Source organism: Protomyctophum bolini (genome assembly GCF_963924005.1).
Source record: "Protomyctophum bolini genome assembly, chromosome: 4".
NCBI lineage: Eukaryota > Metazoa > Chordata > Actinopteri > Myctophiformes > Myctophidae > Protomyctophum > Protomyctophum bolini.
In genome coordinates, this window is record NC_137865.1 from 26,871,708 (window position 1) to 27,015,886 (window position 144,179).

The window sequence follows — 144,179 nt, forward strand, 5'->3', positions numbered from 1 at the left end:
TCAACATTGCAGCAATAACAATAGCAACAATAGTAAATAATAAATACTACTACTAAATAATTAGCTCTAAATAGTACTGTTGAAGCAGAGTGTAGAGTAGGAGAGTATAGCGACACCGACACGCTTTGATCTCGCTGCAAAGCAGGTGCCTACGGGCTGTAGTTCCAAACATTGCTCCTATGGCTGGAACTATCCCATTGAGATAGAATGAGCACTTCCGCATTCCGTTGTTACAATGGGAGTCAACGCTAGTGTCGCCACTCTTACTAACTGTGTTGAAGGTGCTGTGTTTGTTCAGGGTTCGATAAAAAAAATTACTCCAAGGCACTCTTAAAATTAAATGAAAGAGGTTTATTTGAAAGTCTGTCACTGTTGCACAAATCTCAGATTTTATGTCATAAGAGAATGAGGATGCCTTGCTTTAATAATTTGGGCTGCGGAAGATCAGTTCAAGACTGGAAACCGTGACAATTTGTGGTTGTCCGTTTTCGTATCTTTGTGTCTTCGTGCTGCCAATATCTCTCCCTGCACAGAGAAGATATGTCCGGTCAGTTTCCATCACATTCAGAGTTCGTAAGACACAAAATGTAGACTGAGACAGTTAAATGGCCATTGGTCTGGAGCCCAATTAAAGCATATGTTTTTTACAAGCATAGGTGATATTTAAGGCCAAGATGATTATCTTGACTATTATAATACTATGTAATATTATTGTTACAGGTAACAGCTAGTGCTCAACAGTCTAGGGTTTTTCTACCATAATAATAATATTAATAAAAAAATAACATATTTTATTCATTCTACTCACTCTTTCTGCGGGGTCTTCTGCATTGAGGTGCACAATTATCTAGACACACAGTTGTGTCACAGTGGATAAACATCTGGAACAAAACAGGACAAAATAATTGCAATGGGAGATCGGATAAAATAATGCCCTGTTTTATTTATTTTTACTAACTGATTGTCTCTCATACCGTCTCCTGCATCTGTTGCATGGTGTTGTCATCCACAAAAGCGAACATCTTGAAAGCAAAACGACTGTGGTGTGATGGGAACTCAACATAGGAACCCGTCTCCACGAGTTTTGTAACGTAACGGTCGTTACTTGCCGGGCACCTGGAGGATGAAGAAGAGGAACCAATTAAGTATAACACAAATATTTCCCGGCTCACATGTAAGAAAAGGTCATAGTTTTTACCCATCAATGAGCAGGTCCCACTGAGGAAGACTATGTGGGTCTTCATTAATGGTTGCCCAGCAGTGTCCAAGAGTCAAGAAGAGGTTGGGGTCAGTCCTATCCAGCATTTGAACATCAATATACACAGCATCTCTCAGGACCTTTGTGACAGGGTATTCAGATTCTGTGTAGAAGGAGGTGTACACCACCTGTTCTGCTCCACAAATAAGCACGATTAGTTAATCATTATAGACAAGTGGTTCCCAAACCTTTTTGCCCGTGACCCAAAAGAGAAATTAGACATTCCCATGCAGACCCAAATGAGTTAAAATAGCAGATCTACAAGCTCACAACCCATCGCTTCGCACCATGTTGTGAGCTTGTAGATCGCTGTTGTAACTACCCCTTAAATATTTATTTAGTAAATTATATAATTTCTGAGATTTTTATTTTATTTATATTCAAGAAATTACTTAAAAAATTAATGTATTTGGTTTTAATTCATAAAAACTTTAGCTTTTTTGGGAATGTTTAAAAATTATAATAATTAAAAACAATTGACAGACAGAAAGTGCAAAAACAAACTAGCGAAGAAAATAAAAGGCTTCTTCTTCCCACTAACCTTCAATACATCCCTTTACAACACACTGTCCATTGGCCACTTTGAGCTCCACATTCAAAGTTCCATTTGAAAAGACATCCGCAATTTGAATCTGAGGCTCCGTTTCAACGACCAGAGCCTCAATGGAAGAAGCAGTGTATTTACATTGAACAACGAGCCTGAGAAGAAGAAAGGGAACAGCATGGTCAGAGTTTTTGTTGGAACTAACGCCCTTACATTAAGTTACTTTACATAACGAAACTACTTTTTGCTGTAACTTGCAATGTAACTCTTTACATTTTCCCATTCAGTAACGCCATTATAGCTACTGTGTTTTCAATGGGTGAGTTAGTAGTTGCGTAATGTAATCCAAAATAACCGTCTCCTTCTCCTGCCAGTGCGGAGTCTGTCATGTAAACTGACATGATGCGCTGCCGCTGAGTGCGCTCCCAGAGTGAAACACATTCCACATGAGAAAGAGAAAGTATGGCTTCCACAGGGCATAACGTCATCATGATGATGATGATTCGTCAACATAGGGTAATTACTTTAGGCCTGTCTGTGCATGGGAAGGGTTACGGTATCAGTATTATATCGATATCGTTAGACTGGATATTGTCTGTGATTTTGGATATTGTAGGCCTACTATTGGCATAAGTGTTAAGACTAAGAGTAGAGTAAAGTAACTAGTTACTTTCATAATTTAGTAACTAGTAAAGTAATTAGTTACTTTTTCAGACTAGTAACTATAACTATAACTAATTACTTTTTAAAGTAACTTGAACAACACTAATGCCTGGGTCAAATTGTGATAACAAATAATTAAACATTTGTTCTTTCAACATTGGAGTTGTAGATGGGACTCACAGTGCAAATAAAAGAGTGCCATAGTATCCAAGTCTAATCCAATCCAACTTTATTCATAAAGCACATTTAAAAACAACAGAGTTGACCAAAGGGCCGGTAGTACCTGAACACCCCGGTTATACATTTTTCTGTGAATAACAACCTAACTTAGCATGTTAAGCTTATCTGTCAGAATTATATTAGGTCTTCCAGGCAGTTTAAACAATTACTATAATTTCACACAATTTCACCCACTTCTGGTTGGAGATCCGTCACACATCTAATAGAGCAAGAAGAAATAATCACCTACTCAAAAGTACTGTCCCTGGTGATAGATCCACGGGGTCCAACTGCCACATCATATGACGATGTCATCCTATTCTCATAGGTTATAACACCAGGTTCTTCCTATAATAAGTCAACTGTAATTCACTTATCATTGCTGCAAAAGAAAACAAAATATTTCACCTTTCAAGTCAACTGTGAATCCAGCTTAGGGCCTACCGTCATGATGGTTCCACAGGCACCGCAAGGGAACTGGTAGATGGCAAAGGCTGAGCTGACAGCCACAGCCTGGCAGTCAAATCCATCACCAAGAAGATTAATGGAGTCAGTGTCAATGACGGGCAGAGTGGCATCTCTGGCCACCACCAAAATGAACTGGGCATCCTTGGTGCACTGTAGAGTCACTGGTAAAAAAGGAAAAGAAGAAGGAAAAAATAAAAAATAAACAAGGGGGTTTCTTCATTTTGCAGACCCTTTAACACTGAAAATTCAACACTAAAATCTGTTGTTTACACACATACTAATAATAATAATAATGTGAATTCAATCCTCAGAATGTATTAACCTATATAGTTATTGCTTTTCTAGTAAACTACATTAAAAAGTAAACTAAACAACCACTTACCAGATCTCCCATAATAGCACATTTCTCCATCCCAACAGCAGTTGATAGCATTACAGTCAGAATCGGAGATGTCTTCGGGGCCACACTGTATCTTGAATTGCTGTTCAACCCCACATATGCTAAATGGTGCGTCAGTAGGTGGTAAAAGTATTGGGTCTTGGAGTTGTTGTGTGGGTTTTTTGATGGGTTTGAATACAACAGGTTTGGGTTTGATGGGTCTGATGGGTTTGATGGGTCTGATGGGTCTGACGCCAGTGCCATGAGTCTGAGGAGCACCCACATTGCTCAGCAGCACCACCACCCCCACAAGACAAACATAAATCCACTTCATCGCCTCGGCTTCACAGCGGAAAGTGATTCTCAATGTTTACCAGTTAATAGCGCAGTGAAACTGCCCCCTTTTATAAACCCTAACCCTAAAAGGACGGGACACACTGACTTGATATCCCACAGGTGATTCGCTGACCACAGGTGTCAACGAACTGCTTTGGTTGGTTATTGGTTATTGCTCGACAGACCAGAAACCAATCGACCCTTCATGAAGTCCCGCCCCTCTTCGTGCCCATTGGCTGCTGTTGCTTAGTTGGACAAAAACCCTTTCAAAAACCCTCTCTCTGACAACAGAAACATGTCTTTCTGTTGCCTTGTATTGATATTGAATGCATTCAATTATTATTTGAACTTTTGGCCTCAGTAAAAAGGACCATCTTGGGTGCAATACAGTTTCATAGTGGCATAACGTGCTTTTTCCAAAAAACTGGATATCTTTCTTATTTTGACTAAACTTAACTCAGCATAAACAACCAGAAGGAGGTGGAACCTAGGCTGGTTTGTCGGTCTGGCACCACTCAGAAGGCTGACAGTGGGAGGCTGATGGCAAGAGAATGGCAGAAAATCACATATAAGATAAGCTCAAGAACCAAACCATGATACATAATAAGAATAATAAAATGAAATACGATAAAGAACAATAAAATGAAATACAATAAAATGAAATACAATAAAATTAAATACAATAAAATTAAATACAATAAAATTAAATACAATAAAATTAAATACAATAAAATTAAATACAATAAAATTAAATACAATAAAATTAAATACAATAAAATTAAATACTGAGCTGTATAGGCTCAACATATCTACTCTGGATCTCTGAGCAAATTAGTGAATAATCGCTTCATTTTTGAATTCATGAATTTATATGCATCTATTGCCATACATCGTAAAGAATATATACATCTATTGCCATACATCGTAATGAATATATGAATGAATATATGTACAGACTATTAACAATAACTATGCAGGTGTATAGGCTAATAATCCTTCATATAGCTACTGTATCGTCTTTGTTATGAGACACCAATCAGACTTGCAAATCAGGCAGGACTGAACAAATTTCAGGTCAACAAAATGCAGGTCGTAGAGACCTTTTCAAGGCCTCTGTGACCGGCATGTGGTCATGATGATGAACAAAGACCACATTACACAGCAGGGTGCAAAAGTCCATACAGCAGTCTCAATCTAATCAGATTTTAACTCTCAAAATATTTCATTTGATGTGTTTAAATAAAATCTAAATGGCTATAATATGAAACTGATAATATGAAATTGATTGCCACAATGGGACCAAGATACAAATATGTGTTCACAGCTTGGTGGTCATTCTTACCAATTAAATACACTCATAATCCTCATGAAGAACATGATTAGGGTCGGACACACTTCTTTGGCCCTGTCTGTCTAACCAAATATTTCCTGCAGAAACTTTATTTTTACAGAAGCAGAATGTGGAGAATATGGATTTGGTTGCCGCCTTATAAAACATCAACATAACATTATTGTCTGTACTTACACCAGTGGTTCTCAAAGTAGGGTCTGTGGACCCCCAGAGGTCCTTGACGGGGTTCAGGGAATGGCCAGCAAAATGTGTTAATATAGCATCACAATCCGGTTTAACTACTAGTACCCTTATATAATAGTCGATCTACAAGCTCACTTGAGTACAACACAAATCTTGTATGGGAGTCTCTGGCATAGAATATTTTCAGATGGGGGGAATACAAGTTAATTTGGGGGTCCTTGATATATAAAAAGGTTTGAGAACCACTGACCTACACAATGTAGCTTTAACCTGTACAAAAACAAGCGTCGCAGGCAGGCAGACGTGTTGTTTGTAGGTGTTCACAGAATGTACTTTGGCAAAATGAATACTTTAGGGCACACAAACCTAAATCAAGGTCTAGATAACCTTTAGCTGACTGACATTATTTTATATAATCATGTTGGAACCTACTGTTTGCATAACGTTTCCTTACCCAAATTATATTTGCTTAGTGTCAGTAAATAATCATTTTCTTGCATCACTATTCTTCAGTATTCTTTGCTATATCATTGATTACTTTGATTCATTCAGCTTGGTATACCTTCCCTTTATTGCGACTGTAGGTCGCAGATTACTATGAAAACCTGCAAAACGTCACACTACCATATGTCTGTCAGTCCGTCACGCCTCATGACTGCATATATGGCCGTCTCCATATATGAAGATCACTACACTGACCTCATCAAATCCTGGATAGCCATATGACTGGATCATCTCCTAGATCTGCAGAGCCGGCCAGAAACTCTACATCTGACCTCAAACTTCAAACCCTTGGATCTCCATATATGGAGCTGACCTGTTCTGACATTCCATATGTTGATACTTCCCCACCCGTCCTTCCTCTTCAATGTCGCCCTTTGACTGATACTGTCCATTAAAACCAAATTTATTTAGTGAAGCTGCGCCCGGCAGCCTGGCGAAAACTACAGTTAACAGACCCGGATATTAAGGCCCGGCCCTACCTGGGCCTTCATCAAACCCTGTACACTCAGGACACTGCCGCCGCTGCCACCCTTAGATCTCCATATATGGATCTGACCTCATCAAACCCTGTACACTCAAGACACGCTCCATATATGGCCAGACCCCATCAAACCCTGTACACTAAAGAGACTGCCCCCGCTACCACCCTTAGATCTCCATATATGGATCTGACCTCATCAAACCCTGTACACTCAAGACACGCTCCATATATGGCCAGACCCCATCAAACCCTGTACACTAAAGAGATTGCCCCCGCTGCCACCCTTAGATCTCCATATATGGAGCTGACGTGTTCTGACATTCCATATGTTGATCTGACCTCATCAAACCCTGTACATTCAAGACACTCTCCATATATGGCCAATACAGAATTCATTCCATATGTTGATCTGACCCCCCCATGCCAAAGCACCAGCGCTCGCCCAGCAGTCTGCTGTCACCCAGGTCGATGTCGCTTCTCGCCCTCAGGGCGTCTTACTGGTATGGATTAGTAGCCTATATGTCATTGCTCCAGTGGTGTAAAGTAACTAAGGATTTACTTTATTGTAGTATAATGTACTTTTACTTTGGTGGAGTATTTCCAATTTTCAATACATTTACTTCTACTTCTACTTTACTTTAGTTACTTATTATTAATAATATTGTTGTTTTTGTTGTTATTATTATTATTATTATTGTTGTTATTAGTATTATTAGTATTATTAGTATTACTATTAGTATTATTATATATTATAATATTATTACAAAACATACATTAGCGTCTGAGGACAACCTAGAGAGATTATCCACTTCAGCCCTATACATTTTGGCCATTTGAAAATAGCCGATCCACAAGATCTGATATTTTCAAAATATGTTTATAATTTATTTGTAAACTTTGAAATGGGACATCCTGAGAACTTTCTACTTTATTCATTTTAAGTACATTTTTATACTAATACTTTTGTACTTTTGTACTGAACTTCTGACTTATACTTGTAACAGAATATTTCTAAATTGCAGTATTGATACTTTTACTTAAGTAAAAGATTGTAGTACTTTCCACCACTGCATTGCTCAGTGTATGCATTCTCCATGCAGATTCCTTTCTTAACATAGCCTACCTGATGTAGGCTATTTGAACGTTTAGACTAGAGCAACAACCCTTTTTTGTTTGTTTTTGCTAAGGCCCTAGAAGGGGCGTGTAAGTCAGGCAAGTAAACATGCTCGCTTCATTATAAAAGTATGTGTTCTCTCACTACGCTCCAGTCCTCAGAGCATCTGGTGAACTTTGCGGACCACACGTTGTTGTGAAGCCTCAGCAATGAAGTGGATTGCTGTGGGCCTTGCGGCAGTGGCCATGCTCGGCTGCTTGAGCGAGGGACAACAGTTAGGTAAGGGTATAGGTGGTGGTGGTCATAATCCGACTCAGACTAAGCTAGACCTTCAGATTCCACTCACCTGGAAATATCCAATTGACCCCACAATTGAACCCCACACGATTGGGACAGAAGTGATCAGGACGCCTGTCGTGGCTGTCACTGTGGCTGTTGCGTGCGAAAACAACAATGCTCATGTGGAAGTAAAGAAAGATTTCTTTGGGACTGGCTACATCATCGATGCTAAAGATATTAAACTGGGAACCTGCGAACCTGTTGGGGAGGACACTCAAGCTCAAGTGTTGATTTTTGATACCCAACTGGAAAGATGTGACAGCAGCTTGATGGTATGCATAATAATTTAAGAGAGTGTACAAATCACATGTGGTTATATGTGTGCAATCTCAACAAATGGAGTAGCACTGAGGATTTTACTGTACAAAGCCATATAATGAGCACAACCATTTTCATATAGAATGATGTACTTATCTCTTTGCCAGATGACTGAAGAGGCCCTCATCTACACCTTCAATCTATACTATGATCCCAAAAGCGACAGTACCCCTGTGGTGCGGGCCAGCACCGTGGCTGTTACTGTGGAATGCCACTACCCCAGGTGTGTAGAGCATCAACGCTCAGACAGAGTCAATCTTTCTTAAAGAGGGTGTAAGTGACGGGTTTTGTGTTGTTACAATCAGTGTTGAAGAATGTGGAGGGGTGTTGTCCAGGGGTTTTCTTTTTTGACTGCTGTGTTTTGTTTTTTCTTGTCTTTTCTTTTGTGTAAGTCATATGAATTTTGTATGCTTTATTGAAAAAATCATTAAATTGTGATGAGCCCTATGCCAGTAGCAATCATTGCTACAGACTATTTGTTCAGTAACAGGGGTCTCTCTCTCCAGCTCTTTAGTAAACAGAAAATAAATGTTCAGTAAAGATGCTAATTTGAACTTTGTATGAGAGAACTAATATACGACCAGGATAAGACGGTGGGGGGGGGGGGGGGGGGGGGACGACGACGACAAAAGAAAGGGAACACAATGACATTGAAGCTGTGTAACTGTAAACTAGTGTCTAAATTATTTTTGTGTGTAAAATTGGTATACCAACTTGAACATTTATTTTCTATTTACTAAAGAACTAAAAAGATGGGAAGACCCCTGTTACTGAATAAATACTCTATGGTAATTGTTATCATATCAAACTTTAACTGTTTAACAAAGCAAATACAATGTGTTTGTGTTTGTTATTTTTATTTATGTAAAGAAAATCATCACTTATGGTTATGTGTAAATCCATTGTATTATCTTCCAGGAAGCACAATGTGAGCAGCCAGCCACTTGTTCCTCACTGGGTCCCATTCTCTGCTACAAAGGTGGTGGAAGAACTCTTGTTCTTCACTCTTAGAATGATGACAGGTGGGTAAAATAATAACATAGTCATTCACTTCAAGGTCTCTCTTTCCACTCTCAGTATACTATGATACAAAGTATATACTATATACATTCAGCAGGTGTAACAACGTTCTTCTTCATTCCCTTGTACAGTCGACTGGCTTTACGTGAGACCAACCAACCAGTATTTTCTGGGAGATTCAATCAATATCCAGGCAACAGTCCAACAGTACTTCCATGTCCCCCTGCGTGTCTTTGTGGACAGCTGTATAGCCACTGTGTCACCTGACGCAAACTCCCAACCCAGATATGCCTTCATTGACAATGATGGGTAAGATATTTAATAACTTTCAACGTGGTGGTTTGGACATCTTGGGCAAAGATTTTCATAATGTTTATTTTCTTTCTTTTCTTTTTTACGTGCAAAAATAGCCACGACTCATAGATTGTAGGTCGGCTGTTTTTTCTATTTGCATATAGCTGTAAGTATATCTGGGGCTTAACTGGTGGAGCTAATGCACATGCATGCATGACTTCCCATTGTAGACTATCCCATGTCAGGATGCCAACAGCTGTGAACTCTGTGTATCACATGGCTTCAGTAAACAAGCTGCACAACAGAATAGTCAGTTTGTCAGTTTGTGACCAACGCAAAAGCTTTTCTGACGAAGTTAACCTGATTCCCCGTCCATGTCCTCCTTCCATCCAGCTGTATGGTTGATGCTGCTCTCACAGGCTCAACCTCCAGGTTTATGCAACGCACTGCTGATAACAAGCTGGAATTCCAGTTGGAGGCCTTCAGGTTCCAGGCTTCAGAGGCGGACACCGTAAGAACCCCTATTGTGAATATTTTGGGCGTCGCTCGCGGAAATAACAGATATTAAGATAACCAACATTTTGTCTCATTCCATTAGTTCTACATTACCTGCCATTTGACAGCAACCTCCGCAGCCCATGCCATTGATAGTGAGAATCGAGCATGTTCCTACATTAATGGGTAAGTGTGTGCCTGCTTAGTGTGTTAGTATTCTACATTAATGGGTAAGAGTGTGCCTGCTTAGTGTGTAAGTATTCTACATTAATGGGTAAGAGTGTGCCTGCTTAGTGTGTAAGTATTCTTCATTAATGGGTAAGAGTGTGCCTGCTTAGTGTGTAAGTATTCTTCATTAATGGGTAAGAGTGTGCCTGCTTAGTGTGTAAGTATTCTTCATTAATGGGTAAGTGTGTGCCTGCTTAGTGTGTAAGTATTCTACATTAATGGGTAAGAGTGTGCCTGCTTAGTGTGTAAGTATTCTACATTAATGGGTAAGAGTGTGCCTGCTTAGTGTGTAAGTATTCTTCATTTTTGTGAGTAGTATAAAGTTCACTTCTCTTTCATTTTCTCTTTCCATAGGTGGAAGGAGGCGAGTGGACCTCTGAATGATGAAGCTTGTAATTCATGTGGTCTTGGTCTTGGTCCATTGGCTGACACTGGCAGTTCAGGTGGTGGTTATCCTGGTAGTGTAGCTGGTGGTGGTTCTCATGGCACTGGTGGTGGTGGTGGTGTTCTCTCTGGTCGTCCTCAGACGAGCCCTCCTCATTATGTTGGTGGTGGTGGTGGTGTTGTTGGTGGTGGTGTTGGTGGTTATCCTGGTTATGCAGGCGCTGGTGGTTATGTACCAGAAGGTGCTACTCATTATGGTGGTGGTAGCGGTGGTCGTTATCCCGGTACTGGTTTCACCGCTGGTTTTGGCGGTAGTGGGGGGACGCCAACTGGTGGACGGCTCCCTCCTGGGGGGACGCCAACTGGTGGACGGCTCCCTCCTGGGGGGACGCCAACTGGTGGACGGCTCCCTCCTGGGGGGACGCCAACTGGTTCCCGGCTCCCTCCTGGCTATCAGAGTCAGTCTGGTTCGAAGAAGGTACACGGACGAATCAACCGTGCCGTCAAGCAACTGAAGCAAGGTACGTTTAATGTGACATTTTAGAAATGGTTGTATAACCAAAAAAATACAAAACTAAAACGAAAGGGAGAAATAATATTTTAAGAAAGCCACATTGCAAAAAACTAAAAAAATAATTTATTTTTCAATTTCTTCCAAATCAGTACCCATGGAACTACCCCTTTCTAAACCTAATGGTAAGGTCCCAGAATGCAACTGTGCACAAAAATATCTTTGACTTTTGGATACATTTGGATACATTTTGTGTATCAGATATAATATAACACAATGTATCTTCCCTTTTCAGACCAAATCATATGGCATGGATTTGTTGGTCTGGGTCCCATCAAAATCCAGGAAAAGAAATAACCACCTGATGACAATTTCCATGGAAATAAATGCTGAATGGTTGATAATTGTCTGAATCTTATTTAATGCTCATGTGAATCCTTTCAACTTATGGTGACGAACGATTGGGAAGTGGGCACCTATATAGGCTATATGGTCATATAATAGCCTATAAGGTATTCAACATCCATTATATAAAGATGTGAGAAATAAAGATCTTCTAAATACAAATCTCTAGATCCAGATAGATTATACTGATTTGAATGATGTAAACAGCTTATGGCCTAACCATTTCCCTGCAGTTCCATCATTCCAGACCACATTCATTTTTCTATGGATTTCCAAAAATATTTATATAAATTAATTTAAGCCTAGAATCAAGCCATCCAGAATCCTGGTGAATCATGGCCATATACACATTTGATTCTGTGAATCAATGTATATAAAAATAATAATAATAATAATTTATATACATTTTTGAAAGATGAATTCAGACACATGATTCTGTAATTCATCGTTGTAAATGATGATGTCTGCATTATCAATAAATAAATCTTAAAATAATGCCACTGCTATGCCCCCAATTTATTCCACTGTGAATAAACCACACACGCACACGCACTCTGCGTGTGTCAAGCACAAGTACAGTATTTGTCGCCCCCGCGTGGCAGTGCATCAGTTTCAGCACCATGGACAGAGGAAGTGCATTTGTTAAAATCACACACAGTAGAATTCATGTATAACTGCGATAGTTACTGTACACGATGGGGTGCCCACACTTTTTCAATACATGGAACCAAATGGTCCAGTAATATCCATTTGATTCCATGTACCTATTGTGAGTTAATTGAATTTTTTACAATGTGCTTGTGCTCATATACAACCCCCCACCACCCCCACCCCCCCCTTCTCTGCACTGCTGGCCAGTCGCCGCTCTGTGTCATAGCAGCAGCATCTCACAGCACACATTCACCATTCAGACACTAAGGCTGTATGGCTGCAGGCATACGAAGCGGGAAAGAGGGATATATGTTTTTTGGGGGTTTGTTTTGATTTTCCGTATAGTGTCGTGTGCGCTTATTTTAGATGATTTATACACGACACGTATATTTCTCCCCCGAGAGTGGATCTAGTTCAATGTAGATTTGACGGTTCGTGTTATTTTCTTTTTTCTGTAATCTGTAATTCTGTATCTCTCTGACTCTGCCAACCCAGGGGTATCTGTCTGTGTGGCCGCAGACGGTAGACCTGAACAACAGAATAGAACAGAACAGAACAGAACGGGGGCGTGGGAGTCAGAGAAAACGCTGTCCGAGATTAGTAGCTATTGCGTCTGCCTGTCGCCTCCGATCGTGAATGGACTGCGCTCCCTCCGTGATTTTCTGCTGTCACTCTGAGTCATTTCTGGAAGAAGATGGCGGACAGGGCTGAGATGTTTTCCCTCTCCACTTTCCATTCCCTCTCTCCTCCCGGTTGCAGGTAAGATCACACCGCGGCAGAATAGAGATGCATGGGAACGAATCGATGGTCCCAATTCATTGACCAGGACTGGAGACATGGATGGCGGGGACTCGGGGAGAGCGGGCAAATGGATATTATTGGATCACTTACAACAACAGTGTTTTGATGGCTATAGTAAAGCAAAAACTACCGAGCGACATAAAATGTAAGACATTATCAAAATGTGCTATAGGCTATAGGCCTGCACTGCCTGCCACTATCCCTCTCGATGATGCAGCCGCTAACGCAATAGGATATGGGTGCGATTGCATGGGCAGGGTATTTTGTTGACCTAAAGCGAAGTGTTCACTTTTTATTTATGGAAATAATTGTGTTAATAATCAAAGAATTGGTCCGTTGTGAGAAGTGAGAGTAGGTTTATACCAATATCAGACGGAGGCGGAGGGCAAACGATTGATTTTTAGCTGCCTTGCGCATTCTCTCAGATTCAATTACCTCAGAGGCACTGGCATTGAGGCCCACGCCCTATTCTATTGAGACAAGCTTAAGCCCAAACCCAAATGTGTTGCTTTCCCCCTGACTATTTATTTGGCCCGTAACGCTTTGACAAAGCATATATAATAGGCTATTTGCAATTGTATCGTTTTTGTGCATTGCCTAAGGAAAAAAGGGGAATGATATAACCTCAGATGTCGACTGGTATCATTACTAAATTGCAATGTTTTTGATCAGTGCAGCACCAGTGACACAATAGTTCGTCCAAGGGTGTTGCTGTGAGAATACAAGAAAGAACATTAAGTCATTCCTTTAAAACGATTATCTGGTTTAATTGCAGTATTGCATTTATTTCAATTAAGTGTCCCTGCTGTCATTTAAGCTTGGTTACTGCAGATGGATGGTATAGGCTATAGCACTATTTGGATCTCAAGTTACATTGAGTGTTGTTTGTTTTGTTTTGTCTCATGTTTATAGTTTCATTTTTTTTGCTGATGTAACTCTGGTGTATCTCATTATCTCATCTTATCAATAATATAGCAGACACAATGTATGGAATATTGATTGAGTTAGGTATGGACACATCATATTTTAGGCTAGCTAGCTACACCTAGGCTACACCCAACTGAGACAAAGTGGGTTGAACCAACCCAACCTAAAACATTTTTAAAAAGCAGAATGATAATATCAAAATCACTTCAAAATCCAAATTGGGATTTTGAGTGTGTGCAAACATTTACGTTTTGGCCAGAGGGTGGTGCTAGAGAAAAAGGTCATGGGGTCACTTAAATGGCAAGGTCATGCAGGCAGCATGAAGATACTGGGAAAGTTTCATGGGAATATGGTGGCAGAAAAACTTGTTATACGCAGAACGCAGTGGTGGAAACAGTACTCAAATGTTTTACTTAAGTAAAAGTATAATTTTATTCAAATGTTCATAAGTCATACAGTAGGCTTGATTATATTCTAGTAGACTCAAAACTAATACCCAACATTCAAAATACGAAATATCATAACATTCTAATATCTGACCACAGCCCTGTTTCAATACAAGTTTCCATACCAAGATCCAGCTACAACTGGCGATTTAACCCATTGCTGCTTGAGGATCCATATATTTAAAAATCACATGACTGCATGACTTAAGGAGTTCCTGGAGACCAATGATACAAAGGAAATGTCAGACTCTATACTCTGGGAGACGCTCAAGGTGGTTATGAGAGGTTATATTATTTATTTCTAAGCTTTTTAAGCAACTTAAAGAAATTGAGGACATACTCCCTGCTATGGAAGAATCTCTCTGGCACAGAGTGAAGTACGAATATAGTACTATCCTTAGCGTTAGCAATAATGTTAGTAAGCTTTTACTCAAGATTAAACAAAAACACTTTGAGCTGGGAGATAACCCAGAGAAGCTTCTCGCTAGGCAGCTAAAAAGTGCTCAAGCCAAACGCTCAATATACAAAATAAATTCAAGTAAAAGTATCAATGCTGCAATGTAGAAATACTCTTTTACAAGTAGGCTAAAAGTTCGGAATTAAAAATGTACTTGTACCCTTATGGGGTTCATCGGTATGTCTTGTTTAGGACAGACGGATGGACCAACCGGCCAATCTTGCCATCCTTAGATCCTTGCCATTAGTGGGGCAGAATAAAATAGAGAATCTATCTACAGTGCAATTACAGTGATAAGTAATCAGTATCAATATACAGCCCAGTTCTAAATATTCATCATTTTACTAATAGCCTTAAGGACAAAATAAAAGAAAGAAAGAAAGAAAGAAAGAAAGACAACATACTATGAACTTAATATTTAGAGTGGAAATCCAGTAGGTGCTTCAGAGCTCTTGTCATGGTTGTGGGTGCTCATGTTCCAGCAACAACAATGCAATGCAATCCAATTAGTAAACCTGGAGCAATGTGGACCATGCAGTTCCTCCCCGCTTCTGCACCTCAATAAAGATCATGGTAACCAAACCACGTCCTCGCGTAAAGAACAATGAGAATGACCTTGATGTATGTGAGGGAAATAAAGGGTACAGTCCAAGAAGTGATAACAATTCCAGTGTCACATTACGTGGCCTGTTTACAATAAACAACAAACAATAAACAACAAAAAGAGGCGCAACAGTGGGAAAGAAAGCAGGAATCATAATACAGACACAAAAGACAAGAGTGGCCAAAACGGATGCATCTAATAACTGAGAGGCTAAAACATTTTTACATTTTAATACAAATTGACCACCTAATTCGCCATCTTCCCTATTCCATTCTATTTTTGTTTTATGTAATATGGATGTGTTGTCAAATTATAATTAGCTCAGAAGCAGCTTGTTGAGCATCTTCGTACATGTTTTGTGATTCATGACTGTGATCATCATGCACACAGTTTTATAAACCCAGCTCCAAAGCACTTATCAGGGATTTACTTACTGTATATGGCCTCATCGCATGGTCAGATCAGATCACGTTAGATCAATAGGCCAGTGTTTTACATGAGAGTTGATGACCTCAGCATTGTGCACATTACTGAGCTTTTGTCTATGCATCATCAGTTCTTCACTCCAGCACCGGTGGTGGTCATTACCTTTTACGTATTTCTTTCCATTAGGTTAGTTAAGTTGACACACCTGCTATCAGTTTGCTACTCTGCTTTTCTCTGTCTTATTTTAGGGTTTTTTGGGGGGGCATGAGGCCCACAATAGAACGTCTCCCTCGGTCACATACAGTAGCATGTGATCGATAGCTCAGTTTCATTAGGTTCCACCGAACCGATTTCCAGCTGACTTCTGAAAATTAACAGAAATGTGTTTGATTATTGCAGTTTTGAGTGTGAATTTGTGCGCGTATGTGTGACTTCTTGCCTTTGCCGATGTCTTCCATCACCTTAGATCGGCTGAGCTATGCCAGGGTACCAAATACCATTACCAATAGAATCTGATTAATTAAAGATGAAGTGTGTGTGTGTGTGTGTGTGTGTGTGTGTGTGTGTGTGTGTGTGTGTGTGTGTGTGTGTGTGTGTGTGTGTGTGTGTGTGTGTGTGTGTGTGTGTGTGTGTGTGTGTGTGTGTGTGTGTGTGTGTGTGTGTGTGTGTGTGTGTGTGTGCGTGCGTGCGCGTGTGTGTGTGTGTGCAACTGAACTGTGTTATGTTCCGAATGGCAAACATAATCCCTCCCAGAGGCTGTTTCTCTCTGTAACACAAAGAGAAACTACCGTCCCACACTGAGGGATGATGAAAGCTACTCCATAGTCCATACAGAGAAAGACATTTACCACTGACTTAAATGTTCATCAATGAGTGAGGAGGAGAGTTCAATAGCAATGTTGCTGCTAATTCCCTTCCCTTGAATTGTCTTTCACCTTCCCCTGACATTTTTAACCAAGTACAGACGTGGTGAAGTTAGTTGAATGGTAGACATGTAGTGGTGTACGATGGTACAGTTTAATGACGGTATCATACATCATCTATTATACATTGGAGAAGTGGTACCCAAAAAGCTGTACGCAATACGTTGTACCCAGAAGAAACCCAAAGCCACAACAGCTACGTCGCTATTGCAACACCCACAACACCATCTTACACACTACACCCACACACACTCACACGGGCATTGACGTCACACACTTACCCTTCGCAGTGTTCCAAAGCTATCTCCTCATAAGGCGCCGGACGACAACGCTGACCACCAGCCGCCAAATAATAGTCTTTGCACTGCCAAAATAATGCCTCCCTTCCACACTCACGCCGGCAATGCATTTGTTTAATACAAACATTATCGCCCCAATCACCCACACCCCCGAGTATGCTGTTGCCCCAACAGGGCCAGAAACAAGGCCTTTAAACCACGCTACTTACATACACTACAACTCGCTTACAATTCGCAAACCTGGCAACACTGCCCTGGCCCACACGTCACCAGCTCTGTTCTCTCCGTCTATCTCACAATCGGCAGCCATCTTGCTTTTTATTTATATGGGCGAGTGGAAATTTAATGCAAATAAATTAATTATAGGTCCAGCAAGCAAATCATGGTGGTCTGTTTGTGCTCAATAGGTCACAATAACATTCCGATTTTAGGCGTTGTGTTTTGTATGACATTTTGGCCAGTAGTAGTTTTATATCTATCTCAGCTTTTGCCTGATAGCACACATGCTAACAGTGGTGACAGGTTGCCATAGCAACGTACAGTGTGCGCAGACCTAACGTGAGTTGTTTACCACAGAAACACACGATGTAACATTATAAACTCATGTAACCATGTGTGTCTAGATTGCCCGTTTTTTATTTGACCAAGACAGACCATGCTAACGGTGTTAGCGCGTTAGCATCACACAGCTTACAGGCTCAGTGTTGCATGTAGAATACTTTCAAACATGACAATCCAAACGTTTTTAATGTGAGATGTTCTGGTGAGTTGGTGATCACAGAGGATTGTGTATTATATCAACCTGGGATTTTATAATAGGCTATAAATTGCATTTAAGATTTTCTTTTGTCTCATGAAAAGCGTTAATGACCTGAAAATGCAAAACCTTTTCTTTTATTTCAATTGAAGTTTGCTTTGGACGAATGCAACTACAACATGCGCGCCGTTACTACATGTGGAGTCAACTCCCGCAATTTCCTTCTTCCCATAGTGCGCGGCAACGTAATCTGGAATGAATGCCCGCGAAGCGGGCATGAAATTCTAGTACACATACATGTGGTATTATGTGTATGTGTATGTAGCCTCAAAGAAGAACGAGAGAATCTATGTTTCAGTCACATTTCAACTGCATTATTATTACGATGATAATTATTATTAATAATAATGTTATTATTATTTTAAATCTCCTGGAGCAAGAAAAGAAGAAGAAGTCTTGATAATAATTTCAATTGGGCAGTGATTTATTTTAGTTTGATTGTCTTTCATCCGGACAGCATCTCTCTCAATTAGTTTAGTTTAGTCACATTTTAGTCACCTGGAATGTTTTAGTGTCAGTCTAGTTTTAGTCGACTAAATATCCTAAGATTTTAGTCGACTAAATCTACAGTTGATTTAGTCGACTAAAATGTATTTTGGGGAGCCTTGATGCTGTTGTAATGGTTGATTTTGCACAATAGCAGATCCATGTAGATCAGCTATGTTCAGCATGAAACAAAGTGTAAATTGACTTGTGTCTATTACTTATAGGACCTCTTGTCCACCCGTCCCTTCCTAACATCTTAGTCTAGTTTTGTTGACGAAAATGTCAATATGTCCTAGTTTTAGTCATCATAGCTTAGCTTTAATTTCGTTTCCATTTTGTTTTCATCAGTGAAAAATGGTAGTCGACGAACATTTTTCGTCATAGTATTAGTTGATCTGAACTCTTCACCATTTGACCACTTAAGCCCTATATACGGCAAGCATCCGATTTTATAAAAATTAGGCCAATATAAAGTGCCAAATTCACTGCAGGTCTCATTAATGGTCTGGCAGGTGTTGCTATTTCCATTTCTGCATGGCTGCAGAACAATTACCACGGCATTATTACAATGGAGATTTGACCAGACTTACACTTGAATTTATTACCTCAGTAATCATTGTCAGGGGGGTATGGTGGCGCAGTCGGTAGCGCTGTCGCCTCACAGCTAAAAGATTTGAGGTCGATTCCCGCCGGGAACGCTCTGGGCGCTTGGGCCTCCGCCTCATCAGCGCCCATACCCTATAGGTGGGGTTGTCAAAAGGCCCTTTCTGTGTGGAGTTTACATGTTCTCCCTGTGTCTTCTAGGGTAGGTACCCTAAAACATGCAGTAATCCTGGTCTCTATACTGCCACCCCCTGGTCAGCCAGGGGAAGCCTAATGGAGGGGATTGGAATAACGTGTTCCTTCCACACGCTACTTCCTCCCGGGGAAACTCCTCCTGTCAGGTGATAAGAAGCGGCCTGCTCACTCTTATAGTGCCCATAACATACACGTTAATAAAATAATAATCAGACTAATATGGGGGGGAGAACACAACAGAGGCAGTGCTTCTTTCACCTGACAAATATCACTATGTGATCATTTCTTGTTTCCTCACTCTTTATATTTATTTATCTAGTAGTTAGCCATTCATTTTCTTGGTTATTTTGAGACACCTTACTTCAGTCCATGCCTGTACATAGAATTCCAAAAATAAATAAATTGATCCCACTGCCTGACTGCTGTTGTAGGAGTGGTTGGTGGGTGGGGCCTCTCAACAAAAACAACAACTCCTGAGAGCATAACCTTGAGGAACACATTTATTTTACCTCAATATAGATGGCTGTTTTTGACACACATGTTCCCAAGATAGGTCATCTCATGATGTTGACCATGTGTGTACAAAGTCACTCTCCTTCCTAGGGGCCAAAGACATCTTGCCCAACATCAATATTCAACTATAGTATATTATGTTATAGGTTTCTGCAGCTGACACATATGTGTATAAATAACACTGATCCTCACTGTCAAAGTTGTGATGAATGTCTGACGCACTGAACTATATTATTCACATACACATAGAATCGTCATGTGTCTGATTGTGTATGTAGATCACCACTATACTCTGCTGTCTGAGATCTTTTACTGCATCTAGCATCAGGTCTAGTACTTCAACAATGACTATCTCCAAGGTCAAGGTCAACACTGCTGCACATTTGTCCAACCCAGGTATAGTACGTTCAGTAATGCCCAGGCAGGCAAGTGCTGAGATTGCTTTAGTGGACAAATTTAAGAATACACCAAGCTCTGCACTTTTGGCCTTGGAAAAGAACAATAATGCATACCTTTGTGGAATGTGCAGCTCTATCACCTCCAATGGTGATTCATTTAATCTCCTCCATTCTTCATACTGGTGTCAACCAGGCACCCTGGGCAAATTATTCAGTCTAGGGACTTGACAGTGAAAACAAAAGTATAATATAGATTAAGTACAATAATAAGTTAACAAACATCAAATGGACTTGTCAGCGAGTGCCTGTTGATCGGGTTTTACCTTCTTCTCATGTGAAATAAGCTTTACGTCAATTGTCAGGAGGATTGTCTATCCATTCTTGACAGTAAAAACAGACAACAACAGAGTTAATTCTTATGTAGCTGCAAGTTTATCTAACATATCCTGTACTCTCTTCACAACATCAAAGGCCTGTGGGGATTGGGAATGACAGTAGTGTAGTGTGTCAGTTGTTGGGATCCGGAACCGTGGGAATCGGAGGAATTGGATCCAACATTGAGGAGCTGGAACCGGTTTTTAGCACACTATCACAGCTGGTATGTGGACTTCATGTCTGCTATGCAATTACTATACCAGTGGTTCTCAAACATATTAATTTCAAGGACCACCATAACTGCATGAGTTATAGTCCTGTATGGTTTCATTTGGAACCCACTATACTAGAATGGGAACCGTTAAGGAATCGAACCGTTAAGAGAGAATCGTTAAGGAACCGAAATTGTTGAAATGTAAAGGTCTCTCTATCAGCTGCCCAATCTGGGTACCCATTGGCAAAACAAAGGGAAAACAGCGCCAGCGTGAGTCAACAGTCTGTCTTGAGAGACTACCAGTTGCCTAACATCACTATTATAGGAATGTTTCTAGGTCCCTGTTGCTACCTGATACCACAAGAAACAAAGCACATCGACAACATTATTTTCCTTCTTTATTTATTTAGCATGAACTCAATAGAAATGTATAGTTTTCATTTCAGTTTTTTTCTCTAGAGTAGAGTGAGTCATTAGAGATAACTTACAGATGATTCAGAAACATGATGGGATGATTAATATGAAGTTACTGTATCACAGAAGATGAACATCAACAGCACTCACTCTCCTGTCTTCATGAAAACAACCGGCACTAAATGCAGCAATACACCTTCCAATCTAGCTATATTTAACAACTTGACACAACTTGACACTTTGTTGTATGTTATATAGCAAAAATCACATAATCTCGTAGATCTGCTATCTTTGCCAAATGTTCGTATATTTTCGTAGAATGTTCACCCAGTAAGTACATGATCCCCCCCCCCCCCTTATGACCTTAAAACATGATCATCAGGTACTGTGGTTATGCTAGGAGGAAGATTTATTAAAAAAAAAAAAAGTGTACAGAATTGTTAAAATTATGTTTTTATGTGGTCACACCCACCAGTTCATTAAGTATACATGTTTTTTACCGTGGCACCACCCACCTGAACTTAAACCTCGCCCACAGCTGTTGTTGTATGATAATGTGAAGGGGTTAGGGGAGGGGTTATAGGGTTATGATGTTACTAAAATGGTGTTTTTTCGATCGGGCCTTTTGACTCAAAGGCTTTCAGTTTTCAGGAACAAACCAAAAATACACAGGGAAGACATATTTGAATATTACAACCACACCTAAGGGTCTATTAGAGTAATGCTAACTCCATAGACACATGCAAAACAGAAAAAGTACAAAAATGGTACAAAAAAAAAAGGAAATAACCACTAGGGGACAGCAATGCATACAATATACTGTAGTTATTGTGTGATTGTCCTGTGGCCTTAGTATAGTCATTTAATCCAACAGTTTTGCTTTGTTACTTAAGTTCGCATTGTTACTTTGAAGCCAGCTGGACGCTGAGGGAGTGACAGAATGGGTGGGGTGGTGGTTGCCATAGTTACCGTATGAGGTAAGAAGCTTAAATCAAACACACAGGCTCTCTCTCTCTCACCACCCTGTGCAGAGTGTGCCGTATCTCTCTCTCTCTACCAGCAATTGTGTGTGTATATGCGTCCACACATTTGTTTTTTAACAAAACTTTATCCCACGATTTTGCAACCAGTGTCAATTATCTAATGTAATCCTGGGCACTATACTCCCTCTACCAACCTTGGGAGGGTACGGGGGAGAACATGCAAACTCCACACAGAAAGGTCCTTTTGACAACCCCACCCAGGGTATGGACACTGATGATGCGGAATTAATTGTGTCATTGAGTTTCACACCTTGGTTAGGAAGCCTTCTTAAACATCTTCCCTCAGTTCCCTGCTATGAAATCCAACACATTCTCTTGATGTTTGAGAATGCATTAATTCCGTTGTCTTCTCAAGTAATGTTGTGACACGTTACCGTTACAGTAGCCTACTTGTGTGTGCCTGCATGTGTACAGTAGGTGGCTATACAGTGAGTGCACACAAGAGAAAGGCACAGATGATAATGGAAGAGGGATGGAGGGAGAGAGAGGACTGTGTTTTGGTATTGTTCAATGACTCACAGCCATTCCAGCAGGACTCTGAGCGACTGCTATGAATCTGACTGTGCTAGTGCTGCCACAATAACATTCCCCACGACATGCATGGCCAGTGTTGTCAAGGTGACACAGATTTGCTCTCTTCCGGCATTAGTCTCTGTTCTTTTGCAGTCTGTTACAAGGCAAAATAGATGGAAATTGATACAAAGGGGATATTTTGGAGACTATTATTCTGGTGCACCTCTCTCCAGCTGTGAGGCCTCAGGGTCTTTCACTGACTTATAATTTATGAAATATCTCACACAGAGGTGGTCTGTAGGAATGTCAATGCCATCACTGCTGGTTGTAAGCAGTACCTGGAGACATTATATTTCATGACAGGCATGGTCCACGCACTGTGACTTTGGGAAAACACTAAGCAGGAGAAATAAACACATACTATACTGTACTGACATGTTGTCATGTATTTTCTATACAGACTGACTAACAAACTAGAGAAGAATGGAGTTCTCAAAAACAAACTGTAGACAGTAGACTAGTGGAAAACCATGTCATCAAAGCATCAGACAAAGAAAAACAGGCAGAGAGATGAACTGACGGTCCCAATCGCAGGTGTATTTATTTCAAATACAGAGTTGCAAAATAGCATAGCTTCCCGTGGCCATGGTCGGCCCACGGGAGCGCAGCAAACTGACCTGACCGTGGTGGCCAGCCAGCTAAGACTACTGAATCATTGCATTTTCAAGACCAGATATACCGTTTACATCAAACAGAGTTGAATTCAGGAAGGGTGGAGTTACAGACTTTACATACAGAGTGAAAGATCATTTGGTAAATATTTGGTATCTCAGAGGCATCTCAAAAGGTTCCTTAAGACAATAGAATGGTCATTTTGTCACCTCACCAACACTACACCAAGCCTGCATGGGAACCTCTGAGGTGAGTGCTCTCAGACAGACATCTTCTCACCCATGATCCTTGAATAAACACAGTGACCAAAATGTCCTAATTATTATGAATATTATGAAAATATGGATTGTCGCGAGACCACAATGTCACCACCAACAGTACCTGGCCTAAAACTTTCAGCTGCAATGTCTGCAGAAGCACAGCTTCTTGTGTCTCACTCTCTACACACCCTAAGCAAAAGTTGTCTATAAAATTGCAAATCGAATCTAATTTTAAAGCACATTTAAAAACAATAGAACAGAAAAAGTACTACTAATACTGTATGTATATTATAATTGATATGTCACAGGAATTACTTTCACCAAATCACCCGAAAATTGTACTTACAGCTGCCTTATCACTCTCAGGCTTACTGAAGGAATGGATTAGCACAGGGAACTAGCATCACGTGTGCACCTCCTTTGGAAATAGTGAAAGAAACTGCATAGATGCGGTAGAGGCAGTAAGAGGAGGGAGTGGTGACAGTGGTCCTTTTATTGGACATGGGGTCAGTCTGGGGTTTTCAGTGTTTAAAGGCAATGTGTGTCCCTGACACACATTCTCCTGTTTTGCAGTGAGAGGGAATTTGGGGAAATGGGGACATATTCTGGTGTGACACGCATTGCAGGGCTGGGGGAGAGCTTGAGCTTCAGCACTTAGCAGATGAGTAGATAAACAAAATGGAGTCTGGAAATACAGCAGTATAAAATGAGAAAAGCAGAAGAGGCCGAGTACAGTGAGAATGGTTTAACAATGAATGCACAGGATATTAACATGATTGGCAATGAGCATTGTGCTTAGATGGGACCGACTTGCAGAGGAAGGCTTATATGAATCTAAAGTGATTTTGTTGCTATTACAGTATCTTCAGCTCTTGGGGACATCTTTTCTTTCTCATGAACATCTTTACCTCTCTCTCTCTCTCTCTCTCTCTACCCATCTTTGTTTGAACAGTCAATAATCATTTGCTATACACAGCTGCAGTACCCCCTCTAAAATTGAATTCTGCTTTATCTCCATCCATTTCTCAATTTCTCTCCATCCGCTTAAAGGACGATTCACCCTTTTTTAAATTGTTATCATTTTTTAAGATATTTTTGGGGCTTCGCCGTTACCTATGTAATCGTGCTTATCCCGTCAGTGTGCTGATCGGGGACATGTCACGCGACATCATCAGTGATAGAGCACGTGACATAACGCGACATCTTCAGGAATGGAGATCCCTGATGTCATCAATATTAAGCCCATATATGGAGATCCCTGATGTCATCAATATTGTCCAGCAACCCTACATCTGACCTCAAACCTCAAACCCTTAGATTTCCATATATGGAGCTGACCTGTTCTGACATTCCATATGTTGATCCTTCCCCATCCATCCTTCCTCTTCGACGTCTCCCTTTTGACTGATAGCTGTCCATTTAAACTTTAGACGGGCCCGCCCCAAAGTTATTAGTGCAGCCGTGCCCGGCGAAAACTAGAGTTCTCAACAGACCCAAAAATTAAGATCTTATACCCCTGTCCCCCCATGCCAAAGCGCCAGCGCTCGCCCAGCAGTCTTCTGTCACCCAGGCAGATGCGTGCACGCTTCTCGCCCTCAGGTGTCTTACTGGTTGATAGATATACAGTAGCTTGACAGGAAACGGGGAGAGAGATGGGGGGAAGACACACAGCAAAGTTTGTCGGGACCAGGACTCAAACCCGCGACACACTGTCATTGTGCAGCCAAGGTGCCTGGACCAGGTCGACTTCACCCATTTTCAATCTATCTTTTAAGTGGTCCTCACTAATAAATAAAATGGTACCATATCATGAGCATTAATGAGGACCAATTATATTAATATGCATAAAATAGAATTGCCAATTGGATGAACCCTGTTGATTTTGGTTCCCCGCATGACCTGTCTTCTATTATAGCACCTCCTTTAGGCCAAACCTTCCATTTACAAGTCATGGGTATCGAAAATATCATGAGCAGATTGCCATGCAACTTGCTGAACATACCGGTATTCATGCGTGTGTGTGTGTGTGTGTGCGTGTGTGTGTGTTCATATTTGAAAGCCTCTGTAATGTCCATATAAATCAGTTGTTAGAGGCCTGCAGGATGGCCCAAGGCATTGGCAAAATGCTGTTCAGTGTCTGCAATAATTGCCAGTCACCAAATATGGAGGAGGAGATGCTTCCTGTACCCGTGATCTGTATCCTTCCTGAAGCACTTGTTGAGTTTTCCAAGTTTGTGCATCTACTATTGTGCTATAGTAGAGAGAGAGTGTGTGTGTGTGTGTGTGTGTGTGTGTGTGTGTGTGATTACTTGACAATGTCGAGGCATTACACCAATACATTTGTTGTAGGGATATGGCATCTATGGGGGGAAAAATGAGAAGGATGCAGACTTGTCGTTTAGTCATGTCACTACTCTCAGAACATTAAAGTTAGACATGACTTTAATGTAGAAATATTTCACTACTGAATCCCTTACCTTTTCAATGTTTTGGTCCCTCTGCACCTCCACATCTGGGAAACTCTATCCCAAGCATAATCTACAGTTTACTACAGTAAACTTCAAGTTGGGATCTTTTTCATTGAAGTCTTGAACTCATACAATTCATCATGTCGCCTTCAAAAAGACAGAATATGCCTTCACCCTTCAGTGTCTTAGAACATTAAGATATTTTATCAATAATAATTCTCTATGGGATTATACATTTTAGAGTCTACCATATGGATTGTTGAAAGACGTGAAAATGATTCTGTCAAATTGTCTAACAGTAGTAGGAACAAATGAAAGGCATTTTGACAACAGAGAGTAGTGCAGTCCGTTTCTTTTTGGAGAGTATGAGACTACCGCATCCGTTAGCTGTAGTGCATCTTGTTTTCCATGTCTGCAGCGTTTATTGGGTTTTGAGGGATGCCCCTACCTCGGCCTGCTGTGCTAAAAAATGCCCTCAGCCATGGACTCACTGTCACTTTGATACTCGCTTTACTGATAGTCAGAAAAATGAATTCACACTGCATTGATTAGTGTTAATAATAAACACGCACACAAACACGCACGTGCACACACACAGCATACACCATGATATTCTTTTTTACATTAGAATATTAAAACTTTTAATGTTTGCTCTACCTTTTGTTTTATATAATTGAATAGACATTCTATATATGACAAATATTTGCACTACGCTGTGGATGGCCTAGCATACAGGTCTGATGGGAGTGAAACTCTACGTAAACTACAGTATACACATTTTATTTTCCAACCTGATTATTTAAAGGAATTAAAAGGACACCAGTGGTTGGATTTGTAATCGGTTTATTTCTCATCAATACATGTGTGCTTTCATTCAACAAAATAATTCTCTGCTTTCAGAACAAATCAACATCTTTTTGTTTACCAAATTATAAATAGCTTACTCAAGCCTCAAACTGAACATTCATCATTGTCTTCAGATGGTTCAGACTCATTATCAACACAGCACAGATTGTTTGAAAGGCAACTTGGTATTCTTGTAACCTACCCACAAAGCCTCTCCAAAGGAAAGTTTCAGCAATTGCCAGATCTTGAATGGCAAGAAGTTCATACATTAGCTTATAGGTATCATCAAACTAGATCTGTGATATTGATTAGACATGAACACAGACAGTTATCATTATCCGGGCAGGTTTCGGGGGTACGGTCAGGTAACAGCAGTGACGTTTAAGCAGCTGTGGCGAAGCCAAGACGGTTGTTGGTGCGGTCGTAAACGGAGTAGTACTCCCTGAGGAACACATCGCCAAAGATCCACAGTGGCTGTCCGGTACGAGAGGGCAGATAGGTGGCGCTGATGCCCACCATACACATCTGGTATCCATTCTGGTAGTGCTATGGATACAGATGGAGAGAGGATAAGATGTGAGTTTTCCAGATGTATTATGTGTTGGCTTGCATGCATGCGCTCACACAAACAGAGACACTAATATAATGTACATTCGGGGGGGGGGGGATGAACTTACCTGCTGGATGTAAGCAGAGGGAGGCAGAGGGAAGGAGACCCCGCTGATGACGAAGGTGAGAGTTGGCAGGTTGTACACCGCGTTACAGTTCACTGTGTACTGGAAAACAAGATTATGACATAATCAGGTAAGGGTTATATAAAAAAAACAACCTTACCACCATGTTTAGAATGTAAGTGTGCTCCTACCATTACAAGGATGACGAAAGAAATCCAATATAATAGTGTCATTCTTTCGTGCGTGTCCTTACCATTCCATACTGGCTCTGCTGGGCTCCAATGGCCTGCATGATGTCTCCAATCACCTGGCGAGGGGCAGTCAGCTGGGAGGTACCAGTGTCAACGATGGCCTGGCAGCCCGAAGAGCAATAGCCTGTTTGCTGGCCATTAATTGCGAATCTGCAGGGCACCACATCCATTGGAATGCCATTAGAAATAGAATGCACAATGGTGGAGAACGCTCAAAGAAACATGTGAGCGAAAATATACTGTACAAGTAACGTCTAATCTATATTCTAGAGAGCACAACACTATACTGTAGCATTCAAGCAGACATGTAAGATTGAATTTTTTGCCTGCTGTTCATTCTGATGGAATCTTATGGGAAAATTAAAACAGTACAAACCCATTAACACCAATCTGCCAGTAGGTTTCGGAAGTGACAGGAGTCCAGTAGATCTGGCCCTGGTACTTGCTCTGGTCCACTCCTCCAAAGGACAGCTCGCTGCCCTGCTGTCCTCCCCTGGACAAGACAACATCCCACAGCTTAGCGGCAAGCTTTATGTGTCATTGTTATGGCAGGTGTGGTGTGTATTGTATATGATGTTATATTATGTGTTTTACTTAAGAGCACTGTTAATTTTGTGTACAGTGCATGCTGCTTGGATACCTGGAGAGGTAGAAAGCGAAAATGTTGTTATTCAGCAGGTTTTGACTGATCATGTTGTCCATGACGGGGGTCTCTCCTCCGGCTGAGATAGAGGGGTAGGCCAGGCCCATGATGCCATCAAACTTGGCCACAACAAAGTTCTGACCTGGCTCGTTAGTGCTCAGACCAACCTCTTGGTTGGTGATCACAATGCCGCCGATCTATAGGGTACACAATACACATCACAAAGTAAACAACTAACAACATCAAGATCGAAGGGATTCAGTCGGGTACAGAAGTACTAAATGTAACATCTAAACACCCTATCAAGAGGAAACCTCCCTGGTCACGGGAGTTATTAGGCTTCCGGACTTCAGTCAGGGCTACTCGGCTACACTAATTTTGTTGAACTGATTTAGTTGTTATACTTTTATGAATATATTGCATTAATGCTAGTGGAATGTTCAGATAATTTAAGCTTATTTTTTATTTTAATTAATGCCCAGTGTGTGTGATTACAGTGGCAGTGTGAGTATATATTTGTGAAATTGTGAATCTCTGGAACAGACACCCTTTTGTCCTCTGTGGGGTTTAGTTACGACAGTTATCCATGGTTACTTAAACTCACATTAACGGTGTCATATCCGAAAACTCCAGAAAGGCTTCCAGCTCCATAGGGCAGGTAGAAAGTCTGGCCGTTGGCAGAGTAGGTAGAGGACTGCTGGGGGTTGAACTTGGTGTGGGTGTCTGGAAATAGCAGAGGTCAGAATTATCAAAAAGGTAGCTCTCCACCAAACAGGCTACTATACAGACTGGCTGAATTAAGTCAGGAGATCAGTTGTATATCTCCCGTCACATGAACCACAGAGCCTGTTGGTATTCTTGTAATTAATTTCAACATGCAAATTCCATGACCCACTCTCTGCACGTTAGCCAATGCTCATCAAAGTCCAATAATGGACAGCATGCATGTCTTTACGCAATGACAGAAATACAAGTTCTCTAATCTGAGTCCAACAGTTTCCAACTTTCTGATAACACATGAACATGTTTTGAAGTTCAAAGTTATAGATAGATGATGCTCGTGGGCTTATTTTGATTGGTTTCAGCATTTCCAATACAGTTTGTACTCACTGCAGGCCTGAGTGTTGCACTTAACGGAGTCAACCCACAGGTTGGAAGATCCAGTGTCAAACAGCACCTGGAAGGACTGAGGGGGAGTCCCAATGCTGATGGGTCCATAGTAGGTGGTCTGGTGGGAGCACAACACACGTGTTAGGGTTACAGACAGACAGACGAAGGAAAACTACACATCTTGTATACTTGGTTGGCTAATTATTCTCTGTAATACTGTATGTGTTTGACCGACCGTACGGTACAGTCATCGACCTACTGTAGTCCTAGTCTGTCAGGGTTCCTGATTCTTGGAAATGCCAAACATTTAGAACATTTTCTTTTTTAATATGGCCACAGCGATGTGGACTGACATCCATCACACTTTTCAATTATAAATGTGTGGAATTTGTGACACATCAAAACCTAAGTAGGCTACTGCAATAAATGACAGAAATGTGCATTTCTCAAAAGGAAAGACAGATGTGATTGCAGTAGGTAGTATTTATATGAAAGACAGTGGTTTTCTTACATCAGCATAGTTGTTGATGTACATGTTGGCGGAGCCAGCAAACTCATTTCCCTGGGGGTAGTACTTCAGAGCGGGATCCTGATAGGGCACCTCGATGCCCTGCTCTCTCAGTGCCTGGCGCATGGACTTATGCTTGGTCAGAGGAATCCTGGGAGAGAGGGCACAACAAACAAACAAATATGTTTGGTATCAAACGTTTCCAGTGGCACGTAAAAAGGTACAGGTACTCAGAATATATAGAAATAAAGCAGTTCCTTACCTGTGGATGCCCTCGGCAAACACCGCACCGACTAGAAGAAGAATAAGACACTTCATGTTTCTCCCCTGTATCTCACAGCTCTCCAGGTTGAATACACCTCAGTCAGGCGTAGAACAGGCCTTATATACTATTTGATATCAGACCCTTATCAACTCCCAAATCATATCAGCTGCAAAGGTGTTCTTTCCGACTCTGAATATGTTGTTTGCCTTTGTTATTTGCCTTTGAAGGCAAATAACACATATAGCACTTTATGCATCTTTGTGATAATGTCCTGTCCATTTCAGCTGAATGGACAGGACAGGTTGTGCCGTTTGGGAAACAAGCTTGTAAATATCTGGATACCCCATGTACTGTAAATAAGACAAGAGAGACCCTACGGCTGTGCCGTTTGTAAATTACAGTAGCTAAGAGAGACCCTACGAGTGTGCCGTCTGTGGGTGGAACAAGCTTCTAAATTTTGCTTTCTTGCCATGAACTCCTGTTTTCATTGTCAAACGTCAGTAGCATTACAAAGTTACCGGTATATACAACAACAAAAAAAGACAAAAATAAAAGTAAAAAGTAAGTGCGTTTGTCTTATTATGTTATGCCAGCGCCGCTCTTCCAAAGCTGTACATTCTGGTATTTTTTTAAAAACTATTTTCAGCAATGGGGAAAACTATTTTGTGGGTATAGATCTTGAGCGGGTCATTTTGAAAGTAGCTCACAAGTCAAAAAAGTGTGAGCACTGCTGGCCTGCTGTATCGGGTGGGTTTGTTGAATCTTTCATTAATACAAAGCCTACATGTACCATTTGAAGGGAAGTGGCCCTTGTTAACGCTGCCATAGTTGTGATATACACCGCCATAATATATCACCTGGAAACGTTTCTCTTTCTAAAATAAATGTATGTTAAAAAAGAAAAAGGAAATTGTATAGTTGCGAACGCAGTGAGCACTTACTATGAGACCTAGCAGATCATGTCTGTCTGTCTGTCTGTCTGTCTGTCTGTCTGTCTGTCTGTCTGTCTGTGTGTGTGTCTGTCCCGCTATCCAAATATGGAGTGTGTTGCATCAGAAATCACTCAGCTCCATATATGGGCACAAAAGGGGCCAGGTCCACTCAGCTCCATATATGGGCACAAAAGGGGCACCATATAAGGAGACCCAAAAGCAGCTATACGTCCAAAACCCAAATATGTACGAGCTGCGTTCGCTTCCCGCGTTTGCGCGTCTTACTCGTGAGTACTGTATGACTGTGATCCCAGTTGTTTTTGCTCAAACTTAGTTTGAATGTCCTTGTTTGTAAATCTACTAAAATGCCCAGTCAGCACAGTTAGTTTCCAGGTACAACGCCACATTCATAATAACAGCAAGGTCAAGCCTAGAGATATGACCGTGACTTCAACTTTTCCACAAGTGGAAAATTATAATATCAGCAGCACCTTGAACACACAGTCTTATCAAACTGAAAAACTGTTAATAGTCTTATCAAACTGTTAATATTAGAGGGCCACACTACTGTATATTTGATATTTTGCAGGTGTTGACAGTTGACACAAAGGCTTGCCCACTGGCACCTGCCCCTGGCAGGTAAATATAACCTTCGGGAAGGTGTAGTTTGCTTCCAGGCTGCCCGACCAGGCATGTGCTTGTTTGAGAGCGGACGCAACTGTCTAAACAGCACCAGATATCTGCTAGTGCTTAAACACCTGAACGTGGCCAGAGTGATCTGTCTTCTCGGCTGTGGAATGTAAAATAACAGCATTTTTATACCTATAATGTGCTGTTTTCACTGTTGATACACAAATAACAATAATAATAATAAGTGTGGAACCACGTGAATTTAGATATTAACTGGAACTGCCGCCCACTTCCTAAACCCCAGGTGTCCCCCAGGGGTCTAAACACGGCCCCCCTCCTGTTTTCCCTTTACACCGAAAACAGCTAATCTACACCCAGCGTGTTGTGAGCTTATAGATGAGCTTTTTTCTGCAAATAGAATAGGGGCATTAGGGTTAGGCTTATTGCAATGGTCGACACATACAGTACACTTGATATTGATGTTGATTCCTCATCCATACCCTCCCAACAACACCTTCTGTGTGATCAGGTTGAGTTTTTCATCACTGCCTGTTCGGGACAGCCCCGTACTGTGCATGTGTAGGAGGTTAAACTCTTACGGATATGTTTTGCCCAGGGTTAGCAAATAGATTAGATAACACCGTCTGTAGCCTACTGTATATGGCATGGTCTCCATTGCGATGCAGTCAGTATAAACATCCATAGGTAATATAGTGTGGAGTGTGCTGTCCTCGGTGGCAAAGCTGCAATGCAGCATTTCTCTCGAGTTTCACACATTGTGAGAACCAACTGCTGGTAGAGCAAAGAGCTTGCCTGGAACTGATGATGTAGAGATGAGATAGAAACTAATCAACTAATCAACTGATCAACTAATCAACATCATGGCTCATTTGAGACACACTTTTACGTGCTGAAGTAGGCTACTGTTGTAAATGGAAGTTCTCAGTTCTGTGAATGACAACCGCTTGGAAATGCATGCTAAGACTGGGGTAAATTAAAGCATGACCATATATTTTACACACACACACACACACACACACACACACACACACACACACACACACACACACACACACACACACACACACACACACACACACACACACACAATAATGGTCTTTATTTCGGTATCTGATATTGATGACAGTATAGGTGAAGATTTTGAAAGGTTTCCCTGAAAAATGTCAGTTCTTGTGTGTATTTTATATTTGTGTGCTTGTTGAGTGCAATTAAAGTTAAAAGAAATATATCTATCCAAAATGTATTTGATACATTTGTATATGATTGCATTACGCAGTATTTATATGAAAGGCAGTGAAGTGGCATACCGGTAGTTGCTTTGGTTTACATCTAAAATAGATTTGATATTTGTATTTATAAATGTTCTCAAATAGAAACTTTTCAATAAAAAAATCGAATTGATTTAAATATTTTAATTTTGATCTCCTTCTATTTCCGTGGTCGAACCCACGGTTCTCCAGAACCACCACAAAAGGCTCTGGTCAGGCTCTGCCAGTGGGCCTAATCAGCCTAAATCCCCTCACCTGTGCAACTTCCAGCCTCTGCCTCAGCCAGGGGGCAGTGAAGCCAATATTGTCTGAAGCCAGTAGGAAATTCTGACTTCATGAAAGTTCATATAATGGCCTGTTGTTGCGCTGTCATTGGGCCCAAAAAACCCATATCTCCATAGAGGTCCATGTATTTGGGCCCAACTTCACCTAGACTGTATTACCTTAAACATGGTCATGAATACTTTCTGCTTCCAGTCACTAGTTTAAAGTCTCATTTATCAAATTATGGTCCCATTTATTAAAAAAATAAAAAGTCGAGTATGTTCTGAGGGGCGTGGCTACCGTTGCAGTCTATGATCGGGACCACCCCCCACTCGAGTCAAAATAAAAACCAACAAAGAAGAAGGGGGGAAGTCCCACCTCATTGTCTGGGCCAGCCAATGGCCAGCTGGGCCCAAACGGATCTAGAAAGATGGCGATTTACTGACAGGCTTCATCTTACGTCCATATCAGACCCGGAGAACGCTTTGTCCATATATTTTTTACAGTCTACTCTATGGCCTCAGCCAATTAATTGCCATGGCAGCCCCACACCTGCAAATTACTTTACTTAACACACACTTTTCACAGTCAGTTTGCACTCTTCACACACAGGCAGATAGTTAAAACGGGTGCTATGACAATTATTATTAGGTTCCCAAGTTGCATTGCTATAGGCTGGTGGCCAACAGGCACGTACAGGTCTAGTTTTTACAAATTCTCTAAAACCGGCACCAGCATCAATAATCAAGCCAGACATGGCCAAAGCATTTTCGGGGGTCCCCAGCCGAAAACGTTGAGAACCCCTGCTTTAGTAGCCTACATGAGTCATCCCCAGGACCAAGGCGGACATTAATCTATAATTATTAAGAAAATCCACCTTTGGGGCTTCCATTGATTGGTTGCGCATGTATACTGTAATATGAATATTTATGACATGATATTTCTCTTGTGTTTTTACAGGCCAACCCACGATATCAGTCTGGAGGAGTTTGATGATGAGGATCTATCTGAGATCACAGACGACTGTGGGATTGGACTCAACTATGACTCTGATCCATATGAGAAGGTAAGGCTCTCTCCTTCTTCTAATCTTTTGCTCTTGCATGCACGCATGCACACACACACACACACACACACACACATGCACACACATGCACACAGTTGCTATACTGTAGAATAGACCTCATTTAGGACGGTGTCACTGGTTAATTCCGGTGGCATAAAACATAAAAGATAGACTCAAAGAAATAAAGTGCGAGGGAGAGAGCAGATACTAACTAGAGGACCCAGTTTGCATGTCTTTCTTATAATATAGTAGACGCTGGCTTTTATTTATGGGCTACACACTTGGTCGTCATTACATTAGTGGCTACAGTCTCAGAGTGCCAGTAGTCAATATCGTGATTAACATGAGTGGAATGCAGGGACTAATTATACTGGTGCAGAGTGGGAATACCGTATACAGTTGAGTAGTACTGTATATAGTAGTAGTAGTACTGTATTTTAAGTGGATACAGCATTCAGTAGCATGTAATACTGTATAATTAAAACCCTTCCAAAACAACCACTAACTAATAGCTCATACCTATATTTTGGGCATGTCATTATAGGTGAAGATTTGCTTAAAAAAACATATTCCAATTGCTTCACAGATTTTCACAAAATCTAACAAAGACATTTACATTTTCAAATTGCTCAAAAACAGCAGTGCGTTGTGAACTTGAAGATCGGATTTTCCGCTTTTCGTCGTGTGGCTCATTTCCGCTCGCTAATTTCCCCCCATGTATCATCACCGTAATCCCCAATTACGCTTTTTTTCATCTTTACCTTCTCCATACCCCCTCCTCCATCCTTAGAGACGTAAATGTATACCTAGCTTGTGGCTTGAAGCCATGGATGCAGCAGAGGGCGGGTGACCCAGAGCAGTTTGCTGCTATGCAGAGACAATCCACTCCCCCCCCCCCCCCACCGCGTCTGTCTCTCCCTCCCTCCCTCCCTCGCTCTTGTCTCCCCTTCCCTCTCTGCCACGCACAGCGTTGCTCGGAGACAGAGCTCAGATTCCTTCCCACTTTAGCTCTCTTCCACTACCCCCTGCCTTTCTTCCCCTTCTCTCTCTCTCTCTTCCCCCTCTCACTTTTTCACACTCCTTCATCTGCCCGGGCAAGTGGGATTTAGCCGAGAGAGTCAGTTCTCGCATGTGGCATAAATCTGTATATCAGATTATTATTATTATTTGCTACCATCATGTTAATTCGAGCAAGAGATAAACTGGTGAGGCTGTTTCAACAAAACATAATTCTTTATTGTGTGAGAAAAGACCTTGCCCTAGAAATTCATGCGGGAGAGAGGCTTCAGGGATGGGGATGTTTATTTTGCTTGTCAACGAGGTCATCGTAAAACATGCATGCTTTTCACTGTCTGCCTCTGTCTGTCTGTCTGTCTGTCTGTCTGTCTGTCTGTCAGTTATTATCAGTTTTATGCTTTCAAAATAAACAGACTAATTCCCCAAGCCAAGCACAGCACAGCACAGCACAGCACAGCACAGCACAGCACAGCACAGCACAGCACAGCACAGCACAGCACAGGCCCTGACTGCTCATTTTACACAGTGTCAGTCCTTGTTATGTTACATCACAGCCCCGTCCCCTCCCATCACTGCCCACATAAAGTTATCCTGCTGACATGGGATAGCGGACACGCTGGATTAGCGAGGATGGCCATAAACCAGAGGTTCTGTGTGCATGCGTGAGTGCTCGCGCATGTGTGCGTGTGTGGGTCACAGCAGTGTACAGCTGTGAGGATGTGTGAGCGAGCTAAAGAACAGGACCAAAGACAGAGTGAAAGAGACTTCTGCCTGCATGCGGTTTTGCATGCATTTGATCATGCGCCTGTCAGCGGCACAGAGGACAGTTTGTCAGGTCATCAGCAGCATTTATCCAATCTCTTTCGGCACCGAGATAACACTGAGTTTGGCGGAGTGGCTCTGAGGTTTATGACTTGGTATGATTCGGTCATAACAGTCTTTGATGTTTAGGATTAACAGCCAATCTAAACTGGGATTATCCTTCCCCTGCCCAATCCCCAGCTCGGGTTAACTCCCATTTGTTACGGGGGTTCAGGTTTTAATCTGCATAGCCATAGCCCTCTTATATTAGTGCTTGACCTCTGGTGACACGTGCCTGCATAGACACACGTGCACACATAACGCTTGATTTAAACCAAATCTGGCATAACACAACCACTAGTACCCATCACTTCACTCTCACACTTCTTATCTCAATTTTAAACTGTTTGATTATGCTTTCTGTATAGGTTTTCGATCATTTTACTAAGCAGAGCCCAAGACAGGCAATTAGAGATAGCCTGTAATGGCGATCTTATCAATGTTTCTAACTCAATAAAACGGACTCAGATCTAATTGCTTTCTAAATGTCACAACACTATAAGATAATGAAGGGCCATGCTGGACTTTTGTACAATCTGGCACACAACTTGAGTGGTTTATGGAAGTTTACAGAGAATGTTTTTGCATTTTTGTGCAAGTTTGTGAGGAGGGTTTGTCATGAAGACGGGGACACATCCATGCACCCACGCGCACGCTTGCATGCACACACACCGCTACCCTCTGCCTCTTTACCATCTCACCTCTAATCTTTCCACTTCCTGTTATTCCTAAATATCCATCTCTGTCTTTCCTGGGAAGACGTCTGAACACCTGTGTATTCAGGAAGTGCTAAAGTGAACGGCTGAAGAGCGATGGTGTTTGTATCTTGGGTACCACATCAGGGCTGTTTGTTTTGTGGAGATGCGACATTTACTCAGACACAGTGATGTCATTGATAAATGGAGGGCTATTTCAGACCACTCTCTTATATCATTGGTTCTCAAAGTGGGGTCCTGAGTAGTCTTGATCAATAATAAGCTGCAATAATACACCATCTCATACAACCGACAACCCACTATACTAACTCTCTAAATGCACCTAGAATGCCTACAGATAAATGCTTGACAGCATAATTGTCATAATGAGCGCAAAGAACAACATACTTGTTTGGTTACTTAGTAAGATCCCATGTCTTAATGTAATGCTGCAATGTGTATACATTTTTATTTTGGCACTGCATTAAAGATGCAGTGCCACGGTTTTTTCCACCCTAAAATATGATCATCAGGTATTATTATAATATAAGGAGGAAGAACTTTTTCCAAAAAGTGTACAGTATTTGTTAAAAGCATGCTTTTATGTGGACACGCCCATAAGTATGCCTGGTTTGCCTGGTGGGTGGTCATCCACCTGAACTGAAGCTGCAGCCACAGCTGTAGTTTTATGATAAAGGGGGAGGGGTTAGGGGAGGGGCTCATAGCGTGATGTCACTATATTACTGTTTATTTCATTGGCCCGTTTGACTGTCAAGGGTTCAGCCTCCAAGAAGAAACCCCAAATACAAAGTTAATACATCATTGCACATAAAAATGACTCCAGGGTTTAATGAAGTACTGTCACCTCATAAACACTCATAAGCACTCCAACTTTAAATACTATATACTATCAGGGTTGGGAGGGTTACTTTTAAAAAGGAATCCCCTACAGTTACAAGTTACTTGCTAAAAAATGTAGTCAGTTACGTAATCCCGATTACTCCATTTAAAAAGTAACTACAAGTTACTTTCAGTTACTTTTTGATTACTTTTAAGTAAAACTCAATTTAATTAGATAATACAAGTTTTACCATTGATAGAGAAGAATGTCTATCAACCAACAACTTTGACAACCAACAACTTTGACAACCAACAATCAACCATCAACCCCGTAGGCTACTCATTGTATTTGACCTAAAAGAGAAGACTGCGCTACCCATTATTTGTCCCCAATCCAATATGCTCTCCTATCTAGTATCTCTGCAGTGTTGCCTGGTCTGATTATTATAAGCCACATTGGGCTTATTTTTCTGTAAATAATGGTAGAACGGTTGTGAGCTTGTAGATCGTCTAGCCAACATATATAAATATGCACATTGTTTAATGGACGATATATATAGCTTTGAAGTGCTCGTGTGGCCTTTTATAGTCGCTTCTTTTGGGCTTGTTTTCATAGACCTGGTTGCTTATTTCTCTCGCAAATTTGCCAACACCGCCCTGACACCTGCAGCCTCCACTGTGAGAATTTTACACAGAGTCAGAGAGGTGCGCGCTGCGCTCAACTCCAATTCATTGCCGTGTGTGCGGAGTGTGCGCTATTGCAGGTGGTTGTTTGGTGTTAAAATAATTCATAACTTGTTTGTAAAATTAATGAGGGGAAGCCCCGTTACTGTAATCCAGATTACACATTTTAAAATGTACTCTAAGACGTTACCGTTATGTTTTTTTTACTCTGATTACGTAACGGCGTTACATGTAATCCGTTACTTCCCAACCCTGTATACTATACTATATAATACTATAATAATCATCATACTATAATTCACTCAATGCCTTAATGAATGTCTGTCTGTCTGAAAACATTGTCGTAGCTCCTCACTGCCTGCACCAATTGCTCCGACTTTTCACAGGCATTGACCATAATATTACGGAGTCGGAGGTCTTTACATTTCGCCTTAGGCCTATAACTTTTGAACCGTAGGTCGTAAAATCTAAATTTGCTTCTCTGCAAATCTCACAAAAAACAGTACACATTATCTCTGGCCCTATCCGATTAAAACACCACAGGCAGAATTTTCATAGTCGGCTGTAATCGTCGTCCAAAGTTAATCGTCGTAATCGAAAGTTAGTGGGATGGGCCTGTTTTACAACAAATGTAAAAAAAATCAATCCACCCCAAATTTCATTCACATGTCGAGGGTGGTTTAACCAAAGGAGAGCCCAAAGCAATTCCATTTCCATCCATAGGGGGCACCGCAAATGTGGAATTTTAAAACGTTTATTGCAAAAACATGCTTTTTGGGGGATAAATCCGCTATGTTTGCGATAGCGGAGCCTACGTGTACTATAGCGAGACAGGCCAATTCCCTCCCAATCAGTAATGTGATCTATTACATTGCATTACCCACACTGTACATAATTTGGTGTTCATATATTCAGAACGGGTAAGGTCTAGTAATGTTATAATTCACTCAATGAGTGATATATAACTGTATATATGATGATTTCTGGTGTGCCAGTACAGTACAGTACAGTACAGTACTCAACCGTTTCGGACATGGGGCGGCACGCCGGAACCAGCCTGGCCCCCCTGGGCGTGTTCCTGGGGGTCTGGAATTTTGCAATGTTTGCACGTCACTCAATATCACTTCAAACGCGGGGGAAACAGCACAGGCATTGTGGTGGGGGGGTGCATTACAGGGGGCCATATCCAGTGACTCCTGGAGTCACTCACGTGTCAAAGCCAAGGACAATGTTACAATAGCGGCAAGCCTACGTCATGTCATAAAACACAATTAATAAAAAACTAAAACATCGCCTTGATTAACTGTCTCACAACGGGTTGTGCCGGCGTCATTCCAAATCCCTATAGGGCTGCGTAAACACCCGCAAACGCCTGCCAGTGTTGTCTGTACTGTGTGCACACGCCGCCCGGGGCACTGCTGCCATGTCAAAACCAATGTGCGTGTGCCGTGTGTGCGTGTGTGCGTGTCTCAGCCACACAGAGACGTATTTATGTGAAATAACTACTGCAGTAACTGCAACATACCACTCTCTCCCACTACATCCACTATATCTGGAAAAGCCTCTTTATGATGGTCTCATTACTCCTATTACAGTGACAGTCCCGTAATTCCCTCACCAGTTTTCAATCACACAAATTGCTGTGTGTGTGTGTGTGTGTGTCATAAGGGCTATCCCTCCCATCTCCCAAGACTCCCTCAGCTGTCCACTGCCTCCCTGTATCAGCTGGACACTTGAGCTAGCAGTATATACTCAGTGCACCATCAAGCTACTTCTCTCCAAGAGCCCTAGTCATTGACAATTAAGCTATCATGTTTCTCTCTTGTGATTCGCTTGCAGCATCAGCCATGCTGAACAAGCCTCCGGCCTGAAACAGAATGTTAAATTAGAATGTCTTTTGAAAAAATGATCATCGTTCAGGGTCACTGAACTGGTGCACTATAGTGTTGCAGAGAAGTAACTCACGCATAACTCTGTGTTTTTAAGGATAGTTGCTGGATTATAATTAAGATATAATATGAGTTTGTTGCTCATGTGTGTGGTTGTTCAGATGTAGTTGCGCGTGATCGCTTCTTTGATATGATATAAGCATGGCCAGTCAGAGTGGTTGGTTGACATAATTTCATCTTCATTGAGTGCGATTAGTCTGTCCAATCCCTGGGAACGTGAAAGAGGGCTAATCTCATTCACATCGCGGTAGTGCTTCATAAGCAGAGTTGTGCTTGCGTATTTCTGCTGAATTGGGGGCGGTGATGGGGACTATAGTCCTTGGGAACCTGACACCATGAGCATCGATAGTCAAAGGGACAACAAATTTATAGATGCTCTCTCTCTCTCTCTCTCTCTCTCTCTCTCTCTCTCTTTCTCTCCCCCTGCCTTTCTGCTAGGTGGGCTAGCTAAATAATATGCTTTCACTACAGTGTGTAGATCCTTCACCTCAGACAGTTGTGTGGCTTTTCACATCCTTATTGATAGACCCCAAGATGCTGGAAAATATTATAGGTCATAATTTGTGGCAAATTATGTATTACTGTAGGTCAGGTTATCACAACGATAGAGTGTTGAGTCTAGTTTGATGTGCGGGTGGTTGAATCTGTATTATGATGGCCTAACATTGTCACTCATATTAATGACTAATGGTTATTGATGATGTTGAATAAAAAGCAATTCCATCACCCCTGCAACAGGAGAGAGCAATACTTCACGTGTAAACTGGGTGCATGTGTGCCGTCACCATGGCATTAAGAGGCTTTTCTGTAGGCTACATCAGCACATTTGTCAGGTGGAAGATCAGTGGAGGGCGGTGCTACGATGCCTCGTCTTAAAGGCTGGCACTGGGTCTCTGAGACAAGGAGAAAGTGCTGTGCTGTTCTAAATGCAAAGCAGAGGAAGATGGATCCTTCCTCTGTGCTTTTACTGTCAGATTGGAGAGATGTGTACTGCTTGTGCCAACTGCACTGTAAAATCCTAAATCCTCACCGTTAATTTCAAAGCTACAATTTGGAACTCTTTTGAGTATAAAACATGATACAATCACTAGAACATGGGAGGAGGTCTCCCTATATACTCTTCCACTGGGAAATGTAGTCCTGTGTTCGGGTAGGAACACTAGTGGTTGACAAGTGGTATTGCCTGAAGCGCAATATCAAACCGCAATATCTCCCACTCTCCAACACAGGAGAGACCATGGGTTCGAATACATTTATGGATTGGATCTTTGACTCTGAGATTATATAGATGTAACCAAACTGACTATCAGTTACAAATGGATAAATGAATACCAAGGAGCTAGTTGTTGCCGCATGTATAGATTCCCATTACACGAAGAAACATGTGATACCTACACCCGTAGATGTACTGTACATAAAGGTTGAGAGATCATGAAAGAAAATGAGTTGGTTTTACCCTGCTGGCACGCAACTGTAGAGGAGGACTGAATTAATTAAGTATGCTACATAGGCTACTTGAAATTGCATTGCTGCAGAAGAGCATTCTAATCATTTTACCTTCATACATATTGATGAAATAAAGGCATGCATTATATATAAAGGCCTAGAAACCCACTCTTTAATGCATGGACTATCGAGTCAGGAATTGGTTAGAATCCTAGAAAAAGTGCTCATCAGAGCACAGGTCTCCGCCAGGTCAGGGGAGTTAGTTAGAAAGTTTATTGAAACAAAATGAGATGAATGTGGAATGGGATGAGGAAGCTAGGTTAGAAGCTAGGACATTGTTGCTCTACTCGAGGAGAGGTCGGTCGTCGATCTCTGCTCCGTCACTGTCTGGATTCATAGAGAAATAGACAGAAGGAAGAGCGAGAATCGAGGAGGAGGTTGGGGTGCAGGACGATGAATTTGAAAGCAGTGAATAGCAGAAATAGCCGATCTACAAGAGCAGTACGCACGACCCATGTTTGGTCTGTTCTGAAGCAGAACAAAAAAGCTGGCTGAGAGAACGCAGGTGTATTTATACTGTGGTGATTGCAGCAGGATTGTCTGTGGTGAGCAGGTGTAGTGGATACGGGTGATTGTGAATGGGGAGTGGCTAATGAGTGAGGGCAAGAGATTGAGAACGGGGAGTGGCCAGGATAAGCACTACTTCTGGTTGAACACAACTATTAAAGGGTGGCATTTCTTCCTCAACTTTCATGGAAATCAAATGCTGCATTCATGATTTGAGGCATTTTGTTCAAAACGGTTAATAGGACGATTCTTGTAAAAATCACACACGTGTGAACTGAGTGGTGCAATTCCCCCCCCCCCCCTCTCTCTCTCTCTCTTTCTCTCTCATTAGAGACACAGCACTACCCCTCTCTCTGTTTCTGGCACCCCCTACTGCTATTAATAAGTCACATACTCGTGCTCATTCAGGTACACAAACAGGTACACAAACAGGTACACGGACATTGCTGGTTGTAGGAGTGGTTGCACCACTCAAAAATATGGAATATGAAAACAGATTGGTCTTGATCACATGACTATAGAGACATGGACACGGATGGATGGACGGACAGAGGGACGGACGGATTGACAGGGAGCAGAACATATATAGCCTTCAGCCTGGCGGAGACAACCAAACACAACACAACACAACACAACACACATGATGTACTGTATGCTCCTGCAGAGGTGCAATGGGACTTCAAAATAATGTACTTTACCACTGTCCTGTAAACTAAAGGCACTGAAACCCAAGAAGCTTTATTGATCCGACTTCACTGTTCTTCACCAACATTCTCTCTCATCTTCCTCTTACACACACACACACACACACACACACACACACACACACACACACACACACACACACACACACACACACACACACACACACACACACACACACACACACACAGTCTGATGATCCCCTCTATCTTTTGAAGCAGTCCACCTGAGACGGCTCCATTATTCTGCTCTCTGCATGCTTTGTCTCTAAGTGCTTTCACTGTTTCCTGCTCTCACCTTTCTGCCGTCACCAGGACATTTGTAAAAACACTGCTGAACGCTGCATGTAGCTTCAGTCTTCCTCCCTTGCTCTCACAATAATGTGTCTATGCCTAGATATACAGAAGGCATGCACACACATGCACAAATGTATGCGTGCACACGGACAGACCACACAACCACGTGAACAAATGAACATACACGCACACATGGTGTTTCATTTCGGAACACATGCACACTTGCGCACGCACACACACGCGCACGCACACGCAAACCCTCCCCCCACACACACACACAGTGGCGTAGGGACCTCACCGGCCACACAATTACATTATTCAATTAAATTCAAAGGGGCTTTATTTTATCTTTGTATTGAGTTTGTGCTTGAAATGTACTGTAATTCTGCAAACAAAAATATTTCAATCAATCATTTAAACCAGCCTTTCAGCACCACATGCAGACAGCACCAGCTGCCAAGCTCAGTGTCCATATAATCATCAATAAACAACCTGCCCTGACTTGGGCTCAAAAACAAAACTACCACAGCCTGATGTCTCCAAACTATCAAACAACAAAACAAATATAGCATTATACACTAACAAAGCTTGTACAAAGATTATATATTCCACTTCCACAGAATGTCCATAACCATCAAGAAAAACACAGCTCGTTATATGCCTTACAAAACCACAGCATTAATGAATGGAATGGATGTGGCTGTTACCAGAGTACTCCCTCATTAGAAGGTCACCTTACGGGCCTTGTACTCAGCAAAGCCCTCGCTCTGCAGTTCTCAATATAAAGCGTAGCCAGTCCACTGAGACTCTTGTCCCATGCTGCTCCTTAAATAAGTCTTTATCAACTTGAGCTTGGAGAATGAGCGCTCTGCACTCGCTACAGTGACAGGTATGGTGAGATATAACATTAACGCAGTGCAAACATCAGTAAATGATGCTGCCACTATATGTGTCCCTGTCAGGGCTAACTGGCACATGACAGTACAGTCCTTTGCAATTTGCAACTCTAGATTTATTATAATGATATAAAGTGACCTGCCATAAACCATCCATTGACTCCCCATTCCTCCAATTTGCATCTGCTTGTATTAAACAACATTAAACTCACCAACATTGCAGCTGTAGGGAAAGCTTGAATATCCACTTTCAAACTGCAAAGCTTTTGTTTCATAAAAATCCACCGAATCTTTTTCCCACTCAGCTCTGCACTTCGTTTTTCTACTTTTTTTTGGTTCTATCTCACTACTAGAACTTTCTGACTCTGAGGTAGATAAGATTGTTGGCACTTGGCTTTCAACAGCATCCATTTGTTTTTTCAATGTTGTGGACCAGAGCGTGGTGAAATAGTTGCTAAGATACGATACTGCATAGTGATTGGCTCTGCTGCATGCCTATGAAGAGTACTGACCAATGAGCTGTGCCTAGCGCCTTGCTAGACACCAGGTTCCATGTCTTCCTCCTGTTCCCATAGCTCAGCTAGCTGCCCCTTCTGCTATGTGTGTGTGTGTGTGTGTGTGTGTGTGTGTGTGTGTGTATTCACAAAACAGCGGCCCGTCAGCTGTTTATTTTCTTTTTTTCCCTTCCCCTCATGGGCACTGGCTGCACTGCCTATTGCTACGCCGCTGCACACACACACACACACACACACACACACACACACACAGTCACACACACAGAACCTGACCACTAATAAGACATCAGCAGAATCTGCTTTGGCTGTTTATGTGTATTCACCAACAGAGCCCTTCCCTAGCTGCAGTGCTTGGGGGGGGGGGGGGGGGGGGGGGTGTGTGTGTCTGTGTCTGTCTGTCTGTCTGTCTGTCTGCAGCACTCAATCAAAGAATATTGCACTCATAATTCTTGTCTAAATAAAAGCAGGTGAAACTGTTGTAATAGGGTCAGTTTCATCCCCCTTTGAGTAGTCCCACTGCCTGGTTGTTTATCCTCTCCTGTCAGAACTGTGGTGACTTCATAGGTTCTCTCTGGAATACTACTAACACAGAGAACATCCCTATTTTAACCCCTTTCTTTAATACCTGCATTCATTCACGTACTGCATACCCTACCATCTCCTCCTCCAGGACTGTCTCATTCTGGAGAAGAGCGAGATGCACCACCCCATCTGCTCCTTCCAGGACGACTTCCAGGAGTTTGAGATGATCGACGACGAGGACGACGAGGAAGATGACGACGAGGATGAGGAGGGGGACCCCGACATGCCGCCCTCCCCCTCTGCCTCCCCGCTCACCTCCCCGACGCTTGGCACTCTGAAGAGCAGACCCACCACTCTGAACCTCACCACTGCTGTGTCAGACTCACAGGTCTGGAGAACATGCAGGCAGAACATTTCCATTCATTTCACACAACTCAACTCAACTCTCTTTTCTTGTTTTGTGGTTTGCACACAGTATACAGTACAAAAGACTACACCAAAAATACGACGGCTTAATTTATCACATAGGCTACCTGGCCTTTTTTTTGGGTGAAGAGAGTCATAAAAGGACAGAGAGAGGGTGGGGGATGATATGATATCTCATAACCGCTTGGTCTGCTTGGGTTGATAACTGAGAACCCCAAGGGCTGTTATGACAGCAGCAGCTCAATCAGAATCTGAACTGTACCGTGAATGACCTCGCCAGGAACCTGTCGTGGTTGCTGCATTGATCAAAAGTGCTGTTTTCTCCTTGCCTTTGTAACTACAGTAAATAATGTCTAATGTGTGATGAACAAATTCAACCCTTGGTTGGATAACCTTGGACATGGCTGGGCAATAATTTCAACCATTCTCTAAACACAATAGACCTCTGTAATGATCCTGTATAAGTCAATTTAGATCTCACACTGTCTCCTTTCTCATTAGGATTCCCTGAATAACAACAGCCTGTCTCCAAAGAAAGGAAGCTGGCAGGACTCCCTACGAAACCCTGCTTCTCAAGGTGAGAGAATTTACTGCAACTCTGTAGAAGCTCTAGAAGACTTTTTTTTGGTTGATATTGAATGTTAAGATGTGCTGTTTCACTATATACCGTATGTGCCTGGCTGCCTGCATGCATATCCAAAAGCGTTTTAGTTTTCTTTTTTTCTTTTATAAGATGTTCACCTCTAATGTCCAAAGTATGCTGACACAAAGGGTGGCCGATAATGCGTTTCAACATTTTTTCAACTGATCATCCAAATGAGATATCGGCAAATAAGTGATATTACAATAATTGTAAACATGTTCTTGAGTTCATTGTTTATCCCCCAAAATCACGAAGGAAAGTCAGTGTTTCCAAAGACGTAGTTACTGCACTACGGCAGTATGGGCATCATGTTGAAAGTGGTTGATTTAACATGGCAACATGAATGTCCCTCTATAATTATTATTGTCTGCTCTACTTTCAGTGCGTCTGTCGCCCACCCACACGTGCTTGGAGGATGGCAGTCATGTGACAGGACAGTGCCCAGCTGCCCCAGTCTCCCAAGCACCAGGGTCCCAGAGCAAAGGTACTCCCCCAAAACAGGCAGGGGAGGGCGGGCACCCTCAGTCCCCTCGCAGGCCCCTCCTTTGCGACATGGAGGGTAACAGGCGGGAGAGGCCCGAATACGGTAACAAGATGGCCGACCGTCCAAGTTCAGAGTTCATCCCATTAACATGAATGTCATGTCGTGACGTGCCGTGAAGTAACGTGATGTGAAATGGACACCTTTTGCGATATATGAGTTCAACAAAACACAATTCTTTTGTACTGACATCCACCATTCTTCCTCAAATTGGATCATGTACTTTGGGGAAGCACAATTTTATAATCTAATATGGCTGATAATTTGCTGAACTCTATATCCACACTATATGTTTTTTGTTCATCCCCCATCCTTCCCTCACTGACTGTGAACTTAAATGAACTGTCATTTTTATTGCCTCCTTAATCTCTAAAGTCTCTTCTCTCCCTCCCTGCACCCTCCCTATCATTATTCATTCCCTCTCGACTCTTTCATTATCTCATCCTCTTGGCTCCCACAATTCCATGCTCTCCTCACATCTAATTCTTTACTCTGATGCATCTTCTCATTACCTCATGTCCCTCATCCCCTACGCTCGTCATCTCCATCTCTGTTTCTCTGCGCCTTCCTTTCTCGCAGGTTCATTCGGTCAGCATAAGTCTCACACCTGCCCTGGTGATGTCATTGGTCCCGTCATCACAGAGCCTTTGATTCAAACCTCCAGAGTTCCCTCGGTGGACGAGCACTCACAGTGTTCCGACACGGAGGTGGACCACGACCTCAACAGCGGCCACGGCCACAGGCATTCGACCCGATGCACCACCGACACCTACACAGTCACCAGCGAATCGGGTATGGACCCCGAGTTGGAGAATGACCCGGACGGAACCAGCCACTGCTTGTCCTCCACCGCGCCCATCGGAGCCAACGACGGCGCCGACACGCCTCTGTCCGACGAGGAGCTGGAGAAGGACTTTGAGGTGGAGTTCATGCGCAAGGAGACCTACGACTTGGTATGCAAGGAGAACCACAGCTCGACGTACGTGGAGTTCCCCTCCATCGAGCCCTCCGAGCTCGCCTCATTCTCCAGCTACCTGTCCTCCAGTCGCTCGGATACGCTCGACCGATCCAACAGCTCGGCCATGGCCCGTGAGGCGGCGGCTAACGATTCTACTTCTCCGTCGTCGGACCCGGGGATCGCCGATATGAACGCCAAGCGGAGCTATGTGACATCGGACCCGGATCAGGACCTGAGCTCCCCTGGGTCAGACTCTGACATTGAGGGTGAGCTGGAGGCGGCATTCGCTTGCGGAGGTCCTCTGGTTTCAAACATGATCTCCTCCATCTCAGAGACGGAACTTGACCTCACCAGCGACGACAGTAGCAGCGGACGCTCCTCTCACCTCACCAACTCTATTGAGGAGGCCAGTTCGCCCACTTCGGACCAGGAGTTGGACCCAGATACAGAGTTAGAGCAGGACAGTGGCATTGTGGGGATGAAGGCGTCTCTGCTTCTGGGCCAGCCTGACCCGATTAAAGAAGGCTCTCCTCTACCATCTCCATCTCCCTTACCTTCCCCCACCCTGGTGACACCTTCCCCTGTGGACTCGCCCTACCTCCCGCCAGAGCCCTATGATGACGGACTGGCTCTGATGGGGCTACAAAATGTGGATGATGAGTCTTATGAGCCCCAGGCCGACCCAGATGAAACTCTGCCCCCAGCCCAGCACTGCGAGGACAGCCTCTCCAGACAGATGGTGCTGGAGATAGAACCAGACCATGGCTTGGAGAGCTTCAAACGCTCCTTCTACCTGCCAGTAGGACCCAGGCTTATGCCCAACTCTGATGACTATGATGGAAGTGAGGGAGACTCCGAGTCAGAGAGCGAAGATGAGCTGAGCGAGAACTCGGACTCGCCCTGGCTGCTCAGCAATTTGGTCAACAAGATGATCTCAGAGGGGTCTTACCCAATCAGCTGTCCCGAAGAGTGCTTCAAGAGGAAAGTGTCTACGTCCGATACCATCTCGCCGTCCTCGGACATTGAGGCAGATAGCTTCAAAGAAGACAGGCAAGGGAAGAAATCGTGGATGGAGGGATCAGAGGAAGAGGACGAGGATGGCCTGACGAGAAGAAGGGAGCAGGCAGAGGAGAGGGAGATGAGTGCAAGACTTTCCAATGAAGAACTGCTGAAAGGCAATGACAGGTTTGGTCCCTGTCTGTACTTGAGCAACCCCACCGCTGACACCATCGCCCCTGTGATTGTGGAGCGCTACCTCAACAAAGGAAGCCATGCCCATCTCATTAAAGACTCTGAGAGAAACTTGAAGACCAAGCCTTCGAAAAATGCCAGGAGACAGGGAGACGATGAAGAGGACGACACCAGGGAGCCGGATAACGACTTGATGATGCTGGAGGGGAGGAAGGACCTTGACTCACCGAGCTTCAGTGAGAGCGTGGCCAGCGACAAAGATGAGGGGCGAGAGACAGATCCCAAGCCCACGGGTCGATCCTCAGCTTCCCTGGAGCGCATCACAGAAGTAAAAAACAGCCTGACACTGGACATCCCCACTGCCCAGACCAATCGTTGCTTCAGCCTCACTTATTCCACCGACAACGATGAAGAGGAGGACTGCTCTCCCTTCATGAGTGACTTGAGGAAGCAGTCGTCTTACAGGGGCAGTGACCTTTATCTCGACAGTTCGCCGCCCATTGATGACAGCGTTCGGAATCTGCCCTTGTCAGACCAGGACCACCCGCGGTGTGAGAAAGAACTGGGTGTGAGACTGCACACAGATGACGAGGGACTGGCTTATGACTCCATGAAGTACACACTTGTGGTGGATGAGAATACCACTCTGGAGCTGATCAGCCTAAGGAGGTATGTTTCTAGACCAGTGGTCCCCAAACTCTTTTGGCCTTGCACCACTTGTTACCTCCTGACCTAGCTGACGCACCCCCCAAGCTAATTTTTAAGGGGCGCTAATAAACAGCTTTTGTCCCCACACGTCTCAAGATTTGCCATTGACCACGGTAAGAGAATTCCGGTCAAATGTCCGCTATTTTTGCCATTGACGATGAACGGAGGAATTGCGTCAGAATTCCGCTAAATATGACATTAAACATCAAAACATTAAATGCCATTGACATTGAAGGGAAAACATATTCATATGTAAACAAGCAAATCGGCTAACCAATCACATGTTGTTGGGAGAGCTTGGCCAATAAGGGACCACCTTATGTACCTTATTTAGCAATATCAAATGTCTGCTAACATAAATGTACGATGACAAGAGCGCCCCTCATTTCATACGGGTGTGATTTCTTTAATATGATTATGGCAAATAATCACGGAATGTCACTGCACTGAGAGACATGCGAGAGACAGCGAGATCAATTCGTGGCGGTGACGACTCGCCACGACCTATTTTTTTACGCCATGACGTATTCTTCATTATCCGCCATGGCAGAACAAAATCCGCCGTGGCGAGTACAGAATCCGCCGTGGCGACGACTCGCCACGACCTATTTTTTTACGCCATGACGTATTCTTCATTATCCGCCGTGGCGAGTACAGAATCCGCCATTGTTTATTTTTTTTTTGCGTGCCGTGGTGCAGGTTTTATTGTCCTAGTAGTACTATTCTCGGAATTATTTCATCCTCTTGTAGCGTAACGGTTAGCGCTCTCGCCCCTATAGTCAAGGCACTGTGCCGGGCCAGGTTCGATTCTTGCAAAAAACAAACTTTTTTTTTTTAAAGTTATTTTTTTACCCGTACATACAGTGTGTGTGCGTGCGTGCGTATACAGTGTGCGTGCGTGTATGCGTGCGTGCGTATACAGTGTGTGTGTGTGTGTGTGCGTGCGTGCTTCATCGTATTTATTATTATTATTATTATTATTAATATGCAGGTAATAATAATAAATACGATGAAGCACGCACGCACGCATATACAGTGTGTGTGCGTGCGTGCGTATACAGTGTGCGTGCGTGTATGCGTGCGTGAACAGTGTGTGTGTGCGTGCGTGCGTGCGTGCGTGCTTCATCGTATTTATTATTATTACCTGCATATTAATAATAATAATAATAATAATAAATACGATGAAGCACGCACGCACACACACTGTATACGCACGCACGCATACACGCACGCACACTGTATACGCACGCACGCACACACACTGTATGTACGGGTAAAAAAATAACTTAAAAAAAAAAAAGTTTGTTTTTTGCAAGAATCGAACCTGGCCCGGCACAGTGCCTTGACTATAGGGGCGAGAGCGCTAACCGTTACGCTACAAGAGGATGAAATAATTCCGAGAATAGTATTACTAGGACAATAAAACCTGCACCACGGCACGCAAAAAAAAAAAAAACAATGGCGGATTCTGTACTCGCCACGGCGGATAATGAAGAATACGTCATGGCGTAAAAAAATAGGTCGTGGCGAGTCGCTGCCATGGCGGATTCTGTACTCGCCACGGCGGATTTTGTTCTGCCATGGCGGATAATGAAGATTACGTCATGGCGTAAAGAAATAGGTCGTGGCGAGTCGTCGCCGCCACGAATTGATCTCGCTCCACCTGAGACATGCAGCTGCTGTATTTTCATGTCACGCACCCCCTAGAGGGTGTTCACTGTTCACGCACCACAAGGGGTGCATGCACCACAAGGGGTGCACGCACCACAGTTTGTGAACCCCTGTTGTAGACCAAAAAAATAAAAAAAGTCTGTCTGTGGGTTATATGAATATTTACCCAATGACAAGTACCGGTAACAAAGAACTTGCGACTCAAAATTCATTGGATTTTCTTGGCCAAAGTAACCGTTTTGGACATACGCGTTTTCTGCCCGACAGCAACGATGTGCTGCTGCTGTCCTGCTGTCCCAGTGGTGATCTATTGTCTGCTATGTGTGTACCTAACATGTCTCCACACGTCTCCTCCCAGGTGCACTTCGGTTCTGAGTGATGACAGTGAGCTGTCCACGCTGTGCGACGAGGAGCCTCTGGGGACCGGCCAGGTGGTCTATGGCCGCAGCGGTGACGAGCTGCGCTCAGAGCTCCTCAGCTCTTCAGAGGACTCCTCCCCGGAGGCCGACCTGCCGTTCTCCAAGAAGTTCCTCAACGTCTTCGTCAACAGCACCTCGCGCTCCTCCAGTGAGTCACACACAAAGCCACACACAGCACTTTACTGGAGGCCTCTGTCATCATCATCGTATGTGCCAACAGTAAAATAACCACTTATGTCGAGAGAGGTCTCTATAGGGTTATTCTTTTTTGCAAGGAAAATCATTAGTGAGCACGGAGCAGCATGCTTCTTATAATGCTGTCATTTCAGAGCTCTCTAAATGAATAGATTAGGGTGCAGCTCAGCTCTGTCAGCCATGATGATGCATGAATACATAAACGTAATGTAATAAGCACACACAAGAGTTGGCAGGAGGGCTGTGCTTCCCAGTACATGTATGATCATCACTCATCATTTAATGAATGTTGGAAGGCTGATTAGACTGGCTTATGTTACCATTTCTCAAATTCTCTTTTTGGCAAAGCAATGTGTCGGCAGAGTATTTGAGTGAAACGAGAACAGCAACCTCTGGGCTTTCAATTGAGATGTTTTTTACTTGACATGTTTTTCAGAGCAAGGTCTGAGCAACAATGCTGGAAATTCAAATAATGTGAAAAAACAGAACCTATATGCTATGATTTGGTATTCTCATGGACTATAGGCCTACATTTTAGAAATTGGTGTTTGAACCACAGCAAAATAAGTTGTCCATTATCTGTTGCCCTACCCTTTCAGGTAACATACTGTAGCTATTCTGCTGCAACATCACATTATCTCTTACATGTTTAGGCACAGAGTCCTTTGGTCTTTTCTCCTGCACGATCAATGGAGAAGAGAGGGATCAGACACACAGGGCAGTCTATAGGTAAGCCGTTCTGTTAACATATGGTTATCAGTGATTTACCATGTCAACACAGGAACAGATAACATGCTTTAACCACTTAAACCCCAGAATCCATATTGTGGGGAAAGCATTCGCGGGAAAATAGCAGATTGACAAGCTTTGATATAGCCTACTAGAAAATACAGGTACACAAGCATAGAGCCCTGAGGGACTCCGCTCAACCTATGGGGTTTAAGTGGTTAAAGCGCAGTGACACTTTAGTAGAGGTTTGGATTGTGCCTACGGCTCCGGGGGGGAGGCAAGGGGGGCCCCCAAAAGCCCCCCTTCATTAGCCCCCCCTCTAAATAGCCATCCCTCCCCCCGGCGTTACTTAGCCATAATGTAACTCCAACTATTGGAGAGATATCTTCAATAGTTGTTCCGTTGATTAGAAATTGATGGTCAAGATATTGTCTCCTCATTGACTGTCATATTGCAGCATTTAAATCAATCAATCAATAAAATACAAATCTCAACTTCCTGTTGCCTGTTGATTGAATATAAAGATCTGCGGATCCAGTCTTGGTCTTCTTCCCAATTCATTCACAAAGTAAAATCAACAGGAAGTAGCTTTTTTATCTGCTCGGATTTGTTACGTTATAGTGGTAGAATCTGCTTTGTTAGCATTTGTTTATGTGCAGAGTGACTTTGAGAACTGTATCTCCATGCAATGCGAGTCTTGAAATAGCAATTTATAATCAATGGAGCAACTATTGAAGATATCTTGCCATTTTTTGGAATTACATCATGGCATGCTACAGTAACTACACAATCCGAACCTCTACCCAATTGTCACTGTTCTTATAACCGTACATCTTCATTAAAAGCAAAACCTTGAACACTTTAATTACTAGCGATTGATTTTTAGGAATGGAGTTTGTAAAATGGGTCCCTAGGCAGTTATAGTTTTCACTTTACAGCATGCAGTACGACAGGGATACTCAAATAGATTTACCTGTGGGCCACATTACAAAAATGGCAAGGGTCCAGGGGCCAGTAGATAAAATTACGACATTAATGATACTTGATAACTTCTCTCTTTCAATTGCTTTATTTTCGCAAAATGTATCAAAGTACAATGTGCATGCACACAATATGTAAATAAATAAATGTGTTACATTTTCTTGCATAAACACAAAGAGCTGTTTCCATAACTGCACAAATTATTGCACATAACATGAGTAGCTGTTATAATAACATAATAGCATAACATGAGTAGCTCTTTGCCTGCCTGCCTGCCTGCCTGTCTGTCTGTCCATGAGTAGTTATTTGTCTGCCTGTCAATGAGTAGCTGTCTTACTGTCTGCCTGTCTATGAGTAGCTGTCTGCCTGCCTGTCTATGAGTAGCTGTCTGTCTGCCTGCCTGCCTGTCCAATTGTTCATGAGTAGCTGTCTGTCTGCCTGTCTGAGTAGCTGTCTGCCTGCCTGCCTAATTGTCCATGAGTAGCTGTCTGTCTGCCTGTCTATGAGTAGCTGTCTGCCTGCCTGCCTAATTGTCCATGAGTATAGCTGTCTGTCTGCCTGTCTATGAGTAGCTGTCTGCCTTCCTGCCTGTCCAATTGTCCATGAGTAGCTGTCTGTCTGTCTATGAGTAGCTGTCTGCCTGCCTGCCCAATTGTCTATGAGTAGCTGTCTGTCTGTCTATGAGTAGCTGTCTGCCTTCCTGCCTGTCCAATTGTCCATGAGTAGCTGTCTGTCTGTCTGTCTATGAGTAGCTGTCTGCCTTCCTGCCTGTCCAATTGTCCATGAGTAGCTGTCTGCCTGCCTGTCCAATTCTCCATGAGTAGCTGTCTGTCTGCCTGTCTATGAGTAGCTGTCTGACTGCCTGCCTGTCCAATTCTCCATGAGTAGCTGTCTGTCTGTCTGCCTGTCTATGAGTAGCAGCTGTCTGCCTGCCTGCCAGCCAGCAAGTTGGTTAACAGAAAATAAATTGTTATGGCTGAGTAAAATAAAATACAATAAACACAATTTGCCTGAAAATAGATTACCCAGCTATGACCTTTTTCATGAAAAAAAAATGAGTAGTGATATGGCTGACTGAGTAAAATAAAACAATCTACCTGAAAATAGATAGCTATAAGTGAAGAGCAATTTCCGCAATTACCATTTCCGCAATTTCCATTTCCGCAATTTCCACCATTTCCGCAATTACCATTTCCGCAATTTCCATTTCCACCATTTCCGCAATTTCCGCAATTACAATTTCCATTTCCGCAATTTCCGCAATTTCCATTTCCATTTCCAACTATTAATGGCAGCTGGGTTTCATCATTCAAATAAAATAGAATTCTGTCCGTTTAGCTATAAAATTATGTCAGGGAATAGGGATACACAGTATATGTCTTTCATTTGCATTGCATCTCCCCCCCCCCCCCCCAAGCTTTTATTTTCGTTCGAGTAATAGTACAACTCTAATAGTATTACTTATAATAATGTAATTAAAGATAACTTCATTCAGATTTTTTTATTTTTATTTCATTTTCCAGATTTTTTTTTCTTCTTTTTTTTAGATTTTCATTGGTGGGCCAGTCATAATGGTCCCGCGGGCCTGATGTGGCCCGCGGGCCTGAGGTTGAGTATCACTGCAGTACGAGACCATGGTGAATCACCAATGATAACAGGGAATAAGGCACGTGTCCTAGCTACAGCTGTGTCTCTAGTCAGTGCTTCTGCAGGGGAACCAATAATATTCTTACAAGACACCACTGTCGCATTACTGTGTGTGTGTGTGTGTGTGTGTGTGTGTGTGTGTGTGTTAACTGTGTGTGTGTGTGTGTGTGTGGGTGGTGTGTGTGTCATTGCATTAGCTGCGTCTGTATGTTCATACAGTATCTATCCCATGCACATGCATACATGTGACTGCGTATGTGATCACAATCATTTTCAGTCATTTCTTTGTCTCCTTTCTCCCCCCCCCCCCCCCTCCTGGGTGAATGTGTGCTGTTCCATTACAGCTGTCCACTGGGAGTCACCCAAAACCCAGACAGATGCTTCCTCCCATTAAACAAACCCAAGCTCTGCAGGATTTCCTAGTTTGGCCCAGTGCAAAAATCAGCTCAGCTTGTTAGCGTGTCATGATGCGAGGACATCATTGGAAATGAAATGTAGCACAGATTCTGTTCTGCTCTTCATACATAGTATTGCACGTCTGTCTCTATGCTTCCGTCTGCAGGTTCATTCCAAGACATGCAGATGAGCTAGAACTGGACGTGGATGACCCTCTGTATGTGGAGGAAGAAGAGGATGACTACTGGTACAGAGGTTACAACATGCGTACTGGAGAGAGGGGGATATTCCCTGCTTTCTATGCCCACGAGGTCATTGGTCAGTCCAAGGAGTTGCTAGGTGAGTGGAGGTCATTTACAAGTTGTAAATATTTTGTTGTGTTACGAAGATGATCTCTTCTCATGTCGTTTCTCGTCTCTCTCCTGTAGGAATGAAGAGGAACCCAGCATGGACTGAAACATTCAACGTTCAGTTCTTGGGTTCTGTGGAGGTACCTTATCACCAAGGCAATGGCATCCTCTGTGCTGCCATGCAGAAGGCAAGTGCCCCCCCTCCTCAACTCCCCACATATGCACACAAACCATACAACATAATTCAAACATTTTTTTCCGGGTGTTAGATTGCCATGTCCAGGAAGCGGACAGTTCACGTGCGACCACCTTCTCTGTGTGAGTTGGAGATAAGTATGCAGGGAGTCAAGCTGATCATGAGCCTGGACGATGATGACTATGACACTTTGGATGAGGTGAGAATAAAGGATTGACTGGATCAATGCAAAGGACTGACACATAGAATAGAAGCCTCAGATAAATGGAGCCATGAATGGGATTTAATTTGCAATAAATAGGTAAAATCTTAATGCTCTTTTCTTTACATCTTATATATTTCTGCATCTCCAGTACGATAGATGTAGTCACTTCTTCCAGATGAAGAACATCTCCTTCTGTGGATGCCATCCCAAGAACAACTGGTACATGGAATAAATGCATATTTTCTCTGTTTTCTCTATATAGTTTGGGCTGAACAGAGATTTCTCACTCATTGCGTCTCACTCTTTGAACATTTCCTCTCTCTCTCTCTGCAGCTACTTTGGCTTCATCACCAAGCACCCCATGCTGAACAGATTCGCTTGCCATGTGTTCGTATCCCAGGAGTCAATGCGGCGTGTAGCAGAGTGTGTCGGGTGAGATGATGCTACCATTGAGATACACAGGCTGTTACACTGATTCACAGATAGGGACATATAAACATCTTTTGTGTATTGTTATTAGGCTAGCTATCATGTTAAGGGAAAGAAAGGGAGAGGAAATTTACACTATAGAAAATGGTGTGACTGTTACCATTTTCTCTACCATTGCATCTCATCCACTTTTATTTACACTTTATTTTGTGCATTATTTAGATTTGTCAACCTGAACCTTATATAGAATATTAGGCATGTCTCCTAAATTAATTATTCCTTTGAATGATTCCTTTGCTGTGATTTATTTATTTTATTTGTATTACTTGTGTGGTTATAATATTTAAATATGTCTTCCCTGTGTATTTTTGGTGTCTTCCTGAAAGCTTTGAGTCAAATTGACCAATCGAAATACCTCACCTAATTCCTTTAACATAGCCTCCTACAACAACATCTGTGGGTGGGGCTTCAGTTCCCACCCACCTGAAAACCAGCTATACTTAATTAATTGGTGGGTGTGGCCACATAAAAACATAATTTTAACACTTTCCGTACACTTTTTTGAAAGAACTCTCCCTCCTAGTATACCGGTAATCATAATATCTGATGATCATGTTTTAGGGGGGAAGAGTGTGAGTGTGTGTGTGTTAGTGTGAGTGTGAGAGCATGTGTAGTGCATGCGTCCCCATCCATGCCTTTAATGACTGCAAGCTTGTTAACTTTGGTCTGAATCAGGCGCATTGGGTTTGAATTATTAAATAAATATATTGATGGTTCACTATCCTCAGACAGAACTAGGGTGTGAGATAGATGGCAGCGGGCATCATTTTCTCCCTCTGTTCTGTGTCTGTCAAGTAACAGACATGGACAAATACAGCATGTATCTTAAACAATAAACCTATGATGAATCTGTGGCTTCATTTAACAGACATGTCTTTAGCTGTGTTTCAAACAGAATTACATTTTACAGTACACTTTAACAAAATTTGCTGCTCCATTTGGAGGAGGACTAAATACTTGGCTAGAGAGACGGGACATCGCTGCCAAATATGTCATTAGCAAAGTGATAGATATGGAACCGGAGGACTTAATGTACTGTATCTGTTTTGCTGATAAGAGAGACTGGCTGGGAGAGTCGGGAGGCAGATCTGTTATCAGAGCTTAATATCAGTGCATCTGTCCCGTCTCCAGGAGAGCCTTCCAGGAATACTACCAGGAGCATCTGGAGTACGCCTGCCCCACCGAGGACATCTACCTGGAGTAGGAATTGTTGCCATGACAGCGGCCTCCATCCTCCTCCTGCTCACTGCTTGTGTATGCTTATCGGTTTTTGCCACCAGAGGGCGCCAGTGGAACAGGTCTTCTCTCCATTGCGAAATACACTTGTGCATCCCTTCTGCAATCAGGGATCTCTTTTTTATTATTTTGTGTTTCCTATTCATCTTCTATTTATCTGTTTGTTTATTGTCTGTCCTCTGGGGACGGGCTGCCTGTTTCTTTTATTCATTTTTATTTTCAATTATATAAAACTAAGAGGCAGAGCATCAGTTAAGATCCCCCTCTGTTTTTTGTAAACAAACAAACTAAAATGATATACCTACTGCTGTTTCACTTTTGAATGCATGGCTAGTAGGGTTATTGCACACAGACACACCCAGAACACACATGCAACAGAACAGCAAGCAGCGCAACAGCCATTAAAGAGGATGATGCAGAATTGATGATGAGTTGGTGGTTAGTGAACTGTAAATATGTATTTGTCATTCGACAAAACTTGTTGATTTGATTTCTACAGGTTAAAGACTAGAGAAGAGCACACAGCAACATCTGGATTATGCTGTGTACAGTGAAATGTCCTTACCCGTGTTGCGTACAAGACTGTGTAAGTCTGTGTTGTAAATATTATGTATAGAGAGTAGAGACATACAGGCGCCTCATACAAAACCATGGAAGTTGTGATGGACAGAGTTGTTGCTCTCAGTCTTTTTCTGCGTGAACACAAGTGGTTTTAAGTGCAGTGGCAGAAGGGCTTGCGGACGATCATGATGTTAAATGGATCTGGAAAGACAGCTACTGTGCGTGTTATATGTCTCACGATTCGCAAAACAATTACACACCATTTTTGCAGTGGTTGAGTGCATTGACACTCACAGAATCAGGACCATAAATGATGTTTAACACGATAACGTATGGCTCTTGATTAATAAATAGTCCCTTTGAATCAGGGCAAGAAAGAGTCTGTTTGAGAATGTTGACAACAGAAATGTGTTGTTTTAACTGCAGCAGCGTTGTGGTTGCTCACCTTCACTATAGCCGAGGTGCTTTGATGAGTAATCAGATACAGTTAGGATAAATATAGATCACAGACTGTATGCTTTTGCAGCAGTCAATGTAACTTCAAGGTTCAAGAAAGCAAAGGTCATCTGAAGCCATACTAGCAGGATTCTGACTGTTAAAACTCCCTGCAACACTACACAGCAAAAGAAAAAACACTCAAAAGTTTGAGTTGTAGTTTTCATTGATACCACTAGTCTCCATTTTTTGTTTTGTTTAAACTTTTCAAATTAAATTGGGGAAATAGATGACTGGATTGTCATGACGATAAGTACCAGTAGTAGTTATGTGTCAGTAAAATTGATGATTGATGATTAATGAATTACCACTAAGGATTTTACTGTATATAGGCTACGGTTATCAGACTTATCAAAAGGAAATGAAGCAGCTACTGTATGTCTATGACAGCTATGTCTATGACATTGAAAGAAGGGTGGTATTTCTTGTGCAGTAGGCTTGGGTAAGCTTTGTTTTTCATTTCTGAGGTTGATGCTTTGATATAACCAGTACTCTGCAGGTTAGGAGAGAGATGGCTACGTTCTCTCATGTATTCCTTGCATTAACTCCATGGTGGTCTCGATGTTTACACATTTGATTGAATCATACGATAACCTCTTTGAGGGGTTGTTGTTTTAGCATACTGTAGCCTGCAGCATAAACATTACAGGGAGGAGAGAGGTAGATTTTAAAATGTATGTGGATACAGTCAACTGAACCCCAGAGGTGGGAGCCTATAGGTTTGTACGACGTCCCCAAATATCAGGTGCATCAGGGTAGATGAGGGTCATCGCTTTTAAGATACACATCCTCTGCTGCTGCTTTCAATCACCAGTCACAGAACAAAACCTCAGATCTGTGAGATTTCCATGGTGTCAGTTCCTTTGACGGTTAACTTGACAAGAGGGCAGTAGGGTGTAATCTACAAATGTATCGCTGTCTGTTAGGTACTGTGTATATACTGTATATATAGTATAATAGCGAATCAAAATGATAGTGCTGTGTCCTTTATGTTAAGTATGTTATTGAAACAAATGAATATGTAAAATTGAAGTGACAAATTACAACAAAAATATCACAACCAAACGAATAACCCCGAGGGATGAAGAGAAAAAACAAAGTAGTTTTTTTGTGTGATCTGCCATCATTTTATTTCAGGATTTCCTCAGCACCTGCCATGAACATTGGTATTTGGAGTTCTCGCAAAGCCCATGAGCACTCAGACAGGCTTCAGCAGCACATTTAGGGCACATCATTATTCTGTGACACACCCACCAGAGTACTGACAAGTCTGCTGTTAGAGCTGAATAGTGACCTTGTCGGCTGCCATAAGAAAACTATTATTGCATCTTCTTGCCAATTATAGTAATTGAGCTCAACCCAGCGCAACCCATCACTGACCTGTACGTATGTCCTTATTTCCGTTTTTCTATCTCGTTGCGGCTTAGTTACGACCATTCTGTCCATATAGCTTCACAAGTCAACATCAGAGGATCAACTTGTCCTGTTCAGCCGCTGAGACATACGTTAACAGTTAAACCAAACTTTCGAATTTGCTACATAAACAAGATTCTTCACATTATACCTAGAGCAAATCAATATGTGACGGAACAAATGTATCTTATCTTCTACCTTTAAAAAAAATCAAGGACTTGTAAAATTCAAAGGAAAAAGTAAGAAAGACAAAAAAAAAAATGAATCACTCTGCCTTGTCATGGGTTTGGTCTTATGAATAAAATATATGCTTGATGTCCGAAAATGTCTGTCTCCATCTGTATCATTTATCAGTGGTCATCATTGTTGGGCCATTGGAATAACTTAAACACTGAACTTTATATGATTGTCAAGTACACCGATATTGCAGTGCTTGAAGATGATTCTGTCAGTACAACTGGACCACAGTATCAGATGGTAAAGCACAAGGACAAAAACAATGGAAATAATTAATATCATGTAAAGGCCAGGCATATTAAAACCAACAGCTATATAATATAATATTCAAGTAAAAGCCAGGCAAACCAGGCAATGTTCTTTAGAAAATAAATACACATCATCACAACATAATGAACAAAAATCATCACGTCGTAACCTTTTGTTATTTCACTCTTTTGTTTGAGTGACATCAGTGTAGTGTCCTTTGTTACTTTCCCTTCTACATTCAGTTTGATCTGCATTTTTTGTCACTTTGCCTCATTAACACTGACAGCAGCTGGGTTTGGGGCTACACTGAGGGTTGCAGCAGGGCACCAATGCAGGGTCGGCCCCTCTCCGTATTTGGCTCTCTCCAAACACCATGGAGGACTCAAACTCAGCCTTAACCTTCAGGATCTTGGCCAGTAATGACTGGAGGTCTGGTCGGCCCACCAGGGAGAGAGGGTAGTTCTCAGAAGGGTCTGAGTCCAGGTCAAAAATAAGTGGGGGGTTGTGAGCCTTGGGGGAGCGTCACAGTCTCTGTCTGGGGTTGTACTGCTTGGGATGCTTCCTATATTACGATGAGCAAAGACCTCCTGCCTTATGACTTGACATGGTCAAAATATTTACTCTTAGACATAGGAAATACTACATACCACATGTGAAGAAGTGCACCTTGTAATTCCAGAACCTGAGAGCGAACATGCCAAATCTTTCACTGGGATCCATGGGGTAGAACATCATGAACTCCCTCTTACTCTAGAAAGACATGGAAGTAAATTAACTGATTAGTTGGATATTAACTAAACTATGAATGTTGTTGAATGACAAGTGTGATGCCTCTATAGTACCATTCCATGTTTGACTAGGATATCTGTCATATCCACCCCATCAAGCTGCACTTGGGGCAGTTTGGCTCCTGCCAACCCTGCAAAAGTGGGCAGGATATCCAGGGTGCTGGCCAGCTCATGGGTCACCCCTGAAGGATGCATGAAAAACAGAGTAGACACAAAACCAAATTAGATGAGAAAGAAATGCAGCCTAACCATTTAATCCCTATTTGTAGTATGTGGCATGCAGCAGAAATAGTCAATCTACAAGCTCACAATGCATTTTAGTTGTTTCACCTATAATGACCAAATATTGGGAAGCTAGATTGAAACTAAACAACAGGCATTGGAACTGCAGATACCGCAGGTACTAAGTACTATTATGATGCAAGGCCACAGAAGATCAGAATTCAACTACAGTACGAGTGTTCTGGTCGAACTGCATTAACCAAAACTTGTTTTGTGAATCAAACTGCACTCGGATGAAGTAGTGAACTCTCCTTTTTTATGAGATACTTTATCCATTTTGGACTGTGTTCTTCACTGATAACCTCAAGATTCAAGATGTTTATTGTCCCACAGATACAGTACATGCATTGTGAAAACTTAGGTTGGGTGATGCTCCACAATACAGTGGACCTAAACTTCAGTGGCTGTTGATAGATAATACCCAGTTCAATCACGGTGTACTACTGTCTGTAGGTAAAATAAGTCACAGATACCTGGTCTGATCGTCCCGGGCCAGAAGGCGATGCCTGGCTCTCGTACGCCGCCCTCATAGGTGGTGGCCTTCCCACATTTTAGAGGACCAGCGTTCCCTCCACGGGACATACGCATCAATGAAGGGCTGGACACAAAGAGAGGAATAACATGTCATTTCATAATCAGTAATAATATGGCAGATCAAAGTGCCATAAATAGTATGTATTACCCGCCATAGACATAAGATGCCTACACCTTTGAAGAAAATAAACATAGATTATATAGCAGGTTAAAATGTCTGCTCTTTTAATATTATATATATTCTGTTTAAAATTACTATATTGTGATTGTAATCATTGCTATAGTGTTTGATCAGTAACAGGGCTTTCCCCGTTGCCAATAAACAAAAGAAAATCACACCTGTGTGAAGTGAGGGGCGCTCTTATCATTATACATCATCATACATCATCTCATGAACAACTGAATTCATGTGATTGGTTAGCCGATTTGCTTGTCTACATACGACGTACATTTTCCCTTCATTGTCAATGGCATTTAATGTTTGTGTCGACACAAATTTACGTCATATTTGGCGGAGACATTTGACCTAATTTCTCCTTTCATTGTCAATGGCAAATAGCTCTATATAGGAGGAGATAGCGCCCCTCAAACATCACACCTGTGTGAAGGGGCTTTTATCATCATACATCATCATAAATCATAAATCATCTCATTCCGGCCAATCAGAATTTGCGTCTTCACCTTCTTCTTCAATGTTTGTGTTTACGCAATGTTTGTGTTTACACAAACACTCAAAACTGGGCATTCATTATCAATGGCATTTAATGTTTGTGTTGGGACAATGACGTAAAACTGGGCATTCATTATCAATGGCATTTAATGTTTGTGTTGGGACAATGACATAAAACTGGGCATTCATTATCAATGGCATTTTAATGTTTGTGTTTACATGCACACTAACAGCTGGACATAGGACGGGATAGCACCCCTCAAAAATAAATGTTCAGGTGGGTTGTCAATTTCAGTTAATCAGAAGAGAGTACCGATTTAGAACAGCGGCACCAACCCACCCATTATCAGAGGTAAAGAAAACCAGAGTGTTGTTAATCTGCCCCGTTTTCTCCAGGGTGGAAAGGATGTTTCCCACAGTACTGTCTAACTCCATCAGAGCATCTCCATAGGGGCCCCTCGGAGACAGATATGCCGTCTCTGGACCTGCATACTGGGGGTAGTGTGTGTGCTGGACGACGTTGGAAGAATTTAAAATGTCACTTGGGATAGAAACTGAAAAACAACACATTTAAATACATTCATTACACAAAATATCAAGGCCACCAGCTCCAGCTGAAACTGAATGATCAGATATATCCAGTATAAAGCTATTTGGATTGCATCGTAGGATTTCTAAGCACAATCTCTTCCATGACTGAGGAAGTGATTGTGTAAACAAGTCAAGACTATCATGATATTTCAATACTTTGTGTAAAGGAACAAACAAATTACTATTACTATTACGAGTGTACTGTACATTCAGTCTAAGTACAGGGCCAGGCAATTACGCAGAAATATATCTAAATCTAAATTTAGAACCAATAACCGACTTATAACCGAATAATCGAGAAGCAAGGTTTTTGTAATAAATAAAATGTTTATATATTAAGGAATCTAGAAACAAAATGTGAATAGATTTTTTTTATAATAGACTATATGGGTCTTTTCCAATGACCTAAACACCTTTTTCGCCAGATTTGAATCATTGGACAATTCCGCAAAGTGTACTGAAATACTGAAGGCTGTAACACCTGCCCCCTCTGACAGAATTACCATCACTGAAGAGGATGTGAGGAAAGTGTTTCAGTGTACTAACACAAGGAAAGCTAATGGGCCAGATGAATGCAGTGCTTTTCTCCTCAAACACTTTGCATCTGAGCTGGCTCCAGTGTGGCAACCAATATTCCAAACCTCTGTAGACACACACACAAAAAACCTCACACATTAAACCACTACCCAAAATCCAATGTCCAAAAGAACATAAGGATTATAGACCCATAGATCTCACTTCAGTGATTATGAAATCACTTGAAAGAATACTGTTACAACATCTTGTCAGTATAACCAAAGACAAATTCGACCCCAGTCAGTTTGCCTACAAAAAGGGTTGCGGTACAGAGGATGCGGTTGTCACACTGGTCCACTTAATTACAAAACACCTAGATAAGTCAAATAAGAATCATGCGAGAGTGCTATTATTAGACTTTTCTTCAGCTTTCAACACAATACAGTCTGATATACTAGTGTCAAAAATGGTACAGTTGGAACTGAATCCATACTTAATTCACTGGTATGCTTCTTTTCTTACTAACAGAGTACAGAGGGTGAAAGTGAACACAACCCTCTCATCGGCATTAACTACTAATGTTGGTGCTCCCCAGGGTTGTGTGAGCTCAGCTGTACTTTTCACCCTCTATACTGACAGCTGTCGTATTGAGGAATGCCTGTCTGAATGTCGCACTGACACACCAGACCAATACATTCTAAAATACTCAGATGATACAGTCTTGATTTCTCTCCTAGATAGTTCCAGTGATCCTGGACTGCACCAACACAGAGTAAATAAGGTGGTTGAATGGAGTGATAACAACGCTCTCATCATTAACACAAAAAAGACAGAAGAGATTGTTTTTGGTACACCACCAGAGATACACAGATCCCCCATTACTATTCATGGGGAACCGATCAACCAGGTATGTTCGTACAAATACCTAGGAGTAGTAATAGACCATCTTTTGTCATGGAAAGATCAGATTGATTCAGTGTGTAAGAAAACAAAGGAAAGAATCTACTTCCTTCGCCGTCTAAGATCCTTCGGTGCTAGTAGCCTAGACGGATTCTTCTTTTGTTTTTCACTTCTGTTATTATGAGTGTTCTTCAGTACTGTAGTACCACCTGGTATGGATGTTTGTCTGCAGCCCTAAAGTCACAACTGCTGCAACAACTGAACATTTGTTCAAAGATTGTTGGACAACAACTTCAGAAACTTTATACATCCACATATGATAACAGCATCCTAAGGTTAGCAAGGAATATCACCTCTAATACTAAGCATGTGTTGTATAGAGAATATAGGTTGCTACCTTCAGGAAGGAGATATGGTGTACCAGCATACAACAAGGTCAGACTAAAGAGGTCCTTTGTCTACCAGTCGACCTTGAGGCTTAATCAGGAGATGTAGTAGCCACAGGATAATCTAAGCGGTGGATATTGCTCATGTCTTTATGTATGTAAATTGTCTTGTTCTTTGTGTTTTGTATATGTTCTGCATACTTGGCTGCTGTGTCGCAAGACAAATTTCAGTGTGAACTGACAATAAAGTACTATATCATATCATATCATATCATATCAATCTTAGCCAATCAGTGTAGAATCTGAGAAATCCAACAGACTCGTCTTGATCACATGACTACAGAGATCATGTGTACCGATTTGCATGAGATTTTGATTAAATCTGTGCGACTAACATAAACAATGTGAAATGCCTCATGGTGGCGCTATAACCGACAGATGTGGAGGGATGCAGGGAAAATGTTTTTCCATGGCCTCTAGGGAGTGCACATACATAAGTTGTATACCTATAAGTTATAGGTAAAAACAGGAATTGGCCTGTTATAGCGCCACCATGAGGCTGATTTGGAGAAAAAATTAGTGGCATGTCATCCTCGGCCTAGTGGAAATGTGCGTTCATAATTTCACGGGAATTGCACACTGCGTTTGTGATTTGTGGCATTTTGTTCGAAACGGACCAATGCATGTGAGCTTTGGAAGCCAATCAGGATGGAAGATGGGAAATGGTGGAGATCCGTGTTGATCACATGACTATGGAGATAGTGTATACCGAATTGTGTGATGTATGGATAAAATGTGTATGAGTAATCTACAGAAATGTGTTTTGCCTAAATCGGCCTCATGGTGGCGCTATAACAGGTCGTTGACGAATATTTGGGGCAGAGGTTCGTCGTTGGCATCCAGGGAGTGTGTGTGCAAAGTTTGGCATGGATGATGGATCGGGCCAACGGTGCCGGAGATTAGTAACGGACGGACGGATTCACGGAAGGAAGGACGGACACACACACGCACGCACACACACACACACACACACACACACACGGACGGAGTGCAAAACATACTCTCTCCCCATGCCTTTGTCCTGGTTGTAGGGTGGCCACCTGCAAGACCTCAGAAAGGAGGACACTTTTTGCGGGGCTCGCACCCCCCCCCCCAGATATTAATATTATTACTACTACTATTGCACCTGATTTTCACCACCATCCTCTCCAGCATTATGTCCACAGAGAACATATATTTGCTAATTAAATTAACATTTTTAAATTAGGCTATAGGGTACCACAAAGGCCATTCATTTTATAATCAATTTATTTCATTTCATGTTTAGATACCGGTATGTTTTATGTTTAATCTCTTTCTTGTGGGGTTTTTTATACAGTCTTATGGTCATCGGTGTATAGGACATAGAAATAGAATGAAGCCAGTAGCCTATATGTATGTTCACAGTGCTTTAGCCTCCCTTTCTTTATGATGTCGAGCTCCATATTGCTCATTAAATGTAGTTTTTCATTTCGGCATATTTGGTTTATTTATCTCTGCATTAACTATACTAAATTGATTGTGAGAGCTCAAACCGACCATCCCACTGGCAGTGTTGCCAGGTTTTGGAAGAGAACCAAGCAACCATGTCTATGAAAACAAGCCCAAAAGAAGCCTGACTAGGCTTAGTAGCCTATTATATAAAACAAGCCCAAAGTCGCTTATAATTAAGCGGACATGGCAACACTCCGAACGTCTCCACTCGCTTCGGAGCTGAGCAGCGCTGCAGAGATTTTAATACCCAGGCAGACGACGTAAATGACAGTTATGGCACAAGCACTGTATATCACAAAAAACCGGACAATTATGTGTCCGGCCAGAGGTTGAGGTGGGAGGAGGACAGGTGGGTCTAAAACCGGACTGTCCGGCGTGAAACCGGACGTCTGGCCACCCTACCTGGTGGAGACAACACAAAACATATTTCAGACACTATTTTACATCTGTAATGGTGTCGTGATTAGCCTAAGATTTAGACTCTCATCTCGTAGATAGATGTATTTATCGATTCTGACATTTTTAATCTACGAGATCTCGTAGATTAGAAATGTCAGAATCGATCTACGAGAGTCTAAATCTTAGGCTAGTGACTGTTGCGATGTGGTGACGTGACAATAAGTTCTGATTCAGTCATGAGTGCACTGAGTGACTGCATTATGTCACTGTCATGGTTTGGTGACTTTAATTGGTCACTATACCTGGACGGGCTGCAGGCTCCACAGGTGCTGTAGAAGTCAGTGAAACGGAGTCCCTCGGCTGCCAGGCGGTCCAGATTGGGAGTCAGTGAAGTCGGATGTCCATAGCAGCCCAAATCTCCAAATCCCAAATCGTCAGCGAAAAGTAGTACAAAATTTGGTGGTAACGCTAAGCAGCTGGAGAAAAGCAAAACACTTAAAAATGCAAAGGTGATTTGATCCATTTTACGTCGCATTTCATTTGCAAAAGGGCTGTCTTCTTTTGGTTTCCTGGAAAATCTGGTGACACTGACGCAATGTTATCTTCGCTTCCTGTTCGGCAGGCTGTACACAATGTGTGCAATGCTGCCCTCCACAGATGGCTCTGGGGTATACTAACAGCACTTTAGAACAGGGGTTCTCAACATGGGGTGACAGGGGGTCCCGAAATTATTTTGGGGGGGGTCCCCAAATTATAAAGTTTTTATTTTATTTTATTTATTTTTTGCAACAGAATGGCTGGAAATGGAAATTTAAGGCCCTCATTTATCAACCGTGCGTACGCCAAAATATGGGTGCACGCCGAAATTGCCGACATTTTTGACATTTACCATTTCCGCCAACGCTTGAAATTGAACGTGACAACGTTGAAAATCCACGGTTGCTCCTCACTTGGCGTACGCATTTTTTTTCTGTCTTACACAAGCGGAGCAGCCTTGTCTGAACTGCTGACACTGTCACAGGCATCAAAACATATGTTTTCACTCCTAAAATGTTAATATAAAACGGTATGTGTATGTAAAAAACAAAAGAGAGATTTCCAACTTTACAAGTAATTAAAATCGCGCAATTAAAAACAATATAACATGTTTACAATGTATTAGTTTGTGCTTAATCAAACAGTGATTTACTGGCCTTGTTATGCAAGCAACTTTTTGGAGCGCATGCGGTGATGCGGCTTATGATTGTGTTAGCTTATTTTATTAAAAAAAGGCATAAATGGACTGCACGCCTTTATTTCCAAGTGACAATGACAAGCATACAGCTGCCTATTTGTAGTAAGTACTAGCAGGCTATAGGCGTAAGGGACTTAATCATTCACCATTTAAATAAGTGCTTAGACAGGTTTTGACAGTTTTGACAGTTCAGATAAAAGCGAGATCATTTTCGGGGCTCGGGAGGACGGGACCGCGCGGCGTGCGTCGCCAACACATACCAGCACACATGCAAGCGGCAAGCCTTCATCCATATGTTTATGATTCGTTCATCAATGATCAAATCAGAAATCACTACATAAACGTTGATTATGACTGCCTTGACGACATGATAGCCTCTCTCATGCTGCATGTATGTCCATGCGGCATAGCCTACATGCGGATTTGGGCTGTCTGTGCTGGAATATTTCCATGACGTTGGAAAGTAGCCTATAGTGCAATGCAGCTGCGGAGAGTCCCAACATGCATGGGTAGCCTATATACTGTAATCTACAGCAGGCCAACAGCACTTGTCTTTCTGGAGTTACGGTATATGCAATCTCCTCCTCGTTTAATAAACCTGACGTGTCACTGGAATGTCAAATGTGCCGTGCCAGCCCAGCGCAAGTGCATGGGAACCGCATCGGCGATAGGTATAGGCTAACCCAGCCAGTCAGCCCACCACCACCAGTAGGCTACCATATATTTTGGCTGCACATTAATATAATTGACAGTTGACAGTCCTGCAGCCACTGCAGCGACTGCGAGGCAATCTAATTAGACTGTCGAACGTGCATGCAGTTGGTCACGGACGGACCACAGTGATAGAGAGAGACAGACAGACAGGACAGGAGGAGCACCTGCAAAACAGCAGCGTGTCACCGTTCGTGTGTGTGCCTATTTGTTATTTAATTATGGTTCAGGTTCAGGTTTTCGTTCACTAATATATCTTGTTGTATATTAAATTAAAAATACTTTAATAATTTAATATACAACTAACAACACACAGTGAAAGTTGCTTGCAAATTGCGATATGTGCGTGCGTGCGTGGCGTGCGGGGGTGAGGACCGTGAGGCGGGCAGCAATAAGGGAAGCGAGAGGAGAAACAGACAGGGTAGACCTACAACTTTATTTAATTCATGCAGGTGTTCGTTTTTTATTTATTTAACAACACACCAGTTAGTTGGGCAGCTTGCAAGTTGCGTGTGCGTGCTGTGCGTCTGTGCGTGTGTATGAGAGAGTGAGGCGCAGCAAGGCACGGGAGAAACCTATTTTTTCATGTTGCCATGGTTTCAGTAAACGTATTGCCGTTTTCAGGTCGCAAAAACGAGGGCGAGGCTTGATTTCATAGGGCGTGCCAGATAGATTTCAGCCGTCACATTTATTAACGTGAGAACGAAATTAAGGAAGGATCAGCTGTTTGCGATCACTTTATAAATGCCGTGGCGACGTGGGTGTACTACGAAACCTGCACTCGAATCTGTGGCAGATTTTACACTCGATTGATAAATGAGGGCCTTAGAGTTTACATATAGTAGTGCATGCATAAACTTTCCTTAATGAATCTGGTTTCGGTATTTATTTATGATGTATTTTCTCTATTATTAAGGTTATTAGTGGCCATTTTGTATTGGTGGTGGGGAGGGGGTCATGAGACATGGCCAAATAATTTTTGGGGGGTACCCAGCCAAAAACGTTGAGAACCCCTGCTTTAGAATAGTATATAGAGTGGAGAAAGCTGGTGTAAATATAGCCTTAAAAGAGACTACTTTGAGACCTTGATCTGCCAATTCCTCAAACATCTGCCGCCTCTCATTTCTGTACTTCTCACATGAGAACAAGACATGTTTAACTGTCCATCTGTCCACACACAGACAGACAGTCCGGCTGGATGTTTTAAGCAGCTGGCTAGACCACATACTGGTAGTCCCAGTCTCAGCCTGGTTATAACAATGTCATCCCTTCTCCCAGAGTCCATTGTACATTTTCTTTTATACCGTTATTCGGTATATATGTCTATATACCTAGATGGCTGTACAGTAAAATACAGTCTGTCCCTTTCCTCTTCTCCTTCTCTTTCCCGCACTTTTTTTTACCACTGGTCTAGTTGTTCCCTGCACATGCTAAAACACTCACATTTTCCTAGTTGAACCTTTTGTACCTTTTTTGGCCACGCCATTTCATTGCCTTCGACCCCAGAGTGCCCAGGTACCCACACACAAAACCAACTTGGCAGCCCATCCTCTCTATCCTGTAAAATAGAACACATAATCAAAGTCGTAGGATTTGTCACAAACGTTACCTCAGTGAAATTTGTTCTCCGTATTTGACCCATCTCTTGGAGTGGTGAGACGCAGCCATTGAGCGGTGAGCTGCAGCCGTGCCACGCTTGGGAATCGTCCAGATAAGTCAGAATGGACTCCTCCACAGTCATGCCAAATGCAGTTTTCCCGTAGACAGGGTCCAAAACCCCAAACCACACCACAGGGTCGGGACAAAACGTTTTTTAAGGTAAACCACACCAATGCAATGCAACTCATTGAGTTGACCTTAAAACGTTTTGACGTCAGTAAAGATCTCCACCTCCACGTACTCTCTATTGAACTGACCTAGGTACCTATGCACATGATCACTTGACCGCTCTTCTTCCCGGTCCAACATGGACAAATCCACTTCTAGCTCAGAATCAGAATCATCTTTATTGTCACATCACAGTTTAAGTAAAAAAGTGGGTGACAATTGTTTTTGTGCATTGTTCCCATTGTGTAATTTTCTAATTAAACAAAGAAATGGAAGAAGAGAGGGGGCCGGGGCAAGAAAGAAAATGTAGAAGTCCGTTCCACACACAATTTCACAAACAGCACATATGGTCTCTCTTAGCTAATTTGAGCTCTGGGAGACCATACTGCCCAAATAATATTGTCCTGCTTTAGCCCAATGAGATCAACTTGTCCTGTTTAGCCACTGAGACATGTTAACAGTTATAACAAACGTTTGAATTTGCTACATAAACAAGATTCACATACTTGGCACAAATAAATATTTAAAAGAACTCAAGGGAAAAGGTAAGAAAAAGACAAAAAAAAGGGGAAAAAAATATCACTCTGCCTTGTCATGGGTTTGGTTTAAAATATAAATTATGCTTGATGTCCGAAAATGTCTGTCTCCATCTGTATCATTTATCAGTGGTCATCATTGTTGGGGCATTAGAATAACTTAAACACTGAACTTTATATGATTGTCAAGTACACCGATATTGCAGTGCTTGAAGATGATTCTATCAGTACAACTGGACCACAGTATCAGATGGTAAACTGGTAAAGCATAAGCACAAAAACAATGGAAATCATGTAAAGGCCAGGCATATTAAAAAACCAACAGCTATATAATATAATATTCAAGTAAAAGCCAGGCATATTAAAATAAATGTAATTCTCAATGTTAACTTTAGAAAATAAATGTAACCAAACATCCTCCTGAGTCCTCACTGAGGAAGCAATTCAATAGCCTTAGACATAATTCATTAGTCAAGACTCAAGAGTACACATCATCACAACATAATGAACAAAAATCATCATGTAGTAACCTTTTGTTATTTCACTCATATACTTTTGTTTGAGTGACATCAGTGTAGTGTCCTTTGTTACTTTCCCTTCTACATTCTGTTTGATCTGCATTTTTTGTCACTTTGCCTCATTAACACTGACAGCAGCTGGGTTTGGGGCTACACTGAGGGTTGCAGCAGGGCACTAATGCAGGGTCGGCCCCTCTCCGCATTTGGCTCTCTCCAAACACCATGGAGGACTCAAACTGAGCCTTAACCTTCAGGATCTTGGCCAGTAGGTAGTGGAGGTCTGGTCTGTCCTCCAAGGAGAGAGGATAGTTCTCAGAAGGGTCTGAGTCCAGGTCAAAAATAAGTGGGGGGTAGTGAGCCTTGAGGGGAGCGTCACAGTCTCTGTCTGGGGTTGTACTGCTTTTGATGCTTCCTATAGTACGATGAGCAAAAATGTGTCAAAAACCTCCTGCCTTAATATCTAATCTAATATTTACTCTTAGACATAGGAAATACTACATACCACATGTGAAGAAGTGCACCTTGTAATTCCAGAACCTGAGAGCGAACATGCCAAATCTTTCACTGGGATCCATGGGGTAGAACATCATGAACTCCCTCTTACTCTAGAAAGACATGCAAGTAAATTAACTGATTAGTTGGATATTAACTAAACTATGAATGTTGTTGAATGACAAGTGTGATGCCTCTATAGTACCATTCCATGTTTGACTAGGATATCTGTCATATCCACCCCATCAAGCTGCACTTGGGGCAGTTTGGCTCCTGCCAATCCTGCAAAAGTGGGCAGGATATCCAGGGTGCTGGCCAGCTCATGGGTCACCCCTGAAGGATGCATGAAAAACAGAGTAGACACAAAACCAAATTAGATGAGAAAGAAATGCAGCCTAACCATTTAATCCCTATTTGTAGTATGTGGCATGCAGCAGAAATAGTCAATCTACAAACTCACAGTGCATTTTAGTTCTTTCACCTATAATGACCAAATATTGGGAAGCTAGATTGAAACTAACTAACTAACTAAACAGGCATTGGAAAATGCCAGTGCATTTGCTAACTGCAGATACCGTAGGTACTAAGTACTATTATTAGGCCACAGAAGATCAGAATTCAACTACAGTATGAGTGTTCTGGTCGAACTGCATTAACCAAACATTGTTTTGTGAATCAAACTGCACTCGGATGAAGTAGTGAACTCTCCTTTTTTATGAGATACTTTATCCATTTTGGACTGTGTTCTTCACTGATAACCTCAAGATTGCTCCACAATACAGTGGACCTAAACAGTGGCTGTTGATAATACCCAGTTCAATCACAGTGTACTACTGTCTGTAGGTAAAAGAAGTCACAGATACCTGGTCTGATCGTCCCGGGCCAGAAGGCGATGCCTGGCTCTCGTACGCCGCCCTCATAGGTGGTGGCCTTCCCACATTTTAGAGGACCAGCGTTCCCTCCACGGGACATACGCATCAGTTCAGGCCTGGACATAAAGAGAGGAATAACAGGGCAATAATATGGCAGATCAAAGTGCCATAAAAATAATAATAAGCAGACATAAAAAATGTCTGCATATTTAAAGGTAGGTATATTCTGTTTAAAATGACTATATTGTGATTGTAATCATTGCTATAGTGTTTGATCACATCTGTGTGAAGTGAGGGGCTTTTATCATCGTACATTATCATAATTCATAAATCATCTCATTCCGGCCAATCAGAATTTGCGTCTTCACCTTCTTCTTCAATGTTTGTGTTTACACAATGGTTGTGTTTACACAAACACTCAAAACTGGCCATTCATTATCAATGGCATTTAATGTTTGTGTCAGGACAATGACGTAAAACTGGGCATTCATTATCAATGGCATTTAATGTTTGTGTTGGGACAATGGCGTAAAACTGGGCATTCATTATCAATGGCATTTAATGTTTGTGTTTACATGCACACTAACAGCTGGACATATAGGAGGGTATAGCGCCCCTCAAAAATAAATGTTCAGGTGTGTTGTCAATTTCAGTCAATCAGAAGAGAGTACCGATTTAGAACAGAGGCACCAACCCACCCATTATCAGAGGTAAAGAAAACCAGAGTGTTGTTAATCTGCCCCGTTTTCTCCAGGGTGGAAAGGATGTTTCCCACAGTACTGTCAAACTCCATCAGAGCATCTCCATAGGGGCCCCTCGGAGACAGATATGCCGTCTCTGGACCTGCATACTGGGGATAGTGTGTGTGCTGGACGAGGTTGGAAGAAAGTTTAAAATGTCACTTGGGATAGAAACTGAAAAACAACACATTTAAATACATTCATTACACAAAATATCAAGGCCACCAGCTCCAGCTGAAACTGAATGATCAGATATATCCAGTATAAAGCTATTTGGATCTCATCGTAGGATTTCTAAGCACATTCTCTTCCATGACTGAGGAAGTGATTGTGTAAACAAGTCAAGACTATCATGAGATTTCAATACTTTGTGTAAAGGAACAAACTAATTACTATTACGAGTGTACTGTACATTCAGTCTAAGTACAGGGCTGGGTAATTACACAGAAATATATCTAAATCAAAATTTAGAACCAATAACCGACTTATAACCGAATAATCGAGAAGCAAGGTTTTTGTAATAAATAAAATGTTTATATATTAAGGAATCTACAAGAGAAATGTGAATAGATTTATTTTTATAATAGACTAAATTGTCTGATTAACAACTAAACCACTATTATAATTTATTGTACAATGGCAGCATGCAAAAATATCCAATCTTGATGCAACACGTTGTGAGGTTGTATATCGGCTATTTTCAAAAGTTTGATCACGGAAAAGGTTTGAAGTCATTTCACCAGCCCTACTAACAACATTGTGAGCTTGTAGATCAGTTTTCTTGGGTGAGAAGTGACAACTTGGTAGTGTTTAAATGAGGTTTGCCCCTGATGCTTACGTGGTTAGGATAATAGAGGAAGAAGGGTTGCTTCTTCTGGGCTGAAGCATCGATGAAGGCCGTAGCAAAGTCACTGTAAGCCCTCTCCAGGTCCAGGAAGTGGACTGGCTGCTGCGTGATGGACTTGTTGTGCATCAGTGGGACGGTCACTGTGTCTTTGTCACAGAATCCAAAACACTTAACATCAGGGGGGAAACAAGTCAGGTTATGACAGGGTCCCTGAGGAAGGAGTATGAGGGAAATAATTAAAAGAAAGAAAATATATACTTTCCCAGAATTGCATGACAAAGGTCTTTAATTACTGACCACACTTTAAAAACCTCATATATTTTACCTTTGTTCTATGTATCATGCTGTGATAGCATTGTTTAGTTCATTTATTTTTTTCCAAATGCGGCAATGATTATGTTATGACACTGACCTGATCATGAGAGTAGGGGATCCCAAGGTACTGGTCAAAGCCCTGACGGGTAGGCAGGTACGTGCCATTAGCACCATATCCCAGATGCCACTTCCCCACGGCAGCCGTGGCGTAGCCAAGAGGCTTCAACATCTCCGCGATTGTGGTCTCATTCAGTGGCAGACCCCCAATAGAACCTGGGTAAAACACTCCTGGGTAGATACCCGAACGGGTATGGTAGCGCCCTGTCAACAAAGACGCCCTGAAAGGCAACATGCAAGCTTGATTTGTAGAAATATTCTCGTCAGGTCAAATATGTATTGTGCAGTGCAGACTCTGTGTGTGTGTGTGTGTGTGTGTGTGTGTGTGTGTGTGTGTGTGTGTGTGTGTGTGTGTGTGTCCGCAATTTATGCAACGTCCCCAATTAACTGACTGCTCAGTGTGAATGTATTTAGTAGTGATGCACCGAATATTCGGCCGCAGAAAATGGCTAAAAATGCATTTCCGGCCTATTCGGTTTCGGCCCGAATAGGCAGAAAATATATCACCGAATAGTGTATGCAATGAATGCATTCAAAAGAGCTGAATAAATGTTTTATGGATCCATAATAGTGATTATTATTTACGTAAGTTAAGTTTAGCCATAACCATAACATAACATTTGTAGAATCAAACTCCGGTCTTAATGGGTTAAGTGGGGATACTAAAACAGCGATATTCAGTTACACTTCATACCAACGATACTGTGCGGGTGTAGGTTAGGTATGTTAAGTGATAAACACTTTCAATATGGCATTATAGGCAAAAGCTTTCTAAATCTTTCAAATTTTCCAAACATCTACAAGCTTGTAGGACGTAGGTCAACTATTTTCGCTATGTGTTGTACAACAAAGTATATAGTGCTTAAGTGGCATTCTGGACTAGACCTGTCTGGCTGGAAACATTGTGGTTTCAAGGACTGACCTTCTGACCTTTCAGCTACAGTACTGTGTCACAGTCATTACCAGGTGATTGAGAGATTATTTATTCTTTACCTACTCTGTATAAACATACTATTTTAACTACTGATGCACCCAATATTCGTCCTCAGAAAATGTTTGGCAGAAAATGGCTAAAAATGCATTTTTGGCTTTTTCGGTTTCGGCCCGAATAGGCAGAAAATATATCACAGAATAGTGCAGTGTTTCCCAACCTGTGTTCCGCGACACTTAATTGCAGACACTATTCAATAGTGTATGCAATTAATGCATTCAAAAGGGCTGAATAAATGTTTTATGGACCCATAATAGTGATTATTATTTAAGTTAGGTTTTGCCATAACCATTTATTTTGCCATAAATCAGGTAGCTTTAACGTACGGCCATGACAGCAATGGTAGGAGAAAAAAAAGATCTAGTATAATATTAATCATATTCGGATATTCGATATTCGGTTTTCGGCCAACCGTTTCCTATATTCAGTATTCGGCTCCGGCCAAGAATGTCCCGTTCGGTGCATCCCTAGTATTTAGCCAGGCACGTACATACATAGACATCAAAGGGGGCATGAGCCCCTGCCCTTTTACCCGTCTGTAAAAAAACCTGCCCTCTCCAGTACCCGAATCAGGCGAATGCAGCATTTACTATGGTGAAAGAAACAACTGCCCCTTTTCCATACCAGCAGTCATAGCCGGGGAGCCAGTCACCCAAAATTTGAGAGGACCTGTGATGTCATGCCGTACTTTTTATTCAATTGGTCATTAAGGTCCACAGAATAAGAGGCCTGCTCTGCCGGAACATCGCGAAAAAAGGTTATGGTCATTTTTATATACCACACCATAGACAACCATAAGGCAACATTTTGCAAATTTCATTATGCTTTAAGTAGCATGCGACATGTAAAAATAGGGGGTTTTCATGATTATGAAAAAACACTCCTTGGACTAAATCTGGCCATGGCCACTTGCCCAAATGTGCTGACCTCATCACAGTTGTGCTGACCTCATCACATTTGTGATGGCCGTTTTTTAGCCCAAGTGAGGGGCACTAATATATTAAAGTCTAACTCATGTTGATTATGCCCCTCAAAAACACAAATAAAAAGTACGGCATGACAAGTTAAACTCTATTCCTTGAGCTTTTGGGCCTGTGGCCCCTGGAGTCTGGACTATCAGGAGAATTGCCTCTTTCCGAACTCTCCTGAACGGAACATTTTGCATTTGTCCTCTGTATAGAAATCCATGTCTTACGCCACATCTTCAGTAGCTAAAGAGTGCGGGGGTCGCACCCTGAAAATACCTGATCAGGTATTTTCGATATCTTTGGCCAAAGTGACCTTTTTTCTGCCTTTATTGACAGCATCAAGCGAAGACAGACAGGAAAGAGGGAGAGAGAGAATTGGGGAGAGACATGCAGCAAAGGTCGTCATGAACAGGACTCGAACACGCGACACGCTGTCAGGCCAAAGCCTATGTGGCAATGTGGCATGCACCTGCCCTGGACCACTAGGCCAGCGGGCGCCCCCAAAAGTGCAATTTTAGGGAATTTCAGCCCCTGCCCCATGACCTTTATTGTAGCCTTGAAGTTTTATATTAATTTTCTGACATTTTGTATTATGCCATAATGCCAAATAGCCTATAGCGCTGATCCATAGCTCTAATGCGTTGCAACCTTAGAGTGGTTGCAACGCATTAGAGCTATGGACCAGGTCCAGAGCTAAGCCAAATACATCAAATAGTTATTTGAACAAATGTCCATCTGAAAGATAACACCGGTGTAAAGTTTAATTGGCTGAGTCTGTACATGATCTGATCAGTTCAACCATGAGTTCAACCCTAATAGTAGAGTATACTCGTTCAACCACCAGAGTATAAAGAAGGAGGGTTCAACTAAGGGTTCATTCAACCTGCACAAGAAGCATTTCCGCATAGTGCCTCCTCTGATGAAGTTTTCCTCCTTTTAACAAAAGTGTGCCCGGATCTCCGCTTTGTTCTAAATCGATGTGTTATCCCGATTGATCCCAGATTCCCAGGAGCACCTTTCCGGCACACCTCCTGAGCAGTGATCGAGCACCTTGGTTGCCTCTCCATTGCTTTGGACTTTGTATTAGACCGTGTATTCCTGTTAGACCTGTTCCGCTGCCGTCTAACAAAACAAAACAGGTCTACAAAACATATTTCAGCCAATTTTACATCTGTAATGGTGTCGTGATTAGCCTAAGATTTAGACTCTCGTCGTCTCGTAGATAGATCTACGAGAATCTACGAGATCTCGTAGATTAAAAATGTCAGAATCGATCTACGAGAGAGAGTCTTAGGCTAGTGACTGTTGTGATGTGGTGACGTGACAATAAGTTCTGATTCAGTCATGAGTGCACTGAGTGACTGCATTGTCACTGTCATGGTTTGGTGACTTTGGTCACTATACCTGGACGGGCTGCAGGCTCCACAGGTGCTGTAGAAGTCAGTGAAACGGAGTCCCTCGGCTGCCAGGCGGTCCAGATTGGGAGTCAGTGAAGTCGGATGTCCATAGCAGCCCAAATCTCCAAATCCCAAATCGTCAGCGAAAAGTAGTACAAAATTTGGTGGTGACGCTAAGCAGCTGGAGAAAAGCAACACACTTAAAAATGCAAAGGTGATTTGATCCATTTTATGTCGCATTTCATTTGCAAAAAGTCGAGTTTGGGAGAAGATAGCGCTGTCTTCTTTTGGTTTCCTCCGAGGTGGAAAGTATGGTCAAAGAGATCTACCGGTATATAGAATCTCTTTGGTCTGGTGACACTGACGCTGTTATCTTTCCTGTTCGGCAGGATGTACACATTAGTGCAAAGCTGCCCTCCACAGATGGCTCTGGGGTATAACCCTACAGCACTTTAGAACAGGGGTTCTCAACATGGGGGTGCAGGGGTCCCGAACTTATTTTGGGGGTCCCCCCAAATTATTTATATATTTATTTTTTTGCAACAGAATGGCTGGAAATGGAAATTTAGAGTTTACAATTATAGTAGGCCTACACATGCAGTGCATGCATAAACTTTCCTTAATGAATCTGGTTTCGGTATTTATTTATTATGTATTTTCTCTATTATTAAGGTTATTGTAGTGGTCAATTTGGTGGTGGGGAGGGGGTCGTGAGACATGCCCAAAGCATTTTTGGGGGTCCCCAGCCAAAAACGTTGAGAACCCCTGCTTTAGAATATAGTATAGTATATAGAGCAGGGGTTCCCAAACTTTTTTGGACCAGGTACCCCTTTTGGGGTAGATATTTTTCCAGGTACCCCCTCATCCTCACAACACGGATAACAAATAAATGTAGACGTCTAAATGTAGACGTCTAAATGTATACAGACGTCTAAATGTAGACGTCTAAATGTGTACGTCTAAATGTAGACGCTAAATGTGTACGTCTAAATGTAGACGTCTAAATGTGTACGTCTTCTCTTATGGGGGTCCCTGGCATATCTTTTCAAATGGGGGTCCACGGGCTAAGTAGTGTCAATTTGGGGGTCCTTGACATGAAAAAGTTTGGGAACGACTGCTTTAAACACTTTATGAACATGAACAAAATAGATGGGTCCCCCCTGGAACTCCCTCAGGTACCCCTGGGGGTCCCCGGACCCCACTTTGGGAACCACTGATATAGAGTAAAGAAAGCTGGTGTAAATATAGCCTTAAAGGAGACTACTTTGAGACCTTGATCTGCCAATTCCTCAAACATCTGCCACCTCTCATTTCTGTACTTCTCACATGAGAACTGTCTCCATCTGTCCACACTGACAGACAGTCCGGCTGGATGTTTTAAGCAGCTGGCTAGACCACATACCGGTAGTCCCAGTCTCAGCCTGGTTATAACAATGGCATCGCATATCCCAGAGTCCATTGTACATTTTCTTTTCTACCGGTATTCGGTATATATGTCTATATAGATGGCTGTACAGTAAAATACAGCCTGTCCCTTTCCTCTTCTTTTTCCCGCACTTTTTTTTACCACTGGAATTTTCCCTGCAAATGCTAAAACACTCACATTTTCCTAGTTGAACCTTTTGTACCTTTTTTGGCCACGCCATTTCATTGCCTTCGACCCCAGAGTGCCCAGGTACCCACACACAAAACCAACTTGGCAGCCCATCCTCTCTATCCTGTAAAATAGAACACATAATCAAAATCGTACGATTTCACTGCAGTGAAATTTGTTCTCCGTATTTGACCCATCTCTTGGAGAGATGAGACGCAGCCATTGAGCGGTGAGCTGCAGCCGTGCCACGCTTGGGAATCGACCAGATCAAGTCAGAATGGACTCCTCCACAGTCATGTCAAACGCAGTTTTCCCAGGGACTGGGTCCTAAACACCAAACCACACAAATGCAACTCATTGAGTTGCATAAGTGTGGTTGACCTTAAAACGTTTTGTCCCGTCCTGACCCTTTGGTGTGGTTTGGGCTTTAGACCCGTCAGACGTCAGCAAAGATCTCCACCTCCACGTACTCTCTATTGAACTGACCTAGGTACCTATGCACATGATCACTTGACCGCTCTTCTTCCCGGTCCAACATGGACAAATCCACTTCTAGCTCAGAATCAGAATTCTTTGTCACAGTTAAGTAAAAGAAAAGTGGGTGAAATTGTTTTTGTGCATTGTTCCCATTGTGTAAGTTTCTAATTAAACAAAGAAAGGGAAGAAAGAAAGGGCAGAAGAGAGGGGGCCGGGGAAAGAAAGAAAATGTAGAAGTCCGTTCCACACACAAACAGCACACTCGTAGGGTCTCTCTTATTGAGCTCTGGGAGAAAAAAGTCACAAGAGACCATACTGCCCAAATAATATTGTCCTGCTTTAGCCCAATGAGATCAACTTGTCTTGTTTAGCCACTGAGACACGTTAACACTTATAACAAACTTTTGAATTTGCTACATAAACAAGATTCACATGACTTGGCACAAATCAATATGTGACAGAAATGTATCTTATCTTCTACCTTTTAAAAAAGGTTTGTAAAGGAAGAATTAAGAAAGACAAAAAAATAATACTACGGTAATAAAAATCAATCTGCCTTGTTGTCATGGGTTTGGTCTTATGAATAAGATATATGCTTGATGTCCGAATAAGTTTCATTTATCAGTGTTGTTCATTGTTGGGACATTGGAATAAATTCAAGACTGAACTTTATATGATTGTCAAGTATATTGATGTGATTTAATTGGAGTGCTTGATTGTTCTGTCAGTCCAAATTAACCACAGTATCAGATAGTAAAACATAAGGACAAAAAGGATGGAAATAATTTATATTGTACACTATTCAAGTAAAACCAGGCATATTAAGTAATTCTCAATGTTAACTTTAGAAATTTAACCGAAGTTATACATCCTCCTCACTGAGGAAACAATTATTGTGCTGTGTTCACACTGGCAGCTACAAAGATACAGTTTACCAGCCAGTGACATGAAGATACAAAGATACATCCACTGTTTGTAGCTGCTACAAAGCTGAAAATAAAGTTGAGCTACAGTAGTTTCAACTTCAGCTACAAAGATAGATGGTTACAAATATGCTGTATAGCTTTGTATCTTTAGATATATTATATCGGCCAGTACCATTATTACCGGCATTAGACATAATTCTACAGTACATTAGTCAAGAGTACACATCATCACAACGTTATGTAATGTTGATCATGTCATAACATTTTGTCATTTAACTCAGATACTTTTGTTTGTTTGAGTGGCATCAGTGGAGTGTCCTTTGCTACGTTCCCTTTTAGTTACAGTATGATCGGCATTTTTTGTCACTTTGCCTCATTAACACTGACAGCAGCTGGGTTTGGGGCTACACTGAGGGTTGCAGCAGGGCCTCAATGCATGGTCGGCCCCTCTCCATATTTGGCTCTCTCCAAACACCATGGAGGCCTCAAACTCAGCCTTAACCTTCAGGATCTTGGCCAGTAATGACTGGAGGTCTGGTCGGCCCACCAGGGAGAGAGGGTAGTTCTCAGAAGGGTCTGAGTCCAGGTCAAAAATAAGTGGGGGGTTGTGATTCTTTAGGAGAGCGAATACGTCACAGTCTCTGTCTGGGGTTGTACCGCTGTGGGTGGCTCCTGTAGTACGATGAGAAAAATGTGTCAAAAACCTCCTGCCTTATATGACATGGTCAAAATATTTACTCTTAGACATAGGAAACACTACATACCACGTGTGTAGAAGTGCGCCTTGTACGTCCCCAACCTGAGAGCGAACATGCTAAACTTTTCACTGGGATCCGTGGGGTAAAACATCATGGACTCCCTCTTACTCTAGAAATGTATGTAAATTAACTGATTAGTTGGATATTAAGTATTAACTAAACTATGAATGTTGTTGAATGACAAGTGTGATGCCTCTACAGTACCATTCCATGTTTGATTAGGATATCCGTCATATCCACCCCATCAAGCTGCACTTGGGGCAGTTTGGCTCCTGCCAACCCTGTAAAAGTGGGCAGGATATCCAGGGTGCTGGCCAGCTCATGGGTCACCCCTGAAGGATGCATGCAAAACAGAGTAGACACCAAACCAACTTAGATGAGAAAGATTTGCAGCCTAACCATTTAACCCCCATTTGTAGTATGACTGTCATGCAGCAAAAATAGTCAATCTACAAGCTCACAGTGCATTTTAGTTTTTTCACCTATAACAACATGCCCAAATATTGGGAAGCCAGATTTAACTCGGTAAATAACAGGCATTGGAAAATGCCACTGCATTTGCCAACTGCAGATACAGGTACTATTATGATGCAATAGAAGTATCAGAATTCAACTACAGTATAAGAGTTCTGGTCGAATTGCATTAACCAAACCTTGTTTTGTGAAGCAGGAGTTGACTCTAACCTTTTTACGAGATACTTTATCCATTATGGACTGCTCTTCATTGATAACCTAAACTTCAGTAGCTCTTGATAATACCCAGTCCAATCACTGTGTACTACTGTAGGTAAATGTCACAGGGTTACAGTTACCTGGTCTGATCGTCCCGGGCCAGAAGGCGATGCCTGGCTCTCGCATGCCCCCCTCATAGGTGGTGCCCTTTCCACATTTCAGTAGACCAGAGTTCCCTCCGCGGGACATACGCATCAGTTCAGGCCTGGACACAGAGAGAGAGGAATAACATGTCATTTCATAACAGGGCAATAATGTTTAGAATGCAAGAGCACCATAAATAGTATTATTACCCAGAATAGATAAAAGATGCCATCCCCTTTGAAAAGAGGATAAACATACAGTACACTATAGATTAAAATGTCTGCTCTTTTAAAGTTAGGTATATTCTGGTTAAAATATTGACAAAAATAGTAATAGTAAAAATAGTAATCATTGCTATAGTGTTTGATCAGTGAAATCAGTCTCTCCAGCTTGCTAATAAACAGGTAGGTTGTCAATTTCAGCAAATCAGTAGAGTACCTATTTATCTGCTTACATTTTATCGTGATTTACCCATTTTTCAACTTCAATTTTATAGTTCCGGTTACAAATTAGTCTTCAAATGTCTTTGTGTCATCACTTCCAATTTCACTTCACACACACACACACACACACACACACACACACACACACACACACACGCACACGCGCACACACACGCTTTTTGTTCTTGCTTAACGTAAATCGCTCTGGATTAAGAGCGTCTGCTAAATGCCTAAATTGTAAATTGTATGTTACACATCACAGAACAAAGGCACCAACCCACCCATTATCAGAGGTAAAGAAAACCAGTGTGTTGTTAATCTGCCCGGTTTTCTCCAGGGTGGAAAGGATGTTTCCCACAGTACTGTCAAACTCCATCAGAGCATCTCCATAGCGGCCCCTCGGAGACAGATATGCCGCCTCTGGACCTGCATACTGGGGGTAGTGTGTGTGCTGGACAAGGTTGGAAAAAAGTATAAAATGTCACTTATAGAATAGAAACTGAAAAACACAGAAAATAAAAATACATTCATTACACAAAATATTACTGTGAGTCACCAGTTCCTTCTGTGAAACTGAATGATCAGGTATATCTAGCATAAAGCTAATTGACTCTCATCGTAGGATTTCTAAGGCCAATCTCTTCCATTACTCTACTCTCACCTACTGTATGGTCATGAAGTGTGGGTCATGACCGAAAGAATAAGGTCACGAATACAAGCAACCGAAATGAGAGATGCGAGAGAGACTCGGAGTAGAGTCGCTGCATCTGGTTAGGATGCCTCTCGAGCGTCTCTCTAGAGAGTTCCTCAAGGCATGCCCCACTGGGAGGAGACCATGGGGCCGACCAAGGCGCAGATGGAGGGATCACATCGACTCACTGGCCTTGGAACACCTCGGGATCCCCCAGGAGGAAGTTACTAATGTTGCTCTGGAGATGGAAGCAAAGAGATTCTAAACAAGAGGTGAAACTCCTCAAATACTTGGAATCACCACTAGATGGTGCAGCGGTAGCGCTGCCGCCATCACTCCAATATGGTGGCAACCGCTTTGTCTGCTTTGTCTATGTAACACGTGCAAATACATACATGGTTGCACATACATGCACCCTGACATTCTGAATGAATATGTTACTAATTTCTGCTTTGATCCATTCATAAATATGAAATCAATATATGAGAGTAGAATAGGATAAAAACAAGTTTTTGTTTTGTACAGCATGACTTTCTAATGTAGTAACCGGTCATCACTCCAATATGGTGGAGGCACTGGGCACTTAATATGTTAATATGGGACTTAATGGGAGTTTCGCCTCTTTATATAGAATCTCTTTGAGGGAAGTCTGGAGCTCTCCGGGGAGCTGTTGCCCCCACGACGGATAAGAGGTTGAAGATGGATGGATGTATATATCCAAACCGATATTTACAACCAATAACCAATTATAACAGAATAATTGTGAAGCAAGGTTTTTGTAATAAATATTTTTTTCTCATATCAAGGAATCGACACACACATTTTTTGAATAGATCTTTTATAATCGACTAAATTGTCAGATTAACCGCATAACCACTATTTTATATATTGAACAATGGCGGCATGCACAAATAGCCGATCAAGTGATGCGACATGTTGAGAGATTGTAGATTTCACTATATATATATACATATTTATTATTTAAAAAATCATTAATCGTAATCACAGCAAAAGTTTGAAGTCATTTCACCAGCCCTACTAACATTGTGAGCTTGTCGATCAGTTCTCTTTGGCGAGAAGTGACAACTTAGTACTAGTATAAATAGCCGCAACGACCTTACAGGCGTATGCAAAGGCTCAACTTATGTAACTTAGATAGCCTTTTATGTAGACATAGCACTATATAGTATATATGCATAGTCTTATGATTCATGATAACTATTTATGTATATGATGTATTGCCATATTTTGTTCTTGCTTAATGTAAATCGCTCTGGATTAAGAGCGTCTGCTAAATGCCTAAATTGTAAATTAAAATGAGGCTTCAGTCTGCTCCTGATGCTTACGTGGGTAGGATAATAGAGGAAGAAGGGTTGCTTCTTCTGGGCTGAAGCATCGATGAAGGCCGTAGCAAAGTCACTGTAAGCCCTCTCCAGGTCCAGGAAGTGGACTGGCTGCTGCGTGATGAGCTCGTTGTGCATCAGTGGGACGGTCACTGTTCCAATGTCACATAATCCAACACACTTAACCTCAGGTGGGAAACAAGTCAGGTTATGACAGGGGCCCTGAGGAAGGAGTATGGGGGAAATAATTAAAAGAAAGATCAAATATATACTTGCAAGCCTTTATTATGCAGGTAAGAAATTGCAGGCATTAGGCCTACGGCAATGAACAATTACAAAATATTTGTATATTTAGTTTCCCAGAACTGTATTGTCTTTAATTAGTGACTCATTTTAATTTGGTTCAATGTATCACACTGTGATATTATTATTATTATTTATGTTTTTTGTTTTTTTTGGCCTGGGCCGTGGCTCAGCGGTCCAGGCACCTTTGCTGGTAATCCAGTCTGACATTATTATTTATTTTAATTATATGCCCATGTTACACAGTGAAATAAAAGGTCAATGACACTGACCATGTCATGAGAGTAGGGGATCCCAAGGTACTGGTCAAAGCCCTGACGGGTAGGCAGGTACGTGCCATTAGCCCCATATCCCAGATGCCACTTCCCCACGGCAGCCGTGGCGTAGCCAAGAGGCTTCAACACCTCCGCGATTGTGGTCTCATTCAGTGGCAGACCCCCAATAGAATCTGGGTACAACACTCCTGGGTAGATACCCGAACGGGTCTGGTAGCGCCCTGTCAACAAAGATGCCCTGAAAGGCAACATGCAAGTGATTTATAGTCATATTTTCATCGTCGGGTCAAAGATGTATTGACATTGAAATGTTGTCACACTCTTTTACTTGCACCCTGCTATTAAAAAAGGCTTCAACTGTCCGAGATGCTCCAGTGCTTCCTTCTTAACAGTCCCACTCCTGAGATGTACCATACCAGCCTAAAATCGGATTGAGGCCTCTTTTATCGATTCTGACAGACTACCTAAAAGAAGTCCCGGGCGGCTTGTGTATCCATCTGGGCACCTTGGCTGGTAATCTAGCCCGTCTAGCATGTCGCAGGTTCGAGTCCCAATCCCAACGACCTTTGTTGCGTGTCTTCCCCATCTCTCTCGTATTTCCTACTGTAGATCTATCAATAAAGGCAAAAAGCCTCCAAAAAAATCTTAAAAAGAATACATAAAAGAAATCTCTTGACAGTCCAAGATTAGGGGGGGACCTTTTTTGTATTTGGGATCCCAATGGGGCTAGGGCGATGTGAGTCTTGAACTAGGGAAAGTGAATGTGGAAAAAATCTATAGGTTGAGTCTTCGACTCTTCACTTATATAACAGCAGTTTATTAAGCTACTGGAGGCTACAATCATGAAGGTCTCACAACCTTCATGATTCATCAGGTATCCTAATGAAGGTTGTGAGACTATCGGTAGCGTGGCTTACTGATAAATAAGTGAAGACAGTGTGCGGGACCTACTTTCTCTCAATCACTGTCTATCTAAAAGATAACACCGCTGTAAGGTTTATTGGCTGTCTAAACAAAGTCCTGTTCTCTCTTTGCAACTATACATTCATCCAAGTATTTAAAAAAATAGTGTTGCAGGCTAACACACACACACACACACACACACACACACACACACACACACACTTCAAAGGGCTTTATTGGCATGAGAGTTTACATTGCCAAAGCAGAAAGAACAATACAGCAATACAATCAAAACAAAAATGATGTACTTTGAAGGTCAGAATCTTCAATAGATCAACTTCTATGTACCAAGATCACACACACACACACACACACACACACACACACACACACACACACACACAGCAATCGGCCTACATTTTTCCTCTCATCTGATCTAATCTGTGCACATTGGACTTTGTATTTACTATTTAATTTGACTGTGTCTTCCTAGGCTGTTCCTGTAACTTTGCAAGGTTGCATAAAATAATCTGCCACTATTTCACACCTGTGATCGTGTCGTGTGATGACATGTGATGACGTGACAATATTTGAATAAAGTTGACTCAGATTCAGTGCATTGTCACTAAGTGTCACTATACCTGGACGGGCTGCAGACCGGACTGGTACAGTAGAAGTCCGTGAAACGGAGTCCCTCGGCTGCCAGGCGGTCCAGATTGGGAGTCAGTGAACTCGGATGTCCATAGCAGCCCAAATCTCCAAATCCCAAATCGTCAGCGAAAAGCAGCACAAAATTTGGTGGTGACGCTAAGCAGATGGAAAAAAGCAACACACTTAAAAATGCAAAGGGGATTTGATCCATTTTACGTCGCATTTAATTTGCAAAAAGCGCTTGGGAGAGGGGAGGTAGTAGAGGCACCGTCTCTGTCTGCTACAGAGAGAGAACTGATTCAATTTAACCAAAGGCTGAACTGAAGCAAGGAACTCCCAAGTAACCTCGCCTCACCAGGCTTTCCTCCCGGTTTCCTCCCAAGTAGGAACCAAAACAACGTCACGTGTGGGCTTTTGAAAACGTCGCCTCTTAATGACGTCATTTGTTTACGTTTATGTATTATAATATATAAAACTAAAAAGCACAATTTCAGCTAGCCCTGCCAAAATGGTTGTGATATTACACATCATGTATTATTTGACTGGAATACATGAAATGTATGGCATTTCTAGGGCTGAAATAAATAAAGAATAAATAATAGTATTATTTCTTTCATTTTTTCTCCTTCACAACAATACATATCTTAATTTAGGCAATGGGGTCCGGGTGCCTATGGATAATTCTATTTGGACCCCCTCAGACAACGTAATTTTTGGGGGAAATCTTGATGGGAAACATCCAGATCGGCTACAGGCGTACAGTAGCTAAATAAAAATATACACAGTACGTTTTATAGCTCTATCTGGTGCCATGTCTCATAGAGGCTAACCATTTTCTCTTGGCAGATGAGTAAGGCTGGGACCGAGGCTAATGGCTAACAAAGAACAAGATAGTGAAAGTGAGCTGAGTAATTAATTCGTTAATAATTGTGTACAATATAAAATGTCTTTGACGACATGTGACCAGCCTTGAATTCAGTCGTTATGAGTTTATGACTGTTCTTTTGTCTGTCCCACTGACTCCCACAACAAGTAAAGTGCCTGCCTAGCATTCAGACAAACAAGAAACGACAAGCCTACACACGACACTTATCAACGCCCAAACAGATTTCATTTCTGTCTCATCTCATGGTACTGTCTGCCCTCTTGTGGCAGTCTGGTACAAGTACAGGTGGACTTCAGGTACTGCAGTGTGATAGTGTATCGTGTCGGTCGCCATACTGTGCTAGTGTTGCCAGTTGCCCACCTTAATTACTTAAATATGGCAGGAGGAAGCGCATGGAGGTCAACGGTAAGTGATGGACATAATAATTCGTTAATGAACAAACTAGAAGATTTATGCTGTAGCGAGCAGCTATAACAATGAACTGGAGAAGGACTGAGAGGGCACGGCAAAGGCCTTTGAGTGTCCTTCCTCCACACTTCATAGTTAGCATATCTGCCTGCTTCCTGTAGCCATAGCAACTTGACTCTTGCTAGTTAGCCATCAAGCTAACATTAACCACCGAATCGATACCTGACAGACTTACACGTGACACGCGGTGTAACTAACATTGTATAAGTTTACTTTATAAAAGGCCCAGTCCGTGATGAAGCTTGGTCCCTGATTTCATTTCATTCTTCACTGTATAGCTAATAGATTGGTCTAATTGGCTTCAATGTCATACAGCCACAGCTGCTAACGTTAACTGAATAGCTGTGCCAGTGTGCCACTGATAAGTTATTGTTAACAAATGTCTCTTAAACACTCCTCTTGCAATCTGCAGATTCTCAATCTACTGAGAAAGTGGGGTTTATCGATCAATGACAAGAATAAAATCAAGTCAGAGGAAGTAAGCATCATGATTGGTTCTCTATTTCCTGGCTAAAGAGAGACATGCCGTAGCTAGGACAACCCCTAGCATACCTAATTTTAAAGGCAGATCTGGAATGGACATTTTGATTTCTTCTAAGCTTTATTGGCCAACTCCTCTTAAAGTGCAATACCTACAGTTCAGATTAGCTTTATGGTACATGGTTACTATAGTGGTTACCTCAAGGTGACCTTCCATGCTTCTGATAAGATGCTTCTCCATTTAGCTAACTAACCAACCCATGAGTCATCACCCGTGTCTGTGTGGGGAAATGTTTGTCACATGATATTAGGGATGCAACTGTTAATTAAACCACTTAATTATAATAAATAAATAAAAATATATATATAATATAATTGATTAATATTCTATCCCTATTCAGCGGGGATGTCATATACCGGTAGTTAAAAATGTTTTTAAAAAAGTATGAAATTTGGCTTAATTGGTTACAATTATTTATTTATTATATATTTTGTTCCTCTTGATTAATCGAAAAGCCATCAATAAAATAATCACAATAGAAAATAATTGATAGTTGTATCCCTGCATGGCATCCTTAAAGGACATCATGAGAGAAATGTCATTGTTGAGTCTAAATACCTGCTGGCATCTTATATGGTGATTGAAGGTTATTTATTCCATTGGCATTATGCATAGTAATCTAAAGAGACATAATTAATCCTGCTCTGCCTTCTCAATGTCCAATTATTGCTCCATAGTCAGAGAAGATAGAAATAGAAAATCTGGATGTTTGATAGATACAGAGATGTTGTCCTCCAGACCTAGCTGGGCAACCATTATGTAATTGAATAATAATAATATATATAAATACAAAACAATATTTTGTCATATTGAAACTGGGCCAACAAGTTCACTGACCTATGAGCATGTTAATGAGGTTAACCATAATATCCGTGGCAGTTTAAATTGACCTGTTTTTAAGAGTCGTCTCTTTTTTCACTTTCAGGTGTCGCGGGTACTTGGAGCTCTGAAGACAGAGACTGCACGATCCAGGACGTCCATCCGTGGGGTGTGTATGACCTTTTATAGGTCTACTATAAGACTCAGTAAAAATAATGTTACTATTATGTACTTATACTGTACACAAGATGTAACATTGGATGTTGTGGTTGTTTTGCTACAGATGCAGACGGTCACTTTAATCCCAGGGGATGGAATCGGTCCAGAGATCTCCAACGCTATTGTGAAGATATTTGAAGCAGCAAAAGTAAGCACTGATGGGAAAATGTGACACTTTGTGATTATTAATGGTTGGTTACATATCAAACTACAGGCAGAGTCCACCTGTTGCAAAAAAAATGTTTGGCTTGTAGATACTATAGTATTCATTTAGCAGCACCCTGACAATGCTCTAACAGTTACTGGACAGCCATATTTTCTGATACATTTATGAAAACTATAATTAACTGAACTGAACTGAATGAAGACTTCCACCACGTCTACAAATCTCACCACATTTTTCACTGTAAAGTTTGGCCTGATGGTGGTGCTAGAGGAACACTCATGCACTAATGTCAACAATGTTCATCCTTTTGGGAGCACATTTTGTTGAGGTATGTTATAGAATATAGAATAGATTATCATATTCCTTCCTGTGATTCAGGCACCTATCCAGTGGGAGGAGAGAAATGTTACAGCCATCCAGGGTCCTGGTGGCAAGTGGATGATTCCACCTGATTGCAAGGAATCCATGGACAGGACCAAAATTGGACTCAAAGGTATACCCCTTACTGTACCCACTTAAGACCTATTTTATAATTATATTTGTTTGTGCAAATATGTCAAAAAATATATATAAATATAAAGAAAATAGCGGACGTACAAGCTTTCTGCTCTGGGTAAGAGTGTCTGTGAAATGCCTAAATTGTGATTTGTAATTGTATTTTAATCTACAGGCCCTTTAAAGACACCAATTGCTGCTGGCCATCCCTCTATGAATCTGCTGCTCAGAAAGACTTTTGACCTCTATGCCAATGTCCGCCCCTGTGTGTCCATCGAGGGCTACAAAACACCCTACACTGATGTCAACCTGGTCACCATCCGAGAGAACACAGAGGGAGAATACAGTGGCATTGAACATACGGTGAGATATGCATTGTGTGTATACCAATGTGTTGGTATATGCAAGAAACAACATTCAGAACTAATGGAGTTCCCTGATTTCCGTGTCTTTCTCAGATTGTTGATGGGGTTGTACAGAGTATTAAACTCATTACAGAAGATGCCAGCAGACGCATTGCTGAGTATGCTTTTGAATATGCCAGAAATAATCAGAGGACCAGTGTCACCGCTGTCCATAAGGCCAACATCATGTAAGTTATTTTCAGCACTTGGCAGTTCATCTATTGGATTTGATTGAGGGATTTATTTTTTATTGATGACTCCTATACAGGCGACTATCAGATGGTCTTTTCCTACGGAAGTGCAGAGAGGCAGCTGAACAATACAAAGATATTAAATTCAATGAGATGTACTTGGATACTGTGTGTCTTAATGTAAGTATCCTGAACATTATCTTATATACTTGCAGATAATTCAAGTTCTACAACAGATCTTTGTAATCCTTGTCGATATAGCATGATTGTTCATGCTTTCAACATTATTCTTCTTTGTTTTTACACAGATGGTACAGGACCCCACACAGTTCGATGTACTTGTGATGCCCAATTTATATGGTGACATCCTGAGGTAATTCGTTTTCGTAATGGCTTGCAATAGTTCTTACATGACTTATTTTATAGTCATACTGTAGTTATTATCTATACATAATACAAATGTGTTGGAAGATTGTGTTTAATTAATACAAAGCACAATTGTCTAGTCAGCGTATATCATGGTGTAGACATGGTTATATACTCTATCTATTTACTCTTGCAGTGATCTTTGTGCTGGACTGATTGGAGGTCTCGGAGTGACTCCCAGTGGAAACATTGGCGCTAATGGTGTTGCCATTTTTGAGTCTGTGAGTAAAATAGCTTTTTTTCATTCAGCACAACGAATGCATCGCTCTGCCGGATAGTTCTGTGTTGTTGATGTAGCAGATTGTCAAAGTACAAGTCACTCGAGTTCGTCCGTCTGAGACCATAATTCAGCATTTCAAGGGTCATCGTGAAACATTAACCCTGATAATGACAGAACATGATGTCTTTCCTATTGTCAGGTTCATGGAACTGCACCAGATATAGCAGGATTAGACATGGCCAACCCCACTGCTTTGCTCCTCAGTGCAGTCATGATGCTGAATCATATGGGCCTGCACAGCTACGGCAAGAAGATCCAAGCCGCCTGCTTTGATACAATCAGAGAAAAAAAGGTTAGACGCCTATGATATTTAGTTCTACTAGGTAAGGAATTCTGCTGTGATGATTTGATCATGTGCAGACCTCCCAGTAGAGTGTCTCTTTGGGAGGGGTTTGTGTTGTGTACATAACTTGCCATGATGTAACTCCAAAAGTCTGGTCCGTTGATAATGCAAAATATATGTATATTGTTTTATTTCACCTTTTATATTACCAGGAGTAATCTCAAATTTACAAGGGAGTCAAGACGGCAACACAAAATGTTTTGCATAAAATAAAAACTGCAACACAAAATCATAAAAACATAAAGAGCAGTAGTGTTTAGTAACAGGACATTGGTCAAATGATCCTGTTTTGTAAGTTCTCAATGGTGTCAAGGTAGCTCAGTTGGCAGAGAACTCGCCTTTTGGACTGCGAGGTCCTGAGTTTGATCCTGGGCACTGCCAACTCTGCACATGAGTAGCACTGGTGCTCCACCTCAGCAATCCATCTCCCAGGGATCTAGCACATTAAAAAAGGACGTGGACTACTCGTTCTTGGCCGATACTGACAATAAGTCAAGTCAGTCTGACTGTACTTGGTAGCTCACATCAATATTCTACTCATTGTCTTCCATTGCACAGAGACTGGACTCAAAGTCACTCTTTTTTCCCCACATAAACTAAATCAAACCAAGCACGATGTACAGTATGTAACATTACAAACTCACTGTATTTTTTTATTTTGTTTTTACAATGTCAAGTCAACAGTTTTTTACAATTTCAATTGGTAAGAAAATCCTATCCCGGAACCCTATCAGGGAAAATCAACATAAAGAAAATACTGTGTCAGGTTTTGCAATATTATACATTTTCAAGATCATGCAATGTTTTGCATTTGTTAATATCCTTCCAAGTTGACATACCACCCATGACCATATTTTGTATTTTAAAACAAATGCCAGACATCCGAGGATTAATGAGCTAAAGGAGTGAGTTTGAGACCTGATTCACTGTGCAATGCAAGTCAATGCACTCACCGTGAGAAGAATGTTAAATAATAGAAATGACAATTAATTAAATGATCAAAAAATACAATTGTTAAATAAAATGGCCACCCTGAATTCCAGAATGTTTGAAAACTGGGTAAGAAGGAAAAAATATATATTTTGGGGATATCACTTTCTCAACAGGAGCAACTGTTGAAGATATCTCATCAATATGCAGAGTTATACTGTATCATGAAAATGTAATGACACAACCCAAAAATTGGAGCCTTACTATACCTGTGTTATCTGTTTCAGGTTCTGACAGGAGACCTTGGGGGGAAATCTAAATGCTCAGAATTCACAGCAGCCATATGTGAGAAGGTGAAAGATGCAGAGTAAAGAAATACCAAAAAGGGACCACTGTCAGGGGTTGGATCTTTCTCTGTACTGTGACATACTGTCACTGTCATAGTGTACGTGTTACTAAATAATATATTTACCTCTATGGGTCCTATTTTGGGACGGGTGTACTGGTGTGAGGCTATGTATCACGCAGTCAACTGTTTCCAACAAGTTTGGCCCTATAAACAAGAGTTTGTGTTTCTGAATGTTAATTTAATTTTTAATGCTGCAAACACAAGCACTGTCTTAAAACCTTCTGAACATTTCCACTGTATGTGTGTGAGATACATTGTTCAACTGCTCAATCTGATATATTATTTGTTGACTGCTGGTCTGATTACAAAACTGAGTATAAAAATGGTGGCTGACGTAAGATTGTGTTTATTTCCTATTCAACCAGGTCAGTTGTTAAGCACACATCATTTGTTACTGCTAGTGGCTAATGTTATTCATAGTCTGTAACATCATGTATTGTGGAAGCAAACGAACGCAGCGCTTCAATATGACTCCCATCACTGAGTTATGCATGTAAAGCTTGTTGTGTAGAATTGTCAGAACACAAGTAGAAAGAAAATACTGAAATTGGCATTAGCCCTCTACAAATATTATTACAACAAATATTGTAGCATAAAATACAAATAAAATGATTTAAGGCAGTGATTTAATAAATAAAGCTCACTATACTCTGCTTTATATCTTTATCAGCCTGTGGCACTGCACAACCTCACTTAAGATTTCACTGAAGATTCTTATCAACTATTAGTCACTAGGACAGGGATACTCAAATAGATTTACCTGTGGGCCACATTACAAAAATGGCAAGGGGCCAGGGGCCAGTAGATAAAATTACGACATTAATGATACTTGATAACTTCTCTCTTTCAATTGCTTTATTTTCGCAAAATGTATCAAAGTACAATGTGCATGCACACAATATGTAAATAAATAAATGTGTTACATTTTCTTGCATAAACACAAAGAGCTGTTTCCATAACTGCACAAATTATTGCACATAACATGAGTAGCTGTTATAATAACATAACATGAGTAGCTCTTTGCCTGCCTGTCTGTCTGTCCATGAGTAGTTATTTGTCTGTCTGTCAATGAGTAGCTGTCTTACTGTCTGCCTGTCTATGAGTAGCTGTCTGTCTGCCTGCCTGCCTGTCCATGAGTAGCTGTCTGTCTGCCTGTCTGAGTAGCTGTCTGCCTGCCTGCCTAATTGTCCATGAGTAGCTGTCTGTCTGCCTGTCTATGAGTAGCTGTCTGCCTGCCTGCCTAATTGTCCATGAGTAGCTGTCTGTCTGCCTGTCTATGAGTAGCTGTCTGCCTTCCTGCCTGTCCAATTGTCCATGAGTAGCTGTCTGTCTGCCTGTCTATGAGTAGCTGTCTGACTGCCTGCCTGTCCAATTCTCCATGAGTAGCTGTCTGTCTGTCTGCCTGTCTATGAGTAGCTGTCTGCCTGCCTGCCAGCCAGCAAGTTGGTTAACAGAAAATAAATTGTTATGGCTATAGTAAAATAAAATACAATAAACACAATTTGCCTGAAAATAGATTACCCAGCTATGACCTTTTTCATGAAAAAAAATGAGTAGTGATATGGCTGACTGAGTAAAATAAAACAATCTACCTGAAAATAGATAGCTATAAGTGAAGAGCAATTTCCGCAATTTCCATTTCCGCAATTTCCTCAATTTCCATTTCCACCATTTCCGCAATTACCATTTCCGCATTTCCGCAATTTCCATTTCCGCAATTTGGGTTTCATCATTCAAATAAAATAGAATTCTGTCCGTTTAGCTATAAAATTATGTCAGGGAATAGGGATACAGAGTATATGTCTTTCATTTGCATTGCATCTCCCCCCCCCCCCCCCCCCAAGCTTTTATTTTCGTTCGAGTAATAGTACAACTCTAATAGTATTACTACTTATTAATAATGTAATTAAAGAAGAATCTTTTTCTTCTTTTTTTTAGATTTTCATTGGTGGGCCAGTCATAATGGTCCCGCGGGCCTGATGTGGCCCGCGGGCCTGAGGTTGAGTATCACTGCACTAGGATACTGCCATTGTTTGCTCTCAAATAAAATGTATTTTCTCTTACTTTAGTCTTTTACATACAATGAAATGTCAATATAAACAACATTTCTCCATTAAAGAGATCCTATGGGTGACTTGACTTTGATAACAACATACAATACATAACTATTAATCTATGTACAGATTCTGTATTTCATTGTGGTACATTTCCAAGATAACAGGCCGACGAAGCTTCATTGTGGGACCTAGAGGTTGAAAATAAATGAAAAGGAAAAGCTATTAATCTTGACTAGAAAATGACATGCTTTTGAATACAGTAAACAGACAATGCCATTAACAACATTCACTTATTTGTTTAAGAAACTGGCCTTGAATTTACCTAGTTCTCCTCCTGAAACGGAAAAGTCCCTCCTCAGAATGATCCATTTCTGTATGCACTGGGCATTGGAGGTGGCTGCATTGTTGACTCTGTTGATTCCCTCTTGAATGGCCTGGTACACTTCCTTGTCTTTGCCTCCAATGATGTCTGACACGGTGGTTGCCTGGCTCCCCAGCTGCTGGCAGTACTCTACAGCCTCCACACTGAGCTCCTCTTTGGACTCCATGCTTTCCTCACTGCTGCAGCACTAAAGTTTAGTTAAACCTTAGTTATTGTATCTCTGTCAATTCATTGGTGGTCGTGGTGGGTGAATATGACTGTTGTGGTTATTCACTATATATTTTATTACATTTACAAATTTTAGTTTTAGTTATTGACATTTTCACTTCTTCACCAAACAGTGAATACACGGACAAATTGTCTTGGAAACAAATTAAAACAAAAATGATTTAAATACTCAGTGTGCACTACAAAACATAATTTATAGAAGTAAATTTGTTCCGCTTCCGTAATAGGCCTACAACTGTACAATAAGGTTATTACGATATGCAATATGGTTATGGCAGTGGGGGTAAGGGGTTGTTTGCAACAAATGAGGACCCAGGGGATGACCACCTCTATTAAATTTCATAGTAACACAAAATCAATAGGCTGAATGTCTCATTTGCAAGGACGTTTCCTAGGTAGACCTAGCATTGTTAGGAACAATTTGGAAAATCTTATTACAGTAGGAAGCATAGTTACATCCTAGTCAGCTTCCTTGCCTTGGTGGAAAGGTGGGTCTTGGCTGCATAGAATACCATAATACGAGGCATAGAATACCATAAGACGAGGCATTTTTATTTTAACTTCCTCAAACTCAGGTTCAGTTTCTTCTTTAAATAAAACAAAACTACAGATATAGATCTTTTGGACAAAACTGGAACCTAATAAGGAACGTTCCTAACTATAAGTACCAAGGTAATAGGCTGCATCCTTCCAAATGAGACAGAGCCTTATTTGTCTCAAAAGGCTTGTTCTTGCAGTGCGTGAGATCGAGGGCACATCACATGGATACAAATATTCTGAAAAGGATCGACAGACTTAAGACTCCTTGTGCATTTCATTAACCAGGCCTTTTTGTAGTTGCCTACCTAATTTGGGATTTCTGTTAAAGCCCATTTCAACTTGTTTTCATAATTGTTTCTGTTCATTATATTAATTGATACTGTTAGCTTGTAATCTCATTGGTGATATCATTGGTAGGAACTAGGAAGGTTTCTGAATTGTTCATAGCCCACTCTTAGAGTTAAGTGATTAGACGGAAATGGTGCCATCTTAAAAAGAGTATTATGAGGACCAATTATATGAGGATAAGGTTGAAAATGGCGAAATATTTGTAAGATGAAAATCTTCCCCCCAAAAATGTAATTCCATTTTTCTCTAATCATAACAGTTGTATATGACATTATCATATTCACAGCAATTCATGTGTATTACCTTAAAGGTTAAAAGCATTGATAAGAACTTCTTCTTGTCCCCTATCAGCATGGCATTGCTGACGATAGGCAGCTCCTTCTTCACAGCCTCTTCTATAGGAACAGGTGGGATATTCTCTCCTCCTGCTGTGATGATGAGCTCTGAATAGAGAAAGGTCACAATGACATCCTTGCTATTTGTGATGCAGAGCACAATGGCAAAGTGTTCAGTGACCCGAGTCCCATCCTACCAAAACACCATGTACTGTAGGCCTCTGAGCTGAAAGTGGCAAACTCAGCAATTTGCTTTTTGTGTGATTGTCCTACCTTTTATCCTCCCTGTGATATACAAGAAGCCTTCCTCGTCTATTTTCCCTAGGTCTCCAGAACGTAGCCACCCATCTTCATCCAAAGCTCCTCTGGTCTTGTCTTCCATATTTAGGAAACCCATGAAAACGTTACGTCCCCAAAAGCAAATTTCTCCTGTCCCAGCAGAGTCTACGTCTGCTAGCTTGTACCGGCAACCAGGGACCACCTTGCCACAGCTGTCAGAAAGTAACCTTCACTCAGTACACAGAAACACTTACTCTATTCACACTTCAGAGTGTAAACACGCCAACAAGGTAACAATAACAAATCATACGACAATAACAACAAAACATAAAGTAAATAATTGTGGAAGAAATTCATAGTGGCCCAGCAGGCAGCAGGTGCTGTGTGGGAGTATTGAGAAGCGTGTCAGTTTTATGAAAGAAGCTGCAGTGGTGCCATGCAGACTGGGTGATGGATCGGTACATCTCTGTCCGTTTGGCAGTTTGGTGAAGATGTTTTAAAAGCCATAATTCAAAATGAATATTGTTAGTGTGATGTTTGTCTGCTTTAGGCTCACCTTGGTAGTTTGTAAGCTTTGGGACCAGACATAAAGTGTGGTCCTGTGCTCTCACTCATGCCATAGACCTCATACAATCGGATGTTAAGACCTAGGAAGAACTGCATGGTTTCAGTACCAATTGGTGCCGCTCCAGAGAAGAATTTCTGACAGCAAGAGAAACCCAGCTCAGCACGAAGCTTTTCCAGTATGAAGCTGTTTGCCAGGGCAAAGAGAAATGGCTTCTCATCATTTCTAATGGGAAAGGGAAAAAAAGAATGTTGTACGTACCTGTAATTACATTATGTCTCTTAATTATGGCTGTGGGTCCTGAACCTTCAACTCTTGGATGATTTAGAATGTATTAGTAATCATTTTGCTAGCTTTTATACAGATCAAAACAAGTTCTTTGTCAGGATACAACACTGTCGATAATTATAATAATTAATCCTGACATCCCAATTTTGGGCACATTATAGCCGAACATTCTCAAACGAAGCTTAATGGTTAATTTAGACACGTGTTGCAGAGCTAAATTGCAGATCTATAAGCTCACCATACAATGTGTTGTAAGCTTGTATGTAGATCAGCCATTTTCATAGTATGATGTATCATCAGGTTTAAGTGGTTAAACTTCATCAGTACTTACTTTTGTGTACACGTTTTATTTGTTTCCAGACTCACAGACATGGCCCATGTTACCATCTTCTTTCTCACATATCCACACTGACTAATTCCTTCCTTTATCTTCTCCATCATCTTCTCCCACACCCGTGGAACCCCCATGTGAGATGAAGGCTGGACTTCTTTCAATGTTGTTATCAAACTTCCCTAAAAAAAGAGAGTATTTTCACTTAACTCTAATAGAAGTGGAAAGGAATAGTCTACACACTACACAGTAATATTATCTGCATTCAGCATTGATTTAAATGTACAAGAAATGTATGCAACATTTTGTGCACTCTCAGAGTTACAAATGGACACATTAACACTGAGGATGTCACTGTATAATTGATTGTTTTCACTATTCAATAGTTTTCACTATTATTAATACAGTATAGTTGCGACCTTAGGTCGCAGATTACTATGAAAACCTGCAAAACACATCCATCAGTCGTGTCACACCTCTACATAATTATGGTTATCAGTCCATAAGGCCTCGTGACATCACGCCTTGTGACATCACCTGTCCATATATGGCCTTCTCCATATATGAAGATCACGACACTGACCTCATCAAACCTTGGATAAGAATTAAATCTTACAGAATTAATTCCATATGTTGATCTGACCCCCCCATGACAAGCGCCAGCTCAGCAGTCTACCGTCATCCAGGCGGATGCATGCATGTGAGTGATGTGACCTCGCCCTCGGGGCGTCTTACTGGTAAATAATATGTATACAGTATTGTATTTTCATGTTTTCTTAGTCAGCAGTGATTATAGAGATATTATAAAGATTGTATACTGACTTTAGTAGAGTTAAGAGCAAACTGCAACCATCACCATAATGACCTGAGGTATCTCCTGAGAATGAGACAATAATAATAATATGGTTGTAGTGAAACATATGAAATAGGTATGTCGGAACATTTTATCCCTATGTAAACGTTATTCTATTTTTCATCTTTGGGCCGTTGTCACACATTTCAAGAAGTAATCCATTCTAAACCCATTACATGAGTTTATTACCTTTAGGGCATCTGGCTGTGCAAAGTATACAAGCACTCCCCACTGGATTCCCGTCCACAGGTCGTAGATCTGGGCAGCAATGTGACTCAGAGGCAAGTAGCTCACCAAGGACTCCTGTTTAGTGTCTGCAGGCTGCATGTCCCCAACTCTGCTGGCATGATTGGCAGTCCATGTGATCTAAATGCATCAGAGTGTTGGTTGGACAGGATAGACCTTTGACTGTATACAGACAACGTTGACCAGGTAAAACAGTCACCACTGACCTAGTCACACAGTGGCCATTTTGCTATTTGCTATCTGATTTGCAGACCGATAAGTAATCACACTATTCTTACATTGTCATGGCTGAGCATGACTCCTTTTGGTTTGCCTGTGGTACCAGATGTGTAAATCAGGGCACAGCATTGATTGGCTCTCTGACTGCTGATAATGTCATCCACTTCTTTCTCAGAAACATCGAGACTCAGCTCCATGAACTCCTGCCACTATCCCAAAACACCAACATACAATAATCATGTGTCATCATCTGAATTCAAAAGCCACTTCAGTCAGGGTAATATGTAACATGTTTCGGAATTTCTTACAGAATACAGATTGGGTAGCTTCTGCTGGAGAGGTTCACTGTACTGGACTATGGCTTTCAAATGTGGCAGTCTGTCACGTATCTGTTGCATGAGAGTAAAGTGTTTATAGTATGACATATTAATTGCTTTGGGTCAGACTGTCAGACAACATGTCATACAACACTAAAGCCTGAATTAGGCTTAAAGTGCATTCACCATTGTGTTTGATCGTACTATACACAGTATAAATGAAGACTTGCATACTGAATGAAGTAACAATATACCTGCAATATCTTATCCAATTGCTTTTGGTTTTCCACCACAATAATGTTAGCTTTGGAGTCACTGGCCACATAATAGCAAGCCTCTGGGGAGTTGGTTGCATAAATCCCTGTCATTATCCCACTGCAAGGAAGAATATGAAATATTACTGAGGTAGAAAAATAACATGAATGAAGTTACAAAGTGCCATGGATAATGTGAGGTATGAAGTAATGCATATATTGGACACAAACATTGGTTGGGTTAGTTCAATGCAGTGTGTAAGCCAGGCTATGCTTGCTATACTATAGACGGTATTTTTCTCACCCTGCGATGATGGCGCCAATTGCAGAGAAGAACCATTCTGCTGAATTGAATCCTAGTATAGCCACTCCGTGGAATCGTTCTAAACCAAGCTGCACACATTGTAATAAAGAAATATTTTATAGACACTGATCAATTTTCAATGAGAATATTGTCAATATTTATATTAACAGTAATACTATTTTGGGGAACTATACCTTTATAAAGCTCTTGGCTGCTTTCCGGGAGAGCTGATAGTACTCCAAGAAAGTGACCTTTTCCCATTTGTCGTTTTTCTTGCTGGCAAGTGCATACATGCTTCCATATTTGTCCACAGAGGCTTTGAACATCTGATGAACTGTGACAGGTTCTTCTGGACAAGACTCTTCTATCCTCGGCCTGACTGAACCACTGGCTTCAGAGGTCCAGAGAGAGTCTGCTGGAGCAAGACATGCACTGGACAGCACCTCTGCTATGCTCTTCTTCTCTAGAGAGAGAGAGAGAGAGAGAGAGAGAGAGAGAGAGAAATCCAATACTTATTTAGTTATATGAGCAATATTGAATCTGCTGACCAACAGTAGAGCCTAGCTTTGGCATCTGGACAAAGAATGCCCCACACCATCACAGTCCTCTTATTCAGCAGGCCCCTGGTCTGTCTCTATGTAACTCACCAACAGACACCTGCTCTTTGTCCTCTTCCTCACCGTCAGCCATAGACCCCTGAGCTGAGGACACAAGACTGAAACACAGAAAATAAATGGGCTACTGAGAGCTCATATGCATGCACCCCGCTGCCTCACATTCAGCCCATGGATTGGTGATCCAGGCTGATGTTCACATTGGATCACATGATTCTAATTGTTTACCCAGCACAATGTCAAGCTTTAGGTACAGTGTAAAATACTGAGTGGCTATTGAACTCTGAGAGTGTACAAATGGATAAATGAACACTGAGGGTTTTACTGTGTACTCGCAACTAAACCCCTCTCGCTTTGCTTGACAGAGTAGTTCACTGAAAGACTTTTCATTTACATATAGTAGACAGACAGACAGACAGACAGACAGACAGACAGACAGACAGACAGATTGTATTTTTCAATTCAACTATCCAAACAATGTTTTTTTTTTTTCTCCATAGCTCGTGAGACAGATCTGTCACAGTGTCACAAACCTGTTTGCTTTGCATGCAGCTGTCACACATTTACCACATGCTGTTCTACCCCCCCATTTCACCAGCTGTGTTTGCGAGTGATTGATTACACAATTAGAGTACACTAGGCTACCTATTGAGTAGGCCTACATTGAGGACACTATACCTTTACTAATTTCCCAATAAAAAGGCAAATTCTATAATCTAAAATTATTTTAACACCTCTTTTAACCTGTTGTTCCGGTTATGGGCACATTCATTATAGGCAAACATTTTATTTTCTTAACAGGCAACAAAGTATTATGCACACCTGTATGTTCTGAGTCGGGTGCGTACTGCGTAGGCAGGGCTAAATGTATTCAGAAAAATGCACATAAAGTGCACAAAGACCCGCACACCGTCTGCACTTGCAATACGAACTTTATTTATAGGCAACATTTCGGTCAAAGACCTTCTTCAGGCATCTGCTGATAATAGGTAGCCACATAGCTATATACATGTATACACATATAATGACCAATCACAGTCGCCCATAAAGTTCGTATTGCACGTGCAGACGGTGTGCGGGTCTTTGTGCACTTTATGTGCATTTTTATGAATACATTTTCTTAACAAAATCCCCAAATAGTGTAAATAGCAGATCTACAAGCTCACACTGCGCTGCAGAGTAAGCGAGTAGATTGGCCCATAAATATAAATTACCGTTTTTATCTTTATCCATCCACCGGTGTGCCTTCGGACAAACAGTTTGAATGTAAAACAATAAAATAGATATTATCCTGGGAAGATATTATATATCTTTCAATGTGTTCACACTTTTCTATTCAACAACATCAAGGCCTTGATTCAATTTAGTTCAAGAACCTTTTATATGCCCGGTTTCCTTTCCCATCCTTTATTATGCAAATATATAAATAAATACACTGTACTGATTGAAGATGAGGAGTTGGCAATAAGTATTTAAGTAATAATTAATGTGTGTATTCCAGAGTAAAGATCTCTGTCTTTAATGGGGAACTGGCATGAGTGAAGGGAGGATGGAGATTGTCAGATTGTCTAGTATTATAATCATAAATGGTAAATGGTGCATTTATATTGCACTTATATCCAAAGCGCTTTATATATTGTGCATTTCATTCATCCATTCATACACTGAAGGCAGAGGAAACCTGGCACCAACCTTCAGCGTCTTGCTCAAGGACACTCTGGGGGAGCCTGGGATCGAACTGGTTCCCATCCGGCCATGCACTCTCCCCCTGACTCTGAGCCACTGCCACCTCTCATGAATCATGAACTAACACCACAATAGCCAGGTGACAAATATATCTTTGGTTTTGCCAACAGATGAGTGGGATGGTCCCTAATGGGTTTATCCTCCTCACCTTTAGGCTGTCTTAAATCACACTTACCATACATCCTGAATCTCTTCTCAGATAACATTACACTTCCTCCAACAAACCCAATTTTATGGCCTGTGGTATTCATACAGCTGTTGGGACATACCAATATCCTAAAAGTATGTTCCATTTATCTTTAACTTAACATCCTCTCTAAGATATTTTCACAGTAGTGATAGATTAAAAACGTACTGAACATGATCTGTACTAAGAGATGTAAATAATCTGCAATAAGATGTGTAATTACTAGTCCAAAAGCTTTGAAAGAGAGCAGCATCAGTTTGCTGAGTGACCGCCTCCTCAGTATATGGTTTCTTACCTGATAGCAATGTTAGCAACATCCTCCTCATTAAGAAATTCCATTTAGGTTTTTATCAGAATAGATCTCGCCGTGTCTTCACAGCTGGTTGCACTGGTTTGGAACCTTTCAATTCACCCAGAAGAAGTTGTGTGAAGTAGTAAATAAAAAGTTATTTTCTCATGAGACAAGCACCATCTGTAACATCATCAAGCCCCTTGCGGAGGGACAGAGAATGTGATCATGAAAAGACATGCATGCCACTGAAATAAAGTCCAGTGGTCTCCTCTCCCAAGAATATGTACAGAATATAAATGAGTTTGTCTTTTCTTATGTAAATCAGGGAGACTATTAGTTTCTCTTTTATCACATGCCATGGAAAGAGGTCCAAAACTGTTTTCCTTGTGGATCCAGCAAAAAACTGCATGAGGCATTCGTGGTTATAGGCTACTTGCATATTATTTTATTAACTTGCTTTTGTACATTGTTAGTCCTTAATTATTAGTCCTTAATTATGTACTTGTAGAGGTGTTTTCATTGAATTGGAAACTTCCATAACAGAACATATTTAACAGTGTGTATAGAACAACTTGAAACTTGCAAATTAGTAGCCTATTCAGGTGGAGTGGAATAATACCCCCAAAATTAAATCAGAATAAAATTCATATTGTGAGTATAGTCAAGAAACATTTGAAACAGTGGCTCCTCCTGAGTAAAATATCAGAATGTATTGTTTAGTTCAATCTGTGGAATATGTTGATTTCATTTGATGTGCCTAGTAGATGCATGCTACATTCTTATTCCATCCTGTATTTCAGTCTACAGGATTGCAATAGAAATAAAGTATCTTATTGATTACTATTATCAAGTACTTTATAGATTAAGCATTGTATGCAAATACACGTATGTGTATTTTATTGCATCTGTAATCTCTAACTAACTGCGCCTTGACTAACAGTGCAGCCATATGAGTCAATTCATGACCCCTTGAGTGTGACCCCACATGACTGGGCACATTATGTGTTATATATGTTCTGGACTCGAGGTGCTATGTCTTCCTCAGATATTGTTGCTAAATGATGATTCCACACTCTCCTTACCAGTCAGTCAAAAAAAAGTATTCTTCGCTGGAGTTACTGCTGCTAGATGATGGAAACCTCCACACTCTTTCTGTAAAATAAAATGGAAAATATTATTTCTGAATATGGGTGAGAGCTAATGGAGCAAAAAGGGAGTTACATATGCTATAGAAATTAAAGGTCAAAGCACAATTATATATATATTTTTTTCCCAATGTCATTGTTAAGTTTACCAGCCATGCAGCATGTTGTGAGATATCAAGCTAACTGACGAAATGTCTTTCCTGTTGCAACGATAATTTGGAACCACTAAAAACACAAAAAAATGACCCCATGAGTGAATCAATTAATCAACACTCATCAGTCATCATCCAGACTGACCCGTATGAACGGCCCACAGATGCACCAGAAAGTTCCATTCGCGAAAGTTCTGGGTCTTCTCTTCCATGTTCTAATCCATTCACGCGTTGTAATTGGCTAGTTGGTTGTTAGGCAACCACTGAGGGGGACAGCATAATAAATACCGGTATAGGTCTATCTATATTTTATATCTATGCTGTACAGTAACTACAATGACTGTGATAAACTTGACTGTTTGGACCTGACAATACATTTTTTACCGATCTTTTTTATTTCCGGGATCTTTTACATTTTTAGGTAAGTCGCTTACAAAATTCAGTTGTTTGGTTAGCTGTTGCATGACAACCACCAACTAGCCAATCACTGCGCGACCGCCCGACCCTCCCAGCTATGGTATCAAGACGCTATAACTAAAACCAACCCAGCCATCTTCCACAGCAGCTGATCGCACCACAATCTAGGGAATAGCAGCAGCAGCTGTAAAGTAAGTTTCGTCTATTTTCATGAAATAACTCCAACCTCAATAACCTTTCATGGTTAGCTTTGAAGTAAACATATACGATTTGTTTTATTTAATCACGGGTGATTCAGTGTGACAGCATGTGACATACGGCACTAACGTAATGCTGCTGGCATTAATACGATATACGTATATCAAGATAAAGAAAAGACGTGTTCTGTGTAAATATATCACACATTGCACTTGAGGCTAGTATTTGTATAACATAACATTTCTGCTTTATTTTAATTCAGGTTGTCATCATGGTGCATGAAACCGGTTATTACGACATCTTGGGTGTTAGTCCCAAAGCCTCTCCCGACGAAATCAGAAAGGTCTACAGAAAACTTGCATTGAAATATCACCCAGACAAGAATCCCAACGAAGGAGAAAGGGTACGTATCGACATCTCACCGAAAGCCCTGTATGGGCATGCCGCATTTGGAGGGTCTTTCTATTTTAAACTGGGGGCTCGTTGAATTGACAGCAACAGAATGCCTGGAACTTTCCAGAATGATATCTGACTCTGACGTGACGAGTCTCTCCTGTCCACACATACAGTACAGTAATGCTAGCTCCTACAATGATATTAGTCATTAATGGTGAAGTATCCTGTAACCATTAACATTATTATGTTGTAACTTGTAAATGTTGCAAAACCTTCAAGCCCACTAGTAGGCCTACATGTTATTTTCCAAATGTACATTTACTACATTACAGCATGGGCTTGCCAATCAGTCATATTAGACTGACAAGTTAAACTTCTAAGAAACTGGGTTTCATCATAGGATATGCCTATTTTGTTAGCTCCTTTCGGGACCCTTGGTTACCTTTTCTGTATTTGGGACGTCCTAGTTACCAACGTGATGTGCCAATTTAGCCAAATACAGAAAAGGTAGCCTCAGAAACCGCAGGCGTTTTGTTTAGCCTACAGAAAAAGTAACCAACGGAGTCCCGAAAGGGGCTGCCTATTTTGTATATCCAGTCATCTTCAATCTTCATCTTCATAATATACCACTGACATGTAATAGTAGCCTATACCACTTACTGTGGTGAACTTGTCATGCACAAAAGTTGTAAAACTATATACGTGTGTGTGTGTGTGTGTGTGTGTCAACAGTTCAAGCTCATATCACAAGCATACGATGTGCTGTCAGATCCAAAGAAGAGGGACTTGTATGATCAAGGAGGAGAGCAAGCTATCAAGGACGGTAGCATGGGTGGAGGAGGTTCTCCCATGGATGTTTTCAACATGTTCTTTGGAGGTGGTGGAAGAACGCAGAGAGAGAGAAGAGGTGAGGTATATATAAATTTGATTACTGTGAATGCTTGTTGACAGACCTTTAGGAATCACACTATGATGTCTTGTGTCCATGTCATTTAGGTAAGAATGTAGTTCATCAGCTTGCTGTCACCCTGGAAGAGATGTATAACGGATCCACCAGGAAACTTGGGCTACAGAAAAATATGATTTGTGACAAGTGCGAAGGTGAGTAATCGTTCCAATCGCTTATTACTCTAGATGTTTTATCAACAGAAACTTTTATTATTATTAAAGCTACCTGGTAGGGACATTACTGGTTAACAAGAGGCTATAAACTCGAGGCTTACTCTAGGAGTCTAGGGCAACAGGTGTGAGAGGCCATTATGAAAGTCCTTAAGCAAAAAGAAGGGTCTCGCACACTGAAGGAAGAATGCAGCTATTTGGATGCAAAAAATCTTTACCTAAAATGTACTGTAGGTGACACAGGTTTGAATACCAGGTAGTAGGACATAAGTTATGGATTGTAGTTAAATGATGGCAAACACAGTGTTTCTCAATTTCTTACAGGTTATGGTGGTAAAAAAAAAGGTACACTGATACAATGCTCGAGTTGTAAAGGAAGAGGTCACAATGTTTTTTTCAATTTCTTACAGGTTATGGTGGTAAAAAAGGTACACTGATGCAATGCTCGAGTTGTAAAGGAAGAGGTGTCCAAATCAAAGTACAACAGATCGGGCCAGGCATGATTCAGCAAATGCAAAGCATGTGTGCTGACTGTCAGGGAGAGGGCGAACAATTTAACTCCAAGGACCGCTGCAAGAACTGTAATGGGCACAAAGTGGAACGCAAGAAAAAGATTCTTGAGGTTCACGTTGACAAAGGTACTACTCTTAACATGTCAAAGATAAAAGCATACAGTCATTTCTTAAATGATGGAAATCTTGTAATTTTAGGCTAACAAATGTAATATGTGTTGTGTCATGTAGGAATGAAAGATGGTCAGAAAATCACATTCCATGGAGAAGGTGACCAGGAACCAGGCCTAGAGCCTGGTGATGTCATCATTGTGCTGGAACAGAAGGAGCATCCTGTTTTCCAGAGACAGGATGATAATCTGATTATGAAAATGGATATCAAGCTTGTTGATGCTCTCTGTGGTTTTAAGAAGACTATTCCCACATTAGATAACAGAACACTGATCATCAGCTCACATCCAGGTAATTTACAGGGGTTAAACCATTTTACGACACTTGAATGTCTAATAAATAAGACTATGAGGTAGCGTTGTTTAAAACTATGTATTTTAACAGGGGAAGTTGTGAAGCACGACGACATGAAATGTGTCCAAAATGAAGGAATGCCAATTTACAAGGATCCTTGTGAAAGGGGACAGCTATTCATTCAGTTCAAGGTGAGAACACCAATATTGACAACCAATAATAATGTATGAGGTTTGAGTTTTCTGTTAATCTTCTTTTTTACTTATATTATTAATTATTTTGTACTTATATTAATTATTATTATTTATTTTGGTTCTGTAAACCAATAGGGTAGGCAATTATGTGAAAATAATTCAAAGCTTGACAGGCTCCCAATGGGTACAGGCTTTAGTTTCGACATACTATTGGTCCGACGACAACCTACCTCAAACCCTAACCTAACCATAACCGCAAGCAGGGAGCAGCGTATGTTTGCCAACCTTAACGCATGTTAATCCGGTCGTTTTCCGCATGTCAGTCCAATGGTATGTCGGGAAAGCGTGCGCACCCCCTCCCAATGATGCACGTTTGAGAGAAACTAAATTCATTTTATAACCCCTCCCCAGGTTGAATTCCCAGAGAAGTACTGGCTTCCAGAACATCTAATGTACCAGCTGGAGAATCTGCTTCCTTCCAGGGCAGATGTGAAGATATCTGATGATATGGAGGAAGTTGATCTCTGCGAAGTGGATCCTCAGTCAGACTCAAAACGTAGAAGCCAAAGTAGGGAGGCTTATGATGAAGACGAGGGGGGCTCTCAGGAGGGTGGGGTGCAATGTCAGACACAGTAAATGTAGTGTATGTGAAATACTGTACATGTATATGCCTTAAGAGCCTCTACATCTAAAATTATGCACAAGTTAGCTGAAATGCTAGTTTATAACATCTGCCAATATCACCACAATGTGTCATTTTCCTAGTAAAGCTATTCAAGTTTTATTTCAACACATTAGTACTGCTCTACCAAAGTAATGTTACAACATCAGACATATTGTTGTCCGTTCTGTCAAATATTTAAAGACTTCTTTTATATGTTTGTTCATGAGAAATGTACATGTGCTCATTCAGAAACTGAAAGGATTACTTGTATGCTTTCTATGAAGGTAACTTTCCTCATGACATCTCATTCAGTGTTTAGCCTTTATTTATTATTTCTCAATAAAACCAAATGCCGTCACATTTTTCACCAGCTTCGTGCTTTATTCTTTATATAGGGTGGAATCATTCAAATTAACAAAAGGTGGGTTTAATAGTAGTTATCACCATAAATGAGGTCTGGTATATCATGACCCTAACCATAGTCTGGCTCAATGACAGAAATAACCTGTCAATACATAGTGAATGTGTAACTATAAAGCTCTTCATTCATTGTAATCAATGAAAAATTAAGGCATTGTTCAGTGAGGTCCCAATTACAATTGTCGTTCAGTGTTGCTTCCTCCTGAAAGAGCAACCTGGAAGAAAAGTAAAACAAAATGGAGTTCTATTCCATTTAAACCAGCAGATACATTGTAATAAGGATAGTTGTGCTGTATTCGTAGTCTAGACCTTGCCACAGCCTAATGAATTTGTATGAGAGCTGAACTTACCCTCTGTCAGTCTGGCCTTTCCTCCGGTTGGCTGGCAGAGCACAGTTGAGCATCCCACACAGAGAACCACTGTCTGTGCATGGCTAAAGACAGTAGTAATCTTGTAGCATCCTGAAATGAATGTAATTGCATGGTAAATAAAATAAATAATATACATTCATATCTAATTTCATGTGAAAATTTCAATAGACTGCTGCAATGGGCCGGTTCAATAAACACTATAAAACAATCTTGTTCTACTCTATACTAACTTATGTACAATCATTATGCAATCACGATAGTCCAAGTACAATTGTAAATTGTGAAAAAGAAATATAGTCTATGCATATATACATACAAAAAATAGCAACTAAAAAGTATAGTGTTTAGCATAGACCTTACAACAAAACAAAATGGCCAATGTCTGCATGACGGGAGCTTGTATGACAGAATTTTAGTTCACCCACTATTCTTTACCGACAGAGATTAATTATTTTACATTTCATCCTTGCAAAGTCATCAATGGGCCTAATTTGATGAAGATTAATATATTTGATTAGTTTACTTCTCTCTCAAATAGAGTACACTGAGAGACACTCCTTGCTAGTCAAGTGCAGATACTGATCTGCTGAAAGGGTAGTCAGTGCCTGCATCTTATTGACTAACATCAAATTTGTGATGAATAGTAATTTTAATAATATATATATTCAACATATCTGATAAATAATTAACCGAATGTCTTTCTGTCCTAGCCCCCCCCCCCCCCCCCTTGCTCCTTACTTGCTTGCCCAGGTGATCTGCATTTGAACCCAGATATTGACCATTCTATTATGCAGGGTCTCTCAACGCCCTTTTTCCAAATTAAACACAATTAACGCTGTATATGACATTTATATAGTTACTCCATTCCGTATACCTCCATTTCAGATCACGTGACAGGCATATTGTGGAGAAGCGGTTGCGTTACATTCTTGCCTATCACATTTTGTTCCCTTCTGGCCGCAGCATACCCTCAGGACACTCCAAGCCTCATAACAACACTGCCTACACTCACGTGGACTCGTGTTTTTGGCCGTGAACATCTGTACATTGATCCATTTAACTACTAAACAAAAGACAGGCTCTTCTAACTTCTACAACATGCCAAAACGGACATTGCAGCTCCTCACATGCAATGGCAGAAAAGGGCACACACGTGTGTGTGTGTGTGTGTGTGTGTGTGTGTGTGTGTGTGTGTGTGTGTGTGTGTGTCACTGTGTCTCATTAGTTCACTTCATTATACCAAAAACAACTCGATCATGGACATGACAGGTGTGACGTCCGCTGCCTTCAACATACCTGGGCATTTCACATCCATGAAGTATGAGTTTGGGCACTGAACAAGTCTTTTCTTTTTGTGCTGTCTTTTCTCTAGTTCCACAGAAGGATGGAGAAGGTCTCTGGCCAGCTAGGGGGAAAAAACAGCAATCCATTAGTCAAAAATGTCCTTAATAACAGAATGCCAGAAATTGTGAGATCTGTAAAGTAGTGATAGCAAAAGAAACAATGCAAACGCATAGCTCCCTGCATCATGTAAGCATCATTGTGTAGCAGCATCATTCAATATTATACTAACACACCCAGGGTGTGCTTCAGTGCTTTCAAAACAACAATCTTGGCAAGTTGGCAGTGCCATTAGAGATATGCACATACTCAGGGTTAGGCAGGCATCTACCTCTTTTTTTTATTCAACATGGTGATCAGATTAGGCTACTACTTATGTGATGTTTAATGTGCATACAAATCTCTCCATATACCGGTAGTCATAATTTATCTTGTTATTCAAAGTAAATTATATAAGATAAAAGCAATAATGGGTGACTGACTATTTTGACAGCTTAATAATAACTAAAATATTTGTAGCCTACCTTGCGCGCACGCACATTCACACACACCTGAATGACCTCAGTATGATTTCACCAATGTCCATACTTTGTGCTATTTTGACCAATGAACATTATTTTCTTCCTTACATTTTTTTATATTATTTCTGTTTATTATTGCTACTACAACAATGTTGGGGAACCAACACTCTCTCTCACACACACACACACTTTTTATTTATTGCCAGACGGTGAAAACCACCGTTCTGACCGTTGCTCTTATCCTTAAATAACCAGCCAGCTCAACTGGCTGATTCTTCTAATTCCTAAATCGAAACACAGATTACTGTGTTGTTTGTAAACTATATAGTTAGTATATACACGTCAAGTGAAGCATTTCAACAAATGTCCAAAAAACACATTGTGTGCTGTGTGCTTAATAGTAATGTTGTGTTTCAGCAAGTAGCCTCCACCCAACGACCAAACTACCCACACACACACACACACACTGCGAGCAGAGCTCGGCTGAGCTACGCAACATGTCAGCCATGCGCCATGTGCTGCTATGGCTACAACACAGCTCCAAAGTAGCATGCTGCGAACACAACTCACACAAACGTCAAGAAACAACACGGTACTTTTGACACACGAATCACACAAACAGCTGACAACGCATGCACAACGATGTTATTGTTAGCAACAGTAAAATAAAAACAAACGTGTTACTTACAGGCATTTTCACGGAGCTGGGTTTGCTTTCCTAGTTCACATACGTACGCAAAGGCTGATTGGCTCACTGACTGACAGGAACTCCTAGACCACGACTACAAATTATATTCTTTAAACATATATTATTATTGTCATTAAGGCTATTGTCAGAAATATTAACAGCACAAGGTACAGGCACAGTCATACACTGTGGTCCATTGTGATCCTGTGTGATTCAGTTAATCAACATAGAATAATAATAAAATAAAATACACATCATTAAAAAAATCTAAAACATTATCAAGACATTTAAATTTAATTGGCAATGAGAACATAACCAAATAAAGTAAATAAAGCAATGACTCATGCCATATTTCATAATTATGTTGTTGTTTTGGGGCTGTAAGCTTCAGGAAACCGGACGACGGACTCTATCTATAAACTACATAGACCATTAGGCAAAGGATGAACGTGACGTCATGTCATTCCTCCCTGCCCACGGCCGCTACAGACGTCAGACAGCTGGTGAGGATTTCCAGAGAGGGAGATCCTTCAGCGTATTACACCGTTATTAATGTAGGACAGAAGTGTTTTTAATGGCGAAAACGTACGATTACCTTTTCAAGTTACTGCTTATTGGAGACAGTGGTGTCGGCAAGACATGTCTGCTTTTCAGGTTCAGCGAAGACGCGTTCAATACCACCTTTATATCAACAATAGGTGAGTCTACCATTGAGCTAGCGAGACCAGGCAGATATCAGCGGGTAATATTCTCTAACAGCCACCGCCTATTGTAAACCTGCTGAATAGAATAGGTCAGGATAAACCTACCTGAAATATAGTTTGCTTCTGTATTTAATTATGCAGTGCGCTTGTTCTACCATGTTAGCATTTATTTATTTATTTTAATTATTTTATTGTTGTGCAGGTATAGATTTCAAAATCAGAACAATAGAGCTGAATGGAAAGAGAGTCAAACTTCAAATTTGGTAAGTGTGAAATGGTTCCAGCTTTTTCCTGTCTTAGTGCCTGTAGTAGGCTAGCTAAACAAGCAACATGAACATGCATTTCCTATTGTTTATGTGTTGAAATGGCTATAGCATATTTCATTTTCATTCTGCAGGGACACAGCAGGGCAGGAGAGGTTCCGAACAATTACTACAGCATATTACAGAGGAGCCATGGTGAGGCACTCCAACCTTTGTGTCATTAAAGGAAATTGTATTGTTGGGGCTGTGAAATTGTGTGTGAATATAAATATTTCTCTCCACAACTCTACAGGGGATTTTACTGGTCTATGACATCTGCAACGAGAAGTCATTTGAGAACATAAAAAACTGGATTCGAAATATTGAAGAGGTGAGCTTTGAATTTAAACTGATCATATAAAAAAATATCTACTGTAGTTTATAGTAGTAGCTATAGTAGTATTTATTTCACTTAGGCCTATAGAATTAGCATTTGTTAAAAAAATAAAAAATAAACTAAGCATATAAACTGTAAAAGAAGTAGACATAAATAGCATGATAACACACGATTGGTGACTTTGCTTCATGACTCTTTCAATTTCTTCCCCAGCATGCATCAACTGATGTCGAGAAGATTATCTTGGGTAACAAATGTGACATGACTGACAGGAGACAGGTGTCCAAAGACAGGGGTGAAAAAGTGAGTCTCTAGTCTAAACTAGACCATCACTGAGTGACAACTGACACGTGGGTCCAAATGCACTGTATGCTTTTGGACAATGAATAATATCAACACATGTGAATCTCTATTTTCCCCAGCTGGCTATTGATTATGGAATTAAGTTCTTGGAAACCAGCGCAAAGTCTGGCTTAAATGTTGAAGAGGTAAATTGAAAGAGACTTTACTTTTCATGGTTTCTGCCCACTAAAAATCCATGTATCATTATGTAATAAGTTCTTGTATACTTTTTTATAGGCTTTTTATACTATTGGCAGAGACATAATGAATAACCTGAGTACGAAGACCGTAAGTACAATTCATAGATTAATTCATACTGAAATCAATACTAAACTTTGCATATTGCAATTCTTTTGTGCTAATGAGATTTTCCTCCTTTGTTTTCCTCTGACAGACTGACAGCAACGCAGGAGTTGGCGGGCCTGTCAAAATTACAGATAAAAAGTCAAAGAAACTCAAATTCTTCAAGTGTTCACTGCTCTAGACGAGCGTGTCTGTTGGTGACATTCTTATAACAGCAGCGGTCATGTTCTGATGACTGTACTGCTAGGTGAAGCTCACATGCAGATGGACAAGATCCTTACATGATGTGCAAAAACAGAAGAGGATGTATAAGATATCTGCTTGTGCATTGAGGGTCAACTCTTGCATAAGTTGCCCTTGCTTAGTGTTTAACTCTGAGAAAGGAGCAAATCTGTAATCATGGACATAGTCCCACTTAATGTCAGTGGATGGAACTAATCATTTCTGATGTCCCAGACACATATGATGTCTTACAGTAAAGAGGGATATTAAGTTTCCTTCGTATTCAGGCCTTTCCCACATCTTTTTGTCACATATGACAGTGCAAGCATTGAATGTATATCTTTGTTCATTCAGCCTCATGTTGTACAGGCAACACAACTCAACTGTAACTGTTAATGCCTGTCAGCCAGCAACAACAATGTTACGGCAGACAACAAAATGTTTAGGCCTAACATATTCTCTTTTGTAAAATGTTTATTCAGTGGTAGTTTGTCATTGTTCAAATGTGATTGGGTTGTTGGATTCCTGGAAAGAATCTTGAATGTATACATTGTATTACAGTAATGTCAGTATTTGCCTTTGCATGAAATTATAGGGCATTGGTTAGCTGTTTGTGATTAAACACACAAGAGAAAATATACCTACAAATGTTATTTAAAAGTATTGTCATGTTGAAATTGAATATTTCTGTCAGCATATATTATGCCACAGCAAATGTATCAATTAGTGATTATATTTAACGTTTATTTTCACCATATATACAGTATACATCAAACATTTACAGACACTGACTTGGCAATGATGCTTAATATTTTGAATTCCTTAAACTATGACAGAGAATGTAAATGTGTGTCTTTGTATGATATGTTACACCAATGCAACAGTTAAAATAAAGAGAGTAAAGAAAGTGGATCTTCAATCACTGGCTTGTGATTATTGATGGTGAAGAATTTGGTAACGTGTTTTAATTGCCATTCTCCCCACCAGTGTAAGAGCAGCTTTAAAAACATGGTCAATATTCTGTCTCAGTCGGCAGTCTCATTTCATTTTCATGCGAATCTTCTTTTCTGGTTCTCCCCCCTCAGCAACTCTTCTGCCTGATTTATACTTGGTTGTTCATCCTGGCTGTCACGCACTGAATATAGTGAATACTGTATGTACAAGCTCACAACATTGTGAGCTTCTAGATCTGATATTTTCTGTGTATGATACTGGCACACAACTAAGTATAACAGGCCTAACAGGTATGTTCCATTTACTATTGGTCAGTCCCTTCTGAACAATTATTCACCTCTGTTCCTCCTTGCATGGACTTCCTCCTCTGCAAGTCTGTTACTTCTTCTGGTTCTGTGCTTTCTTGTGCGTCTTCCACTTTATTTTCTGGTTCCGACCTCATGTCCTCATCTTCGGGTTTAAGTGCTGACACTTCGCATTCTACGACAATGTTTGTTTCACTCGTGGAGGCATTGGGCTCGCTCTCAGCCAACTGCATTGCTTTCCTGTCACCAGCATTCCAGCTCTGTGATCTGTGGGGGGGGAACAAAGTTGTGTCTGCTACGGTTAGATAATCAGCATTGTCTTTTGGGGCGCTCTCCTCTTTCATGTTTGTTTGGTCTCCTTTGGGATCTGATGGAGGTGAAGGTGTTTCTGCAGTTCCTAACAAAGTAGTTAGTTTAGTCTGTTGCTCTTCTTTATTAGGTTCCATCGGCTGTGAAAGATCATCAAGTTGCTGGGCACGAGTTCGGACCGCAGACACTTTCGGCATGTGTCCAGAGAGGCTGGGGTGAACCTTATACTCCAAGTTGGCTGGCCACTGATTCGGTGCCTTAGCTACCTGCTCCACCAGAGATCTGTAGTCTGGAGGTTGTAGTGCTTCATCGCCTGCATCGGCTGGGTTGAAGATGATGCCGCTCATGGCCCTCTTCTTTTGTGTGGTAGGTGATGTGCTTCCACTCTCAGTAGGACAATATCTCATAGATTTAGTTCTCTTGGGGGAGGATGTCGGAGGGGGCAGCTTCACCCTCTCTGCAGGTTCCAACAAAGCTAGTTCAGTCTGATGCTCCTCTTTTTTAGGTTCCATCGGCTGTGAAAGAGCATCAAGTTGCTGGGCACGAGTTTGGATCACTGACACTTTCGGCATGTGTCCAGCAAGGCTGGGATGAACCTTATACTCCAAGTTGGCTGGCCACTGATTCGGTGCTTTGGCTACCTGCTCCACCAGAGATCTGTAGTCTGGAGGTTGTAGTGCTTCATCGCCTGCATCGGCAGGGTTGAAGATGATGCCGCTCATGGCCCTCTTCTTTTGTGTGGTAGGTGATGTGCTTCCGCTCTCAGTAGGACAATATCTCATAGATTTAGTTCTCTTGGGGGAGGATGTCGGTGGAGGCAGCATCGCCCTCTCTGCATTTTCCCAAAAAGTTAGTTCAGTCTGATGCTCTTCTTTATTAGGTTCCATCGGCTGTGAAAGAGCATCAAGCTGCTGGGCACGAGTTTGGACCACAGACACTTTCGGCATGTGTCCAGAGAGGCTTGGGTGAACCGTATACTCCAAGTTGGCTGGCCACTGATTCGGTGCTTTGGCTACCTGCTCCACCAGAGATCTGTAGTCTGGAGGTTGTAGTGCTTCATCGGCTGGGTTGAAGATTATGCCGCTCATGGCCCTCTTTCTTTGTTTGGTAGGAGAGGTGCTCTCACTAGGACCATATCTCATAGATCTAGTCTTCTTGGGGGAGGATGTAGGTGGGGGCAGCCTCGCCCTATCTGTGCATTGGACTGCTATCTCGGGCACTACTATTTTTGGTTGATCCTCAGGATTTATTGACAAGATACTCATAGCTCTCCTCCTTGTGCCAGGAGATGGGGTTTGGCCTTCGATTGGATAACACATCAAGGACTTAGCCCTTTTTGGAGAGAGGGAGCAAACCGGCTTCAGTTTTTCTGTCGTCCAGCCTGCTTTCAGGAGTGCTTTGTCGAGAGGATCCACTGCCATCGCTGTGGGCTCATGGGAAATAGCCTCTCTACTTCCTGCCCCAGAGAGAGACTTCTGGTCACATGGGGATATCAGGATATCCACACATGAACTGGGGCGTGATCTGTCTATGTTGCCGACATCTAAGGTATTGCCATACTCCTTGATGCTAACACGAGTAGTGGGGGCTTGTCGCACAGGCTTCTGACTTTCTGGGCCCGTCTTAGCCACATCATCGGTCACCGCCTCCCTCTGCTTCTCCCTCTGCTCCTCCATGTCCATGTGGAAGCGGTACAGACTGTAACCATCAGCGCTGTTAATGCTGCCCTGGCGAAAGAGACCATGTTCACCCACTGAGGAGTTCCGTGAGTGACTGCGGGTCAGTTCCAATTTATCCACCCCAGCGAGCTTCTCCAAGGCAACCGCCATCCGACCGTGGATCTCCTCCAGCTGGGCCAGGCGCAGGTCCACTGTCTGCAAGGAGGCCTTCATGGTGTTTTCCCTCTCGTTCACCTCCTCCAGACGCATGGACATGTTCTCCACTCTGCAAAGGACACCATGCAGGAACGTCAGGAGATGTCAAGATTTATTCTTTTTTACGAATGTAATATTAATTCGAAGGATAACTGACCGTTCAGAAGTGACTTTGATGCGCTCATCAGTGGAGGATTGCTGCTCATCTTCCTTCTGCCGAAAGTATTCCTCGACACACTGCTCCTCAAACTCGTACAGAGTCTTTAGCTCCTCTGGGTTTAGCCTCAGCTCTGTAGGAAACATTTTAGAATATCATATAGAGGAAAGAATTAACTTATTAAGTCATGGTGTATTTGCCAAAAAACATTCTGTGCGTAATAGAGCTTTGTCGATTCAAGAACCATACACCGATTACAGATCTCACCTAGCCTTCGCCATACAATGAATCCTACTCTATCTCCTCTGTGTCTTAAGTGTAAAATTGAAGAGGGGAATTATATTCACTATATGGTCAATGGTCATGTCATAAAATTAAACGATACTGGTTGAGGAATGTGCAACAGTTGAATGAGATCTTCAATATGGAGTTTGAACCCGACCCTATAGGCCTATGTGTCTGATTCTTGGGCTGCCTGAAGATTCCAAGATCCATAAGCGTCTGTTTAATCTCTTAATTTATGCTGCTAGGGAAAATATTCTGTTGTCTTGGATTAATTTGGCACAAAATAATCATGCAGGGCATTCCGTTGGAATTCTTAGCCTGCCTGCTACACTCCACAACAGATGCCTTCTATAAAATATGGGACCCATATTTGCAATTTATTGGCCCTCAATTAGCTACCACCTTGACCATAGGGTTCTTTGACAGAAGCGTTGATGGATAGGATCATCAATCCTTGTTTATTCACTTTATTTTTGAGTGGTGCAACCACTCCATTAAGTAGCTACTAGACCTGTAGCCTACGTGCCCGTCGCAGTCGGCCACCTACTTGGGAACGATGCAACTAATGATATACGTTGTCATAGCACAACCATTGGTTTTTCACAACCAAGTGTCACTGTTGCGCACACACACACACACACACACACACACACACACACACACACACACACACACACACACACACACACACACACACACACACACACATATTAATGTGAATATGATGATTTGGGGTGTTACAGTACAGTACAGTGACAGTACATTACAGACAGTACAGTAGAGGGTCCTTAGTGGACGCACCCCCACCACACCATCCCAAAACCCGCCTTTGTTTTGGTGAGTAGCAAAAACGTTCTTTTTATTTACACTAAAGAGGAGAGGCTGGTCTGCATTCATGCGAGCGGCGGAAGTTGAGAGTAACATAGCTCTAAATGAAACGCATTAGAGCTATGGACCAGAGCTAGTCTACTGTAGGATGAGAAGGTGAGTTTCAGTGTACCACTGGCTGCTATAATATTATAGAATTTATACATATTATGTACATATCAGGACATTAAGGCTTAACTAATAAAGATTTAATAACATTAAATCTTTACTTGCCCGTTGGACAAGTGACTCTTGGTTTCATGTTTTATGAGCCAACAATATTGTCTGACATTATTATGGATACTTGGATAGGACCTGAAATGTATGTAAGATCACAGACATTATAGGGCTATTAACTTGTAAAGTCATCATATTCATCTAATATTCAAAGTAAACATGTATTCATGTATTGTGAGTCCGGACAAGTGAATGGGAAATGTACTTGTCCGAAGGACAAGTGCCTCATAAAATAAATAAAAAGTCAAGCTCTATCACTGGAGGAGTCGTACCCTCCCCCCTGCTCTTTTTAAAGTGACTTTTTAATTTTTTTCTGCCTATAGGCCTATATTACTAGCACACAAAGTAATCGTGCGACAGAATAGAACAGTTCAATGGAGAAGTAGCGCCCGGTTCTATTCGGTTCCTCAAGCTCTATAATGCCATGCTCAACATAGGGGCACCAGGTTACTCATATTTATGATACCAGGCAAAGAATGTATCCTGAATATACCAGAAAATACAGTGAATCATTCTCAGATTCATTATGTGAAAAACATTTCAAGAGATAGGTAGCAAAGGAGACTAACTGAGGCCTCTGTCCTTCTCGTCTAATTCCCCTTCCGGCCTCTTCTTTCTACAGCGTCGGAAGATCCTGTTTAGGAGGATGTAGATGTGGCTGAAGATGATGAGGGGTGGAGGCAGGAGGGGCCGGTCATGGAATGTCATGATCAACTGATATCTCTGGAATTTCCATATCTGATTGGAGACGGACTTAACTTCCATGAAGGTGTTGCTATAGAAAAGGAAGCAAAGGCCAGTGAGTACAAACAGGCAAGCTACTTAGAGGTAGACACACACATCACATTCAAATCCAAGTGCTCAACAGCTGGTCAAAAAGCTGGTCAAAGAACAAATAAATAAATATGAGCCCAAACTAAAATTAGGAAAAGAAGAAGAAATAGTAAAAGTGCAAAATGGACAGGCTAAAAAGGTGTGTTTTAAGTTTTCTTAAATATGTTTTCTTTAAACAAATATGTCTATTCTACACTATGCCACCCGCCCACCCTCATGTTGGGGCCATAGCAGCCTCACTGTGGGTCTTTGAACAACGCTGATCATGTGCTGGGGAGGTCCTTGTACTGGATACCTATTGTAAAACCATGTCAGGTTTTCACATTCCTGATATGGTCAAATTAGTGATGACAATCATGACACCTGTCTTTACTTAGTTTCATTTATTGTCCACAATGTGGAAATTTGTCTTTAGCATTTGGACTGAGTTCCAGTGACTTCAATTTAGAGGTCAGTTTCTCTCTCTATGCCTAGTCTACTCCAATGTAATATGCATGATATGCTTACTTGAAGACTGCAATGAGCAAGTTGACCAGAAGGATGTTAGCCACAAGGAGGTAACAAGCCATAATGGCAGGTGTGAGCCAGGCACCAGGGATACATGGAGGAAACTTCTTTCCATCCTCATCATATAGATGTTCACCACAAGGAGCTGTGAGTATAAGAAATGTGGGGGTTACGTGTTTTTATTTGGACATTCAATTTGTCACATTGATTTGAGTGTTGGAAGATGAATACTCACGGTTGATTTCCATTGCATAGACTTTCCCGAAAAGCATAGTTGTAGAAGGGAAATGCATGGGAGACAATGTTAAAATCTAGGGCACACAGGGCTTTTTTTTATCACACTGTAGTTCTGTCAAGGTCAAGATAATGCACACTAACATTTTATTTACTCTACCATGGCAAAAACACCAAGAATTTCAGTTAATTTCTCAATTGGGTTATGAAAGTAAACATTGGCTACATTTTATCATTTTAGCCAACACATTAAGTAACATGGAATCGAACATGCAACTTTTGGGATAAAAATGCATTGCATAAATGTCAAATTTTTGTCCTTAAAATATACCTTATCTTTGACAGAAGAAACAGTCCATGTGAGTTCAAAGGGCAGATGATCATTACTAATAAGAACCTGTCACAACTCAAACTTGCCTGCAGAGGGCGCTAAAAGTCTTGATGAACAACCCTATTAAAAAATAAACCACATAGGGATTCAAGACACAGAAATGTACAGTATATAAAACTGATCATCTGCCCGGGATCAGGAAACAGAATCTTACTATGAACTCTAGTCTTACGGTCTATCGAGTCCGCAAAAACCTCTCCATAGATCATCCAGTAGGGCATGTAGAAGATGTTTCTGGCCAGGCGCCATGTGGGTACTTCATCGGGGTGCAGGATGGCCTGTCGGGCCACCCCGAAACTCATGAGCACTACCAACATAATCACTACAAAATACATCATGTCGATCATCTGGAAGAAATTGGAGGAAATAATATGTTTGGGTTACCCTTAGCATGAGACAGTCCTATATGATTATCATCCTAATTCAAAACGAAGATTTCATTACCATCTTTCCTATCATCATGACATAGGGTCCAAGATATTTGTTGACTCCAAAGATGTCCAACACACGGATGTACCAGAAGATGATGTCTATACAGTAGATGACTCTGCCATAACCCATATAAGGCTCATGCTGCAGTCGCAGCAAGAGGCCAATAAGGAAGGTGGAGATAGCTGCTAGGTCAGTGATGTTCCAGTATTCTTCTAGCCATACATTTATCTTCTGTTTCAGCTTCCCAGGCTCAGACATCAGAATCTGGGTAGGGTACAAAGAGCATGTGTAGAGACTTAACCATGACATCATGCAAGGATAGAGCTGCATTTGACATTTATAATAATGTCTAAACATTAGTTATGCCATTATTTAGATTATCTGTGAAGAAGAATATCATTTTGTGTTCAATCCATCATGTATATCTTTGCCTTTTACCTGTCTAACTTTCTCACCGCCAAGTGTGAGGATGTAAGATATGACAATCCACTCTTGAAGTGATGGCCATCGCTCCATCTTCACCAGAATAATATAGTTGTATAACATCAGATAGGCTAGATAGGAAATCTAACAAAAAAGAGACAATCATACAGTCATAACATTAAACACACAATGACTGACGGAGTTCCCATTCCAATTATGCCCAAATATGGAGTGTTGTCTAACCTCAATGTGTCATGGCATCAGGTGCATACAAATCAATCAGCTCCATATATGGGCACAAAATATACACACACACTGTATATATTATACAGTGTGTGTGTGTGTGTGTGTGTGTGTGTGTGTGTGTGTGTGTGTGTGTGTGTGTGTGTGTGTGTGTGTGTGTGTGTGTGTGTGTGTGTGTGTGTGTGTGCGTGCGTGCATGCATGCAGTCTCGATACCTTAAGACCATAGAGTTCAAAGCAAGATTCGGTTACCTGATCGTGGGCAGATGATGCTATATTGATGATATATTTTATATCTCCATATTAAAAACATGTTGGCCACCCAACACGCTCAACATAGCCTACATTCCTTCTTTCACAATACTTACCGTGTTGAACCAAAATTTTGTAAAAGGTGCGTTGTAAAACTCAAAGATCCTTTTGCCAATAGGAATCCTCCGTATTTTAGTACTGCCCTCCTCTTCGTCCCCTTTCTGAGAATTTGCATCATTATCCTATAATAAAAATAGCAGCATCACATACAGAACTTCAATGCCGCATGTCAAGAGTTACAAGTGGCAGAATCATGTGCAAAAAGAAAAGAAAAAGAAAAAAAAAAGATAAATCAGGACCTTTTTGTCATCTTCTGCTTCCTTTCCAACCTCTTCATAGGCATCATCTCCAAGACGGAAATCCAACAAGAAAATCACAGGTGGAAAGATAATACCCAGAATGACCTACAGTATATGGACAAGAATTAAGTCATTAATTATTCCCAAACCTTTACACTCTCAACTATCAGAATCAGAATAAAATGTATTGTAGCAAATTTAAACATTATGTTTTTGCTCTCTCAGCTCTCAACATTACAGTTACAATTATAGTAAGAATAGGGAAGAGAGACAGGAAGACGCAATCAAATCAATATAGAGTCCAGCATAAATGAGGTGCATGAAAAATGCTATACAAGGTAGGCCTACATTACAAATTAACAGTGGATAATGCCACAATGGAAGGCAAAATTGCTTCTTGTGCAGGTGGAAAACATATCCGGCTGTTGGCATGTTACCTTGAGACCAGGGTTTTTGCCAATTCTTAGGCAGCCCATCCACATGTCAGTCAGCAGCATCTGGCTGCAGGTGTGGGCGATGAAGTCTCGCTGCTTGCCAGCCACCGCCAGTTTGAGACAGGTGGAGTTACTCCAGTTGACCAGCTCATACGTTAGGAGTTTCATAGCCACCTGCTCATCATGCTTATAGGACTGGTCCAAGAGCTCATAGGCAAGCTGTCCAAATTCTCTATGAAAGACAAAGAAAAGTAGCAACGTTATCAATAAATGACATGATGCAAACTGCAGATGAACTATCAGAAAAAAACAAGGCTCTCACTTGGAGTTATTCTCCAGGTCTTGGGAGACGTCATCCACCAGCTGACTCTCAGCAGAATCATGAGCCATAGCCTTGTAGAGTTTACAGGCCACCAGTGCTTTAGCCATGGCCTCCTCTCCTCTCTGCCACAGGAACAGTGCCATCTTCTGACGCTTCATTAGCACTGCCCACACCATCAGCTCATGGAAGGGGTACTTGAACCGAGAGAGCTCAGGGTCGTCAGTATCGACCTCAACCTCCTCCTCTTTCTTCTTCTTCTTGCCTTTCTTTCCTTTCCCTCGTGGTTCGTCATCCTGACAGAATAATGAAAGGCAGAGAATGAGATCCATGAATGACACACAGGCCTTTCCCCATGCCATTGAGCTTGCTTTCAGCTACCAGGCAGTAACTCACAGGCATTTCCCCATGCCATTGCTTGCTTTCAGCTACCAGGCGGTAACTCACACATTTTATCAATGCATTTAAATAATGCACACACAAAGGACAAACACACAAAGGGCAAACTCTCACCTCCATCCCGAGAAGTTTCAGAGCTTTTGGCTGAGGAAAAGAAACAAAAAAAATATATATATATATATAACATTGTGTACAATATCAAATACAATTTTACGGGATGAACAAACTCATATTTCAGTTTCTTCCACTCAAACCTACCCTTTTTAGTCCATACAGGTTATTGTAGAGGTTGCGGAAAGCCTTCCTGGTATAATTGCTCCTGTAGGCTCCACCCATCAGGTACTCCAACACTAGACCAATATCAATGAGAGTGATCTGATAATCTGGAGGGAGGTTCCCCTGCGGAAATACCAGAGAAAGTCCTCAACATAACATCATAAACATATGAAGTATGGGACATTATGTGGTAAACAGCCACATGGTTGTAAACCATACATACTGTATACACATGTATGCTACATGTATGTTTCTCTACATTTAGTCTCCAACATACATCTTGAAATGTATCCAAATATATCCATATGTTTTAGGCTAGGAAAGGGTCCTATTACCTTTTTGACATCTCTTACAGTACAGTGCAGTGTATTAGGAGGGCCAAGTTTCTGCAATGTAGAATGGAATGTTCTAGTTATGAACAGTAATGATTTTGTCTGTTGCGTTCTTCACCATGACTTGGTGGATATCAACATTCTGGGCATCTGAGCTCTTCTAGTCTCACCGTGTTGTACAGTTCCTCTAGCCTGGGGATCATGAGGAAATGATGAATATTGACACCGTTCTCCAGGAGGAGCTTGACGAAGTCCACTCTGTCCATTACCAGGGCATCCATCATTGCTTGCTCCAGAGAGTTCACCTAAGATATCGTTACATATGTGGAATTACAATAGATATTATTCTCTAAACACATAGTTATTGTCAAAAAATCTAAATTAAGTCGTTCCGTAGCCTACCATAGGAATCTGAAGCAGAATTGACCTACACAATGTCCAATAGATCATTAATAATGCCATAGCCCTAAAACCTCGAAGTAAGTTATTAATAAACACCTATTAATTGTATGTGCTTCAAACATAATAGTGTGCTTTCGTGGAGATTATCTTGTTGAACTAATATGTCATATTGCATTGTTTGCTACAAGAGTAAAACATTTTTTATCCAAAACCCAATGCAAAAATTCCAATGGGAACCCATGGTGTTTGTGCAACTTCCACGTTGACCTACAAAAAGACATATGATGTCATGATGCAGTGAACTTGTGCCTTACCCATCTCATCATCTCCAGCTTCCTGGGATCCGTCTCTTCTGGAGGTTCAGGTTTCGCCTTCCCTTTCCCTTTGCCCTTCTTTTTTGCCTGTTTGCGTTGAGGTGGAGGGCTTTTCGGCTTCTCCGGTACTGCTACTGTAGTAGCTCCTGTAGCAGCTCCTGTGGTCGCTGTACTGTTGGCCACGGCACTAGCAGGCTGGCCCAAATAGTAATAGATAATAGTTAAAGGAGCAATAACTTGTAACTTTTTTTTCTTTTCTTTTTCTTATGTGAATACCTGTGCATTAGAGTAATGTCCATAAAGCTGTGATGATTATTATTTCTATCGGGTTTGTATGCCCAAGCAGCAGTTTTTTGTATAACTTTTCATAAGGAAAGTTGTGTTGTTCACTGTGTGTGACTAGTAGCCTACTGACTAATCCAATTTTGATGAATTGAACATGGTGGACCCTCTTGTAAACAAGTGTAATGCTTAATTGGGTCGTCCACAGTTAACAGTCTTTGTATTGAGTTTGTGTTTGAAATGTACTGTAATTCTGCAAATTGTTAATAAATATTTCAATCAATCAATCAAACAGTAGGTAGACAGGAAATGGGGAGAGAGATGGTGGAAGACACACAGCAAAGTTCGTCGGGATCTTGACTCGAACCCGCGACACACTGTCATGCTGGATTTACCAGCCAAGGTGCCTGTACCGCTAAGACCGACTACTCCAATCTTTATGAATACTTATACTACTGAGGTGACCACTACTCACTGCCATTGGTAAGTGATGTCCAAAGACAAAGATTTGATTCCTAGCGATATCCACTCTGTTCCACGCCAGAGCCAAACTAAGCTGGTCTGGAGCGGAGGCATTTGTGCCTGAAAACACAGAAAGGAGAAAGAATAGATAGGTGGGTGGGTGTATGTGATCTGAAATGTAGTATGCACTGCAGTGGGGGAAAATATTCCTGTGGGATTTGTGTTATATGCTAAAGTAATACCTTTTAATAAGGCAGTCAGAATTGCCATTTCAATATCTTGCTGTCCCTCTGCACCCATTCGAAAAACTGTGATCTATATTTGACAGAAAATAAGACATCGAGAAGAGAGTGACTGAGAGCACAATGTAAGGATGGAGATGAAAATCAAAAGTGGGGATTAATCAATCCGTGAAGAAATGAAAATGTGGCAGGTGGTTACCGGTACTCTGGCTCTTTATAAGGGCATCTTCTTAATGATTAATTACAACTGACTGGACATTCATTCATTCATGTTACGGACATAATCCTGTCAGTACCCTTCCTTGAATAAGACACTGGCTTTAGAGCTGGCGTTGGTCCCTGACTCCACAGGCACGGCTCGGTACTTAGTAGTATGGGTCAAATGAAGACATTTCCCACAGGCATAAATGATAAGTAACTATTATGATTATCATATGATTATAATGTTTAGTCTTTATTATCACTTTACATCTATAGACAATAAATTGTGTTTATTCCCACTTGACACGTATTGCACACCAAAGTTCTATGGTACCTGTCCATCCTGTACAGGTGTGACCATAGGCATAATGGTGTATTTTGAGAGTAGGCAACATGGAGTCAAGCTTTTGCGGAAGCATAACAGAAGGGGACGTTCGGTAGGCCTATCAGACAGGCAATGTAAATGTTTGTTTTCTCATGCCAATAAAGCTAATTTGGATTGAATTGTTAAGTCCTGGAAAAGACACGCTGTGATTGGTCAGTAGTCACTTGAGTGGCAGCGACCTATGGCAGCGACGCAGCATGCCTTCCGCCCTTCCGCTTGACTTCCAGCACTCGCTGGAGACACATGGCTCCAACTGCAGTGGCAAATGAGGCATCTCTTCTTTTTTTTATCTATAGGTGTGACACCCTTTAGGTTTTTTCCTTTTCTTTTGCCATCAAAAGGAATTTTTCAAACCCATTGAGCGGCTAAGGACAGCCAGGGTTGTGTGACATGTTCTGGTTCCTTTGTTATAACTTATGTGGGCCTGTGAATGGGAAGGCCGTATCTGAGTGGTGGAGAGGCCGTCTGAGAATCAGAATGTTCGGTGCACCCAGTCTACATGTTTATGTGTCAAAGTGTCCGTGAGCAAGACACTTAACCCCTAACTGCTTCCCATGTGCTTAAATGTTTTCACTTTGACATGAACCTTAAATTTACATGAACCACAGACGCCTATCTGAAAATAATTTGTGCCAGTGACCCCCATACAAGCTCTGGCACTCTCTGCATTTGCCACTCAATTTGCCACTCACTTATGCATGCACATACTCTCTATATAGGGGTTGTGATTAAACTGACTTTTGGAGCTATTAAGTAATTTTTCAGGGGACCCCCTGGAACCCACTTTGAGAACTACTGACTTATTCATTAACTTGTACATTAATGTGGTTAGGTATAGCTCAATACAACTCGCTGTGACGGACCATACAAGCATGTTTGGCCTCTTCATGGAGTGATAGCACTTGCGTTGTTGCAGCCGTGGACTATATCAAATGCAATTACACTGGCTGGCCTGTCACTATGTCACATGAGCAGCCACGGTAAATGGGATTATGTTGGCATGAATATGTGGCGTCAGGCCAGAGATCTCCGAGCTGGTCTCGGGATGCGTTGATAATGAGCGCCCTATGCCTCCACATAAGCAATTTGAACTGAAAACTTGTGGTGATCTTGCAGACAGCACCAGTGTGAACACAGTGCTGTTTTCCCCTCCCAGTAGAGAGGCTTGTGCAAGGATGAGCCAGTAATTAAGTTAAATGCCCCAGAGCAGTAGATCGGTGCAAAATGCGACCCTTTGAATGAGGCCGTTCATTTGGTTGCCCCAGCTGTTCACATGGAATGCACTTAGGATGAAAGGATTATGTGGGAGCTAGACAGTGACACTGAATCACCTGTAGTAATAGTCACAGCAGTTTTTACGGGCCATGAATTGCCTACTTAGCCAGACAGAGCTGGCTCAGAAACTTGGATGACCTGTCACGTTATCTGAGTTGGGTATCAGTGGAAAGTAAAATGGCACAGGAAAAAAAGCTCACTGCAGTACGGTCTTAAAACCGACAACAACAACATTGTCTATCCAAATGTGCACAGCAGTGTGTTTGGGGCATTAGCAGTGTAATGCAATATGAAGAGAAGATACAGACATTCTGTTGAAATGATGACACTCTGGCAAAAAAGAGAGAGATGACCCTGAGGATTAGGAAGATGGATCCTCTTCTCCATCTGTGTTGTGCAGACCACTAAGGGCGAATGAAGTATATGGGACAGCTAAAACAGGTGGCTAGTCTGTGCACTGATCTCTCCCTCCCAGATGTACAGTATATGGTGTCTGCAGATTACCTGCAGCTATAGGCATTACATAGTACTAATCACATCACTTCCCCCCAAGAGAAATCTGCAATGGATGATTCAATAGTGCTGCTATTTATGTATCACACTCTCGTGCAAACACTTATGGGAACCACATTGAAGAGTAATCTGTAATCTGTTGAAGACACCTAATGGGTCAGTGTTTCACCCGAGGACATTTGGTCGCGCTGATATATGTGCGTTAGTGAACACGCTGTAAACACTGCAGAGTCTGCCGTCCAGTGCCACATTAAAGGGTGTTTGTAAAACACATTAGTGTTGATGGAGGGATTGAGTGTGATGCTTGGAAGCTGTGGATATCCTGGATTACGTGATGGGGCACACATGACCAACGTGAGTAGGAGGAATGACAAGCAGGTGGTGTAGGAATATGTTTATTCAATGGGGTCAACGTCAATTCACAGATGAGTGAGTGGGGGGAGAAAATGAATGACAATGGAGAATGAAGGCAATTGAAAATATTTATTCATTTACTGACATATCAGTCACATACAATATATTATATTTCTGTGAATAATTGTGAGACATTGGCAGAATAGAGAGTTATATAGAGAGAATATAGAGTTCATACTGTATATCATTAGGAGAATATGTACGGGACATACATTTCATTTGGATTCATTCCTCTACTTACCAGCTCTCGTTTCTTCATACATTCCATGACCATGGCCAGGATCTGCTGTGATTGATTCTTGTTGTAATTGAAGGTCTTTTGAATTGTCACCATGAGCTGGTCTCTGACGTCATCACTGATGAAGCTGGAAGGACAGATTAGTGACGTGACATGTTAAATTATTCATTTGTAAGTCAGACAGTGTACAATTGTTGTACCCTTGGCCCCGTAAAGGTCCATTTGGTTACATTAACAGTCGTACTTGTTGTATTAACAGTGGTAGTGTGGGACTACAGCTGGTGATTCAGTGAGAGAATAGGTCTTACCCTCCATCCTCTGAGAACTTGTGTGCAAAGGAAAGGATGTCAGAAGCACGGCCGCTGCCGTCACAGATCACCACAGGAACTGGAGGCTCGTCCTTCAGGCTCTCCAAGGCAATAGAGATGACGTTGGGCCCTCCCTCCAAAATCAGACACACAAGAGGAAGCCCTTGGCCCAGACCTGAAACACACGTGGGGAGCGAGCGGTCGTCAATCACTGTATTACCCTGGCCCATCAGGGACTGCCCATAAGTCTGACATCCCGTTAGTCCAACCTACTTGGCAGGTTAAGACTGAGGTTAGGGTTGGCGACCTACGTGGCCGGTTAAGACTGAGGTTAGGGTTGGCGACCTAAGTGGCCGGTTAAGACTGAGGTTAGGGTGTGGGGTAGTGTTAGTAATCAGTCTGACTAACGGGAGGTCAGAACGATGACATGCACTTGCACATCTGCCTCTCCGCACATTTGTCCACTCATCCATCCATCCATCCATTCACATATTGCTGACTTGTCATCTTATAAAAGCACAGAACAGAATTCAGGAAGTCGGTAGGGTGATAATGGAGAACGTCTTGTGATGTGACATTGCTGTGATAACAGACTTCACCACAAAGAGTGACGTCAGACAGTGAAGTCAGTGGTGACAGCTGAGCATCCCTTTGCTGTCCCTGCCTTATCACGAGCTCCAGGCATAGGATGACAAAGGGAAACCCACAGGTCACAGAGATGCTCTCTATCCACATGTCCACAGGGGAGAGACTAGGCAATAGGCAGTCGGACTCCAGGTCCCACTCAAGACATGTTATGGGAGGAGCGGCGGATACTGCCATGCCCACTATGTGACTTACGTGTATTGATCTTCTGCAAGGACATGTGTTTCTCCAGCTGCCGACGTAGTTTGACCTCTGAGCCATACTTTCCACAGGTGCCGTTGTCGGTCAAGATGAAGTGGGAGTGACTGTTGTTAAGTACAGCCATTTTGCTCAGGGGGTTGGACATTGTCTGGTAGGGTTTGGTCACCTGGAATAAGAAGAAGCAACTTATAGTGTGCTGAATAATCAAGTGTTGTATGAAACAATGTTTGTCTTGCGAAATTGATGGAATGCAGAGGCACAAATCATTACATCTTTTCCAATGAGGTCTTCTTTGTTCTCCAGGATGCCCCAAGGAGCGATTCCTATAGAACACACCTTCCCTCGGGACTTGGACGAGTGGTCCTTCAATGCATCCCCCACATGACGGATCACCCCTGGAATCAAATGACCCAAACATGCTAGCGTGACTAATCATTCTTTTGCGCCTCAATGGGGCACCATCATGGGACACAGCGTGGCTACTGTGTGCAAAATCCACACACAGGATAGCATTTGAGAGATGTTTTCCCTCAAATGCTCTAATTATAGCACCTAAACCCGTGACCCTGGTTTGTTCAAATCTCCTCTTGTAAATCGCAGAATGGGCATTATGAAATGAGTGTTTAGGGGGAAAAAATAATCTTCTAATAACATAGATTGTGATTTGTTAAGTAAACACAGAACTGTCCCTGAACTCTAAATGGTTAGGGTCTCACCAGTGTTGACTCCACCGGTGAAGATCCAGGCCCCAGTGGTGACTGCAGCTTTGATCAAGCCCTTCCCAAACACCTGCTTCAGTTTGGGCTGGAGGTCAAAGTTCTGAAGGCCACCATGCACAGAGATGAGCAAGGTGGGCAGTTCCAGTTGCCAGTCCTTCACCATCAAATGCAGCAGGTTGTCTGGTTTGCAGTCATAGGTCACGCGTATGTACTGAGAAAGAAAGTGTAAAGTGTGAACTGACAACATACATGCAGTGATGCTTTTATTAACCTATCAATTATGTTTTCAGTGATGCCACTGTGCTACCAGATATCAATCCTAAATCACAGGGTCCACACAAACAGTGATCAGCAGTTCAAATGTGAAACATACCATGGCCTTGTTGACGAATCCACCACCTTGGAACTCAATGGTACCGTAGGAATCTGTTGGCCAGGTCCGAGTGTGTTTGGTCACGGACCACTTCTCCTGGGGGTCGTTGGGCACCAGCTGGTTCTCCTCGCCACTTTTCACATGCAGCGGTATTAACTGACCACAGGCACATCTATGTGGAACATGGAACATAGGGCGTCGTTTTACACAGAGAGCCCACTCAGTCATATAGGGCATGTTCATGGACATGCTGTGGGACATGTGGGACAAACTTGGAGCCAGATTTCGGAGCTCTATACACATAAATGCGTATTGATTCTTTATAGAAAGTCCCAAGGCCCTCTGTGGCCTCAAGTAAATTAGAAGTGAATGACACAGCTCAAACGCTGATTGTTTGTGTGTTTGTGGGGGCTGTGTCTCCTGTCCTCGTTACCCAGATGGCCCAGGCTCTTTCATGCCTGTGAGGGTCTCTGGAAAATACGTGCCTCCATGCACACACATGGCTGCTCTCCCTGGCAGCCCCTAGTTTCAGCACTCAAGGGATGATATTCAGGCACTAAATTATACTATAAGAAATACGTAATTTTAGCCTAAAACCACTGATAATAATGTAGATAATGCTGTTATTATGATGTTGTTATTTTTATGTACAAATGACCATTCTCAGGATCTGTTTAACTTAAGAGTTGTGTAACTATTCTTGTCCTCAAAAACCAAATGTTGTATCATAACACACCATGACATAGGCTACATTTGAAAAGTAGAATTCATGGATTGAATTTGAGCATCAGTTTAGCTGGTGGATATCCAAGAATGTTACTTTTAACTTTTACACTTTATACTGCAACTATCTTGAGGAGGATGTAACTGCTTGTTTGCCCCATACTCTACAAGCATATGATATAATTTATCTAATCATACTGTGTTTTACTATAGGAGAAATACTTTCAAATTACCTGGTCGGGTCCTTGGTGGGTATTGGGTGGACACATTCTCTTCTATAAAATGTCCTCTCTATCCAAGCTCTGTTTGCCTGTAAAAGAGAAGGTTCCAATGTGTTATTGTATGTGATATCTACTACGGGCAGTGAATGTACCACAGAGTGGTAGATCATCCTTCGGATTTAGAAACATTTGGCATCACAATGACTCATTAGTCATTATCAAAGTTTCAGTTCTGTCCCCAATCCCGGCTGGAAGAAAACAAAGTGCAAAAACAAACCCACAGAGTTTATTAGATAGATTAGACTGGTTTGAACATGATGGATGGAGGTTAACAAGATGAAAGATTGATTTCACTCATAACATGTCATTAGTACTGTTAGCTGAAGCTGAATAACAGATCTGTGTTGTGGAACATCTTTTATTGTCTGTTTGATTCTCAGAAGTGCATCACAAAAAAGTAGCGTGCCCACTCACTACATCACATCCTACTCCGATAGCTGTCTGATCTGTTTCCAGTGCTGAGCAAAAATAACCTGAGCTGAAAGCAAACTTTGTCTAAGGGCTATTGTCGATGGTGGAGGCCCAATTAAATCCCAAAGTTTTGGAAGCAGATATTTTACCAGAAGACACTGGCCACTAACAACTTGTTATCTTCTATTTAGAATTAGGAATATTAATAGAACCTATTAATCTACCGGTTTTCCTTATTTGTTAACAATTCTATGTTAATTAGAGGCCTACTATTTACAGGTTAGGGAAAAAAAAACTCAGAGCAGATCAGAATAGATGTTTTTTATATATATATATATATATATATATATATATATATATATATATATATATATATATATATATATATATATAGCGTACGCGCACACACACACGCACACACACGCACACACCCTTCAAATGACAAACACATAACTGGTATATTGCATATTATTTCCAAAAGTGCAATGCTCAAAGCAGAACACTGATCATTTTAAAATAAGATTTTTGAGTGGTTCAGCAGGCTCACTGTCAAAGTTGAAAGCTGATAAAGTTAAATATACTGTATTTAATATAATATTAACTATATAGTGATATAGTTATGCTCACATAATATTTGCTGTCTCAGTATGGATCTTGTCTAATATCACACCATATGCCACTATTTGTTTTTACACAAATCTAGTATTAATCCTGTCATAGTGCCATCTATGGAATATAGGTACACTTACATATGATCTTCCATCTGAACCGCGAGAGTCCTAACCCCAGAGCCGGTGGGGATTAAGCCTTAGTGGACACACAAGGACGTCTGCAGCCCTCGTCCCACAGAGCTCTCTCTCTCCCAGTGGTGCTCTCCCAGTCCACTGGTCTCAATGAATCCCACAACACATGAAACTTCTTCACTTTATGTGGGCCAGTTAATATGATGAGCATGTGAGCAGGCTCTTTGTTAGCCCAAGTCTCATGACTCTAGTTCAAGGTAATCCTTTTGGAAGTCCCATGACCCTGCTCCTTGCCCACAGGGTATTTTCATCCCTTGCTCGAACAAGGCACAATAAATCTACTTTGATAACCAGGCCCTAATCTCCAATTTGTTCAAACTCCTTTCTTTGTGCTCACTTTGCAGTGTGGATGGTCTTAGCTGGTGTGAGAGGAACAGGGTTGAGGTAAGAGTTTTCAGAGACAGACTAAAATAAGTATGCAGTTTCAGAGGTAAGAAAAGTGTAAAGAAGTTTCACAATTTTTCAAAATGTCCACCCCTTCCAACGACTTTGATTTCAACCCAATTTGCATAATTGAGAGAATTGGATGCCGGCATTCTTTTGGAAGCTAGGCGCCTTGTTAAGACATGACTGCTCTCCATTCGGGGGCAAGGTCAGCCATTACTAATTGCAGTTAATCTCTGTTTCCACCAACCCCATTCATGTTGAAGAAGAGAAAACTCAGCAGAACGGCATTCAGCTTGGTTACTGAATATGCTCTAAATGTAGCTTTTTTAACATTGCTGGGTCTATAGGATGGATTTTCCTCACAACTCTCACCAGGAAGAATGTGGGTTGCTACAACACACTTTTTTAAAGCCTACTAGAATAACAGTCTGATGTGCAGTCTGAAACCCAGCTATTTGAACTAGGCACATTTTCATTTCATTTTATTTCACAAACTTATTTTCTTTAGAGTTTACAAAGGGGATCAGGGGATCAGATCAGACCAAATCTTATCTAACCAGCTGAAAATGTATATAGACATTTAGACATTTTAACACATCCCTGTATCAGCAGAAGGCATTAGATGAACACAAGTCCAAGACGCAAGCACGGCCAAACACATTCAAAATCTGTCTCATTTGAAATGGCTTTAATTAAGCTCTCCTTTTATGGTTGAAGTGAGTAGTTTGAGCCATAGCCTACTCTAAGTCACTGGTGGGAAAGACAGGGGTGGCTGGTGGTTGATCGTTCAAAGACAGAGATACTGGGATCCACTTCCCCAGTTTAGGGCCAACTCCGGTAAAAAACACACGTGGGCATAGCCAAAGAAAACAAAGAGCACTTCCAGTAGGCTTCAACTGGTATGACGCAGTTATTTCAGCTTATTTAAACTCATTATCCACAGCAATTAAAACCCTAATCCAGGCAACCAGCTGCCTCGTTAGAATAGTCTTTGAGTATTTACAAAAACCTTGAAGAAGTAGAATTAGATTGTGTTGCACCAGGCAAATTAACAGGACTTAGTAGACTCAGACCTAGTAACAAAAACGTTCACTCAAAACAAAAGACAATTGTACAACACTGCAATTATAATTGCGGAATCAGCATTATGATTTCCAAGATTTGAGAGAGGCTGGAGTGATTGTGTGATTGCACTGATTGTGACCTCTAATCTTCAGCACTTTAACTTCAAATTATGCATTTCCTCCTAAATTTTGGCCATGCTGTTCAAAGCTGAGTGCACAATGCCATAACAGAATACCAACAGGCCAATGCACACAACACATACCAATGTTTTCAATCATGCGGGCTAAGTTCTTTCAGAAGGAAAAGGACCACTTGCATTAATACTTTTACTGATTTCTTGACTGAATAGTTATGGTGATGGCGTTAAACTTCAGGTTATTGTGTGGATAGCACATGAATGACATTTGCCCACAGATACCCTCGCCTGTTCAAAATGGAATCACATGGGCCTTGTCTCCTGACTCACAGATTAGTGAGCTACTGTATCACAGAGCACTTTGTTCCAGGGCAGCTGAAATTACATGGGTTTCTCAGCCCCCAATAGCCATATAGTTAAGGCCCATTAAAGCCCTGGTTCTCAACATGGGGTCCAGGGACCCACAGGGGGCTCCAGAGGGTCCCCAGCAAGATGGATATAGTTAGCAAAACAAGTCGATCCTTACTGGTCCGTAACTCAGAAAGTGTACAAATGGAACAAAATGGTTCTTTATGAGCCCATTTGGTTCCATTTGTATGGAACTGGAATGTATGTTTTGCAGTGCAGATAAGGCCTATATGAATATTCAACGGGGTCTACTCTACTCTGGGGGTCCTTGAAAAGTTGAGAGTCACTGGCCTACTGACCACTGATTCAATACCCATTTCCACATTTGGTAGCTGTCTAAAATAGGCAGTTGTATACAAATTAGTTAGACTTTGCATTTTGTCAAATGGGTTATATGGGTGAATATTCCATGCTAAATATTCCAATATTGAAACTTTAGGTCAGACAACAAAAGCCTGATCAGAGGGAGCAATGGAAATGGATCAGAGAGGGTTTAAGGGACATAGGTGGAATGTGATGTCACCAGGGGTGAAGATAAAAGCAAGTAATTGCTTGGCTTTGGGGTTGAGTGGAATTTTCACGGATAAAACTAAATGCAACGTGACAGGAAGGAAATCCTTGTAGACTACTTTACTGTCTGGAAAATATTTTAAACTCGCAGTCAATTCCTCGTGGAATGAATTAAAGTATGCCTTACACATTTTCAATCAGGGCAAAATATTTAAATAAAAGTGATGTACTATGCAACATGGGGTCTTGAAACACATAATATCCATTTACCCTGGAAATAACTGTTTGCAGTCAGCCCGTTTGTAAAAGCACTCATTGTCCTCCTGGGTTTGAAAATCCAGTTAGCTATCACATGAGCACAACATGTTACTGATTATCCCCCTACATTTGAGAAAAATGTGTTTTAAAGCTGCTGTTTTCTTCTGTGTTTTTCCTGAAGGGGTCTGTCCTCACAATGAGTGAAATCAAAGGTTATTCAACGTATAAATAATAATAATAATAATAATAATAATAATAATAATAAATAATAATAATAATTATGTTGAAGCTTTATGAACGGGCAAATGTTTTCACCACTATGAATGCCATAAATCTAAAGAACTGGCTTCTTCCATATGGTGCCTTTCCTAAAAGCACAATCTTTCTTTCTACCAACAAACCATTGGTTAACCCAGTGTATAGTTTGACAATGATATTAGCTATGATGCACCACCACTATGCCATACAGATGTAACAATGCTACAATGCATTTACTAGAACTCTGAGAGTTACAAATGAAGAAATGAACGCTGAAGATTTTACTGTGTACCTCCCATGGCTTAAAAGAAACCTAGATTGAACATTTATGAACTGCAAACTGTGTTTTCCCACTGGTATCATAAACTTAAAGGACCTACTATATACAGGTATATATATATCAGCCGTTCTGTAGATTTGATGATGTCTTCTATCACACTAAGGTTTAAACAAAAATGTACTATGATGTTAGATCCAACCAAGGGATGGCAACCATAAACTGACCCCATGTTTTAGACCTGCAACTTTCAGCCCCAGTATGAGACCATAGTACAGCATTCATGTTGTATGAAAGAAATGTACTGTATTCTACAGGCCAACAGTATGAATAAAAAACACAAATCCAGGATTAAAGATTACAATATCCATATGAAAAAAGTGTGGGGGGGGAAAAAAAATTTCCACGCAGCCAATGAATATATATTTAGCAACATGTTTGATCTCATTAAATGCATTATTCACTGAAAAGCCATTAAAGCAAGTGATTTGTTTTCAAACATGAAACCTTGTAAAAAAAGAAAAGTTCTGGATTACACAAAAATATTAACCAAATGGTACTCTCAGTGTCTGTAATCCCACCCCATTATAAGGCATAGTAACACATTATAAATTAATGCATATAGTAACTCTAACCCATCACACACACAAGACTTTTGCAGACTCTGTTAGTGTGTATGGTTGAAGTCATGCATCATGTGCTATCAATATTTAGTCAAACAGTGACCTTTGGTCTCTGAGTTAGAAAATATTGCAATGTATTATTATGGCTGGTATATGGTATTAAGGCTTTTACTCTTTATTAACATTTTGATTATGAGTGAACATCTGACAAAGTATATTGTGAATGGAAGTCATCAGAAGTTTACATGGTGTATACGGCATGCTTACTTTCCTCTATGTAGACTACTTTCCTTTGTGTCTCACCACATGTACATGAGACTATTTTGGTTTATTTATTTTTTGCACAAAGCCCTACAGACCCACACTGTATCTGTTTATTGTTCTACTATAGCACCTTATGTACACATCTGCATATCCTACTATTTGCAACCTCATGTACATACATGTTATATGTAGTATATAATGTATGTATTACTTAGATAGATAGATAGATAGATAGATAGATAGATAGATAGATAGATCTTTATTTTACTTATTACTCTATTCAACATTAGATTATTGTCTCCACCAGGCCGAAGGCATGGGGAGAGTATAGCCGCCGGTGTGTGATAGGTTAATTGAAAATAACGGAGGCGGCTGTTTTTACGCGCGGCGTTCACAGACGGTGTGTGAGGCCCTTATGTTTGTCTGTGTGTCCAACTGTCCGTGTGTGTCCGTTCGTCTGTTACCAGCTAATCTTCGGCACCTGGTCGATGCGAAACTTTAGATGCCATGCCAACGATGACCCTCTGCCCCAAATGTTTCAGAAAGGCCTGTTATAGAGCCACCAGGAGGCCGACTTTTGTAAAACACATTTATTGCTATTACTCCTCCATATTTTGTCCAAAAATCCTGCAGTATCTCTATAATCATGTGCTCAAGACGGATCTGTCCGATATTTCATATTCCATATTGAATGGCATTGGCTTTCAAAATTTGCAAGATTGGACCGTTTTGAACAAAAACCCTCAAATCATAAATGCAGCATGCAATTTACGTGAAATCTTTCACAGATGTTCCTACTAGGCTGAGGAATATATCCCACCCTTTTCACATCGGCCTGTTATAGCGCCACCAACAGGTGGATTTTTGAAAAACACATTTTTGGAACAAAATGCCTCAAATCATCCAATTGCCATCCAAGGGTAAGAAGAAATGGCACCCTTTACACATTGGCTTATTATAGCGCCACCAGGAGGCCACAACCTGACCTGCCCTGGTGGAGACCTGTGCCCCGAGGGGAACTTTTTCTAGTTTGACCTGATTCTCTCCTTGTTTTTCCTTGCTCTTCTATCTCTTCCTCCCTTTCCTGAAAACTAAAAATGATGGAACTTGTATGAAGGGGGGGGGGGGGGGGGGGGGGGAAAGGTATTTCAGCCACTTAATTACACATTTAAACCTGTGATGTGACATGTGATTCTGCTTTACATTTTGAGGCCTCTTTTGATTCTTGCCTTTACAAATCACACTGACAGTAGTTATCATAGTTAAAGTTTACACTCCACATTTTAAGTTATTACTTTATCATACGACGAAAATAGCAGATCTGCAAGCTGCATTGTGAGCTTGTAAAACTACTATGAAACCGCTGTACGGCAGACTATAAAGGAAGCATTATACGCCATTAAAATGAGTCGTGTGTAACAGTGTGCTTTCTTAATCCCAAAACGTACCAACCGCTGGGATGGAATAGATGTGTGTTAACATTACATACTGATCCCATCTTCCTTGCTTTCAAGGACACATTAACAGGAGTGTGTTAATCACATGAAAGCAGACATTAGAAAGAATAAAAGTCCTTTAATCTGCCATGGCTGTCCATACTGAGCCATTATGAAGGATTAAACTGCCGTTCTGGAGTGAGTGTCTCTTGAAGCCTGCTGGACCTCAAATATCACTTACATAGCTTTTACAGTAAGATGGGAGTGCAGGCACTCACAGCACTGATCTGCACATGAACATGTGTTGCCCCCCCCCCCCCCCCCCCCCCCCCCCTTGCACGCACACACGCACGCACGCACGCACACACACACACACACACACACACACACACACACACACACACACACACACACACACACACACACACACACACACACACACACACACACACACACACACACACACACACACACACACACACACACACACACACACACACACACACACACACACCAACAGTGGAAGTGCAAGCAGCTCAAAGCAGCAAGATATCATGTGGCTTCATGTGGCAAAATACAAATCATTCTCCCCATGATAACAGTAATCATTTATGTACTGTATCCATATGTTTGGTAATGTTTAGAGTAATGTTAGGAACAGCTCAAAACCGGTACTTATTTAATAACGATTGCAATTCATTGCATCCGACCTCTGCCAGGTCATATTGACTCACCTGTTGAATAGAATACGGCCTAAACATGTTCCCTGACAGCAAGGATGAAATCTTACCTTCTGTGATCCAGAGGTGGTACGCTTGAGGGAGGACCGCTTGAAGGTGCCAGCACTACCTTTATCCATGTTCAAGACTCAGATGATGTCTCACAGAAGCATGTAAACATGACAGGGAGAGATCCTCCGTCGACACATCAGTGTACATCAGTGACATCAACAGCACTGGAAATCAGCCAGAAGCCCTGGGCACCCCGTTGCAGACCCAAGACATGGCCGCGAGCTCCAACATCACACACTGAGAAGAGTAAACAAAAGTTTCACCATCGGTGCGAGGATCCCACCACTCCTCTGTCAGCAGCTTTGCTCACAAATGACAAGATAGAGATCCTGCAGCCAGGGGATATAAATCACTAGATGACACACTTGACACATAGACCCCCTTCCTCTGCTGGCAGTCCCGTAATCGGGCTTAATGCGGCCAGCTCTTTGAAGCCCCACAGTCTAATGGATAGAGATTTAATAAATGGTTATTGAAGGTAAATCTACTTTGGCGCACAACACCCCACCCCCATCCCCCCCCCCCCCCCCCCCCCCCCCCCCATCCCAAAAATGGAAAGACCATGCAGTTTATACCAGGTAACTGTCCAGTGCTGGAGAGATGTACACATGATGTGTGTCACTGATGATTCCCTCAAGTTTAAACAAATGCACAGTGAGTACACAGTACAATACTTCTGTACAATTTTACACTCTGAGTTCGACATCAACTCAACAACTTCAACTATCACATCAAGGGTTTACAGGTGTAAAACAAAACTTATCTAACCAGCTGAAAATTAATATATTTGGTTCGGATTTTGGATTAACTGATGGCAGACAAGAATGAGACAAAACAAGCAGGTGACATATTTTGTGTCGTATTTGCTGCCATCATTTGCAGTTCCCAGGAAAGCTGAAAATAATAGAAAGAAATAGAAAGGAAACAAGGAAAGCGCATCAGAAATATTCCTAATGAGTAGAGTAAATAAGATGCATGGTTAAAAGAAACAAATGGCAATGGAATGAGGCAGTTAAAATAGCAGCATATACTGATATACAAAGTATAGAAAACAATCACAGCAAAATATCAACAGATAGTCCCTTGTATATCAATTATTGTGCAATGATTTTAATCTACACTGTATATCTAGAATATTATTTTGTAATTGTTATTGTAATTTGTAACTATAATTACTACCAAAACAATGCAATAATTCTATTTTATCACATACACAACTTGCTATATGTCTATTATACAGTATGTACAGTGAGAGTTTGCATTTATTGTGTAAAGGGAATGTTGTCAGTTTGACTTTTGTAAAAGCAAAACATTCACATGTAGTATTACTATAATAACTAGTGCTGTTAACGGTACTAGTTTTAAGTCTGAATTCTACATTACAGTTTGGTTTAGTCTCACTAGCAATGTCCGCCCATTCGTGAACAAAGAGGGTTGGAATGTGAAAAACAAAACAAAAAAAATCCTGAAAGCCATCAGAGCATGATAAATTGCACATTATAATCAAACCGCTTCATATATTAGGTCAAGTCGTAGTGATTTTTTTTACCTGGGATGTTGTATGTATCCAGCTAAGCTAGCTGTTACACACACATCAAAATAGATTACTCTAGACAAACAAATTGTAGTC

The 144,179-nt window shown here is 41.4% G+C and overlaps 11 protein-coding genes and 1 pseudogene across 13 annotated transcripts; 5 read left to right on the top strand and 7 right to left on the bottom strand.

The window, feature by feature from the left end:
* Positions 1-8,264: 8,264 nt before the first annotated feature.
* Positions 8,265-11,093, top strand: LOC308314518 (zona pellucida sperm-binding protein 3-like; the record flags this gene model as incomplete). Its single annotated transcript, XM_080762149.1, has 7 exons — positions 8,265-8,380; positions 9,076-9,179; positions 9,309-9,486; positions 9,865-9,982; positions 10,070-10,152; positions 10,549-10,657; positions 10,797-11,093. 7 exons carry the CDS (start codon positions 8,265-8,267, stop codon positions 11,091-11,093), a joined length of 1,005 nt encoding a protein of 334 aa, XP_080618275.1.
* A 1,746-nt stretch (positions 11,094-12,839) lies between these two features.
* On the top strand, positions 12,840-58,433 carry mapk8ip2 (mitogen-activated protein kinase 8 interacting protein 2; the record flags this gene model as incomplete). The annotated part of the gene is made up of 14 exons (XM_080761488.1): positions 12,840-12,904; positions 34,372-34,477; positions 45,616-45,855; positions 46,395-46,470; positions 46,919-47,122; positions 47,657-49,895; positions 51,964-52,172; positions 52,873-52,948; positions 56,139-56,311; positions 56,401-56,510; positions 56,592-56,717; positions 56,872-56,942; positions 57,057-57,155; positions 58,344-58,433. 14 exons carry the CDS (start codon positions 12,840-12,842, stop codon positions 58,414-58,416), a joined length of 3,867 nt encoding a protein of 1,288 aa, XP_080617614.1. The 3' UTR covers positions 58,417-58,433.
* LOC308313750 (gastricsin-like) lies at positions 27,227-30,349 on the bottom strand (the record flags this gene model as incomplete). The annotated part of the gene is made up of 9 exons (XM_080761046.1): positions 27,227-27,391; positions 27,523-27,621; positions 27,773-27,920; positions 28,147-28,263; positions 28,411-28,610; positions 29,018-29,136; positions 29,524-29,641; positions 30,035-30,182; positions 30,294-30,349. The coding sequence occupies 9 exons, from the start codon at positions 30,347-30,349 to the stop codon at positions 27,227-27,229; spliced, it is 1,170 nt and encodes a 389-aa protein (XP_080617172.1).
* Positions 58,434-61,658: 3,225 nt separating the features above from the next.
* LOC308314519 (arylsulfatase A-like) lies at positions 61,659-71,688 on the bottom strand (annotated as a pseudogene). Its single transcript has 8 exons — positions 71,552-71,688; positions 68,305-68,478; positions 64,772-64,911; positions 64,018-64,231; positions 62,947-63,071; positions 62,246-62,373; positions 62,051-62,153; positions 61,659-61,965 (listed from the first exon to the last, which is right to left on the bottom strand). The product of its transcript is annotated as an arylsulfatase A-like (transcript).
* A 698-nt stretch (positions 71,689-72,386) lies between these two features.
* Positions 72,387-79,910, bottom strand: LOC308314735 (arylsulfatase A-like). The gene is made up of 8 exons (XM_080762398.1): positions 79,575-79,910; positions 76,192-76,432; positions 75,771-75,989; positions 74,891-75,060; positions 74,184-74,308; positions 73,526-73,653; positions 73,331-73,433; positions 72,387-73,240 (listed from the first exon to the last, which is right to left on the bottom strand). The coding sequence occupies exons 1-8, from the start codon at positions 79,805-79,807 to the stop codon at positions 72,951-72,953; spliced, it is 1,509 nt and encodes a 502-aa protein (XP_080618524.1). The 5' UTR covers positions 79,808-79,910; the 3' UTR covers positions 72,387-72,950.
* A 1,861-nt stretch (positions 79,911-81,771) lies between these two features.
* On the bottom strand, positions 81,772-89,098 carry LOC308314734 (arylsulfatase A-like). Its single transcript, XM_080762397.1, has 8 exons — positions 88,738-89,098; positions 87,191-87,431; positions 86,619-86,837; positions 84,863-85,032; positions 84,135-84,259; positions 83,527-83,654; positions 83,329-83,431; positions 81,772-83,236 (listed from the first exon to the last, which is right to left on the bottom strand). The coding sequence occupies exons 1-8, from the start codon at positions 88,968-88,970 to the stop codon at positions 82,941-82,943; spliced, it is 1,515 nt and encodes a 504-aa protein (XP_080618523.1). The 5' UTR covers positions 88,971-89,098; the 3' UTR covers positions 81,772-82,940.
* Positions 89,099-89,898: 800 nt separating this feature from the next.
* Positions 89,899-95,662, top strand: LOC308313736 (isocitrate dehydrogenase [NAD] subunit alpha, mitochondrial-like). Its single transcript, XM_080761027.1, has 11 exons — positions 89,899-90,038; positions 91,568-91,630; positions 91,745-91,828; positions 92,225-92,339; positions 92,517-92,704; positions 92,800-92,933; positions 93,014-93,116; positions 93,245-93,309; positions 93,499-93,583; positions 93,782-93,934; positions 95,203-95,662. Exons 1-11 carry the CDS (start codon positions 90,009-90,011, stop codon positions 95,284-95,286), a joined length of 1,104 nt encoding a protein of 367 aa, XP_080617153.1. The 5' UTR covers positions 89,899-90,008; the 3' UTR covers positions 95,287-95,662.
* Positions 95,663-97,286: 1,624 nt separating this feature from the next.
* On the bottom strand, positions 97,287-109,102 carry acsbg1 (acyl-CoA synthetase bubblegum family member 1). The gene is made up of 16 exons (XM_080762027.1): positions 108,971-109,102; positions 106,792-106,861; positions 105,713-105,796; positions 103,518-103,585; positions 103,065-103,333; positions 102,871-102,959; positions 102,567-102,687; positions 102,304-102,384; positions 102,055-102,204; positions 101,720-101,896; positions 100,678-100,859; positions 100,050-100,283; positions 99,488-99,705; positions 99,183-99,322; positions 97,704-97,950; positions 97,287-97,569 (listed from the first exon to the last, which is right to left on the bottom strand). Exons 3-16 carry the CDS (start codon positions 105,754-105,756, stop codon positions 97,493-97,495), a joined length of 2,097 nt encoding a protein of 698 aa, XP_080618153.1. The 5' UTR covers positions 105,757-105,796; positions 106,792-106,861; positions 108,971-109,102; the 3' UTR covers positions 97,287-97,492.
* Positions 107,476-111,329, top strand: dnaja (DnaJ heat shock protein family (Hsp40) member A). The gene is made up of 8 exons (XM_080762028.1): positions 107,476-107,614; positions 107,884-108,024; positions 108,750-108,924; positions 109,014-109,118; positions 109,547-109,774; positions 109,880-110,110; positions 110,204-110,304; positions 110,719-111,329. The coding sequence occupies exons 2-8, from the start codon at positions 107,893-107,895 to the stop codon at positions 110,941-110,943; spliced, it is 1,197 nt and encodes a 398-aa protein (XP_080618154.1). The 5' UTR covers positions 107,476-107,614; positions 107,884-107,892; the 3' UTR covers positions 110,944-111,329.
* rps27l (ribosomal protein S27 like) lies at positions 111,330-114,393 on the bottom strand. The gene is made up of 4 exons (XM_080762029.1): positions 114,313-114,393; positions 113,059-113,167; positions 111,742-111,852; positions 111,330-111,606 (listed from the first exon to the last, which is right to left on the bottom strand). The coding sequence occupies exons 1-4, from the start codon at positions 114,316-114,318 to the stop codon at positions 111,578-111,580; spliced, it is 255 nt and encodes an 84-aa protein (XP_080618155.1). The 5' UTR covers positions 114,319-114,393; the 3' UTR covers positions 111,330-111,577.
* A 322-nt stretch (positions 114,394-114,715) lies between these two features.
* On the top strand, positions 114,716-117,427 carry LOC308313730 (ras-related protein Rab-8B). Its single transcript, XM_080761017.1, has 8 exons — positions 114,716-115,010; positions 115,219-115,279; positions 115,414-115,474; positions 115,572-115,649; positions 115,869-115,958; positions 116,078-116,143; positions 116,235-116,285; positions 116,392-117,427. Exons 1-8 carry the CDS (start codon positions 114,887-114,889, stop codon positions 116,479-116,481), a joined length of 621 nt encoding a protein of 206 aa, XP_080617143.1. The 5' UTR covers positions 114,716-114,886; the 3' UTR covers positions 116,482-117,427.
* A 14,148-nt stretch (positions 117,428-131,575) lies between these two features.
* Positions 131,576-134,052, bottom strand: trpm1b (transient receptor potential cation channel, subfamily M, member 1b; the record flags this gene model as incomplete). 2 transcript variants are annotated; one of them, XM_080760810.1, is made up of 6 exons in its annotated part: positions 133,919-134,052; positions 133,543-133,756; positions 133,097-133,221; positions 132,821-132,992; positions 131,981-132,155; positions 131,576-131,799 (listed from the first exon to the last, which is right to left on the bottom strand). In XM_080760810.1, the coding sequence occupies exons 1-6, from the start codon at positions 133,919-133,921 to the stop codon at positions 131,622-131,624; spliced, it is 867 nt and encodes a 288-aa protein (XP_080616936.1). In that variant the 5' UTR covers positions 133,922-134,052. The 2 variants fall into 2 exon arrangements, with proteins under 2 accessions (XP_080616936.1, XP_080616937.1); XM_080760811.1 differs by lacking the exon at positions 131,576-131,799 and having other exon boundaries at positions 131,977-132,155.
* Between the last annotated feature and the right edge of the window lie 10,127 nt (positions 134,053-144,179).

Bases quoted from the DNA above. Each gene is read 5' to 3' on its own strand.
- LOC308314735 (XM_080762398.1), bottom strand. From the start codon at position 79,807: ATGCGACATAAAATGGATCAAATCACCTTTGCATTTTTAAGTGTGTTG. The intron at 75,990-76,191 runs GTCAGTGTCATA...CTCCTTCCTCAG, and splicing joins TCCCCTACTCTCATGATCAG to GGACCCTGTCATAACCTGAC. The intron at 74,309-74,890 runs GTGGGTTGGTGC...CTTTATGTCCAG, and splicing joins TTCTTTACCTCTGATAATGG to GCCTGAACTGATGCGTATGT.
- LOC308314734 (XM_080762397.1), bottom strand. From the start codon at position 88,970: ATGCGACGTAAAATGGATCAAATCCCCTTTGCATTTTTAAGTGTGTTG. The intron at 86,838-87,190 runs GTCAGTGTCATT...CTCCTTCCTCAG, and splicing joins TCCCCTACTCTCATGACATG to GGCCCCTGTCATAACCTGAC. The intron at 85,033-86,618 runs GTAAGCATCAGG...AACCTTGTCCAG, and splicing joins TCCTCTATTATCCTACCCAC to CACACACACTACCCCCAGTA.
- LOC308313736 (XM_080761027.1), top strand. From the start codon at position 90,009: ATGGCAGGAGGAAGCGCATGGAGGTCAACG. The intron at 92,934-93,013 runs GTAAGTTATTTT...ACTCCTATACAG, and splicing joins GTCCATAAGGCCAACATCAT to GCGACTATCAGATGGTCTTT. The intron at 93,935-95,202 runs GTTAGACGCCTA...TATCTGTTTCAG, and splicing joins ATACAATCAGAGAAAAAAAG to GTTCTGACAGGAGACCTTGG.
- acsbg1 (XM_080762027.1), bottom strand. From the start codon at position 105,756: ATGGAATTTCTTAATGAGGAGGATGTTGCTAACATTGCTATCAG. The intron at 100,284-100,677 runs GTAAGTACTGAT...CTTTCCCATTAG, and splicing joins AATAAAACGTGTACACAAAA to AAATGATGAGAAGCCATTTC. The intron at 97,951-99,182 runs GTAATACACATG...ACTAAACTTTAG, and splicing joins CAATGCTTTTAACCTTTAAG to TGCTGCAGCAGTGAGGAAAG.
- dnaja (XM_080762028.1), top strand. From the start codon at position 107,893: ATGGTGCATGAAACCGGTTATTACGACATCTTGGGTGTTAGTCCCAAA. The intron at 108,025-108,749 runs GTACGTATCGAC...GTGTGTCAACAG, and splicing joins ATCCCAACGAAGGAGAAAGG to TTCAAGCTCATATCACAAGC. The intron at 109,775-109,879 runs GTACTACTCTTA...TGTGTCATGTAG, and splicing joins TGAGGTTCACGTTGACAAAG to GAATGAAAGATGGTCAGAAA.
- rps27l (XM_080762029.1), bottom strand. The intron at 111,853-113,058 runs GTATGTTGAAGG...CATTCATTTCAG, and splicing joins CATGGATGTGAAATGCCCAG to GATGCTACAAGATTACTACT. The intron at 111,607-111,741 runs GTAAGTTCAGCT...CTTTTCTTCCAG, and splicing joins AAAGGCCAGACTGACAGAGG to GTTGCTCTTTCAGGAGGAAG.
- LOC308313730 (XM_080761017.1), top strand. From the start codon at position 114,887: ATGGCGAAAACGTACGATTACCTTTTCAAGTTACTGCTTATTGGAGAC. The intron at 115,011-115,218 runs GTGAGTCTACCA...ATTGTTGTGCAG, and splicing joins CACCTTTATATCAACAATAG to GTATAGATTTCAAAATCAGA. The intron at 115,650-115,868 runs GTGAGCTTTGAA...TTTCTTCCCCAG, and splicing joins GGATTCGAAATATTGAAGAG to CATGCATCAACTGATGTCGA.